Source organism: Camelus ferus, chromosome 6, assembly GCF_009834535.1.
Source record: "Camelus ferus isolate YT-003-E chromosome 6, BCGSAC_Cfer_1.0, whole genome shotgun sequence".
Lineage (NCBI taxonomy): Eukaryota > Metazoa > Chordata > Mammalia > Artiodactyla > Camelidae > Camelus > Camelus ferus.
Genome location: NC_045701.1, coordinates 4,416,621 through 4,560,799, shown reverse-complemented (window position 1 = coordinate 4,560,799; position 144,179 = coordinate 4,416,621). Strand labels below are relative to the sequence as shown.

General features: G+C 47.6%; 1 protein-coding gene and 1 non-coding gene across 5 annotated transcripts; both read right to left on the bottom strand.

Annotated features, from left to right (window-relative positions):
- Positions 1-18,878: 18,878 nt before the first annotated feature.
- TRNAA-CGC lies at positions 18,879-18,950 on the bottom strand. Its single transcript has one exon. It is a non-coding gene; the product is annotated as a tRNA-Ala (tRNA).
- An 8,547-nt stretch (positions 18,951-27,497) lies between these two features.
- DAPK2 (death associated protein kinase 2) lies at positions 27,498-134,424 on the bottom strand. 4 transcript variants are annotated; one of them, XM_032480980.1, is made up of 12 exons: positions 134,058-134,199; positions 128,292-128,389; positions 73,625-73,846; positions 64,297-64,435; positions 51,626-51,755; positions 45,992-46,040; positions 45,286-45,312; positions 42,564-42,716; positions 41,504-41,549; positions 30,759-30,848; positions 30,561-30,644; positions 27,498-28,183 (listed from the first exon to the last, which is right to left on the bottom strand). In XM_032480980.1, exons 2-12 carry the CDS (start codon positions 128,366-128,368, stop codon positions 28,103-28,105), a joined length of 1,098 nt encoding a protein of 365 aa, XP_032336871.1. In that variant the 5' UTR covers positions 128,369-128,389; positions 134,058-134,199; the 3' UTR covers positions 27,498-28,102. The 4 variants fall into 4 exon arrangements, with proteins under 4 accessions (XP_032336871.1, XP_032336869.1, XP_032336868.1 ...); XM_032480978.1 differs by lacking the exons at positions 27,498-28,183; positions 134,058-134,199 and adding exons at positions 38,997-40,145; positions 133,920-134,040 and having other exon boundaries at positions 30,615-30,644; XM_032480977.1 differs by lacking the exons at positions 27,498-28,183; positions 134,058-134,199 and adding exons at positions 38,997-40,145; positions 134,406-134,424 and having other exon boundaries at positions 30,617-30,644.
- Between the last annotated feature and the right edge of the window lie 9,755 nt (positions 134,425-144,179).

Below are 144,179 nucleotides of genomic sequence, written 5' to 3'. Positions count from 1 at the left end.
TACCAATCAACGTGAATATACATACTCAACCTCACTAGCAGTCAAAACAATTAAAACTAAGGTGAGACACTATTTTTCAAATTCTCATATTGACTAAGATGAAAAAGCTTTCAAATGCCCAGAAGGACTTGGATGTGCAGAAATGACATGCAAACAACTCCTGGATGGGAATATAAATTGGAATAAACTTTAGGAGAGCAATTGGGCAGTTTATTGCAAAATTCTGTCTTCACTTCGACTCAGAAATTCTATTGAGGAATTTATCCTAGGAAGCAATTGAAAAAGAAATCCAGGATGTATAAGAATTTTCAAGCATGGTGCCCTTTATAATTGTAACAACTTGGAAATACACTAAAAGTTACTTGAATAGAGTAACAGAATAGAGTAAAATAAATAACATTAGGGTACTTTCAAACAATGAAGTGTTTTGCAGGCATTAAAAGTTATATCAGCAAAAAGTATTTGCTGACATGGAAAAACATGCATATTCTTGAATTTTAAAAAGATAATAAAACATTACAACAGTATGAGCTCATTTTTGCATTTTTTTTTGAAAATTCTGAAATATTCCTAGTGGTTAGATCTGAATAGGGCCATTTTGAGGACTTGGGCAGATTTCGTTTCTTTTTTTATTTTTCCAAATTTTCTTTATTAAGAATTCTGACTTTTAACATGAGGAAAATCCTCCAAATAAAAACTAATTCAAAGAGCAATTTCAAGAAAAGTTCTCCCAAGCTCCTCACACACACCACACACACCCTTCAAGCTGAATTAGCATGTGATACTCAACAGTGGTCTGAGTCCTGAGCTGGAAACTAGGGTCATCCCAAGGCCCTCCTCACCCTGCAGGTCCTCAAAGCCCACGCTCCTGGGGATGTAGCAAGAGCTTGCGGAGCTGAGAAGACAAGCCTTCCTGCAGGAAGAGCCGACACCAGCCCTGCTGCACGCTCGGAATGGGAACCAGCCCCACGCCCAGAACCTGCTGGCAGGTGAGGGGCTAGTCTCTGACTCATCGGCATGTCACAAGTCTCTGTAAGCCCAGGAATTCCTTAATCTGTGGGTAGAAATTAGGGCTTGAATTTGAATGGGAATTTTTAAAATTACATCTTTATTATCACAAACCTCTAACTGAAACCTAGCATTTCCTTTGATTATGAATGCAGGCATTAAACCACAGCACTAGTAGCAGTATCTGTGACTCTGCCATTAATAGAAATTATAGATATTTTCTTATCACATTATAATTCCTTGCAAGTATCTCAAAATATGATGTATACTCATCATCATTTCAAAATTCTGGCAGTTATTATGCTAGATTTTGTTTCTGAAAGTGTGAATTAGTGTTAAAGAAATGCAAATCAAAACTCCAATGAGATATCACCTCACACCAGTCTGAATGGCCATCACTGAAAAGTCCACAAATGATAAATGCTGGAGAGGGTGTGGAGAAAAAGGAACCTTCCTACACTGTTGTTGGGAATTTAAATTGGTGAAGCCACTATGGAGGACAGTATGGAGGTTCCTTAAAAAACTAAAAATAAACTTACTATATGATCCAGCAATCCTACTCCTGGGCATATATCCAGAGAAAAATGTAATTTGAAAGACACATGCGCCCCAATATTCATAGCAGCACTATTTACAATAACCAAGACATGGAAACACTAAATGTATATCAACAGATGACTGGATGAAGATGTTGTGGGGTGTGTGTGTGTGTGTGTGTGTGTGTGTGTGTGTGTGTGTGTGTGTGTGTGTGTGATGGAATACTACTCAGCCATGAAAAAGAATAAAATAATGCCCTTTGCAGCAACATGAATGGACCTGGAGATCATCATTCTAAGTGAAGTTAAGCCAGAAAGAGAAAGAAAAATACCATACGATATCACTTATACATAGAATCTAAAAAAAAAAAAAAAAGACACAAAAGAACTTATTGACAAAACAGACTCACAGACACAGAGACTCAAACTTGTGGTTAGCAGAGTGTAAAGAGGGTGGGAAAGGATAATCTGGGAGCTTGGAATCTGCACCTCTTGGGAAGTGATAGAATTTTTAGGTATCTTGATTGTGGTGGTGGTCTCATAGGTGTATACATTTATCAAAGTTTATCAAATTGTACATCTGAAATATGTGTAGCTTTATCTACAGAAATTATACCACAATAAAGTTGCTTTTTAAAAAAAGAAAGTGTGAATTAGGAAACACATTGATTATATTACACACTCATTAACAAAAATATTTTCATAAACTTATCCCAGTATAATTGATTTCTTTTATAATCACCTGCATAATCCTCTTTATAATCCAAAGGGGCCATGCCTCGAAAAAGTTTAAGAACCCCTGCTAAAAGCCCACGGCTTTGAGACAGAGGGAAGGGAGACTTGTCTACTTAGGTTGATTCTTCCTGCTCCCCTCACTGGCTTGCAAGAGTAGCCTGGGCTTCTAACAGTTCCGATAGAACACTGTGATCTGATTCACCTTGAACCCCTCTAAAATACTTTCCCAAACAGCCCAGACTGAAGGTGAGTATCCCTAATTCCCGGGTAACTGCATTCTCAACAGGAAGTAAAGTCACTAATAATGATGTAATTCAAGATGCTGCAAATGCAGGTCAGGTTCCAGGTTTCAGAGTCAAGAGTTTTTATAAGTAATTCACCTTTACTGCTACCTCTATTGTGCTGGGTACAGTTTCCGAAGCACATTTTACACATGTTTTCCTTCACGGCTCATTCCTGTGGGAGGATCAGCCCCATTTTACAGATGAAGAAAGTGAGGTCTAAAGAGGTAAAGTGACCTGCCCGATTCTCACATAGGAAGTAGCAGAGCTGGGATTTGAACCTGAAATTCCTGACTCCGCATCCGGCTCCCTTCCAGTTGCTCTGTTCTCTTCCACTCCACCTGTGCCTTAGGACACTGGACCACAGCAAATGTAAACTCTGACTTTCTCTTGGCTGTTCCATTGTTGAAGTCCTGCCTCTGCTTTAAATGCAAAGCACAGTCCACAGCTGGTTTTCATCTGTGTAGGAAATTCCATCTGTAGAGTCTAATGCCTGCTGTTTTCTCCAGCCAGCCTCTCATCACTCTGCTTTCCTTTGGGAAACTGCCTCTTCCCTACTCCACGTGTGCTGGAGAAACTGTCCATCTCAGTGCCCCAGGGCCAAGGATGGGTGTCTGACCCAAGCTCGGCCAATCACACGCTCTTTCCCGTGCATTGTATGCAGAGGGACGCGTTGATGGGAGGCTGGTGACCATTCCAACGCCAGCACCCCACACTGCTAAGCTCTAGGCCCATCCCTGTGCTCTCTGGTTCCAATCCTTCCAGAAGCTGGTTTTGTCCTTTTTTCTGCTTTTGCTTTCAACCAAAGAACCACTTGGTTCTCCATCCAAACAGACTGGAGAACAGGGGAGAGGGAGGGAAGGACGGAAGCCTGCTTTTAGTGCAGGCCTACTATGCGCGGGCACTGCGCTTCGATACATTCTCTTTATTCAGATAACAGCCTTTTGAAGTGGGTGTGATTAGGCCATTCCAACAGAGGAGGCAACTGAAGCTGAGAGGAGGGAAGCAGACTGCCCAGCATCACATACCGAGTTGGTGACAGAGCCAAGTCAGACCCAAGAGTGTCTCATTGCAAAGACCACGCTGAGGCACCTTCCTGAGGCAGGCTGCTCATTCTTCCAATTGACAAAGGAGAAGCGTTCAAGTGTGTGCTATCTTACCTCTCAAAGTCTGAAGAGCACACTCAGAGCTGGCCCTGCGCGCAACTGTGGGGAAGAAAGGCCCTGGGAAGCCCTTTCTGTGCCTTTTGCTCCCATCAGCCCCCTTCCCACGAGTTCCAGGCATTTCCCGGGACAGGCCCTCCTTCCCTCCCCCGGAAGCCTGCTCCTGGGAAAGCATCTTCCTGAGTTCATTCCCATCTGATTCCCTGTGACTGAGAAGACTGAGAATTTTTCTGCACAAGGAAGTATCAAAGAGGAGAATTTCTAAGTCTGGATTGTGGGTGTCCATAAGCAGGCCAGGGGGACCCCTGAAGTTGTACTGCAGAGACTTCCTCACAGCGCTCAGCCTGGAGGGGTCCAGGCACGAGCCTGGCCTGCAGTGTGACTGGTGAGTGTGAGGCCTGACTCCGTGAGGCCAGGGCAGGGCAGGGTGGGACGAGGGGACAGCCAGGGAGCTGGAATCCCTGGGCTTTTGCCCCAGCTTTGCCCCTCCTTGTATAAGTTACTCTTCTCTGGGGCGACTACAAACTTTTTCGGGGGGCCCCCGGGGGTGAGGAGAGGGCAGTAGTGACCAGAGCCGCCAGGCCTCCAGAAGGCACCCTGGCACTCGGGGATTTTCCACCAGGGCCAGGAGGGTTTGTAGGCCAACATAATACCCGCTACACTCTCCTGATCACTGTTGTGTGCCAGCCTTGCTCAGCACTTTCCTGGCATGTTCTGTGGATCCCCAGAGGCAGATGTGCCTCCAGTTCCAGAAGCTTCAGGACCAGGATTGTGTGAGACAATTTCAGGGTGGAACTCCCCACTGCTCAGGGCTGCTCCAGAGCCGGCGGCTGGGGGACAGGAAGGTGGGGACAACAGAGGCCACTGTCAGAGGGTGATGGGGGTTTGGTGTCGCTTCCTTTCATTTGTTAGTAAAGACAAGATCACAGAATAATCTGTGATGTTTGAGAAACAAATCCAGCATGCCAACTGTAGGCCAGACCATTCAAGTGTGAAACCTACAAAAACCCCTGAGGTTATCATTTGGAAGATGGAGAAACTGAGGCCCACAGAGGTGGCAGGACTGCCTTGGCTTACTGGACCAGGGCTCAAACACAGGTGTCTCCACTCCGCATACATTGTAATTTCTACCCTAGGAAGGAAGGGGCTGATATCTCCAGGGGGTCAGATTTTAGGTAACAGAGGCCCCACCTTGGTCTTGACGAACCCTCCTCTTCCTCTCAGTCCATGTGCCGCCTTCTGACCACACTGCCCATTAGAGCAAGCCCCCAACATTGACAGTAACTGGATCTGTTGCCTCTGGGTGTTAGCGTTGCCATTTTGTCTCTTTTCAAAAAGACTCTTTACTTTTAGAATCAAAACAAAACAAAAATCTTCATTTAAAAGAAAATACTCATTTCTGCTGTGAAGTACCCGCAGAGATTTGTTTCTAATTCGTGGACGATTTCATGTGGTTTGGAAAAGGGTTTGCATACTTGGCTCCCTCCTGCTCACGAGACTGTAATCCCCTCGAGGACCAGAAATGAGTCTTGTTTGGTACTGAATTTCCCCAGTGCTTGCTTCTAGCAGGCGCCCAATAAACGTTTGTTGAATTAAAATGGAAAATGGGGATGAAGGGCTACCGGGCTGCTGATTTGCTCTTGGTGTGACAGGGAGGGGGTGGGATGGGCAGCAGTGCCAAGGTCTCCAGTGTGTTGCTCAAAACTCTGGCCCCACAAAATGCTATGGGAGAAAAGCATCTTAAAGTCAAATAAAATTGCTCCCAGCTGGCCAAAGGAAATTGATCAGACACACTGACTCACACTAGGGTGTTAATGACGTGTTCAGTACTGCGTGGTATGAGCTTACAGTGATGGAACTGTTGGGAGAGCAATGGAGCAACATCTAGTAAGTTGAAGATGTTCACACCCTCGGGCCCACAAATTCCACTTCTGAGTATACACACTAGAGACACATTCACACATGGGCACAGGGAGACATGACCCAGAACGTACAGTGTGGCAGTGTTTGTAATAACCAACACATCCATCAGCAGGAAAAAGGCTGAACTGTGGTTAAGTTCAGGCGATGGAATGCTAGATAGCAATTAATATCATTGAACTAGAGCCACATGTATCATTAGGAATCAATCCCAAAATATAACATCGAATTTAAAAAATTACAGAAGTAAATACACAATATGATAGTGCACCAAAAAGTTTAGAAATATTCAAAACAACATTATATCATCTTTATGGCTACGTTGGCAAAAGCATAAAACTGTAATAGAAAACAACAAATCTGACTATTAGATCTTAAGCTTTAATCCTGTGCCCTGTTTCCTAGGCTTAGTCTTGCTAGCTCTGCACTCACGTAAAGACAACAAAGTTGCAGAACAGAGAACAACATTTGTTTTGTTGGAGGTTTTGCAGGTGCACCATGAGCTGGCCCATGTGGACAGCTGCAGGAACAAAGAATTCCTGCACCAAGAAGTTTGCACCAACCAACCACACCCGCTCCTCTATTTTTTTTTTTTTTTTTTAATAAAGGGAGCCTGTATTCTGACTGGAGCAGGATGGTTCTCCAAGACTTCAGCCTGCCATGCTCTTCATCTGCCGGCTTTCCAAATAAAGTCACTATTCCTTGCCCCAACACCTTGTCTCTCAATTTACTAGCCTGTTGTGTGGCAAGCAGAACGAGTTTGGACTCAGTAACAAAACTGTTTATGGGTTGATATACACTATATTCATGACTGGTTTCTAGCGGGAAGGGGGAGGAGGCGGTTTTGTAAGCGTCCACAAAAAGCCTTGTCTGTATCTGTACTTTTTTAAAACAGAGGCGGGAAGCATCGGCCGCAAATATGATAATACTAAGATGGGATTAAGTTGGGTGTCGAGTATACAACTGTTCATTTCCCTTTTTTGTGTGTTTAGTATATTTAATAATAAAAATTTACAGTAATGAAAAACTTCCCCAGCTTGGGAAAGGAAACAGTCACCCAAGTCTAGGAATCACAGAGTTCCACCCAGGGTCAACCCAAAGAGGAACACACCAAGGCACATAGTCAGCAAATTGACAGAAATTAAGGTTAAGGAGAAAATATTAAAAGTAGCAAGAGAAAAGCAACAAATAACATACAAGGGAACTCCCATAATGTTATCAGCTGATTTTTCAGCACAGACTCTACAGGCCAGAAGGGAGCAGCATGATATATTTAAAGTGATGAAAGGGAAAAACTTACAACCAAGAATACTCTATCCAGCAGGGCTCTCGTTCATATTTGATGGAGAAATCAAAAGCTTAACAGATAAACAAAAGCTAAAAGAATTCAGCACCACCAAGCCAGCTTTACAACAAATGTTGAAGGAACTTCTCTAGTCATCAAACCATAAGTGAACAGAAAGAAGAAAGAGAAGGGGAAAAAAAGACCTACGAAAGTTTGCTTTGGCAGTTCAGGGTCTTTTATGATTCCATATAAATTTTGGAATTGATTGTTCTAGTTCTGCGAAAAACGCTGTGAGTATTTTGACAGGGATTGCATTGGCTCTGTAGGCTGCTTTGGGTAGTGTGGCCATTTTGATAATGTTAATTCTTCCAATCCAAGAACACAAGGTATCTTTCCATTTCTTCGTAACATCTTCAATTTCCTTCATCAATGTTTTGCAGTTTTCAGACTATAGGTAACCTCCTTGGTTAAGCTTATTTCTGTTTTTAATGCAATGGAAATGTTTACGCCAGTCATAAAATTCTGGTTTTTGAAGTGGAAAAAAGTGAATAAAGGGCCACAAATGGCAAAATATCCTTTTTTATGAGTGAGTTTTATTCCATTACTTATATATGCTGCATCTTCTTTATCCATCCATCTATTGATGCGCACTTAGGATGCGTCCATATCTTGGCAATTATAAATAATGTTGCTGTTAATAGCAGAGTGTATGTATCTTTTTAAATTAATTCTTATTTCATGGTTGCCTTTATTCCTTTGATAACTATGTAAGTTTAAAAAGCTAAAGCTCTAAATGTTCTTAGAAACAATGCACAGTACATATATATAAATTTTAAAAATATGTGCAGTATATTGTATACATGTATTTACATGCAATATACTGTATATGTGCAGTCAAATTGTAACAATTCTACCTAACAAAACTGAAAAATGAAAAAAAAGAAAGAAGAGAAAAAATAAACAAAAACCTAATTTGTAAAAAGGAAGAACTCGAGTCCTCATTGAGAGATGCAGAGTTAACCCACCATGAACTTTGTCTCTATGAATCTGAATATTCTAGGAACCCCATATAAGTGGAATCATACATTTGTCTTTTTGTCTCTGGCTTATTTCACTTAGCATAACATTTTCAAGGTTCATGCACGTATCAGAATTCTGTTCCTTTTTCAGGCTGAATAATATTCCATTGTATGTATATTTCACATTTTGTTTATCCACTCATTCACTGATGGACATTTGGGTTGTTTCCACCCTTTGGCTGTTGTGAACAATCCTGTGTAGTCATTAGTTTTATAACCAATGCATGTATAACACTTTCTAGTTTACAAAGCATATTTATTTGCATGAGATAATTTGATGACAGCAGAGTAGATTTCCTTATCACATTTTTTATTGAGGGTCAGACAGGTCACATGACTGGCTCAAGGTCACACAGCTGGTAGAAACTGAATTTAATTCTCATATAAAATGGAGGCTGTACTCAACATCTAAGATTCTACGATTCTATCAGCAGCCTTGACCTCTCCAAAAGAAGTGTTTTGTGGTACATTTCAGACCTCACAGCAGGCTCGTCTTCAAAGTTCCTTGTGCTGGTGACTTGTGTCTTCCTGTGTCTTGTGTTTGACAGGCAGAGGATGGTAGATGTTTAGTGAACATATGATGAAAGTCTGTTGTCAACCACTCGGGCTTGCAAGGACCTGCCCATGAGGCCACCAGCTGGAAAGCTGCCAGTCACATCAGATTCCCTCCCTGTGGCCACAGGAAGCGCTGCCTCTCCTCTTGTGCCAGAGTCAGGACCCCCACCAACCCTGAAATGGGCTCCTGGATTTTCCTCTAAGATCTGGATTTATGGCTCTTTGGGCAGTGTACTCACTGCTGGAGGAGAGAGGGAAGGAAGGCGGCTTCTGCTTCCTCTTGGAAAGGCGTTGGAAATCCTGCTCATCTTCTAGACCCAGTTCGAATGCCCTTCCCATCTTCAGCCTTCTGTCCCCGCTAGACTTTCTCTGCCTCTCTCGCTTCCTCCAGCAGGCGCTGCTCCTGCCGCTCCCTACGATCCTTACTCTCTCCAGCAATCTCTCTTTTTCTCTAACAGAGGAAATGCAATTTACATACCCCACAGTTCACTCAACTAACACGTGCAATTCAGTGGGTTTTAGTATATTCAATGATATATGCAACTATCACCGCAGTCAATTTTACATTTTTGCCACTTTAGCTGCACACTTGAGCGATCACCCCAACTCCCCCACAAGCCCTAAGCAATCACTTTTCTGTCTCTATAGATTTGTCTCTCCTGGACATTTCATATAAATGGAATCATATAATATGCGGCATGTTTTGTGTCTGGCATTTTACACTGAGCATCATGTTTTCAGGTTCACTCACATTGAAAGAATCTCTTTCATGCATATGAACATGTCTCCTTCCTCAGGCTGGGCTATAAACGCCTTGAGGTCAGGGTCACCTTCTGTGTTGCTTTTCTCCTGCCCCAGCCAGGTACCCAGGACAGTGCTAAGCTCTGAGGAGGAGGGGGGGGGGAGGGAAGAGGGGGAGGAGGGGGAGGAGGACTCTGGGGGAACTGCTCTAAGGATTCCCTTTCATTGTCCTCTGTGGACCATGACAGCAAACGGACAGGGGGACAGTTCAAATCCACACTGGGTTTGCCAGGAATAGGGTCTTTCCATTCAAGACACTGGTCACCTTCTGCCCCACACCCTTTAACGGCTCATTTGTGGGGAGGGAGCAGGGGATAGGTAATTAGGTTTACAAATTTACTTAATGGAAGTACTGGGGATGGAACCCAGGATCTTGTGCATGCTAAGCACTGTGCTGTACCACGGAGCTACACCCTCCCCCTGGCTCACTGTTAATTATAGGAATGAGCTCAAATTCTTGGCCTGGCTTTAAAACTTGCCAACAGGGAGGGAGCCCCCAGCCAGTCCTAGCTTTGCACCAGGTAGAATTCCACCTCCCCGTCACGGGAGCTTCTCCCCTTTGCTCGGGCTGTTCTGCTCCCTCTCGCAAGCCTCATCCTGTGGCTTATTGAAGACCTACCAGATGGGGATGAAGCGGGGTGGAGCAGAACGTGGGAAGGCCTGGGTTTGATTCCTGACTTGGTCATTTAGTAGCTGAACCCTCAGACAAATTCTTAAATTTCTCTGGTCTCATCAGCCTTGTCTGCCACGTGGGGCTACCGGCACCACCTCACGGGGGTTGTGCTTGGCATTGGGAGCTGACGTACGTGAGGTGCTTGTACTGGTAGGTATTCAGTGGTTCCAATTCTTCCCCTATCAAATTTGAGCTCCTCTCAGGAAATATCTAAGCTGCTCTTATTTTTTAAAAAAAACTGTTTTGAAATATATATGCATAAAAGTACCCGTATCATATGTGACCAGTTAATTTTCAGAGCACACCTGTGTAACCAGCCCCGGATTGAGCCCCCCACGTCCCCATGTTCCTTCCAGCCGCCACCACCTGCTCCCTGACCGCTGACCAAGGGGAGCCACCGTCCTGAAGCCACAGAGGAGGGCTGTCTGCTTGGGGCTTTATATAAAATGGATCTGACACCATGTCACCCTCGCTTTTAAGAAGACGCTCCCATTTCCCGCTCCTGTGGCGCAGTTTCTAAACCTCTGTTTGACGTTTGACACAGTCTGTCTTGTGGGCTCCCAGTGTGTGTGTGTTTTATTAGGGATGGAATCTTATTCCCCTATTTCTTAGTGCCTCTCATAGGATTAAGTGGACAGAGAAGGCAGGAGTCCAAGATACTTGATGAATTTTTCTGCACCCCAACCCCACGCTGAGAAAAAAAACACGTCCTCATTCAGGAGAGCCCCAACCCCAGCCACTGTGGTTTCCCAAAGGATGCCTTCCCCTTTTGCTCTCTCTCCTTGACCCCTGCCCCACTTCCTTCCTTCGGAGGACTTCCTCCCAGCTCGGGCCAGGACTCGCTGACCCTTCTGTCTGCACCGCCTCTGAGGGCCAGGCCCTGGGCGGGGAGGCCTGGGAAAGCTGCCCCCAGCTGCTCTCCCACGAGGCTTGGGCGGGGCCTGGGGGCGCTCTGCTGCCAGGCTGGTTTGAGCTTGGCAGTGAGGGGAGGCCTCCAGGCAGATACAGTGTCAGGTCCCGTTCTAGGGTCATCCAGAAAGCCACAGAACCTGGAGCAGGTCCCTGCAGGCCTTCCTCTGACCCTTCACCGGTCCACAGGAGGCCCTGGGAATGGAGCCCCCTGCACATACACACACACACACACACACACACACATACACACAGCCCTGTAAGCCTGCGCAAAACTCTGGAATGTTATGTTGTATCTATAGGTATCATCTTAATTTGTTACCATGTTTGTTTTAGGTTTTAATTTTTAAAGTTTGTTTATCCGTGGCTTTTTTCCTTCTCTTCCCCTCTCTCCCTTTTCCTCCCCTCCGCCTCCCTCTTCCTCTTCCTCTCCTCCCCCAGCCCCACTTCTTTAGTGCATCCCACACTTTATTCCTACCCTCCTGCACCCTCCCCACCACACACAGAAGTCTAGAGTTGGCAAGGACCTTAAAAATCCAGTCGTTTTATAGGTGGACAGAGAAGAGACCTGCCCAACATTGCCTAATGGTAGTGGCCAAGGCAAAGCAGGGCTCAGGTGTCCATGTTTAGGTAGCTGTGAGTGGTAGAGAAACACCACCTTATCTCCTCACCAGCTGTGTGATCTTGCGCAGGTCACTTAACCTCTCTGAGCCTAGAGTCTTCATCTGTGAAAGGATAACACCCACTTCAGTGGGATTTTTGTGAGGAGTCAGGTGGTATGAGCCCTTCCTTCAAAAGCTATAAAGACAGTGAGGGGTGGTGGACAGTACTCTGGCCCCTTCCCCTTTTTTGAAACTTCATTTGCAGGTTATGTTGTGCATACGTGTTGCAAATATTTTTTTTCTTATTATATCTTAACCTTTTTTTTTTCCAAATCAAATGTACTTTATTCTTTTATCTTTAACTTTTTAAATGGCATTGTTTATTATGTAGGTGTTTGTAATTTGAAGGTAGCAAAATATGTCCCATCTTTTCCTTTAGGGTTTTGTGTTTTGGAGTCTTGCCTAAGTTTGTAAGTGAGGAATATTTTATAAATGACAGATTCCCCAGACAAATCACAGAAAAGGAAATACACATAGATCTTAAAATATGAAAAAGAAACCCTACAAATTCTCTCATAATAAAAGAACTGCCAAGATACCATTTTTTACATGATCAGATTAGCAAAACTCCTAAAGTGTGATAGCACATTGTCTTGGTGGAGCTGATGAGTAACAAGTAAGTATTCTCATAGTTCCCTGGGAGAAGTATAAATTGGTACAACCCTTACCAAGGGCAATTTTGTAGTATTTGTAAAAATTAAAAACGCACATACCATTTGATCTAGTAATTCTACTAGATCCTTATCCTCAGCTATTACACATGCATGAAATGACTTGCACGTAAGGTTGTTCGTTATAGCCTCGTTCACAACAGCAAGGGAAACAACCCAAATATCATCACTAGGGAACCAGCGAAAATATATTTCATTCATACAATGGACTACTACAACCGTAGTAAAGAATAGGGAAGTTTCTCATGAACCGATATGGGAAAAAAAAAACCCCTGTATATTGTTATGGGATAAAAGCAAGGTGCAGAACAGTATATATAATGAGCAATACTCTCACTCCAAGGGGCAACCAAACCTCCCTGCTGCAGATGCAGGTCCCACAGGCTGTCATGGTTGGGAAATTGGGCGTGTGCCACCCCATCCCAAGGGTACTTGAAAATGTACAGTCAGTGGTTTGGCGTCAACATACAGTGGGAGGTTAAGGACCCAACTCCCAAAGCGGAGGTTGTAAGAGCCAAGCCTCCCCAAAGCCAAGATGCTGAGCAACCTCTGGAAAGAATCCAGCACAGCCATCAGAAGCATCGTATTTTAGCTTCCATTAAGTCAAATGAGCATGATCACTTGAAATCTGAGTGGGACCAGCATAACAATCAGAAGTTTTTCAACAGACTTGTGCAAGCAAGAGTTAAGGACATCATGCAAGTGTTTATCATTAACACTGAAGAAAAAGCCAAATGAACTTATATATAAAATAGAAACAGACTCACCGGCATAGCATACAGACTTGTGGTTGCCAGGGGGGAGGGGGGTGGGAAGAGATAAACTGGGAGTTCGAGATTTACAGATACTGACTGGTTTATATAAAATAGATAAACAAGTTTCTACTGTATAGCACAGGGAACTAGATTCAATGTCTTGTAGTAGCTTATGGTGAAAAAGAATATGAAAACGAATATATATATATATATATGTGTGTGTATCTATTCATGTATGACTGAAGCATTGTGCTGTACACTAGAAATTGACACAACATTGTAAACTGACTATACTTCAATTTTTAAAAAGTAAAAAATAAATAAATAAAAGTAATAAAGATAACTAGTCTTTTTAAATAGAAGACTGTGGTATATCTTTTTTCTTACAAAATTTATGATTAGACATATAATTCCAAAATTGAATATGACCAAGTAAAAATCAGTTAGTAAAAACATATGCAACCATCTGTGTAAAAAGGGGGAAAGAATATACATCCTTATATCATGTGATATATGTATGCTCTTACATATAATCTTGTATATAGATGACTACATAATATTATATGCATGATCTCTAGATAGATTCACAAGTAACTAATAATGGTAAATACCTGCTGGGGAGTAGAGAAGTTTTCTCTATAAATCTTTTGATACTTTAAAAATTTTGAACTATGTGATTGATAATTTACCAATTCAGAAAATTGAAAAAACGCAACTTAAAAGTAATGGCAGATTCCCAGAATATCAAACTAGAGGCTTGGGGATGGGGCCTGTATTTTTTGAGTTCCCCAGGAACCTCTTAGGGGAATCCTTGGCTGTCACAGAAGATTCCTTAGAACCAGCTGGGCCTTAGATTCAGGAATCAAGGTCCCACGACCTACACTGCGCCACCTGGTGGCCTTGGTCCAACATGATTCCAAGCATCCCTCTGAAAAATCTGTGGGGATGCCCAGCAGATGCAGAGGGTAACGTGGCCCTGTGCCCACAAGCTGGGTGGAGGTGGCTCCTGTGGGCACAAAGTTGCCCTCTGGGGCTGCTTGTCTGGATCCTGATTGGAATGAGGCACAGCAACTAGATAGAGATCCACAGCCTCTCTGTCCCAAGGAGCCACCCAGAGGCAGCCTGCAGGAGCACACAGCACAGGGACTTTCAAGTTAGACCTGGGTTCAAACCCTGGCTCCATCATATGGCTTAACGCCTCAGGTCCTCATTTTCTCATCTGCCAAATGGGTACAGATAGAAGTCCGATCAAGTCAGCACACAAATCTAGAATAATGCTGACACATAGCAGGAACTTGATAAATGTTAATTCTCTTCCCTTCAGTTATTTTTTTTTTTAATTTTATTTTTTGGGGGAAGAGGTAATTAGGTTTTATTTATTTTAATGGCGGTACTGGGAATTGAACATGATAGACATACACTCTGCCACTGAGCTATACCGCCCCCCTCCTTCAGTTACTTCTTAATAACTTTACTCCCTTGATCAAAAGAGAGTAACCTAGCTCTGTGGCACAGTGATGGCAGGGCCCGGTGTTGAAAAGACTGAGAAATCTGTGTGCTTCTTGTATTTCTAAACACTCTCCCCTCCTTCTTGCCTCTTCTTCAGCTAATAAAGAATAAATTCCAGGCCTGGCTGAGGTGGGGAGGGAGCTCAAAAAGTGACTACAGTCCCCTCAGACAGAGTCAGATCCAGGTCCAGTCATACTCCAGGTACGGGCAGGCCTGGGGGCTCCAGCAAACCCTTCCTCTGGCCGGGGAGCAAGGCGCAGTCCCTGCCCTCAGGGAGCGCAGAGTCTGGGGCAGGAGGCAAAGAGAGCAAACATCACAACGAATGTGCAGGACGTTGAGGGACTCAGGCAGGCACTGATGGAGTTACTAAGTTGGCCATTTGCTCTTTTGGCTTACGACACTGTTTGCAGAAGCTCCTGATAAAATGAAACTAAAGAGCCCACTAACCCCTCACCCCTCAATTCAGATAAGCATCTTAGCTTCCCTCCTTGGTCTTCTCAAAGATGGCAGAACCAAGGGGAGGGGAGACGCTAGAGTGAAAATGTTCTGTTTGGGCTGTGGGCAGGAAGGTTCAGAGAACAAGGCAAAACAGCCTAGAGGGGTGACTCCCGGGTTCAAAGCTGTCTGGCAGTAGAAAGACAACAGCCTGGCCAGAGGAGGAGCCTCACAAAGGAAATGGAGACATACCAAGGTCACTTGGGCCACAGTTCTGCCCTGGCTGTGCTCTGCTGGTCTCCCTTTCTGCTGGTCTCCACAGCCAGACAGGGGCAGGGGCCTGTGGGGCACGCTCTGGGGCCAAACAGGCACCAGAAACAGTGGCCAGAGGGATCGGCAACTTTAGCTGCCACCAAAGTGCTCCAGAATGAGCTTTGGGCCCCCAGTAATCCCACTCTCGGCCGATTCGCTCTGTAAACATCCTGAAAGGTGCTTCTTTGTGGGCCCCGTGTAAGGGAAGGGGGACCAACCATCCCCGTTCACCCTGGATGCTCCTGGTTTGAGCACTGAAAGTCCGGAGTCTCATGAAACCCCTCAGCCCCGTGCAAGCGGAAATGGTTGTTGACCGTCTCCTACCTTCCTCCAGCCGGGACTCCGCTTTGACCATGCAGGAACTGAGGTCCGGAAAAGGCAAGTCCCATGGCCAGGTTCACGAAGCTAGAAGGTGAGGGGCTGGCGCGGGAACCCAAGTCCGTCTCAGTCTTCCTGCTGCCTCCCCAGGTCAGGCCCAGGTCAGGCCTGCCTCACCCGGTGGTTCTAACAGCCCCTAACTGCTCTCCCTCCTCCAGACCCCACCCCTCCTCATCTCCCTCAGCGCTCAGGGTTACTTTTCCAAAGCCCTGCATCAGAATTACCTGGAAGCCCTGTTAGAGCAGTTAGTTTGGCCCCAACCCCAGAGTTTCTGATTCAGCAGGTCTGAGTGCCGCTTGACAATCTGCATTTCTAACAAGGGCCAGGTGATGCTGAAGCTGCTGGCCGGGGAACACACTTGGAGAATCACTGATGTAAACTGTGGCTCACAAAACCTCTGGACTCACCCCACCCTTTGGCTCACTGAATAAAGGCCAGGCCGTGCTCCAAGCCCCTCTGGGATCCAGCCCCCATGGCCCCCACATTTCCCCTCCACACCAGGTCCCCACCCTGCCAGGCTACTCAACATCCTGCCAGGCTCTGCTCTCTCCTGCCACTGCGTCTTCGCTCAAGCTTCGTTCCCGGCCTGGACCCCCACGGCCCCCTCCACACACACCCAGCCCTTATCATTTACACCTGTTTCAAATACTGCCTCCTCTAGACGCCCCCTGGTGGGGGCCCCCGTCAGTCAGGATAAAGGACTCCTCCCTCAGCTCCCAGCTTAGCCCTGTTTCATCCTGCCCTGTGTACTAGCCGTCCTTGTCTCTGGTCTGTGGATTCCATGAGGACACAGACTGTCTGTTTGATCTTTGTCTACATATTTGTTAAACTGATGTATCCCCAGGAGATGGAACCAGGACAACATGGATTTTCGGGGATGTAGATTTGACCTGAGAAAGAATTTGTAACAATGTGAACAGTTCGACCCCAACTGCTGAGGGTCCAGCCGGGAGACCCCGAGCTCCCTGTCACTCTGGGCGTCTTCAGTGGGGTTGGATGAGCTTCTACAAAATCCCTGGACTCTCTGGGTAGGCAGGTACTGCCTCCTTCTCAGGCCCCTCTCTCCCCAGGAGAATTTGATCCCCACCAAACCCAGTGCCCTGCACTCCAGATCCACAGGGCCCCACGGGCTGGCGGGACCTTGCCAGAGGTGAGCAGTGGTAGACAGGCGTAAGTTTTTGTCAGCAGCCTTCACTGTCTGAAGACAAGACATGACCAGTGGTGAGGCCCCCTGCTCCGTGGGCCCTCCCTCCTCTGATTAAACCCCCTCCCTCAGAAGGACCAGCTCCTCCCTGATGCACCTCCACCCCGTCCCTCACCTCATCCACTCCTGTGCCTCCAGCCTTACCGACTAGAGGAAGCACCTGGGCTCCTTGGGAACAGAGCCGAGCTCCCCGCCAGGCCCAAGTAAATTCTCAGAAGGTGTGTTTACCTCCTGTGCCCTGCTCAGACCCTCCCCTCATCCATGCTGCCCCACCGGGCACACACCAGGGGGCAAATGCTCTCTTGCCCTTCGTCATCTGCTCTGGGGAAAGAACCTGTGAAATCCGTTCCAATCAAGGAGCCTGTGATTGAGGCTTCCAGCCCCTGCCGTCCCTGCGGGAAATATTACTGTTTTAATCAGACAAACTTGAAAGACTCACTTGATTGCACTGGGCCCAAGCATATGATAATGGTGTTTTTTGTTTATTTGTTGGTTGGTTGGTTTGGAGAGGGAAGAGAAGAATTTTTCCAGAATCTGGACTCATGGTCCCGTGGGGCCTTCCAGGGTCAGCACTGACTTTAAGAGTTTGGTGAGGTCTGCAGTTTGTACCATTCAAGACAATCTGCTCTGGCTTCCTCCCCGACCAGAAGCATCCATCAATCAATTTCAAAGCCGGCAGCTTGGTTATTAGAATGGCCTGAGAAAGCCATGAGCCAGGGTACCCAGCTGGGCAACACCTGGGTCTCCGCTCACCTCCTGCCAACCTCTAGGTCTCCTGAGCATTCTCATTTCCGCTCCTTCCCAGGGCGAGCCGAAGTCATGACCTGAAAGAATGCATGGTCAGCCAGCCCGTCTGAAATTTCCCCTCCGTGTGTGTGAAAGGAGATATGTCCAACTGTGAACACACAGAGCCCACACATCCTTGCGACTCAGCAGGTGCGGCTGTCCTCAACTTTGTTCCCTGGAATGTCAAACAGACCAGTCTCAGAGGTCTGACAGTATTAGAACAGATCCTGCAAAGCCTGGGCCCAGAGGCACTTTCCCCAGGAGCCCTTCAGGACAATAACCAGCCACCTGGATACACCCACACAGCGACAGGTGTCCTCACCCAGACCCCCAGGCACACAGTCAGATGCATACACAGAAACAGACGCACAGAGAGAAAACTCAGACACATCCAGGAATGCGCACACACACATGCACGCCCATCCAAAATATATTCACTCAGAGACAGATGCATACTTGCAGATACTTGGAAACACCCAGAAACACATACGCACACACATACACACACACATACACCTGCACAGACATACACACGCACATGCATACACTCCTCAAAGGACTCAGCCAGAGTCTGATGCGTCCTCTCTGCCTGACCTTTAACAGCTTTTCCAACCCCAATAAGTGGCCTGGCTCTCTGGCAGGGCCCTCTGGGTCTCTGACTTGGAACCATGGTCACAATGGCTAGAGACGGGGAAAAAATGGCAAACTCCAAATTCACCAACCACACTACTAATTCACCACTCAGAAAAGAAGTTTTACTTTCGTGTGGTGACTTTCCAAAGTCCAGCCATGGGAAGACATAAAGATAAGCAAACAGAACACTAACCCATACCTTCTTTTTCCCTTCTCTTATCAGAAGCTTACACACCCTTTAAAGCCAGATAAAAATCTGACCCATAGTAGGTCTTTAGCATCAATGCGTATTAAACTGAACACTCTCCTGAGGGACAGCAGTGTGGGGAGAGGGGGGCTGCCCGGGGCCTGGTTCTGAGGGCTGTTTTGGCTTCTTGCCAGCGTGAGGTCCTGCAGGGTTCCTTGCCACTTTGGACCAACCAAGGAGTGATGTCATGTGTTAATTCAGTCCATAAATACTTACTGAACACTGACAGGCACTGTGCTCAGAACAGCAAACAGCCAGACCCAGCCCTGCTCTCCTAAGTGTATGGCCCACAAGAGGAGGCAGACATCAAAAATTCAAATAGTTTTTTTGTTTGTTTTTTATGGAAGTACTGGGGACTGAACCCAGGACCTCGTGCATGCGAAGCACACACTCTACCACTGAGCTATACCCTCACCCTTCAAATAATTCTTAAAGTAGATATTTATTATGAGTTAAATTGTGTCTTCCACCTCCCCCTCCAAATTCATATGCTGAAGTCCTAACCCCTAGTACTTCAGAATGGGGCTGTATTTGGATGTAAATTCTCTCCTTAAAGAAGTAATTGATGTAAAATGAGGTCATAGGGGTGGGCCATAATCCCATATGAGTGGTGTCCCTGTAAGAGGTGGGGACACAGACACGCATGGGGGTGGGGGGAAGACCGCATAACAGCACGGGGTGGGGGAAGACGGCCACCTACAAGCCAAGGAGAGATGCCTCCAAAGAAACCGACCCTGCTGACACCTTGATCCTGGACTTCCAGCCTCCAGAGCTGTGAGAAACAAAGTTAGGTTCTTTAAGCCACCCAGTCTGTGGTACTTTATAAACTAATATACTATTAAATTAAAATTAGTAAGTGTCATAAAAGGGCCTGAAAGGTTATAGGAGGGGGTCCTAATCTCTTCTGGAAGAGGGGGAGGACCACAGAAAGTGTCATTTAAATTGAGACCCTAAAGAATTAGGAGCTAGCTCCAAAAAGGTAGAGAGTGAGTGGGGTTAGGGATGGAAGAGGGGACATTGTGGACAGAGGCCAGGTCCCCTGCAGGTAGGAAGGAGCCTGCACCTGCGAGGAACCCAGGCTGCTCCCGGCCTGGTGGCTGGGGCACAGCGAGCCAAGGGCCCAAAGGAGGAAGCAACAGGTAGGAGCCAGATCACAAGGCATGTCTCAGGCCACGTTCAGGATTTGGGGGGCTCAAGATGAGAGACAAATAAAGGGGAGAAATGGTGGAGTCACTTTTGCTTTAAGAAATGTTTTGTAGCAAAGACACAAACCACCATCACTTTTTTATAAAAGACATGAACTGAGCCCCACTCTGCCTCCAGCTCTGAAGTCAGTGAGACAGCTGTCAGTCCGTGCCTGCCAAGGGAGAGCAGTGGAGACGAGAAGTAGGTGCCAATGCAAAGTCCCCTCCCTCCTCCCTCTCTCCTTGGGTCAGCTCAGGTCCTCTGGGAAGCAGATGCCAGGACAGAAGCTGCAGAGATCTGGGCGGGGGAGCACCTGTGAAAGGCACTGGAGCAGAAGGACCACAATGGAGGTCTGACTCCTACGAAAGGAGAGAGGGGAGGAGGGCAAAGGGGAGGAGGGCAGAGGGGACAGGAAGGGCCTCAGACTGCAGCGCCCGCTGACAGGCTCCCCAGGGCAAGGAGTAGGTCCCCCACAGGACAAGAATGGCCTGGTTTTAGCACCTGCCACATCCCCCCAGCTCCCAACTCCCGCCCCGCCGGGCTCAACCTCTGGCTAAAAGCCATCTGGGGAGAGTGTGGTCTGGTGGGTCCAGCATGAATGGTCTGGTGGGTCCAAGAAGGTACCGGCAGCAGGGGCTCACAGCATTCCCCACTGCAGGCTCTCCCTGGTGTGGAAAGCGGGGCAGTATGCCTCCCTCACTGCCAGGCTTCTCTCCTTTCCTTCTTCCCCTCGTTCCTCCCTTTATTCCTTCCACCTGCCTTCTCTCCTCAGATCTTTAGTAATCACACCCTGTGCCAGGCAGAGGCGCACTCTGGAACCTTCATAAATGAATCAGACACAGTCCTCCCCTCAAAGAGCCATTGGTCCAGAAAGTCCTCTCGCATCCACAGGTGGGCACCTGGCATGTCCCTTCCTTCAGGCTGCCTGGCTGCTCTGGACCAACCCCGTGAGCCCCCATGGCCCTCCCTCTTGCTGGCCAGTTCCAGAGACAGGCACTATCTTCCACTCTGTACCTGCACACAGGGCAAAGTGCAGAGACAAATTAAGCAGGCAAATTAGTGCAAATCTTAGCTTGGTAATTTGAAGTATATTTGTAAATTTCAATGGCAACTTCATTTCCCCCCACCCCCGCCCCACCTTAACCCACTACTCCTCTGAAATCAATTAACACCTTTTGGATACATAATAAAATCAATACTTTTTGTTTGTAAAATGAGTGGAAAAGGTGTGTATACACCGACCACAGCAGAGTGACAGCAACCCAAACAAGACCCAACCCGAGGCTTCTGATGCTTCAAGGACGTCTAGGAAAGAACACAGAGGTGCTAGTTCCTGTTGTGCAGGGCACTCAAGTGCCTGAGCTCAGACACCTGGGGTGGTCTGTGCGGGCTCAGGCCCACAGCTCCGTGTCCCCGGGGGCATTCAGGAGCTGGATGTAAAACAAGAAGGCAAAGTACTAGCTCTCTTTAAATGAAGAGTTAAATACATTCACACCTGTTAAGGGCTGAATTATGTCCCGGCAATTTCATATGTTGAAGCCCCAACCCCCAGTCCTTAGAATGTGACTGTATTTGGAGATAGGGCCTTTAAAGGGGTGATGAAGCTAACAGGAGGCCACAAGGGTGGGCCCCAATCCAGTGTGACTGCTGTCCTTACGAGAAGAGGAAATACAGACACACAGAGGGACAGCAGGGATGCGTGTGTCCAGAGAAACAACCAGGCAGCAGGAGGGTGGCCGCCTGCAAGCCAAGGAGAGAGGTTCCAGAGGAAACCAGCCCTGCTGGCACCTTGATCTTGGACGTCTAGCCTCTAGAGTGGTGAGAAAATCCATGCCTGCTGTGCAAGCTGCCCCCTCTGTGGTATTTTGTTAAGGCTGCCCTAGCAAACGAACACAGCAACAAAAATAACAAAACAAGGAAACAAGGCGGGGAAAGTAGTCTGAGTTCTGCATTTACTTCTTTAAAGCGCTGTTTACGCCCCTTGAAGTGAGCTGCACGAGTCCTGAATGAAAAGGCAAAGCAGCAGTAAGCCTCCCTTCAGGACCCCGACTCCAGCAGCCTCTGCTCCTGCCTCCGGCCTCACCATAGGCGCCCTCGGGAGGGGTGGGAAGAAGGTGGCCAGCTGAGCGCCCTGCACCAGGGTGAGAGGAAAGCTCTTCCTGCTTTCTCTTCTGTTTAATAAACCACTGCCGAGTGTGAGTGTCAGTGCAGAATCAGGCCTCACACAGGTGTGTCAGGGCAGAAGCGGTGAGTAGGAGGTGTGCCCTCCGCCCGGAGTCCAAGGCACCGGTGTTGAGTGCCGCTCCTTTTCCATGTTGCTCCTTATGCCTATGGTCTCAGGGTGCAACTAAATTATGTAAATAACAAATCCCTTACGTTTGCCAAGTTCTTCAAAGCGGACAAAACTCCCTTACAACATTGGTCTCAATGAGGCACTCACGACAAGCAGCATTGACATTATTATCTCCATTTCACAGATGAGAAAATTGAGGCCCAGAAAGGCCAAATGACAAGGCCAGGAGTCAACAGCTGAAAAGTGCCAGGAATTCGCCCAAGCCTTTTGGTGAAGTGATGAAATATACCAAGGACTCACAGACACAGAAATCAAACTTAACGGTTACCAGAGGGGAAAGGGAGTGGGAAGGGATAAATTGGGAGTTCCAGGTTTGCAGATACTAACTTCTATATGTAAACTAGATAAACAACAAGTTTCTACTGTATAGCACAGGGAACTATGTTCAGTATCTTGTAGTAACCTATAATGAAAAAGAACATGAAAAGGAATAAATATATATGTGTACGACTGAAACATTATGCTGTGCGCCAGAAATTGACACAACATTATAAACTCACTATACTTCAATTAAGAAAAAAAAAAGAACTAGGAAAGGGAATTGCGAGAAGACACGGGACCACCTCCTCTCAATCCCAAATGAGCAGGGTGTTGGCCCAGATGGCTTTTCAAACACCGCCCAGCCTCCAGATTTAAGCTGAGAGAGACACGAAGGCACCCAGAGCATGAGTTGGCAAACTCAGCCTATTTGGGCTCAGAAGATGTCGTCAGACCACAGCCCTCAGGTAGACTCCAAGGGGAGGTGGTGACTGGGGAGGTGGGCTGGAGACGGAGGATTTTCTACCCTTTCTCTTTAAAATGGGGATAATAATCCAGCCCAGGCATTCTCACAGGTTGGCACGGTGGCCTCTGACCAAGGTGGCAATAAAAGAACGGACAAAAGCCTGCCATCAGGTCGTGAGTGGACAAGCACCCTCACCGATAATCACCACGCAGCCTCCATGTCCTGTCCACTGTGGCATCTCATGGCCGTTTGCGTTGATATTTTTCACTTCATTTCCTCATTTCATTATTTCAATATAATATTTGATGGATGAAAAATGTAGATAACTCGTACGTAAGAGAGAAAGCATAAGAATAAAATGAACTCCCGTGAACTAATGGTGGACTTGTGTTGTCCACAATGCTGCCGACAGCCTAGCACCTACCTTTACCCTCGTCCCCATCTCAGCCACCAGAGGTGAGCTTCACCATGAATTTTGAGTTTAATTGTTGCCTTGCTTTTAAAATGTTGTTTTATCACATTGGCATGTATTTCCAAAGTATAGTACAGTTCTTGAGCTTTATAAAAACAGAATCATACTGCCTCTGGTTTTCTAGGATGCTTTGTTCACCCAACACTGTCTTTCTGGGAAGAGCAGAGAAGAATGTGGATTTGAGGGTAGACAAATCCAGATTCCAAGCACCCCAGCTGTGTGATCGCATGCAAACTTCTTGGCTCCACAGCATCTCAGCTTCCTCATCTATAGAAATGGAGCTTGCGTTCTCTCATTTCCCTCACAAGGTTACAAAGGGAATTAAATAAAATGTGTACAATATGTTCCTATTGCAGAAGAGGTTTTTTAAAAAGCATTTGTGAGCTTATCTTTTTTCTTTCATTTTTGTCTAGCTCAGGGGTGGAGTATCACTGATCCACAGGGGAGGAAATACTTACAAAATTATTTCTCCTTAGGTAATATAACCCACTGTGTTTTAGATTAAGAACTGGGAATGTGAATTTTATCTAGTAAGTAGGGACTTCAGCTATATATTATGACTTGCTAATGGATGGAAGGGGAGAGAAAAAGGAAACTAGTGGGAGAAAGGGAAAAACAGAAAGAGAGATAACTATTAATGAGGTTACCCACTGTGTTTTAGCTTTTCGAAATGTCAGTTAACCAACGTTTACAGCTCTTCAACTCCTCCAATCCCTAAGCCTATTACGGTTTGCTTAGAATGGGATCCTCTCAGCAGATCACCAGGGAAGACTTATTCTTTGGGGTGCAGCAACAGGGAACAGAACAACGTCAGGATGACATCAACATGGGACCAGACGGAAAGCTCTATGAGCCCATGCCAGATAAAATTCCTTGCCATATCCCAGTCTTCATTTTAGCTCTTTCCACATATACCGACTTTGTCTGTGGACCACAGGGCAGGACTTTTTTCTCATGGAGATTTTGTGGTTCACTTCTTATGGTATGTCCTTCATCTGCTTCCAAAATAAGGTTTTCGGCAAACAAATATGCTAGTGGAAAAGGCAGATGAAATCCAAGATCTGGAGTCAGGAAAACCAGTGAGATTGACATTAAAACAGAGAGCACTGAAATATTTATATGTGCATTTGTGAAATATTAATGCAGCATCCTGCAAACACACAGGCAAACACTCGGGGGTAGGGCACCCTCAGACTTCTTAAAGACTGACTTAACCAAGCACAGCTTTTGTCACTGGAAATCTTTCCTTTGCCTCAGAGCACGCTGTGGTCTCTCACAGCCTCGAAACGTCAGCTGGTCAACACATCCTTCTTCAGGACTAACAGAGCACACCTGGCTCCCTCGGGCCAGCTGCTTCACTGAACCTCACACCTGCAGGCCGGAGGGACCAGGTTTCTGTGTTCCTGCATTAGAGTGGTACAGGTGCTTGGCTTCAGGCTGATAGGGTGTCAAAGTCATCCTCAAAGGCCCCCCTCTGCCCACTTCCTGCGCCTCCTGAGGGATTTGGGAAACCCAGCAGGTGCCAGCAAACCCCAGAGAGCTGGGCTGAGGGGCACCTGGTCAACAGGACTTTCTATAACCTGGGTGAGAAGAAGGCGGGAGGAGAAGCCTATGGGTAGGACAGAGTCCTGGATTCCTAGGACTTACAGAATGCGGTCCCCTTTCGGGGAGGTGCCATGCCTGCCTATTTGTTGCTCTAACCCCAGCATCTAGAGCAGTCCCAGGCATGTAGTGGGAGCCCAGTAAATACCGGTTCATAGATTGACCTGCAGCCCACGATGTTGGCTGCCGAGCTGCCCCCACCTAGGGGCAGTGCCCTCTACTGTGAAAAGGTGGACAGAAGCAAGTGAGGCAGGAAGGAAGGGGGCAGGGCACAGCAATGAAAAGAATGACCCAGCAATTAGTACCAAGATGGTGGAAGATTCAATTCCCAGTAGACCCCAAGCATCATTATCTGCTCACTGTAATACAATAGCTGCTAAATGGTCCTCCCACAGGTGCCAGGTCAGTTTCAAGGCTGACCATAAAAGGTCAAAAAGTGGGTGATGGCCCAATTCCTGGAATCCCACTCCTTCTTCAAAGTAGTTGGAATAACCCTCCCACTTGTTAGCATATGAAGCTACTGAGCCCATTAAACTAACAATCCCCACACCCTGGGGACAATCACATTTCTTCCTAGCAGACTCCAAGCTCTGAGGCCACCACTCACCCTTCTAAGACGGCCTGCATTCTGCCTAATGAATGTGTATCTCTTAGGCCCTTCTGCCTTTTTCTTGACTTTTGAGACAGCCCGCACTGTGGAGTGTGCATCTCTCTGAATAAATCTACTTTTACTCAACTGTGGCTCATTCTTGAATTCTTTCCTGCGCAAAGCCAAGGACCCTCACTTGGCGGGGCGTGTCCCTGGGACTTGCCTGAGACTTGGGACATGGCCGTCCCATCACACCCCATTTTCCCTGAATCACAACTGTGATCATTTCTTCTGTTCCCAGAAATGAAGGACAAGGCGGGGAAAAGTAGAGACAAGAGTGTGTTTTAAGTGAGGCAAAGCAAATGGTCGGTCCATTTCCTGAAAGGTCTCCCACAGTTTATCAAGCTGAAGAAATGAGCCCTGTACTCGGAGTCAGGAAGTCTGGGCTCTCATCAGACATTTTCACAAATTTGCTGCGTGAAGCAGAACGAGTCACTTCCTCTCTCTCAGCTTCAGTTTCCCTGTTCAGTAAAAAGCAGTGGTTGGGCCAGACAGGTGCCCAAAGGCTAACCCCTTTGGCTGTAATTGGAAACTCAAGCCTGGGTTTGTCAAAGCCGTTCACTGCTCTCCTTCCTAACGGAGGGCAGTCCCCTACCTGCGACCACACTGTACTTCCTAGGAGCTCCCGGGGAGCCCCTGTTCCAGAACTTCCCTCCCACAGCCAGGAAGGGTGGGGGCTGAACACCGTTAGCTGGAGAGGCTGAGAACTGAGACACCCAAGAACTCCAGGGCGAGGCAGAGCTTTCTTCCACAAGCCTGCGGGCCCCTCCATTCCTGGCTGGAAGGTTTTCTGACACCCTTCTGCCTTTCTGTTCCTGTGGGGTTGTTTTGCTCTGGATCTGTCCACTGGATCAGGGCGGCTCGGCCCACCCTCTAACACAACATGCTTAAAACTCGCTGCTGATGAAGGGAAAGGATGCCCCCTTTCTCTCGTGTCCTTTCTGCCCTTATTTTCTTCCCCTCTCTCCTTCCCGGCACACTTTCCCTCACTCACCTTCTAAAACTTCTCCCCCTTTCTTTCCACCTCTTCCCACGAATCCTCTCAGCCTTGGTACCTCACCCTGACCCTCTTTACTTCTGGCTTCCAAGGGTCTTCTCTCAGGTTTCTGGTCAACAGCACCATCCTTTGGGCCTGGAAAGCAGGGCCCAGAGTTCTCTTGCCACATACACTCAAGGGTCCGGGTAATCCATCTCCTTTGGGTCCTTCTTTGACCTTCTCCATCCACGTCTTCACAGAGCCCCCGGCCCTATCTTGCCCATAGTTGGCAGGTGTATTTGCTTTCCAGAGCTGCCTTAACAAAGGCACACAGTCTGTGTGGCTTACACAACAGAAATTTATCTTCTCACAATTCTGGAGGCCAGAATCAGACTGAGGTCTTGACAGGGCTGGTTTCTTCTGAGGCCTCTCTCTTTAGTTTATAGATGCCCACCTTCTAGCTGTCTCTTTAGATCCTTTTTTGTTTGTTTGTTTGTTTTGATGGAAGTACTGGGTATTGAATCCAGGACCTCATGCATGCTAAGCACACACTCTGCCACTAAGCTATACCCACCCTTCTAAGCTGTCTCTTTATATGATCTTTCCTCTGTGTCCTGATCTCTCTGCTTATAAGGACACCAGTCATACTGGATTGGGGACCACCTCAATGACCTCATTTTACCTTAATTACCTCTTTAAAGACCTGTCTCCGAATATTCTGAGGGACTGAGGATTGGGAGACACAATTCAGCCCACACCAGCAGGGGTGATGGTGGTAGTAGCAGACGCAGCCCAGGCCTTATATGCTGGTATCCAGGCTGATTTTCTTGGGCTGCACACCTTTAGGAAAGGATGTAGAATGTGGGCAGTTAGCAGTCCAGGGGTAGGGGGTTGCTTCAGTATGAGTTTCTGAGCTATCCACTCAGCACCCCAATCCTGGAGGCTCCCCCAGAGAGCTAAAGAAATCAGATGGAAATAGTCCCCCACAGAAGCCGAGCGTCAGGTAAACCAGAAGTTTAATAAAAATGAAAAAAGTTACAGCACAGTGGGCTGGTAATGGGCTTCTTTGGAAGGTCTGATATGTTGGTCAGCATGAGATGCTGACTCCACGTGGGTTCTGGGAGGTCACAGGATAGGTCCCTCACACCCAAGATTCACTTCACTCCTTATCTTGTTCCCATGGAGGGAGGCCTCTGTTTTCCTGGTGTAATTTTTGGCCAGGCTGGTTCTGAACTCCCTCCTCCTGTGAGAAAAGCTGCCTGAATCTGACCTTCAGCCAGGACGGTGATGTGCGTTTACATCGGTTCCTTAGGTCCGCACCCCTGCCCCAGGCTGTGAGGTTGGCAGATAGGTGAAAGTCCGTTTTCTGGAGAATTAATGAGTTTTGGGAATGCTGGAGTCTTCTCCCCAGGAGACAGCCACAGCTCCCAAGGTCTCCTGGCTCCCCTGAAAATTCTTCTGAATCCTGCGTGCCCATCTCTCTTGCAAAGTGCTCGGGGATGGAGAATGCCTGCGTGCTGGTGACAGGCAGGGTCCAAGAGTCTGCAAAGACAGGAGCCCGGCTGGACCTGGGCCTCCCTGGTGGCCACCTGAGCCCCGGCCAGTTAGGAGGTACTGCTCCTCCTCCGGGGGTGGAGGGCTTTCCTTTTGGTGATGTCCTCCTCTGTGTCACTATCACAATTCCTCTGGAAGAAAGGGAAAAAGAGAGACCAAGGGCAAGAGGGTCATGAGGTGCCAGGAATGGGGTCGTGCTGGGCAACCCGGGCAGAAGTGCCTGTCAGGGGCCTGTAAGCCAAGGGGATGGACCTAGAGGGGAAGCCTGTAGCTCTGCCCAGAGACCAGGGGTGGGCAGGATGGGGCGGGGAGGGACCTGAAATGGGACCTGCCTGGAGGTCTGCTTCCCAGGAGGAAGGAATGCAGGCAGAGCAGCTCAGGGGAAAGCAGGCACCAGGAGGGGCCAATTATAATAATAATGAAAGTCATGTCTGGTGTCCTTTGTGGCTGCCACACAATCTAGACCACCTGGATAGCTGTTCTGTGGACTGATGGGTCTCCTGAACTCAGCGCAGAGCCACAGGGACCACCCCACCAAGCTCTGAGGGCCGTGCTGTCTCCTCTGTCTGGCTTAGGCTGCACCTCTAGCCAGCCTTGCCGTGTTGTCTTTCCAGGGAAAAGGCTTCTGTGCTCTGATTTTATGAAAGAGAAAAAGAGCAAAGCACAGTCCAACAGCTTCTACGTGGCTAAGCCAGAGCAGAGGCAGCCACCCTGGTGGTCCCCATGCCTTTTCACTCAAGCCACACGGATCTAATCAAAGTATTAAAACTATTGAAAGAAGTACTGATTCAGAAAGCCTTGTGCAAGTCATAAAAAAAAAATCTGTTGTCAGATGTTCAATTTTAAGCTTCCTAAACAAAAGGACCTCTCTCATTTTTTTTTTTTAAGTCCCTTTGGGAAAACTGTATAATAGATTCCTGGGACCCATTCCTTTTTCACTTGTAGGGTGAGCCATTGAGCTGATGATGCTGAATGTCTGAGTAAAAAGAGGACAGTTTTAAATGTTTGCACAAGGATAAAAATTAGGAAAGAGTTTTACATTCTTTTCAATTACTCTCTGTTCCTCTTTCCTAATGGCCAGCAACTCAGCCTGAAAGGCATGCCAGCTGTCAGCCGTGTGCCTTCCCAGGGCCCTCTCTCCTTCTCCTAGCCTGCGCCAGCTGGAAATCCAAGGTCAAGATCAACTGTAGCCAAATACATCCTGGACCAAGCCCGGCCATAACAATAAAAATAACTCAAGCGCTGCTGAATAGCAACTTTTTAGCATGAGTCAGAGCCAGAAAATAAAAAAGTAAGCTAGGGAAAAGTCTGCTTGTCATTAATAGGGATTTTCAGAGGGAGCAAGTCCCAGTCCCCTTTTACAGCAGACGAGGAGGGCAGCCAGAGAAGGGACACAGCTTGGCCGAAGACACACAGTTGTTTTGGGCCTCTGGAGCCATAAATCCTCAAGTTCCAGACAAGAGCGAGAACCAAGAAGAGCTCAGGCTGGTGTGGGGTGCGCAGGGGCTGTGCCAGGCCCTGGGATGCAGCCTGAGTGCTGTGTGCCCTGCGGCTGCCCAGGGCTGCCAGCCCACCCACCTCACGCTGCTGCCATCTAGCCTCTTCCTGAGCTCAGGGAGTCACCTTCTATTCCCACTCATCCTAGACACTCCGGGGGCCCTCACCACACTCAGTGAGCAGTGGGAGGGTCTGTCAGGGAGCCAGCTGCAATACTAACACCACATTCTGTAGCACTGGCACCAAATTTCAGAGTCTACAAGAGGATTTTAAACAATAATAGCTGCTAATACATACTGAGCGCTTAAAATGCCAGGCTCTAAGAATATGTCATCAGTTAATCCTCATGACTACCCTATGAAATAGGAACTATTATTTACCCCATTTTACAAATGATGACATTTTGGCACAGAGAGGTTAAGTAATTTCCTCAAGGTCACACAACTCATAAGTGGCAGATTTGAATCGTGGCATTCTGGCTCCAGAGGCCATGCTCTTGATCATTATATTATAAGTCTCTCATTTTAAATGCACATAAAACTGCCCTAAGCTAATCAAATATAAGATATCACTTAAATGTTATTTTTATTGGTAAGCTAAGGCAAAACAGAATTAGGAAAATTGGGATAATGAATGTAAAGCTCTCTTTCTGAAGCAGATCTTTGGCCTGTCAGGAACTGATTTGGGATCGCCTATGGTAGTCTCATTATTCCACCACCATCCCTCACAGGCTACAAGTCCTTGGGGGGACACTGGGGCCGGGGAGTGGCAGCAGCAGTCCCTCTGAAGGCCCACCAGGAAAGGACTGGAGATCCTCCAGAGGCCTCTGCTGCCCTCTGGGAGCGCCCCCCTCCCAGCACCACCCCAGTGGTCCCCCTGAACACCCAACTTCCGCTGATCACACAGTGCAGAGCTTGCTGGAAACAGTTAAGCCCATCTGCTCCCTCCCACCCCTGAGCTCCAGGCCACACCCAGAATTCCACCCAACCAGAGGGCACCACATTTACCCACCAGGTCTGCATCTGGCCTCAGGTGCACCTTCTTCATCAGGGAGCGGGTAAGGTGGTTGCACAAGGAGACGATGCTGAAAGAGAGCTGGGGAGGGGTGGGGAGAGGAGAGGAACCTCCAGGTGAGAAAGTGCACAAAGACCCTGAGGGGAACCTGGAGCCCACCTGGGCCGCTGCCCCCACCCTTAAACCCTGACCCACCTTCCACCTCCTGCGGACATACTGCTTCTTGAAGTTCTCCAGGTTGACCGCGGACTCCCTGCGCACCAGGGCTTGCTGGTGGTCCACAGGCTGGGAGACAAAGCAGAGCAGGGTGGCTGACACTGGGCTTCTGACGGCAGCCACCACCGCTGCAGAATCCCTGACCACACACCATCCTCACCCTGACCCTGGGACCTCCCTTCTCGGCAGGGCACGCAGAAGAATGCCGCACTGAGATGTCTCAGCTGTCCCGGAGATGCCCTTGGCGCCCTGAGCTATTATTACCACAGCCAGATGTGTACGCTGGCTGGGCTGGAGGCTAAACCCCCCGAAGAGGAAGAGCAGGAGGCAGGGCCTTCAGTCATGGGTCATTCTGGGGAAGAGTCATTGTACAGCAGTCTAGGATGACCACGGTGCACTGGGCTGATTCTGGGCTTAGCAAAAGGGATGCCCTATTGACAGGGCACTAATACTCCATTCAAAAATAAACTGAAGGAAATAGGGGCTTTGATGCGGGCCAAGAGGAAACAGGGTCATGCTCAGCTCAAATCCTGACTTCTCCAAGAAAACCTGACATGGCTTTCTCTGAGCCTCAGTTTTCTCATCTGCAGTATGGGGATGATAAATAACATTGTGTCACAGGGTTGTTTAGGATTAAATGAATGTGGGATGTAAAGTGCTTCACTTAGAGCTGCTCAATAAATAGTAATAAATTACTGATAACCTGCCTTCCTTCTCCATTCCCTCCTTCTAAAAATAATTTTATTTGATTTTTTAAAATTGAAGTCCCAACAGTTACAACGTGTCAGTTTCTTGTGTGCAGCACACTGTCCCAGTCATGCATATACATATATATTCATTTTCATATTTTTTTCATTAAAGGTTATTACAAGATGTTGAGAATAGCTCCCTGTGCTATACAGCAGAAACTTTTTAAAATCTATTTTTATATATAACGGCTAACATTTGTAAATCTCAAACTCCCAAATTTATCTCTTCCCACCCCCTTTCCCCGGTAACTGTAAGATTGTTCACTATGTCTGTGAGTCTGTTTCTGTTTTGTAGATGAGTTCATAGTGTCTTTATTTCTCTTTTTTTAGATTCTACATATGAGCGATATTATATGGGATTTTTCTTTCTCTTTCTGGCTTTCTTCACTTAGAATGACAATCTTTAGGTCCATCCATGTTCCTGCAAATGGCGTTATTTTACCCTTCTTTATGGCTGAGTAGCATTCCATTGTATAAATATACCACATCTTCTTTATCCAGTCATCTGTTGATGGACATTTAGGTTGCTTCCATGTCTTGGCTATTGTAAATACTGCTGCTATGAACATTGGGGTGCAGGTGTCTTTTCAAACTAGAGATCCCTCCGGATCTTTACCCAGAAGTGGGATTGATGGATCATCATTTGATTTTTTAGCAGCTTTATTAAGATATAATTGATATACAAATAAACTGGACATATTGAATGAATGAATACAATGTGAGGAGTCCATTCCCTCATGAATTCCTGCCTCTTAGTAAAACAAGGTTTTCCTAGATTGAGAAATCCAGAGATGGGCTTCAGGGATTCTGTGAACCTCATGAAATGGGCTGCAAATCTTAGCACATACACTTGTATGTGAATGTTCATAGCAGCATTATTCATAATAGCTAAAAATTGGAAACAACCCAAATGTGCATCAGCTGATGAGTGAGCAACATGTGGTATAACCCGACAATGGAAAAACTGAATGGAAAACCCATTCATGAAAAGAATGAAGTACTGATAAATACTATAGCATGAATGAACCTTGAAAACAGCATACGAAATGAAAAAAGCCAGACACAAGAGGCCATGTAGTGTATGATTCTTTTTACATAAAATGTCCAGAACAGGCATAGAGACAGAGAATAGATTAGTAGTTGCCAGAGCTGGAGGGAAGGGAGGAAGGGGAATGACTGAGAAAGGGCATGAAGTTTTTTGGGGGGGTGATGAAAATGTCCTGGAATTATAGACAGTGATGATGGTTGCAGAACCTTGTGACTAAACTAAAAAGCACCAAATTGTACACTTTCAAATGGTGAATTTTATAGTATGTGAATTATATCCTCAATTAAAAAAAATTTAGGGTATAGGTGCAGACATGTATTTCCTCTGAGAAGAGTCAACAGCTTCCATCGAGTCCCAAAGGACTCTGTGACCTCAAGAAAATGAACCTGCCAGGATGACCCGCGAGGTCCCAGCCAGCTCTATCTTTCTCTCTGCTCTGACAGCCTCCTCACAGCCTCCTCCTTTGGCACCTCAGTGACTGCGGAGTGAGATCGCACATTGATTCTTGATGCCGGTCTTGTCTCCTAACCACACTGCAAGCACACCTCCGTGCTTGTTTATTTTTCATCATGGCTTCAGGCAACAGGGGAAGCTGGTACATACAGCTGGCCCTCATGGCTCTGGACTTGACATCCTCGGGCAGGAGGCCCTTTCCATGTTCACCAGACCTCCCTCCTCCATGACCCCTTCCAAGGTAACTTCCAAGAAACAATGTCTCTCCCTCTCTCCCTGACATGACCAAAACACCCGTGTGCTCCTTGATTTTATAGAAGGCCTATCTCAGAGCCCTGCAGCGGAGTCATCCCACTAGCAGAAAACAACAGGAAGAATTTTCTTCATGTTTTTGTCATTGTTTCCTACCCCACCCCCTCCTGACCCAGAGCATGCAACAGTGGGTGCTCAAGAGTTGCTGGTTAAATAACAGTGGGTACTTAAGAATTGTCTGGTTAAATTCTCCGAGCTGCTGCTGAATCAAACTGAAACGCAGTCCCAAGACCTGGGACTTGCTCATTCCCGCCAGTGAGAGGCCCAGGCACCTGGATCAGCCCAGTTACGAGACCATGAAAGGGCATCGGGACACCACTACTCCCCACAGCTCTGCCTGGGAGGCAGCGAGATGTCATTCCGAGTCCAGGGGAGGTCAGGGAGCAGGGAGGAGAGGGCACGCAACTGTGACACGGAGAGGAGCCAGGGGCTAGGCGCCCTCCCAAACTGGGCACAGTGGTTTGGGCCAAAGAGTGCAGGAGGGGAGACAGGAGGGATAGGAGGAAGGCGGAGAGGAAAGAGAAAAGGATGAGGGCGCTGAGGGGACCATCAGGTCAGGCCCAGCTCTCCCAGCACTTTCCTTAACCGCCCCTCACCCCCTCCACAAGCCCAGCCCTGGGTCTAGGTCCCGCCTAGAAGAGACACTCAAAAGAGGGCAGAAGGCAACTAGTTGTGCTGAGCTTGCCTTTTCCTGGCATCAAAGCCTTCCGGTAGCTTCCCGGCCCGACAAGCTCACCAAGGACCCCAAGGTCTGTACCATCTGGGGCCTTCTCTGACCTGACTTCCTCCCACTCTCCTTCCTGTCCCCAGTGGCTCTCACTGCATGGGGCCGCTTGCTGGTCCAGAAACCCAAGGTCTCAGGATCTTTGCCCTTGTTCTTTCTTCTATTTATTCTGTCACTTTGTTCAGGACTTTGCTCAAATGTCACCTCCTCAGGGAGGCCTTCCCCGGCCACCCTATGTAAAGTAGCACCCCAGCTGCCCTACACAACGCACTGTGCCTCCGCCCTGGTTCTTCACAGCACCTGTCTGGAATTACTTGTTTCTTGTTAATCCCCCTTCCCCATACCTCTCAGCAACCAGTATCTCCTTCCAAGGTGATTAGCACCCTGCCTCCCCAACCCACAGAACATTTCTACCTCTAACTGCATTAATGTCTGCAACTGACCTGTGGTCTAACCCTTGCAGGGGACACTCATGCACTTCACTTGGAGAGTTTGATAAGCTGGAATTAGGAGACTCTGGGAGCGAAGGGCCTCTTTTTGTTCAGCTACAAATTGGCACCCTTGCCAGGAGAGAGATGGCTAAACCCCATGGCTGGAAGGTCAACACTCAGGCTAGGGGGATCCCATCGGTGAGAATCCCACCTTCCAACTGCTTCAGCAGTGCCAGCGACTAAGCAGAGATGTCCAACTAAAATGCCACGTGGGACCATTCCCAGAGGGCGTTAACGGGAGGTAGTTACTTCCAGGGCCCTGTCTTGAATGCTACACAAAACAGCATGAACTCTGAGGAAGAGGCCACCGGCCTGTAAATCTGTCAGGCTGGCCTTTCCTCATCAGTGGACCTCGCTGGTTGCTAAGAGGCTCACTGAATGCTGACATTGTCATCTAGGCCCTGAAGTCAGAGAGATGTAAATTCTGCAGTGAAATCGATTCCCAGAAAGAACGTGGCACCAATGGTTTGCATTAAGTGGAGGGGGTGAGGGGCGATGGAGTCGTGTTCCACCTTCTCCTGACCCTCCCCTTTCTGCAAACAAACAGCGCCTGACTTCCAACCTTGTGGTCCCTCGACAATAACGAGAGTGTGGGCAATTTGCACCGGGCTCCTAGGAGTATATTTAGTGTCTCAGAAAAATGTCAGGAAGGGAGGAAAGAAGACAGAACGCTGTGGCTAAAGTCAGGTTTCATTTATGTACATGCAAGTGTCTTGGAAAAATTCCGTCGAGGTGAGCGACGTCAGCACTGACATCCACAGAGCAGGGGGATGAAGCAGCAGCCACCCTCTCAGGCAGAGACCCAGAACCCTGGCTTTACAGGAGAGGCACTCCCGAAGACTTTCTCTAAATACCTGGCCTCTGCTAGAAACCGCAAACAGATTACAGCTTCTCAGACCTCCATCTGTGTCACTTCTCCAGCCCCAACCTCCACTGAGAGCCACGGACACCTGAGCCCCCACTTCCCTCTCCTGCCCAGGTCAGTCACTCTGGGGGCCTCCTTCATCTCCCTCAGTGGAGTCTTTCTGGACGTGGCACCTCCACCTCTCCTTTTTGCTGGCTGGAGCCTGAGCGCTGCTGGCCTCATCTCCCTGTTTGCCCAGGAAAGGAGCATGTAAGGCTTATAGGTGTCCGAGTCTCTGCCTCCTTCTGTGTGCATGGGGACGGGGGAGAGCTGCAGAAAGGCTGTATTCCTGCAGGTTGTTCCTATGTCGAACAAGCCTATGGAAAGAGGTAGGTATGCCCCTTCCCTTGCCTGACCCGGCCTTACTTTTCTGAGTTAGGTCCTGACATATATACACTGTCACTTTTAATCTTCTCTCCAGGACCTTCAGTTTCCTGAGCAATTTTTCATCCTCAGGAGAAGCTTCAAAAGCTTTCCCTCCTGTACTGAAGACAAGAGACTTGAGAGCCATAACAACCAACCACATGTGTGGACCGTGTCTGGATCCCAGTTTGAACAAACCAACTATAACACGACACCCTTGAGGAAAGTTGGGGCTTGTGAGTTCGGAATGTGTGTCCAGGTGATAACAAGTAATTATTCCTGATTTTGTCAGGTGTGATAATGGCACAGTGGTCATAGTAAAAAGACACTCCTTATCAGAGATTCCTGCTGAAGAACTTATGAGTTAAGTTAGTGTGAAGTTTGCTTTAAAATATTTTGAATCTGGGTAATAGGTACATGGAATTCACACTGCCATTCTTTGGTGCAAGTTTTCAAAGTTTCCCATAACAAACCGTTAAAAACAAAACCCCTCCTTCTTTTAGATCTCTGTAATCTCTTTTTCTTTAATCTCCATTTAACACGTCCACGTTCCTGGCCCCAGTCTGGGCTCAGCCCCATCCCTCCAAATTCTCCCTGCACCTTCCCCACAAGGCTGCGGCTTGGAGGGGAGTGTCGTGGGGAAGAACTTCTCTGAGAACGTTTCTGCCCTCTGCCTCCCCTCTTACTCTTTCTCAATCAGAATTCATGTCTCTCCTGTTTTCTGGACTACCAGGTACCTGTTTTGTCACTCACCACGGCCTTCCCCACTTCCCGGTTGGTTGGGGCCCCATCTATCCCAGACAATGAGACTTTTATTCAGGGGTTGTCTCCACCTTATCTGTCACCTCCCTCCAGAGCCAGAGCACAACCACTGTTTGTTCAATGAACTGGCCATTTCTGCTCCTCAAATATGCCCATGGCTGGGTCTCTTCTCCAGGGCAAAGAATCTTCTCCAAAGAGTTTCACAGACAAAGGAGAAAAGGCCATTCAGTTCCACAGACATTTACAGAGGCCGACAGTGAGGTGGTAGCTGAGCACACAGCCACCACCCACGTGGGCCCATTTCGCTGAGTGATGGAGTGAGGCAGGAAGCGTCATCTTCATAATCACTTGTAGCAGAGGATGGGTGGTACGGGGAGGGGGTTCACGGAGGAGACTGTGGCTTTATTTACTCCTGCCATTATTACTCTGCTCTGTCCCTTCATTGCCAGCCCAGCCTGTGCATCTGCAGAATCACCAACTACTCATCATGTCCACCTTTCCCCATGCAAAGCTGTGCCCCGTGCTTCCGCCTCAGAGCAGGGACAGCTTGCTGCCCTCCCCAGGAGCCCACTCGCCAGCCTCCTTCGGAATCATTATGCAGGAGGATGTCATACACTCACCCTGCCCTCCCCAAGATGGCATTTACACAGAGCACAGAGACTGACCTTTCATTCAAGCCGAGTGAATGAAAAGATCCTCTGTGACGGCAGATGGGCCAGCCCAGAGAGCAGTGCCCTCCAGGCCTTCCCCAGTCTAGGTACCAAGGAAACACCCCATCCGGCCACCAGAGCCCCGCCCCGCCCTGTCCTTGATGTCACTGTTAGAGTGCCAGCAGGGGGGGAGCAGGCAGGAATCAAGCAGGTCCTCCGGCTGGGCAGTCCCCAGGCCTCCTTGGGCTCCCTGGGCACCAGGTTCTGATGCCAAAGGATGATGGGAGTTGGACCAGCCAGGTGACAGAAGAAGGTCACTGATCTTCTCTGATTTCCCTGAAAGACTAGGGGGCATTTTTCACTTCACTTTGCTTTGTCTTTGGAAACTCTTAGTACAGAGAAGAGTCTGCTCATAAAACATCTAAACGACAAGTCATTACACAAGACTGGACAACAACACAGAAAAAATGACTCCATTCCTGTGAGGAAAACCACTGATGGTTCTGACCCAGCTCTGGGGCTGAATTGCCAGGTGACTCTAGACAAATCCTCTCCTGTAAAAAGCAGGGCACCTGGTGATTCACCTCTGAGGACCACCCAGTACAGACAGTATGTAGCTAATGCCAGGATTCTAAAGTAACTGCTTCTCCCTGGCTTTTCCCAGTCTCCCTAATTCAAATTATCATCAACACCCTACTCCTTTACTGCATTTTATTTTGACCTTCACAGGAAAGTTTGCCCTGAGTTGCTCAATTGGGGGCTTCCTTTTCTTAGGAAACCTGTTGACTTGGCCAAAGGGACCTTTAATCCTTGCAGCATCTTAAGCCAAATGAATACACCATGTCAAGCGACAGGGTAGGAAAGTTCTTGGAGAGATTGTAGACAGGTCGTTTGTATCAATTCTCCCAGACGGCGGGGCACAGGGGACAGGGCTTCGCCATCCTCTATTAATTCCAAGATGCACATTTTTGGATCTCTGAAATCAGGACTTATCTCCCAATCAATGACATCGTATCTTTACTGTCGGTCTGAAGTGAAGGCAGGTGTTCCAAGAGATGACCACACTGCTTCCGCCAGCCCTTGGGGCCACCCAGCCTCAGACCACTTGGCATTAGATTCTCTGCTTGAGGTTCTTTCGGATCCCACTGACCTGTGCAAATGCAGAAAGCAAACTTGCATGAGGACCACAGACCTGGGGCTCCTATTCTCAGGTGAGGATTTCTCCATCCTTCTACCCAGTGTCAAGGTTGAGACACACATGTTCCCTTGCCTTCCCTCTCTGCCCGGTGGCTTCGTTTCTCATCTACTCTCTCAGTGAGGGTGTCCTAGCTTTGTGTGTGTGTGTGGGGGGGGGCGTCCCCTATTGGACTTTCCATCTTGGGCTTTTTTTCTTTATTTTAAGGTCATAAAAAATGATACATCTTTTTGGGGGAGGGTATAGCTCAAGTGGTAGAGCAGCATGCTTAGCATACACAAGGCCCTGGGTTCAATCCCCAGTACCTCCTCCAAAAATAAATAAATAAGTCAACCTAACTACCCTCCCCAAAATTGATACATCTTTTTAATATTAAGGTGGATTTTTACAGCAAAGCCTCACTCTTTCTTCCCATAATGACCTTATAGAATCGGGCATCCTGGGTTTCAGTTTCATCTGTATCAACTAGCAATGAATGACCCTGAGTAAGTCATTTTCGCTCTCTGAGTCAATTTCCTCATCAGTTACATGGACATAAAAGTAACAACAATAATAATACCACCTACCTTCCTGGCTCACCGAGTTCTCTCAAGGACCAATGACATAAATGCTTGTTAAGGGAAAAGTCCATGTAGATGAAAAGGAACATTTTCTCTGTGCATTTAAAGTCCCTCCTTCAGCAGCCAGAAAGCACCAAGCTGACTGACTCTTACCCCTAGCTAACTCAAACATTACCCAAGACCTGCAAATCCGTAAGGCGGGAAGTGAGATGCGAACAAATCCATTATCACAAATCAATTATCAAGCATCTCCCCCAGGCCAGCCATCCTCCCTCTAGAGAAGGGTATGCTGAGGGGTATTCATTCTCAGTCGTTTTAACAGCTTCGCTGCCCTGCCAGCCACCCTCCCAGAAAACCAGGTTGCTGAGAGGAGGTGCAGGAACGAATAACTAGCTAGCACTTCCGTGATTCTGGATTCTGTGAAGCAGGTGGAAGACTACACTACAGACACACACCCCTGCAAGGATAATTCTAGTCGATGCCCCAGCAGTTGGCAACAGGTTTCAGCAAACCATCCAGGATGCATTACTGACTCGATTCTCGTGCTCAGAGCTTCAAGCTGGCCAAGACTTCCTCACTGCATGATCTGCTGAGCAGTTCCCCTGGGAAGTCCCCAGCGTCCCGGCGGAACACGGAGCCCAGGCTGTCCACGCTCCCACTCTCCAGCTGGAAGCTGCCCACCAGTTCCTGGAGCCACTGTAGGTCTGCCGAGAGCTCCTGCCTCAGAGCTTCAAACCGCACCTGCAGATGGTCCAATTTCCTGGCCACGCTTCCGAGGCCGTACCCTGTGGCCCGGATGTCCTCTCGCAGGAGCTTCTTCAAGGACTCCACTTTGCGGAACTCGTACCTGAGCTGGGACAGGTCGTGCCGGGCACTTTCGCTCTCTTCTCGGTACCAAGCCTCCTTCTCATTGTAGATGGAGACCAGGGTCTCCACATCGTCCTGGATGGTGTCGTGGGCCCCCGCCAAGGCACGGCACCCCTGGTCCACCCTAGCCACATCCTCCACCACTCGGGCAAAACGCTCAAAGTTGACGTAGGTGTTGTTGGGGGGCATGCTTGAGTGGCATTTGAGGGTGTACTCTCTCAGGCGCTTGGTCTTCAGCTGGACGGGCTCTGCCTTCTGCTGTTCTGGGGTTCTGATCTCTCCTTTGGACTGGTGGGTGTTGAGACAGAAGGGCCAGAGTTAATTCGACGGCTGCTCCAAGGGCCGTCCAAGGTGCAGGCGGAAGGCACACGAGCAGCCTCTCTGCATGCGCGGCATGGGCCAGGCCACAGGAGGACAGGGTGGGATGAGCGCCCCCAAGGGCCGTAAGAAAGATTGAGGAGGACAAGGTGCTGCCGCACGCACACTTCAGGGCAGGGTGGTCTGCGGTCATTAGAGGGTCTCCACACGCATAGCATTTAGGGGTGCTGGCATAGACAAGCAGGCTAGAGCCAGGGTTCTGCAGGCATCCACTCAGAGGCAGAAGCACACAAGGCCATGGCTGATGGGGGAGGCTGGGGGCCTCTCTCCTTCAGGGCCAGGCAGCTCCCTGGGCCTCAGCAACACTCGGCACGTGAGCAGGGAGGCTGCCCACAAGACTCCTGAGCTCTGTGTTCTGGGCCCACCCAGAACCTGGAGTGCCCTTGGCCTTGCCCATCCTGCAACAAGCAGATGAACATGGCCCTCCCTGCTCTCCATCTCCCATCGGCCTCTGCCCCTTCTCATCTGCACCCTCGGATCATCCTCAGCTACCCCTCACTTAACAATTCCAGTGAACGAGAAGTCTGGTGACACCACTGGGAGCACGTATCTCATCAGTCAGCAGGACTAGGGCCGGAACCTGACTCCTCTCCTGACTCCCATGCTTCCAAAGTACTTTTCACTGGGACTTTACTGGGACTCGACGGCCAGGCCCTCTGAAAACCCAGCAGCCAGAAGCCCAGGTACAGAGCAGGTTAGGCGGGAAGTCGCTTTTGTGCCCCCACCCTCCCCAGCAAGAATGGAAGGAGCAGTGGCCTCTCTTCCCTGCCAGGCCTCCACCTCGTAGCCCACTCCCTGAGGTCTCCAGGTGCCGGGGGAAGCCAGTGACCGGTTTGAGTGTCATGCTTTACTCAGAGCCCCAGAAGTCAGAAAGAAGGGGCCCTGGTTACAAAGTTGAAGTTTTTAACTATCATCGGTCTTGCTCTACAACTGGGGAGTCCTGATTTCTGCTTTGACCATGATCGTGTTATGTCCTCCAACAAAGAACACTTTGTAAGAGGGGCCCAAAGAACAAGGATTTCAACTGAAGTTTGTGAAAGTTTCATTTCGTAAGTCACCTGAACCCGTGAAATAGAAACTTAAACCTGTAAATGTATTTCAGCAAGCCCAGACCCTTGGAAGCCTCCAACTAGCTTTCATGTGTGCCCGAGGGTCAGAGTTTCAAGAAAAGGCCTTTCTATGGGATTCCAGCATCTGGACGCCCCAGTCAGCCTTGACGACAGAGCAGGGAACTGCCTGCTCACTGCAACTCATCACCGTGCTCTTACCGTGATCCAGGGGTGACTGAGGGCCTCTTGGATCGTGAGCCGTTTCCTGCAAAGAGGATCAGAAAACAGTGATGACTCAGGAGAAGCTGAGAGCAATAGTCTCCATTCTTACTCTTCTTAGACCTGCCTTTGGCATTCTTTGACCACTGCCACCAAACTCGAATAATGCAGGATGCCGAGATGGATGGATAATTGGCTGCATTCCCTGCACTCCAGAGAAAGCGGTCCAGGCGGGACCCTTCAATGAAATGAGATCACAAACCCTCATGTCCAGTCCCAGAATTGAAGCACCCAGCACCACACTACAGGAGCGTCATAAATGCTCTCCATCGTGAAAGCTTTGGTGTCTGTTTTTCTATTTGTCTCCCAGGTCTCTTCTCTGCCCTTCCCTGCTCTGTACCCAGGTAAGGTGATCCCACCTAGCACTGCCCTTTGATGGGGAAATCAGGCCCCTGCATCTTAGAGGACCTCATTCTGACTCTCTCTGAAGCCTGTGGGACCAAGAGGACCTGGCCTTCTAGAGTCTGCAGACCTTACCCCAGCCTCATCCAGGCCATGCTCTGGGCACCCAGCACCCTACAACTCCCTGCCCCGTCGTCTTCTTTGATCCCAAAGCCCCAGGGCTTACACTGGGCTCTGAAGAACTGGTGAGACTAGCAGGTCTCCTATTCTCCCACTGTTCTGACCTCTCCCATCCTGAATTGGCTTGAAAACTCTGCCACTTTCCTTTTCAAATCCTCATTCCCGGGACCTTGGGGACAGACTGCAGAAGATAATGAGCCCTAGAGAAACTCAGGCTGCCTTAAAAACACACACACGCGCAAACACACACACACACAGAGTTTTTTGCACTCCAGCAGGCAAAGAAAGCAGAAAGACTTGAGCAAATAAGATGAATGCCAAGTGTCAGGCAGCCCACACTCCTCAGCACCTGCCCAGAGTAGACCACCATGGTCAGACGACATGGTGGCCGCAACAAGGACAGATGGACACGTCTTTGGGAGAGGTGGCAGGAGAGGGTCAGTACCTGGGAAGCCAGTGCCTCTGCCTGTCCTCTTACCGGGTCTCTTTAACCAGAAGCTTCCGAATGAAGTCCTTGGCTAGCTCGCTGGTCTGGCTGAAGAATTCCTCGTCAAAGTTGTAACTCACTGCTGTGATATTTGCCAGCGTTTCCTGCTTCGTGTCTCCGAGGAAAGGGGATGCTCCACTCAAGCTGAGCACAGAGAGAGGGGACAGGTTACTGTAGGAAAGTAGATGGAAGTAGGGGTGATGGGCTGGGGGAACCCTGACTTGTACTGTTGCATTAGGGTAGGAGGCTCTCCGCTCCCTGCTGCCCGCTCTGGGCGACAAGTCAGCAACCTTTTCAACTGAGTCTAATTCAGTACACATTATGGAGCTCCTAATAAGTGCCTGGCAAAGACAAACTGTGCCTTCAAGGGACTCGAAAGAGGAGGGGAGAGAAACACAGAGCCCCGGCTCTTCATAATCTCCAGCAGAACACAGACTAAAACAGAAGGCCAGACAAAGAACTGGGGGAGCACAGGACAGAGGGGAGGCCCAGTGCAGGCTTCGTGGGAGAGCTGTGTCCTGAAGAAGGAAGAGGTTGTCAGCCATCAGAGAAGGAGACGGAAGGTCTTCTGGGCCAAGGGAGCAGGCAAAGCCTGAGAGAAGCGGCAATAGTTGGGCCACAAGGGACTGGAAGTGTGTGTGAGGTTCTACTGCAGGGTCTGCCAAGGATGCGTTGTTCCAATGGTGACTCCTGAATCAACTGTCTTCTGACTCATATTCCAGATGTGCCACTGTCCCAGAAGTCCCTGGGCCCTAACCTCCCTCCACGCGCTCCCTGCCTTGATTAGTGACATCACTTCACAAACGTATCCAAGCTAGGAACACAGCAGTCACCTCTGACTCCTCCTGCCACTCCCTCACCACATCTAACTGGCCAAAAAGCCTTAAGGGTCCCATTTACTAAATATCTCTTACAGGTCACCCCTATCCCCACTGAAACTTTCCTGGCATAGTGAAAGCAAGGTACACTGGAAAAAATCTGTTATTTCAATCCTGGGTTTGAATCCCAGCTCTGCCCCTCATGTGTGAACCTCTGAATGGCAGTTTCCTCATCTGTAAACTGAAGAAAATAAAAGTCCCCACCTCACATGATTGTTGTGAATAAACCGATATTAGATGTTGAAGAAGAAATATATAGAGAATGTTCCGTGCAATCCTGGCCCGAACTAAGAGCTCAAGGATTGATGGCCATTATTACTGTCATTGTTAGAATGCACAGAACCCTCTATGACTCCCCATTCTCTACAGAATTGCATCTAAACTCCTGAGCAAGGCAGCAGAAGTTGGTCCCTACCACATGCTTGGTATATTTCACCACACTTGCCACTCTCGCTGTTCCTTCCTCAACCAGGACAGCCCTTCCTTCCCGTCCCACCTGGAGAGTGAACCTCACAGCCCAGCTCAAATCTCTCGGAGCTGCAGGCAAGCAGGGTGGACTCTCCGCCTGTAGTATCCTGAGTGCCTGGCACAGTGCCCACTATGGAGCAGGCAGTCATAACCTGTATGGAATTCAATGAACTAGAAGGTGGCTGTGTGCCTAAAGACACTGGAATTCCTTAATATTTCACTATGGAAACGAGAGTTCTGAAGATACCCAGGTTTCAAGAAGCAACGTCTGAATATTCCAGATCTAATCTGGAACTATATAGCAATGCCTCAAATTCTCTCTGCATCAAATTCCTCTAGGGCTTAAAAAAATACTGATGCTCAGACTACGCCCCTATTTTGTGATTCTGATTTCACAAATCTGAGGTGGGGTCTGGGACATGGTACATTTTAAAGGGTCTGATGTTCAGCCAGGGTTGAGACCCTCTGCCACAACTCTGGGGTTAGGGGGTGGTCTACCACATCGCACAGAGCTCCTAGTCCAAGGAGGAGTGGGCCTGCATCCCCTCTAGCTGTGGGCTGGCTCTTACCCAGGGTGCCATAAAAATAGCATTTTGCAGGGGTGCTGTGAGAGGAAACAGTTGGGAAGGACTGACGAAATGAATACCAACTAATCTGCCCTGTATGTGCCTGAGCAGCGCTGGGAAATTCGCACATCAGCTTATTTAACCCTCACAACACATCCGTGGCAGGAAGTTTGCGATTCCTATTTTTCTGATGAGGAAAACAGGCCCAGAGGCTAAGTCTCTGCCCCAGGCCAGGGAGATGGAAAGTGAAAGATCCAATCCCCGGTGTAGGAAATCTCTGCTTAAGCAACGTAATACTTCAGAGACAGGAAAGAGAGGCTCCGGGGGAAAGGAGAGAGAGAGAAGGTGAGAAGAAAAGGGGTCTTGGGAAAGGGAGGGGAAAAGGCAGAAAAGAAGAGGCGGGATCAGGAAGGGCATGGCAGCTTGAGGGCTGCCCCAAGGCTTCAGAGTAAAAACGGACAATCTCACAGGAAACCTCAGTCTGGGTCAGGCTGGGCGGTGGACCCCCAGCCACAGGAGGGATGCAGACACAGGCTGTGCAGGATGGAGGGCCACAGGCTGCTCTCCCGGGTTCCTGCCCAACCCCAAGCCCAAGGTCAACTGTACGAAATGGAACTGAGCTGAGAGCACTTCGCCTCAGGTTTGCTGTGTGGATCTGACGTATCTGGTCATGGTGGGCACTCAGGAAATGTCGGTCGGTCTGTCTGTCTGTCTGTCTGTCTGCCTGCCCCTCTCCCATCCCTCCCGCTTCCCCCGGATCTGAGCTGGGTAGGATCAGCGCCCGGGATCAGTAATACTTACAGGATGTAGGTGATGACGCCAATGCTCCTGTAAGACAAAGAACAGCCAAGTCAGGGCCGTCAGGCTCTCATCCCAGACCAGCGAGGGACTCCCCACATGGTTCTCAGGGCCCCTTCACGGCAGCCCCCGAAGCCGTCTCGACGCCGCTCCCCACCCCACCCCGCCCCTCAGCAGCAGCCGAGGCCTTGTTCAGAGTCATCAAGCTCTGGACACTGCGTCCGAGGACCCGAGTTCAAGATCAGATGCCTGCACTTGCAGGCTGCCGTGATCACCTCTGGGTCTCTCTCTCCTCATTAAGTGAGGATAATGTTAACTACCTCATAGGACAGCTGAGGGCATTTTAGAAAATTAAGTCACCAAGGTGCTCAGACAACTGTCAAGCACTTTTCAAACAAAACGAGTCCCATCTGGGCAGAGACTCAATCACTGCGGTCTCCCCAGGCCCAGCGTGGAGCCTGGGACGTAAGAGGCTCCCAGGGATCACTACTTGGTTGACTGACGGAATGAACTATTGTCACTACTAGCCTCATCACGCCTGCACCGCCAGCCTCACCTCGCCCCTTGTCCTCTGCCTCGGCCGTGCTCTGACTGGCCTGGAGGAGCCAGAGGCTCTGGAAGGCGAGTGTGGAGAAAGAGATTTCCATGGTCAAGGGAGACGCCGGACGGAGCCAGGCTCTGGGCCACCTGGCTGGCCTGTACAACTTACCACATGTCAGCCTCCAGTCCCAGGGGCTCATAGTTCACAATTTCTGGAGCTGAAAGAAGCCATATTGAAGATTCAGCAGGAGTATGAAAATGAGAAGAGATGATTATAGGGAATTTTAGGGAATTTGGTGCCAAATGTCTCCATCCTGAATCCTCACTAAGGAAAATCTGGGAGGCGGATGGAGATAATCTGGGCCTAAGGATTTTGAGGAAGGAAGTTGCCTGTTACCCCGGCAGAAAACCTTCTTTCACAAAGAGGCTGGAGAGTGTAGAAGGGGGAAATGCAAACAGGGACGCCTCGAAAAGGAAGAGGAGGGTGAGGAGAGGAAGATGCTGGAAGGGGCACCGGGGAGAGCGGCAAAGCCTGCTATGGAACACTCTGCTGGAAGGGGATGGAGGGGGAAAGAAGGCAGAGAGGGAACCCACTTGGCTCTGAGTCTGTCTGAAAGAGGGCACCGCCCACCCGAGGGGCAGGAGAGCATTCTGGTGGCCGCGGAGGGGATGAGCCTGTGATGAGCATGTGATGCCCAAGGGGCAGCCAAAGGAAGATGTCCAGGAAAGCTGGGTGTCGGGGGTGGGGTGGGGTGGGGTGGGCCAGAGCCATCACATGTCACTGCACAGGTGGAAACATGAGCCATGCGAAAGCTGCCATGACCAGGAGAAGGTGCAGAGTCGAGGAAAGAAGACTCTACCTGGGAGAGGAGAGGACAAAATGCTGCCCAGAGATTAAGCCGACAAGCACTGGAAAATGAGTGTTGAATTTCACACTCGTTGCAGTGCCCAGAGAGGACCGAGCATGGGATGTGGAGATAAGGGTGTAGATGACTCTAAAAAGGCTTGGCGATGAAATGGAGAAGAGAGAGAGGGCAATAACTAGAGACAGGAGAGAGATTGAGTCTGTTTAATCACAGAGATGGAGAGCAGGAAAGGCTAAGTTTGTTCACGGAGAACAATATCAAAACCACCACATCTATAGGATGTGCCCACCATCCCACCCTCCCACCTCTCCTTACTTCCAGCCACAGGTAACCACTCTCCTGGCTTTGCTTCCTAAAAATGATGTCATACTGTGTGTGATCTACTGTCACCTGATTTCCCAGCCCCCTCAACATTATGCTTCTAGCATTCATTGAACGTTCAGCCATGGTCTTTCATCTTCATGGCTATGTAATAGTCCACTGTGTGAATACAGATCATCTTCTAATCATTCTCCTCTCAGTGATCATTTGGACGTTTTCTGCTTCTTTTATTATTGGAAAAACATTGCTCTGAACTTTTTTCTACCTGTGTCCTGAGACACACATGAAAGACTTTCTCTAGAACAGTAAGTGCTGTCCACAGGCAAAAAGTCTGCAGACTGGCAATGGTCCAGACAAGATACATACAGAAATTGAGAGCAGGCATTTAGAGACTTGGAAGACGATTTGACATTGTCGTGATACTCAAACTGTGATCATTTTTCTAGGAATTTATTTTTATTGTATCTTACTGAAGAAGCATTCCAGGATAGACTTTTTGTCAAGTCTTTCACCCTTGAGGGTTTGAGAAGCACAACTAAGTTTCCAGGGCTCATCTGCTTGATATACGTCTACACTTACTTCCTGCCCTCTCTGTGCTTTTGTTTGTCCAGTTTTCTGTGCTTTTCATCTTCTTTCTTGTCTTCTTTTTAAAATAGTTTTTTTGTTAATTTTTTATTATTATTTTTTCTCCAACTTCTATTTTTGTAACTGCTATCCTTGAGACTTTACTAAGGATATCAAACCATAAATCAAAATTTTGACCCACCTCTAACAATCCAAGAACCTTAGAACACTAATTTCAAGCACTCTGTTCTATCTAACATTATTTCCTTCAGTTTCTAGCTGTCATTTTTTTTTAACCTCACAATTAAAACTTCATCATCATCATCATCATTATTTTGGGAAGAAAATAAGTTACATTTGCCTAATATTTACTGATTTCTTTCCTCCGATTACTTCTTGCATTGAGACCTCCCTTCAGACGTCATTTTCCTTAATTCAGAAGTACACCTTTTGGAGGAGGGTATAGCTCAGTGGTAGAGTACGTGCTTAGCATGCACAAGGTCCTCATTCAACCCCCAGTACCTCCATTTAAAAAAAATAAACCTAATTACCCCCTACCCCAAAAAAGAAGTATATCTTTTAGAAGTTCCATTAAGGAAGGTCTGCTGGAGGTTAGCTGTTTTTATTATTTTGTCTTTTTTGTTGTTGTTCTTTGTTCTTTGGGGTTTTGGGTTTTTGCTTTGTTTTTCCTGAAATTTTTACTCTCATTCTTGAAACATAATTTTCCTTGGTACGCAATTAAGGGTTTTTAAATTTTCCCTCAGCTTTTTGGAGATAATCTTCTATTGGACACTGGCTCCCATTGTTGTTGTGAGAAGTATGCTGTCTGTCCAACTATTGTTTTTGTTTATTTTTTATTTTTTGTAGGTAATCTGTCTTCTCTCTGGCTGCTTTTTAAGATCTTCTCTTTGTCTCTGGTGCCCTAAAGTTTAACTGTGATGTGTCTAGGTATGCATTTTCTCTTCTACATTGTTCTTTCTGTATCTGTGAGGCAGGAAGCCCCATAAAAAGACTGGCAGGACCCTTAGGCAGGGCCACTGCTCTCTTCCCAGCACTGTCCCGTTCCCAGGCCCACAGCCTCTATCTCACTTTTTGCCTTTAAAGCGGCTAACTTACACCTAGAATTCTATTGGTTCCCTGAGCTCACTTCTGATTGGTTATTTCCTTCACTCCTGATTGGTTATTACTCTCATTTCTGATTGGTCCACTTTCCTAACTTCTGATTGGTCCATTTGTAGTACTTCATTTGCATGGAGCTCACTCCTGATTGGTCTAGTTCTACAAAGCTTGTTCCTGGTTGGTCAACTTCTGTTATACTTAATCTGCATATGATGTTGCAAAGTGTAAAACTGGCAGCCTATAAAAGGCCTGTGTAAACCTACAGCCGGGCTCCAGAGCTTGAAGTGTTAACTCCTCTGGGCCTGCTGGAGTAATAAACCTGAATTCTCCAACTATCTGACTTTTCCAACTATCTGAGTACTGCTTGGTGTATCACCTGGATCCAGGTTGCTGTCACAATTGAGCTGTAAGACCGAGCTGTAACACATTTTTCTGCAACATCTGGGGATGCATGTTTTTACATGAAGAACAAAAATTGTCACCCAATCTCTTCAGATATTACTCTTCTATTGTCTACTCCTTCCTGCAGGATTCCAAATAGACCTACATTAGGTTCCTTTTCTTTAACTTTATTTCACTTTTCCTCTCTTTAATATTTCTATGTCTTTTTCACTCAGAGGTATTCTAGTTTTTTCCAGGTCAGTCTTTCAATTATTGAATTATCTCCTCAGCCATATATAAGCTGCTATTTGGCCCAGCCATTGAGTTTTAAATTCTAGGAGTATATACTGAACTTCTTAAAGTTCTATCTGGCTCGCTTAAAAATTTGCCTTGTCAGGGGAGGGTGTAGCTCAGTGACAGAGCACATGCCTAGCAGGCATGAGGTCATAGGTTCAATCCCCAGTACCTCCCTTAAAATAAACATAATTATCCTCCCCACAAAAAAACACATACATAAAAATTTGCCTTGTCATTTTTGAGTCTTGTTGCTTTTTCATTCTTGTGAGTCTACCTTTTATTTCTATATACATTCCACTTATTTTATAATCAACATCTGATAATTTCAATATCCTATGTCCTTCAGCATCTAAACCTTGCTAGTCTCTGAGTAAAATGCTGATGCTGATATGTGCACTTGCCTTTAGGGGAGGTCCTCCTACTGAATATCCTTGCTGCTCATAGCTCCAGCCCTAAGTTCATTTCACTAGCTTTTGCGGGTAGAACAGGTTGATGCTGAAGGAGATACTAAAAGATTTATCTTATTTCCTATGAGTTCAGAATTACATTTAGAAGAACATTTTTCTCAAGAGTCCAGTTTTGCAAGACCTGGTCGTCCACACTCTTGGAAGCTGACACTAACTTTTAACCCTGGTCTCAGGTGAAAATTTCAAAGATTGGTGGGAAATGGGAAAAGTGGTTATAACCTGTTTTCAAGGGTCTTGGGAAAAGCAAGCCATCATAATTCGGGCAGGAGCTTAGAGAAGCCACACTCTGTATCTGCCAGGTGCAAACAAAACCATTTCTGGGCTGGAGTTGGGTCACACTGGCCCTTGAGAGTCAACTGTAGGCACCTCCTCCGAACTCTGAATTCAGGGGCAACATGGTGGTAGCTTGAAATTGGCAAATGCTAGAAATTAGGGTTATGTTTTGTTTTGAGACCTGGTTGTTACACATTTACCAGTATACCACTGGGCAAAACCCTCCACGGTCTGGCCCCACCCATCAGTATGCCACTCACACAGCCAGCCTGTGTGAACCCCTTGCTCCATCTACAGGGGGCAGTGAGTTTTCTCTCAATAAATGCACTCATTCTGGCCCGACATCGCTGCTAGGGTACCTCTGAACTCAGGATGTGCACCTCCTCTGTCCTAGCTCCTCCCTGCCCCGCCGACACTTCTCCCACCAGCACTTTGTCCCTCACCACTCAAGGCCATGACTGATTCCACTGACTTTGCAAGAGTGGATATCTTTTCGGAACAGTCTTTCAGAGCTGACTGTATCACTTGCTTTACAATTAACCACATCCTGTCCTGTGACACCTCTTCCATTACTTCCCCGAATTTCTAGTTGAATCATTCATTATTATTCAACACTTCATATGAACTTAACTAGATAAACATACATATTTTTATAACATATGTGAATGGTGAGCAGCAACTGCTATCTTGGACAAAGTTTGAGACCAGATATCTGTACCCCAGGTTCAAGTTGACTCTGCCACCAACTCACTGTGTGACTTTGGGTGTCATTCTGAGTGTGTCCCCTGACCATCCTTGTGTCCCCAGGACTTAATATGTTATACAGTAGATGGAGAATAACCATTGGTGGACCGTAACTAAAAACCTCTGGCTCTCCAATTCCACATTTGTTAAACTAGACCAGATGCTCTGGAAAGATCCTTCCAGCACTCTGATTTGATGGTTTGACCCGTGTTTCCACAACTAAATCGTAAGCTCCTTGGGGGCAAGGTCTTCTTAAAGAGACAACCCCATGTAATGGAAAGAGCACACACTGTTGGATGTATCTGTATTTTGAATCTCTGCTTTACCACCTACTAGTTGTTTCGCCTTAAACAAGGCACTTGATGAAGAAAATATTTTAAATCTGCTTTGTGAGATTGTATGAGGATTGGCTGAGACAATGCCTACAGAGCACCAGGCAGAATGCCTGGTACACAGCAAGGTTTTCCTGCCGGAGGGGTCTGTGGGGCCCTCCCAGAGCTGGCCCTACTTCCTGCTCTTAGATGAGCTGACTGTGAAGATTTAAAATTACATCACCCTTTGGATTCCCACAAACTCAACCTTTTCTTCCGGGACCCGCACCCAGAGGCCAGCAAGACGTTTCCTTCCCCACCCATTAGGTTCCCAGGGGGTCTCCAAGGCAGCATCTCTTAGCCCAGAGGCCACAGCCCCAGATACAGAATTTGCTCCTGGGATTTCTCCACCTTTTGATCCCCGGTTCTCAGCTGGGAAAGAAATAGGCTTAAAACTCACCAACAAATTCTGGCGTCCCAAAAATGTTCTTAAATTCAACTCCATCTTCTATTTCATGAGCCAGGCCAAAGTCAATCAGCTTGATGTGTGGAATGGGAATATTCTTGTCCAACAACATAATGTTTTCTGGCTGGAGAGTAAAAAAAGAAAGGAAGGGAAAGGGATAAAAAAAAAAAGATGGTAATTAAAGCCCTGTTTTGTGTTTTCACTTTGGAGTTGGGGTGGGGTTGAGTGTTCTTTTTTAGGAGACCAAAACAGCATAAACCCTTTCTTGTTTTTGTGTCCTCGATCTTCTGTGAACTCAAAAACAGCCACAGCGCTGAGGGCAAGGCCTGGGTTTTACCAACCCTGCTGCTGACAGCAGAACCAAAGACTCCAGCTTTAATCCTGCTTCTGTCTCTGAATGGCAGATCCCTTTAATGCAGTGCCTCTGTTTCCCCATCTGTCAAATGGGGCCAGGGATATACTTGCAGCATTTCCTTTAAACAAAACCACCGCCCCTCTGTGTGTGTGTGTGCTGGGGGAGGGGCACTGCAACTCAGTCCTGCTTTGCACTTGGCTTATTGACCTTCATCTTCCTGACCACCTCCTTCCCTGAGCTGGCCAGCTTCCTGTTGACAACACTTCCCTCTTCTAGACTAACAGTGTGGCTCCTACTTCTCTATCTGCTTAACTAATTTTGGCCCTCAGTGGGACACAGGAAAAAAAGCACCTGATTTCCGGGGAAAACACCAGTCTCCCAGGCTATTTCCAGCCCAGCAAACAGCTGTCAGATCTGACATAACAATGAGGGTCGATGGGGGTGACAGTGAGACTCCCAGTGGGGCTAGAACAGGACCCTGAGCCTACCCTTCTCACTCCCACCTCACCGCTCAACACACAGTGGGTAAGCAGGTCCCTCTGACTCATCTTTCCTCCCGTCCCCACCAGGACTATCTTAGACACAACTCAAGATGGACTGTCTTGAAAACATACATCCACACAAAAACTGGTACACAAATGTTCATGGCAGCATATTCAGAATAGTCCCAAAGCAGAAGCAACACAAATGGCCATCAACTGATGAGCAGATAAACAAAATGTGGTACATCCATACAGCGGGATGCTATTCAGCCATAGGAAGGAAGGAAGGCAAAGAAGAAAATGAAAAGTGATGACGTACTGATACTGACTACAGCATGGATGGACCTTGAAAACATCATGGTAAGCAGAAGGTCAGTCACCAAAGACTGCAGATTATACAATTCCATTGATGTAAGACATCAGAATAGGCAAATGCCGAAACAGAAAGGAGATGCGTCATTGCCTCGCACTAGGGGAAAGGGGAGTGACTGCTAATGGATACTGGGTTTCTTTTTAGGATGATGAAAATTTTCTAAAATTGATTGTGGTGTTAGTTGTACAATTTTGTAAACTGTGTGCTTTGAATGGGTGAATTGTAGGCTATATGGTATATTTCAATAAAGTGGTTTTAAATAGATAGCTAAATAAACAAATAAATGTTTAAGAAAATTGAATGTCCCTGTTCCTCAAAGTACTGAAGAATTTCCCAGCTTGCACCTTGGCTCTCATCATCTGCTCTACCTGGAAAGCCTTCTGCTCAATCTCCATCCCAAGGCTACCTTTCCAGCCTCACTGCCCATCACTTGCCTACACCCGTCCTCTATTCCCCCAGGGTGGGCATAACCAAGCCCAGAGCGACGGCTCCCTTCCATCCTTATTCTGGCTCTTCCTCTTCCCTAGAATGCCTTTTCTACTCTTCTCCACACTTTTAGAGCCTATCCTCCATCTCTGCCTCCTTGTATCCTCTTACTTTTCAGTGAAGCAGCCCCTGACCTCCTGCTCTAACACCCTCAGCGCTGACCATGTTTACGAGGGAGTGGCCCTAGTTGCAGGCTGTCTCTCGGATTGTGATGCAGCTTTCCTGGGTGGTAAAATTTGAATCAGTTTTAAAGTGCCTGGCATCCCCTATGGTGTCTTGCATCTTGCATGTTTCATAAAAATTTGCCGTTGTGAGCTGAAAGAATTGGGAGCCAACAGTTCTTCCCTTTCTGCACCGTGGACGCCGTCCACCACCACTAGGGGCGCCCGAGCGCACACCTCCCAGCAGGGCTGCTATAGCGCTGGGTCAGGAGGGAATGGGGACTCAAGGAGGGTCCCAAGCGCAGTCTGAGGGCAGCAAAGAAGTAGTTCCCCCAAGGGTTTGGTCAAAGCTTCTTTGCTTCCCCCTCGTCCCATCAAAATAAGGTGTAGGGTGGTGGAAAAGAGCTCTATTTTGATGAATAGATTTCCTAGCTCATAGCATATTAGCAGTTCAGAAATGACGGCTTGAAAGGGAGGAGACAGAAAAATCTATGAAGAGCACTCACTGATGAGACTAGTTAGTGCAGGGACAGCCAGCCCAGCTTAGAGGACAGCACTATGTTACATCAGCTTCTGATAACTGTCTATTACTGTGACTCTGTGTCGTCAAGAAAAGGTGAAATTACATATATGCATATGTGATACATGTCACACATCTAAGGGAAAATTTCACCTTAGAATGACTAAAATTGTGTTTAAAGCTTTGGTATTAAAGGAGGTGACATCAGTTTGCTCAAACATTATTTAATCACGTTGAATACCTTTTCCAATGGTGACTACATGAGTTATTTTCATACTATATTAAAATCAGTGTAGAGTTCTAGACTTGTTAAAAATTTTTTTTAAAACCTTGGGTATTGGGAAATTCCAATTTCAGCTCCACCACCACGGCTGTGTGAGCTTAAGCAGGCTACTTCCTCTCTCTGGGTCTCAGTCCCCTGGATGACATCCAAAGCCCCTTCAAGCTCTAGGCTCTGTCACTGCAAAGTGGCACAACTTCCCGAGCTGACTGGGCCAATTCCCACTCGTCTGGGCCCCAAGGCAGGACCTGCACAGGCTCAGGTCTCCTGGCTCCAGGTCAGGAAGGAAGAACAGACTGCCAATCCGGACTGCCCTCTGGGGGTGGTACGAGCCCATCCACACTCCCTCACTCCTGTCATCCTCCTCCAGCTTTATTTACTTCACCCACACACCTGGCGTCACCTCCGAAGCACAGCTGGAGGAGGGATCGCATTCCTGTAGGTGCTGCCACTGCCCAGCCCGAGGCCCATGGAGCAGCTGCTAGGAGGTGAAACTGCCCCCACCTGTTAAAACAAAGCCACCCAGCTCAGCCCACCAGGCAGGCAGTTGTGGGAGAGGCCAACATGCCCTTTAGCAGCCCAGTGGCCCTGGCCAGAGGTGCCTGCTGTGGTGCCAACCGGAAGCGGATCCTCCAGGCAAGACCCAGGTTGGGTGATCCCTCCTGGCCAGGTACCGCACATCTGAGTCCCTGCAGGACGAAGGCAGCCTCGGGGGGAACTACGCAGTAAGGTGCCAAAGACCAGACCTTAGCATCAGACAGATCTGGGCTCAAATTCCACCTCTACCTCTCACAGTGAAACCTGGGCAAAGGCCCTGGACCTCTCAGGAGCCTTGGTTTCCATCTGTACAATGGGAATGCCTACCAAGGTACACAGCGCTCTGAGGATTGAGAGAGATAGTCCACGTAAGGAGCAGGGCCCAGCGAAATTTCAGAGCAGGGTGGCTATGTGTGTTCTCTCCATTCTGAGATGCAGCACTGAAAACAGTCATGGGAACTTGATTGAATCCCTGCTGGATCTGAAGAACATGCCCTTCACAGACCCACCCCCCTCCACTCATCTTCTGCTTCCCTCCCCACACCCTGTTTCACCCCCAGACTTGCAATGTTGGGGCTGCAAGGGACCTCAGAGACCATTTAGTCCCTTCGTGTTGCAGAGCTGCCCAGAGAGGTCAAGAAACTGCCAAGGTCACCGAGCAAAGAGCAGAGCCCAAGTCTGCTGACTCCCAGCCCAGTGCCTTCCCCAGCTGCCTGCATGGCCTGCCCATCACCATCACCGGGTGAGGCTGCTCAGTTCAGCAGGGCACCAGCCCAGCCAGGTCTGCACTACAGGGACAAGGAAGCTGCCTAGGAACCTTCACTGGAAATGTCAAGCACAGCCCCAGGTTATCCAGGAAGTGCTTGGCAACCTGAGAAAGCAAGGCTGCTGGCTGCTGGGCCTCTGTGGGCAGGTTTCCACGGTGCTACAGTAAACCCTCCCCCAGCACACTGTAGATGGGACCACAAGCAGCCACTCCCCACCTCCAGAGACCCCTTCATCTGGCATTCAAGGCCATCCCACCTCTGCTACATCCCGGGTGAGCTCCTCATCACCCCGCCCCAGACTGCAGTTCCCTCTGCTGGAACACCTTCCTGACAAGCTCCTTTTCCCCCCTCACCACCCAGCTCCAACACTTCCCCACTAGAACATCTTCTGTGACTCTCTCTCCCAACATACACAGTTAGATGTTTCCACCCAAGGGCCTGCATGCTACATGCACATGCCTCTGTCAGAGACCAACTGCATTAAAATCACTCCCTTACACATCTTCTCCCCACTATCCCCATAAGGGAGGACAAAGGGCTTTGCCTCCCTCTTCCATCCCTAGCACCTAAGAGTGGCTGCACTGTGGTAGGTGCTCAGGAATGGTTTCCTGGATAAATGAATGAATGAACCAACACAGTCGCATGCACATCTCTGGCACAACCTGCTTTTAGGGAATCCAACATAGATAATGACTAAGTGCCTTAGAACCTGGGTTAGAACCCCAGTTTTCCCACTTACAAGCCGTGTGACACTGGCAAGTGACTTAACCTCTCTCAGCCTCGGGCTTCTCACCTATCAATTAGGAATAACAATAAAACCTACCTGAAGAGGGTCACTAAGAGGCTCAAACAAGACATACCAAGTGGCCGGTAGCTGTTACCATCATCTCTATGCTTGCTTCCTTGATCACGCCTCTCCTTCCCAGAATGAAGGTTTTTATCAGCTGCCTACTGAACTCTTACCTACCCTTCCAGGCGCAGCCAAAATTCTATCTCCTCCAGGAAGCAACCTCTGAATACCCAGCCCAGCCCAGCCCTCCTTCCTTTTCCCAGCTCCACACCCATGCAGCCATCTTCACCTGCAGCACCGACCACTGCTAAGAGCTCTGTGCATTGGTCTTGCCTCCCCCGCTAGAGTGCACTCTTGCTGCGGGCAGGGCCTGCTTCTCCTGCTCGTCCTGTGTCCCCAAAAGCACCCAGTCCGAGGTTTCACGCATAGCAAATCCTACAGTACTTAGTCTACAAAGTGTTCACGCCCATCTTATTTGATGCTCACTCTCTGAGGCAGCTACAGTCATCACCCCAAGTTGTGCTTTGGGGGCCCCATCTGAGCTAGTTACCCATTGTAATCCCCTGTGGACAGTGTTAAAAACACATGATACTTCAGCGGAGGTCAGGCCTGGGCAGGGGTCCAGAGTGGAGGGCTATGGGCAGCTGGCAGTAGCAAGGGGCCCTGAGAGCCTAATAGCAATGGGAAAGGGAATAAGGGCAAAAGAGGAGGAAGGCACTGCATTTTTGTCTTCATTTGCTCATCTGTAAAATAGGGATCATGATGTTTACTCCCACCTACATCAACCTCACACAGTGTCTGGCCACCCCGGAATCTGCCCAGCCTGCTGGCTGGAGAGCACCACCTTATCCATTCCCCCTTGGGCTGTTTCCATGCCCATCTCCCTTTCTGAATCCCTTTGGAGGAAAGAGAGGAATCGGGAGAATGTGGCCTCATAGGGAGGCTCATTAAAATTCACATGCAGCACTTGCAAGGAGTCTTAGAGTTGGTAGGGTCCTTGCAGAAACACTGATCTCTCCCTGGTCCCTCACTCCACTCCTGTGTGAGGAAGTGGGGGGCAATGCTATCTCCATCTTCAAGGCAAGGATAGGTCAGAGCCACGACCTCCCCAACATCACCCAGCAGAGGCAAGACTCAAATGCAAGCTCGAACCACAATCCTCTCCTCTTTCCGCTTCCCATGTGGTCTCCTACTGTATCTTGTGAGAATCAGCTGGTTGGTTTAATGCTCCCCATTTCAAAGCTCCTATATTTCAACTCTTTTAATAACGGCTCTCCAGAGTTTAATTTTTGCCACAGTCTGTTTCTTCCCTCAACCATTTTAGAGGTGTGTCCTCACTTCACCTCTCCTCGAGTGACCGTAGGGTGGCCCAAAAGTAGTCAGCACACCCTCCCAGGGCTCCGGGCTCCCAGTCTGACCCATGTGGCTGAGATGAAGAGCCCGAGGGGCACACACGGAGGCTGGGGCGCAGGCTACACTTTGGGTGTGAGGTACAGGAAACAACAAGATCTACCCTCAGAACACATCGAGAGGGTAAGGGATTCAGGAACAACTTGTATAAAAGTCTCAAGAGCAAAGTAAATCACTACAGAGTACATGTCAGGCTGTACAGTGAAAACAGCAGGAGAGAAAATTGTACACGTAGGATAGTTAGAAATACCTTAGAACACACACACACACACACAAAACCTGTTCATAAAAAGCTGAAGAAAATACACCAAATGTTAATAATGGTTGTTTTGCAGTAGAAAGTCTATGGGTAACTTCTGTGTATGTTTCTGTATTTTCTAGGAGTTATTTCTTTTCATAATTGCATAAACGACCATCAACTTCCTTTAAGCAATGTTTATGAGGAAACTTCGTTTCATCTCTTTCCCACGTTCTTTTTTTTTCTCTTAATTTAATGTTTAATTTACATAGATCTACTCCATTCTATATGATTACAAATAAGCAATGTACTGCTTTTTTTTTAATATTCTTTACCTTTTTTTATTGAGTAATAGTCATTTTACAATGTTGTGTCAAATTCTAGTGTAGAGCACAATTTTTCAGTTATACATGAACATATATATATATTCATCGTCACTTTTTTGTTCGCTATGAGCTACCACAAGATCTTGTATATATTTCCCTGTGCTATACAGTATAATCTTGTTTATCTATTCTTTCCCACATTCTTATCATTACCACCAACTGGCCTGCTCTCTCCCATCCATTCTCTGTCCCTGCCAGAGAATTTTCTTTCTAAATCAGAAATAGAATAATGTTTCTTCACCAGTTAAAGGTCTTCCATAAATTATTGTCAATTTTCTTAAGTGTGATAATGGCGCTGTGGGTTGGTAGGAGACCAACCTTACTCTTGGCGGATGCATACTGAAGGGTCAGGATGCTACAGTTTTCTTTCAAATTACACTATAATTTTTTAAATTGCATATATTTTTAATATTTATTTTTAAATTTTTATTTAAATATATTTTTATTTAAAAATATTTTTTATTTTAAATATATTTTTAATTAAAAATCACATATATTTATACATATACACCTGTGTATGTATCTGTGTATTTATATATACATATATGTGTGTATATAGATATATAAAATGCTATCTATATAAATGTAATTTTTTTTTCTTTTTTAAAGAGAGAAGGAGGTAAAGCAAACATGGCCAAATGTTGAATCTAGAGGGAGGATATAATGGTGTCCATTGTATTCTTCTTCAATTTCTTTAAATGTTTTGAAATGTTTTCATAAGAAATTTTGAGGGGAAAAAGTCTTCCATGGCTGTGACTGCCTGTACAAACTTCTCAGTCTACCCTGAACCTTTATAATCTCACTCTAACCTATCCTGACAGTCAGATCTGCCAAGTCTCACTTCTATTTCATGCTCCAAGGTTTTAGAACAGAAATCAGCTCACTCTCGTAAGTTCTACTTTCGAACACATGCACATTTTATAGTACTTAATAGAACACAAATTAACTTTTTAAGTATGAGGAATAACTTAGTAGAAAGAAAAAAAATGTGCCCAGATGGGAAATTAACTACCAAGGATAAATTTACGGCACAGTACAGACCTTTGGATTAACTGTGTATAAAAGGCATGACCCAAGGAGGTAAGAAACCTGCACTGTTAGACTCTGGTGAAATAAAAGCTGGTGACGCTCAGCTTTGCTTAGTGTTTCCTCACTGGCTAAGTTCAAGTGCAACCCCTGTCATTTAATACCTGCGTGGTCTTGGACAAGTTACTTAACCACTCTGAATCTCAATTGCCTTATGTGTAAAAAAAGTGACAATATCTTGTACCTCAGTGGGTGGCTGTGAGGATCAAATGAAAGGACAGATGTGTAAGCACGCTGTATTCTAGAAAGTACCACGGACATTTAAAGTGTCATTAGTATCATCCTTATGAAAGCTTGATGAGCAGACCCCATCACATCATGAACATAAGAACAGCTCAAACGATGATCAGGGCATAGAGGAATTTGGATCTTTGGCGTATCCTGCTCAGAAATTCACTCCTCTTAACACTATTTATATAAATCCAAAACCCCCATCACAGTTCTGGCTTCCTGGCTCGCATACAATTTCATTCAGTTCTCACAGAATATTCCTTCTGCTTAAAGTATCAAGCAGACCTGACGACTACCTTCCATTTCTGACATCTCAAGTTGGATTTGGGGAAGGGTGGGGGAGACACACCCATACTCAGAGGAGAAACTCCCAAATCCAAAATGAACACAAAACCACAAAGCCTTTATTTGTGTTGAGGTCACATACATGGCTGAGGTTCCTGGGTGGTGCTGAGCCCCATTTCCTGGTATCCGTCCTCCAGAAGGCCTGGAAGAAGGCACACTGGGGTGCAGCCCAGCACTGAGGGGCCGTCAGCCCCCATGTCACTCCCATTTATGGAAATACAGAGCAACAGCATCTGCCTGTACCACCCCACCTCCCCACACCAGTGGGCCTGTCTGTGGGGAATTTACAACACACACGGGATGGTATTCATTCTGCTGGGGCAGAGCGCTTGTCCACTGGAAGTGAGCGTTTCTTGGTGACAGTCATGATTAGCTTTTATTTCAGATGGCCTCACTACCTGTCTCACTGTGGCCATTGCCCAGGAGATGGTGGGCCCCTGGAAGGCAGGTACCATGTCACACTGTTGTTTGTCAGTCTACCCCATGATACAACAGTTCCTCAATAAATGCCATATAACTGAATTGAAGTCTGCCTGCAACCTCTTTTGCCTTTTCCACATGACATGAAAGGGACTTTGCCATCCATGTGTGCATTTGTCTTCCTAAGGCATTCATTCATTCATTCATTCATTCACTCACTCTATATTGCGTAACTCAGGTGTCAGGCACTGGCTAGATACAAGGGCAGAAAGTAATGCACGGTGATAAATGCTCTCAGCAGAAGTCTGCACAAAGGGCGAGAAGCGAGGAGCAGATTCGTTCTCAGCTATGCTTTGGGAGGTGGCAGGCATGGGAAGGGCTTCCCGGGGAAATGGCATTTCTGCTGGGCCTGGAGGATGAACAGGAAGCCCATGGGCAAAGAAAAGGAAGACTAGTAGCTTCTTGGATGCGAACGGCATGAACAGAGGAGAAGAAGGGCCAGGACACGTATCTGTCGTCTTGTTGCGTGGGGCTAGTGTTTGGCAGAGAGGAAAGGTGGATGAGGCCAGATTCGGGGCTCAGGCAGTGTAGGAAAAGAGCTGAACACCATGCTGAGAATGGGTTCACTTATCCTATGGGTGACAAGGATCCATCACAGATTTTTGAGCAAACAGCATGCTGTGATCTGTTCTTACCAAGACTGCTGTACATTAATTTGTCTGCTCATCTGCTCTCTGCCCCCGGGCTGGGAGCATGTTGTAGGCAGGGACAGAGCCTCACTACTCATCACTAGCACAATGGCTGACGTAGGAGGAGAGGTCATTCCTGGTCCTAAGGCAGGCCAGAGGGCTGACCCTCCTCCATCACCTGCTCCTCCCAGCGGGAAGGTGAGGGTGGGCAACAGGTCATGAGCAGGGCCATGGAGATAACGTGGTGGCTGCGTTCATGGGGCAGCCAAGCTAGCCTGACTCACTTGGCCAGGAGTCACAGAACACAAGGGGAGAGGAAAGCGGAGGCCCCTCGTGGAGAAGGGAAATCAGAAAGAGAAACGTATCGGTATAAAATGACTTTCATATGGTGGGAAACAACATGGAACCAAGAAGGCCCCTCTAAGCTACCAGCTGGACCTTCTGCCTGATCCCCTCCAGCTGGCAGGAAGTTCCAGCCGGGGGAACACGTACCCACATGCTGGCTCCAGGAAGTGTCTAGCCAATCATGAGGTAATCCCTCTGAGCTCCAGCGACTCGGCACTCCCCGAACTTGCCCAGCTGGGCCTGGGCCAAGAGACCCATCAGTCGGGGAGTTGGAAGGCTGAGTCCACACCACTCTAAGGATACGAGGCCGGGTGAGGGTTAGCTGCGTCCCCACCCTACACGCACCCAGGGGAAACCCAGACTGTCTCCTGGTTGTGGAAAATGTCCAGACTGAGCCCAGGAGCCAGACAAGATCCCCCACCAGCAGCCTACGTAGCAACCCATCTCAGCTCTCTTCTGGGCAACTTAGAATTGTGCACTAGCAGCCTTTGTTTTCCTCATCCACCGGGCCCAAAACACTGTGCAACAAGAGTTGTGTTTTCTCTTCCTCCTCCTCCTCTCCCCTAAGAGGAGCTGTGTTCCCCTTTTCTCTGGGAGGGGAAATGACACTACCGGCTGCCATCACATAGCACTTATGCGGTACCCAGCATTTCACGCTGCTTCTCTCTCATTCTTACAACTCAGACAAGTATTATTATCATTACTGAAGCTGAAAAACTGAGGTTCAGCTGCTTCCTGGTATACAGTAGAGTGAGGGTCTAACCCTGAGCTGGCTCACCCGGAGTTGGCACCCCCCCCCCCCCCCCCGCCGCAGCCTGCTGCCACAGAAGCACGAACTGTAGTCATCAGGGCCTGGAGGACTCCACACTGCTGCCTCCACCAGCTCCATGAGAGAAAAGACAAAGGAGCTCAGTCTGAGGCTAGCATCCTGGACCAGCAAAGATACAGGAAAGAAGCTAACTGTCCACAGCATTACCAGGAAGGGAGACACAGGAGCAATCCAGGTAGCCCATTCCCTGCTTGGTGTATTACCACCCTGCGGTCCAAAGGTCTGCCCAGGCCACACCCTCCTTGGAGACCCCAACTTTTACCCTGTGACACCCGAGTGAGACTCTGCAAGACGTCTTCTATTGGAGGAATTCAAAATACTGTGACAACTGGCCTAAGGAGGGGACACTCATAGCAGGTCACCCTGCATGACAGAGTAAGAGCTGGGATGGGATCTACATGCAGGATGTGAGCCCCCGCACTGGTGCAGCCCTGAGACCACAGGCACACCAGACCCTCCCTGGGCCAGTCTCACAAGCCAGAGCTGGGTGTCATCCTGGACTCTCCCCTTCTCCTCATCTCCCACATCTAATCAGGTGCCTAATCAATCCTCAGATCAACCTCTGTGAAAGATCTTGAATCCATCCCCTCCTCAAATTAGGTTGGCACTTACCACGTCCCACCCAGATTACTGCCCCAATCTACCCATCCTCCCAGTCAGAGGGATCCTTCTGAATCACACATCTGCCAGCCTCACCTCCCTGCTCATCTGGCTCCAGTATCCCTCAGGGTAAAGTTCAAGCTCCTTGCCTAAACTCCCACACCCTGTGTCTCCCTCCTGCTCCCCTCCTGCCGTTCCGCACATTCACGTTTTGCCTGTACGTCCCTGAATGCATTGTGCTATTTCAGGACCATGCACCTGCCGGCTTCTCTTCCTTAAAAGGTCCTTTCCCTCAGATAACCCCTGGCAATCCTTCAGAACTCAACTCAAATACCACCTCTTCCAGGAAGCCCTCTCGAATACCCCGTCTGACATAGATGCCTTCTCCTTTAAGTCTCCCAGCTCCCACGTACTTCCAGTCTATCACAGCACTTAGAGTGGTTGATGGTTCTTTTCTGTCTCCTGTAGGAGTTCCCAGAAAAGAGGAACTAAGCTCCCACAGGGCCTCAGTTGATTCTGCACCTGTAGCAACACCCAGGCACCCAGCACCATGCTTGAAACACAACAGGAATTTCTGGAATGAAAAAATGAGTGGGTCTCCTCCCCAGTAAACAGGTCCCTCTGACCACAGGTGGGAGGACCTTCATGCTTCGGGTGAGTGCAAAAGCTCAACAGCCCACGCAACCTGAGCTCAGTGAGGACAGGAACCGACCTTTCTACTTTGACCACACTCGTGCTCTGTGAAGTCCTATGTGGTCACAGTGAACTTTCTCGACCCTGAATACCAGTCACCACAAAAGATCACTGGCCCTGGGAAGCAGTTTCACGGCCACAGTGTGGGGCAGGGTTGGGAGCACAGCCAGTGGTCACTGAGCTCTCAGATTTACAACCTCTGGTCAAGGGATGCTGGACGCTGGGCTGGGCCCAGGGAGCCAGCCGCCCTCAGCAGTATTCGTCTGCTCTGCCCGCCCAGGAGTTAGCTCTTGGTTACTGAAAAGTTCAGTCTTGTGAAATGGGTTTGGTTTCAAGTTTCTGTCATTGGTCAACTTTTTAAAAAATTACGCCCCATCTGCTCCCTGAAAGAGATAAGGTGTCTGTGGTCTGAGTCAGATGCTTCTTGCAGTCAGTCCCTCTGAGAAGAAAACCTGATATGTGAACTGAAACTGAGGAGGGGTCACTTCCCGTGGCATCATTTCTTTCCCAGGAGCTGAGAGTTTTCAACTGTAAGACGAGGGAGGAAGGCCAAGTGGGCGCCGACCTCTCCTGGCCGTGACCTTGGGAGAGACTGGGCCCATCTTCCTAGACTGACCCTTTCCCCCTTTCCCCCTCACTGACCTTGAGATCAAAGTGAGCAATTTTCTTGGCATGAAGGTAGTTCACCCCGTCCAGGATCTGCTTAATGAAGCTAGTGGCCTCCTCCTCACTCAGTGACTCCTTCTGGGCCAGGAAGTCGAAGAGCTCTCCTCCGGACACTCTGCAAGACACCAGCAGGGAGGGCCCAGGCCCAGTCAGCCCGGTGTGTCAGGTGCAGCTCTGACCCCGTCCCCAGGCACCCTGTATGGCAGAATCCCCTCGCCCACCCATCTCTGGAGCTCTGTCCAGCCAACAGAGGGACTGACTTTGCTTCTGTTTGCTGTGTTCTTCCCGCTGGATCACAAGGGCAGGAACCACCCTTAGGGTGTTACCAGAAGGCCTCTGCTCACCTCTGCTCTGGTTACCCTGGGTGCTACCCCTTCCCCCAAACGACTGAGGTACCAGAGGACAGAAACGAGTGCTGTGGGATGACAAAGAGGAACATATGCCAGGCCAGAAACTGGACACCTAGGTTGCAGTCCAGCCCTGCCACTGGCCTTGGACAACTCACTCCCCTGCTCCCTCCAAGCAGGCCTCAGTTTCCTCACCTGCAAAAGGAGCAAACTGCTCCAGATGGCTCCCAAAGCCCCTTTATATGATTTTATAAAAGATGGCCTCTTTAAAGGCTCAAGAGAATGTAGGCATGTCCCTCACTTAAACATCAAGACTCATTAATTATCGTCATGGCTAAAAACTCTAAAATACTGATTTTTCCCTCACACTCCATATTCTAGTACCTGATGGTTGAAGTGACAGGAATAAAGAGACCCAAAGAGCGAAAAGAATCTTCCCTGTAAAGTTTTATCTGAATTAAGGATTTAGGGTTGCCAGATAAAATGGGAGATTTGTTTATTTGCTATATCTGACAACCCTACCGGGTTTGTCTGGCCTCTGACCGATGCTGGGGTATCCAGCCAGCAGGTGCTTCTCTGGACCTGGGACAGAGCCCAGGGTCACCCCAGGGAAAGATGTCAGGAAGGGATCTGGGCCAGAGGGTCCAAGAACTCAAGATTCACCTGGAAAACTTATTTATTTTTAATTTTTTTAAATACAGGTACTGGGGATTGAACCCAGGACCTCATGCCTGCTAAGCATGCACTCTACCACTGAGCTATACCCTCCCCCCGAGAATTTGTTCAAAATGCAGATTTCCAGGTGTCACCACAGATCCTACCAAATTAGATTCTCCAGCAGTAAGACCTCAGAATCTGTATTTTTAATAATAACAGCAACATAACAATGGTAATTAATATTCACTGAATCCTGACTTTGTGCATAATGTGTACTTTAGGCACATTATCTCATTTAATCATCACAATACCCTATGGGTTGAGTACCATTATTTTCCTCCTTCACGGTTAAAGAGGCAGAGGCTCCGAGAGGTTAAGCCTCTTGCTCAAGGTCAAGCAGCTAGTAAGTGATACTATCAGGATTCAAGCCCAGGCCGAATGACTCCCAACCACTGTGTCACAGAGTGTCCTCAGATGATTTTCATATGGCCAGAATGGCTTCTGTCCCAGTTTGGGGAATCATTCACTCCCTGTCACCTACTCCATCCTAAATAAAGAGCCTCAAAATTTTCTTTCCTCCTTTCTTTACTAATGTCCCAAAGCATACACGGACCTACTAATCATATCATCATGAAAAACAGAACAACCAGACATGGTGTGATACAACAGGAAGCACACACAGCAACAGCTACAAAGTATCACAACATAAAAAAAAACTGAACCTCAGTCTGCTTAAGCCTCTTGTTCAGCGCTATCATGCAGAACCTCCTGCAGTGATGGAAGTGTTCTCTGTAGACACCGTCCAACATAGTAGCCCCTAGTCACAGGTGGCCACTGAGCATTTGAAATATGGCCAGGGCAGCTGAGGAACTGCATTTTAAACTTTATCTCATTTTAATTCAAAAACTGAAATGGTGTGAAATATTTTCCTCTAAACACAACTTTATTTTTTGGCAGGATTGCACTCTAACCATTGCATTGCAAATGAACTGAGATGTGCTGTAAGTGTTAAGATACTCTCACTGGCTTTTGAAGATACAGTATGAGGAAGAGAATGTAAACTATCTCATTAACGAGTTTTATATTGATCACACGTTAAAATGATAATAATTTGTACATATTGGGTTAAGTAAAAGATGTCATTAAAATTAATTCACCTAGTTCTTTTCATTTCTTATTCAATGTGGGTACTAAAAAACTCTAAAACTGCATATGTGGTTTGTATTATATTTCGACTAAACATCACCAATAGTAAGGGTATCTTTTTTAAAACAATTTTTATAAGTATAGTTGATTTATGTTTCAGGTATATATAGTAAAGTGATTCAGTTCTGTATATGTATGTATACATGTGTATGTATTCTGAAAAAGAATACATATTTTTTCAGATTCTTTTCCATTATAGGTTGTTACAACATATTGAATATAGCTCCCTGTGCTATGCAGTAGGTACTAGTTGTTTATTTCTTTTATATATAGTAGTGCATTTCTGTTAAACCCAAACTCCTAATTTATCTGCCCTGATGCTTTCCCCTTTGGTAACCATAAGTTTGTGTTCTATGTCTGTAAGTCTATTTGTTTTGTAAATAAGTTCATCTGCATCATTTTTTAAGATTCCACATGTAAGTGATATCATATGAAGGGTATCTTGTTTAGGTCTAGTTTCTAGGAAATACAGGACGTGGAGGAACGAGTTAAATAACACCATGAGGAAAGAAGAAGCCAAATCCAGACTGTGAGACAATCAACAGGACAAATGACCTAGTTCTCCCAGCAAATCAATGGCATCAAAAAAAAAGGAAGGAGAGCTGCTATAGAATAGACACCAGAGACAAAAGAACCAGATGCAGCCTGGGCCATCATTCTGATGCTAATTCAAATAAAATAACCTGTAAAAAGGTATCTTTGGGTCCATCAGGAATATCACTATGACCCATGTAGATAGCCCCGGTGGTCCGGGTATCCTGGCAGGATAATCTGTCAGGTGTGATAAATACACTGGTGGCCACATTTAAAGAACCGTCACCAGTGAGAGACGCATACTAAGGTGTTTAAACATGAAGTGACATGATGTCTGAGATTTGCTTTTTTTTTTTTAACATTTTTTATTGATTTATAATCATTTTACAATGTTGTGTCAAATTCCAGTGTAGAGCACAATTTTTCAGTTATACATGAACATACATACATTCATTGTCACATTTTTTTCTCTGTGAGCTACCACAAGATCTTGTGTATATTTCCCTGTGCTTTACAGTATAATCTTGTTTATCTATTCTACAATTTTGAAATCCCAGTCTATCCCTTCCCACCCTCCACCCCCTTGGCAACCACAAGTTTATATTCTCTGTCTATGAGTCTATTTCTGTCCTGTATTTATGCATTGTTTGTGGTTTTTTTTTTTTTTTTGATTCCACATATGAGCGATCTCATATGGTATTTTTCTTTCTCTTTCTGGCTTACTTCCCTTAGAATGACATTCTCCAGGAACATCCATGTTGCTGCAAATGGAGTTATGTTGTCGGTTTTTATGGCTGAGTAGTATTCCATTGTATAAATATACCACTTCTTCTTTATCCAGTCACCTGTTGATGGACATTTAGGCTGTTTCCATGTCTTGGCTATTGTAAATAGTGCTGCTATGAACATTGGGGTGCAGGTGTCATCCTGAAGTAGGGTTCCATCTGGATATATGCCCAGGAGTGGGATTCCTGGGTCATATGGTAAGTCTATTCCTAGTCTTCTGAGGAATCTCCATACTGTTTTCCACAGTGGCTGCACCAAACTGCATTCCCACCAGCAGTGTAGGAGGATTCCCTTTTCTCCACAGCCTCTCCAGCATTTGTCATTTGTTGACTTTTGAATGATGGCCATTCTGACTGGTGTGAGGTGATACCTCCTTGTAGTTTTGATTTGCATTTCTCTGATAATTAGTGATATTGAGCATTTCTTCATGTGCCTATTGCTCAATTGTGTGTCTTCTTTGGAGAATTCCTTGTTTGGATCTTCTGCCCATTTTTGGATTGAATTGTTTGTTTTTTCTCATTAAGTCGTATGAGCTGCTTATATATTCTGGAGATTAAGCCTTTGTCAGTTTCATTTGCAAAAATTTTTTCCCATTCCATAGATTGTCGTTTTGTTTTACTTATGCTTTCCTTTGCTGTGCAGAAGCTTGTAAGTTTCATTAGGTCCCATTTGTTTATTCTTGCTTTTATTTCTATTGCTTGGGTAGAGATTTGCTTTAAAGTATTGCAACAAACAAACAGTCGAAGTGGAGGGGGGAGTAGGAGTGTGATATAAAACAAGATGGTGAAATGTTGATGACATGAAGCTAGGTGAGGGGCCTATGAGGATTCCTTACATCTTTCTCTTCACTTTTATACATGTTTTATATATGGAAATCCTCCATAATAAGGAGTTAATAGTAAACATCTAGGGGAGCAGGCTCCTCACTCTACCCCAGTCATCCCTGCACACAAACCATCAGTACATGGAAGTTCTTCCCTAACAGATGAGGAAACCAAAGACACAAGAGAGAAGTGGTCATGCAAGGTCTCCCGGCAAGAGAGCACATGGTCAAGACCACGTCCAAGTGCCAGACCTTGGTCCAATGCCATGCACCCTATCCTTGTCAGGGGTGGCAGTGGTAGAAGATGGCTTGATTTTTGCTTTGATTTAGAGTTTGCCACCTGTGCAATGTGCTAACCCAGACATCCTCTCACTTGAGACCCACATCCACCCTTAGGAGTAGATGGAACTTCTGTCCTGGTTTTCCAAACTGAGGCTGCAAGAGAGCAGTGACTTGTCCAAGGTCACACAGCTGGTAAGTGGCAGAAACAATATGTAGATCCAGACTTTCTCAGCCCCATTCCACCATGTGTTCCTCTCACCACACTCTCCCCACATTATAAGGCTTGACTTGCTGATGCAAAAAGGAAAACTCAAAGCCACCCCAAGCCCTGGGCTCTCTTCTGACATCCCTGTCTAGCCACATCCATGCCCTCACAGGCTGGGCTGTCACCGTCTGTCTGGCTCTCTCCCCAGCTAGATTACCTTTGCTTTCACAGCACCTGTGCAAGAAAGACATTCAAGAGATGGTGGGCCAATAAAAGAACAAAGAGAAGAAACAAGACATTTAAAATATCAACTTGGCATAGAATATTCTACATCATACAGAGTGAAGCCTTGGCATTTGCAAGAGATCTGTCGGGAGCCCTTTGCAAATTTTCAAATCCAGTGTGTCCCCTGGAGCACACAGGACCCAGCCCAGCCCTTGTTTGTATACTTCGAGTCTTGCTGGGTCACGTGAGGCTCTGATCTCAGGCCTACCCTGCCCTTCCCACCTTAAACAGAACGCTGCATACATGTAAAAGAATGTTGTGATAATGTGGATGTGTCCTGTCACCCAAAGTTACTGATGTAAAAAGCCCAGGCTTGGGAGGACTTTCGGGGATAGAAATCAGCTGTTCCATTTGAAGGTGTGATCTGGGCAGGAGATGAATGAGACATGGTCTCCTTTGGATGAAGAGAGGCGCAGCCATGGTAGCCCTTAGAATCGCCCCCCAGAGACCTGGAAAGGTGTGAGGCTGACGAGTCTGCCAGGGTAACTGTCCAGCCCTGGACACCCAGGCCGGGGACACTCACATCAGTTCTCAGGCAGCTCCTCTCAAGACCATCAAGTAGTCTGGGTTTTGTGTCTTCCCCCCACCCCACCCTCGACCCAAATGCAGTTTCTCCCAAAGGCTTCTCACCCCAAGACCTCTGTTCTGGAGTCATCCCCCACTCCTCCAAAGCTTCTATCTGCTCATATCCCAAACTCTTTTGCTTAAAGAGGAAAAGCAAAGCCTAACAGCCTGGTCCCCGCTCTCCTCCCACATCCCCAGAATCAGCCCCTTCCCTGCTAATCGGACCTTTGCCTCCTTCCTCCCTGCAGGTTGGTCTGCCTGCTAGAAATGTTTTTCAGAACGCTTTTGAAAACGACCAGCCGTTTTGAGTGAGTGCTCAAATGACCTGTGCGGGCTGCTATTTGGGAAGGATGCTGCCAGAGCTGCTGGGGCCCAGGAAGCCGGAGTCCGTTTGGGGCTGGGAAGTACTGCCGCCGCCTTGGCGCGGTCTGGCAGACCTGCAGCCGCCCTGGGATCGCGTTCCACCAGCCTGGAGTCAAGAAGGCCCCAGAGCGGTCAGGGGCCTGGGACGGGAGGCCTGCCCGCGCCTCCCAAGGCAGACCTACATTTTTCAGAGCCAACCCTACATGTGACGTGAATTAATCTATTGAGAATTTGAAAATATTCTTTACACCGGACAGAAGTCAGTTTACACTGACCACTAAATCCTTGCCAGCCCTGCCTTCCGCGTCCTGATGAGAGGCAGCTGCTGCAGGGCTGGGTCACGGCTCTGGCAATGGCAGCTGAAGGAGACTTAAGTCAGGGCTGGGGATGTGCCCCGGGAGCTGGCACTTCAGCAGGAAGCAGGACGAAGCCTGCACCAGACGACAGGGCGGAGCCACTTTCAGGAGTCTTGGCGGCCAGGAGCGTTTTTGGATTAAAGAAAAACAAGGAAACCCGCTTCACGAAGACACCTTTGAAGATGGAAGAGAAGGAAATAGAGCATGCTCTGAAAGACAAAGCTTTAGTTAGAAATATCTTGGCTACTGGATTGCCTTAAGTTCTTTTCCTTTATACTAATTCCCCACCTGAACATATCCAACTGGCATTTAGAAGGAGATGGAGTCTTCATTTTAACACTTTTTGCACTCAGGTCTGAAAACAAACATGACCTTTTTTACTTGACCAGGCAAACCCACTAGCCCAGTAGGACACAGCGAGGACCAGGAGGCCAAGGGTCCTGGGCAGCCCAACAGAGGGGCATCAAGTCCAAACATAAAAGTCCCCCCAAAGCACTTCTCTTCTGGAAGGTCCTCCTCTGAGTCCCTGGTCACAAAAGGCACAGTTTTAGCAATCCCGAACTCCAGAGTCAGACCCCCTGAGACAACAAGACAGCTTGAAAGTAAAGGAGGAGACAGAGAAACTATGAGCAGGCAGAACTTCACAAACACAGCAGCTCAAGCAAGACACAGGAGCACCAGTGGGACAACTGATGGTATGGGTGGTGATAGCTCACAAGAAGAGGGTACACAACTGGTGGCTGACCATGAACCTTGCCCGGAGAAACAGGGGCATCTCAAGAGCATCCCAGATCCCAACTCCTGGGGTTCCACAAACAGGGAGAAACAGACAATATCCCCAGCAATTACAGAAACACCAATGAGAATGACCTAAAATGTATCATTCTATACCTGCAAAGGGAAATAAATATGAACTCTACTTTAAAACAAATGTCCCAGGGCTGGCAAGGCTGCAGGCAAATGGGAACCCTCCTGTGTCGCAGGCGGTACTGCTTAACCAGCACCGTCCCATGAAAGTGAGGATACCGAGAGCCCGGAAAACGTCAGCCTAGTCACCCCGTTTCTGAGGATTTATCTTAAATAATTAATTCAAAAGGAAAGGGGGAAATTATGGGAAGAAAGTTCCTTTATGGCAGTGAAATTTGTATTGGTTGAAAGCTGAAAACTAAAAAAACGAATGTCCACTAATAGGGAGATCAGGTATATAAATAGTGAAATCTGATATAGCCAGTTAAAAGGGAGAAACGCTATCTATGGCATTATGTTAACTGGGGGGAAAGCAGAGCAGGGAATTGTACAAGTGCAATGATTGTATACAAACAGACAAAGACCGAGAGGAATCGCAGGAAAACAGAAATAGCTGCATTTGGATGGCAGGCTTATGAATGCAATTTCTTTTTAGTTGCTGTAAAGGCTTTTTGACAATAGACTTTTAAAGAACTGGCCTGGCTTTCCCGACAAAGGTGAGCTCATCACTCTCAGCTGGTAGCCAGTGTGCCATCCGCTGACCCTTAGCCTTGGGACACGCCACGCCTTGGGCCATCCACACGGCTGGCTACACCGGTGGGAACCACCAGGCTTGTCTGAGCCAGGCAGGTGCGTACACTGACAACCCAGGAGAAACACAGAGGACCTTGGGAGTTAGAGGAGGGGCGAGCACGGGTGATCCTACGCATTTAAACATTGAGATGGGTAATTTAAGAATCAAATGCAAGAGTATGCAAATGCCCATCTGCTACATCAATCTAGATCCTGGCAAATGCCAGAGCATAGTTCTCAAATTAGAGTGGTCTCAAATGTCAGGCGGTCCACCCAACCTGCAGGCAGGTTAAGGATGGCTGCCTGCTTTACAGAGGAGAGCTGATGCCCAGAAGGGGAAGGTGACCTGCTCCAGGTCACGAAGTCAGGGATTGCTGAGGCGAATGCCACCACTCCTCTGCTAACTGGCCAATGCCTCACAGCTATGAGGCTTAGAACATTTCAGAAGACACGCACAGGGGTCTTGCTGTTTGATCTGACACAGCCCAACTCAAACTCTACTGTCTGCCAGAGCCCCACCTCCCCATTCCATGGAGGCATGTTCAGGAGGGACACCAGGTGGCCAACCAACCCCTGGAGTCATGGTGTCAACCAACCAAATTCCGCCAGACTGTGAAGTCTTCCCCAGCACGAGGCCAGCCCACCCCATGCTCACAGCTGTCTGCACGAGCACGGTGCACCCAGTCCCGGCCCTGCCACTTCCTGGCTGTAAGGTCTTGTAAGTGACCTGGCCTCTCAGTGTCTTTGTCTGCATAACCTGGGGATAACGAGCCCCTGTGTGATAGGACTGGTATGAGGATTAAATGAGGTGTAAATGTAAAGTAAATGCCAAGTCCTAAGTAGGACATTTCCCTCAACACAGCTTCTGTGAAGACTGAACAAGGTGACAAACGGGAAGTACCTAGCAAATGCTTGACTTCCAGCAGAGTACCAACGCAAAGCTATTCTTCAATAACAGTTATTATGGTCATAATAAAGGCATCAAATACAGCACAAAGGCAGGGGATTTTCCCAGGAAAGGGCTGGAGGAGGGCTTCGCGGAGACCAGAGGATGTCTGTTCTTTCCTTCCTCATAGAGCAGACTCTTGCTGACGGCCTCCCCTGCTCCCCCTCCCACCCTCCCACATGCTCACCACCCAGGAAGAGGACCCCAGCGCTCACCATTTCTTCCCTTTGATCCGCACGGTCCAATGAAAGCCAGACCAAGACCCCCGCCCTGAGTCCCTGCTGCACAGGAAGCCCACCCCCCTTCGGCTTAGGCTCACGGGGAAGGTGAGGTAACAGGGAGACCACCCCACTGACTTCATCTCACCCCCCCGCCTCCATCCGCCCGCCCCGGGCCTGGGCACCCACTCACAGCTCGAGGATGAGCACCACGTCGGTGCGGTTCTCGAAGACGTCGTGCAGCGTGATGACGTTGGGGTGCAGCACCTGCCGTAGGATGCTCACCTCCCGCTGGATCTCCTCCCGGCACACGCCCCGCCGGCTGGCCTGGCTCTGCCGCTTCTTGATGAACTTGGCTGCGTACTCCAGCCCCGTGCTCTTCTCCCGGCACCTCTTCACAATGGCAAACTGGCCGCTGTGGGGACATGGACCCACACAATGAGGGCATCACTGTGGTCGCTGGGGAAGTAGCCTGGCTGTCACCCCCAGGTCACAGACATTCAGAGTCATTCTTCCAGGACAGGACAAATCATGCGACCAGCCAGCATCCCCACTTGGCTGTCAACCAGTGAGTGAGTGAGACAGGGCAAGTACTGGGCTCCCCTTCTGGTCACATGAATCCTTTGCTTTTCACTAGGAAGGTAGGTTAGTGTTGTCATTCCCAGTGTACAGATGGGAACGCTGAGGCCCTGAAAGGTTGGTTTGATCAGGATGACACAGCCTCATTATTCCAAAGCCTCAGCTAGAACCTCTGTCTTGTATCCACCAGATAAATCACTATGTCCAGAGGTTTATACTATTTAATGGAAAGATTTTAAAGGAAAACCAAAAAAGATCAGCATGGTCAAAACACTAACAGTAACGACCGTCTGTTTGGGCCTCCCTTATCTGGAAGCAAGTACAAAGTCATCTATTTGGAACTGAGAAGGGACAAAGCCCTTCTATACTCTCAGGTTTGTACCTTTGTTCCCAGCCCTTCCCAACAAATTAAATCCTAGTTACCTGACGTGAGCCACGTAGTAGGACAACAGGGGGACAGAGCCAAAGGATGATGCACTTAATGTAAAAACAATGCCAGAGATCGTGCCATCTGGGTTGGTGGGGACCCTGGTAGGGGTGGGGAAGGGGAAGCCGCCTGACACTGTTAATAGTCCAGTAAGAAGACTGATAGGCCCACAGTTCTAAAATGTTAGGAAACTGAGGCACAGGAGAGGTCAGGAGACTCACCTGACGTCATCACAGAGTTAATGGCAAAGCCAGGCCCCAGAGCCGGGTGCCCAGGTCACTGTCCACAAAGCCACTAAAACAGTTAAAGGAGTCAAGACAATGCTTAGTGCCTTTTGGGGCTGGGCTTGAAAACCCTTCGTTCCAGGGACCTAGACGGCAACCATGACATAATATCCTTGCCAGAGCACAGGTGGCCCTGAGCCAGCTTCCCTGAGTGCTCCCGGGGCAGCCTAACCCCAGGGAAGGGCAGCGGCCTCCTGCTTCACCATCTCAGATCAGGAAATTGGTGGGGGCCACGTTAAGTCCCTGGAGACTAGCCAGGGGCCACCCTCCTGGGATCCACCCACTCCCTTTCCACCAGTGCCCCAGGTTTTCTTGCCACCCACAATGTTCTGCTTGAGACAGAACTCAGAAAACTTGAAGGTTCAGCCTAATGGGTTACTAAGAAGACACCAGACTCCACACTTAGGATTTATTCTCTTTAGTGGCTCTGGGGTAAGAGTTACTTACACACAGTAAAGTGCCCTGGATATTTGCCTCAGCCTCAAAAAATAGCATTGCATCTGAACCACTTATTACTAAAACAATCCTCATTGAGACAGCCTTCAAAATAAACCCAAGTAACCAAAAAAAAAAAAAAAAGAGTCAAGTAAAGCAAGTAAGAAATAGATATGTCAACACTTAAATAGCATTCTATGGCAACCACCTTAGAGATGTCACCAAACACATGTTCACGTATCTCTCCAGCCCGTCATCCTCCACTCGCTCAGTGCTGCCTGAGCATCTCCTCTGTGCCTGGCTCCGAGCTGCACAGTAAGGGGCAGGGACCAAAGGCACAGACATCAGGTACAGATGGAGATCTGGGGAGGGAGAGCGCCCTGGGCGCTGGGCCGAGCTGGGCTGGGCAGGTTTTGTGGAGCCAAATCTCTACTGTGTTGTCCAATAACTCTAAAGTCTCAGCTATTTATGCCCCACATGTTGGCTCTGGGCTGTCTACACACTAGGGGCTAATGCAGGTGGAGGGAAGCCAGGTCTCCCAAAGCCAGAACAGATTCAGTGAGATCTCCAACACAGCTGGTCACTGGGAGCTGCTGTGGGTCTCAGGACATCAGGTCCCTTAGAGGGTGCCAGCAAACACTGGACAAAGCCTCCAGTCCTGGCAGCTGTGAGTCCACATCAGGACAGCCTAGCTCCTCTCCTCTCTGACACCTCAAGGGGCCTGGCATCAGCAGCGCTAAGGGATGGGAAAACCAAAGCTTAAGACTCTAAAGCAATTTTTTTATTTAAGTTTACAGAGCACAGAGGCGGAGGCACAGGGCTTTTATAAAGTAGAGATAAGTATTTCAGGTCACTTTAACAAAGCTCTCCCTTTCCCTATGAGGGAAACGGAGGCATTTTTCTGTATCACATGCCTGAAAAAATTCCTCAGTCTCTCAAAGAGCCAATGAGTGTTTGCTTTTCCTGGTGAGCTTTCCCTCTGTGAGAGGTGACTGGGCTCAGGCTTAACGTGCAGGTGTCTTCGTCCCCCTAAAAGGAGGTATTCAGAGAGCAGGCAACGAACACAGAGCCAAATACCAGGCAACAACACTCATCTTCCCTCTCTTCACAGGGCAGGGTCCTCCATTCAACCTGCGCTGGGAGCCTCAAGGAGAGCCAAGGCCATTTGCTGTTTCCCGTCTCCTGGTCCAGTACTGGGAAGTGCCGAGAATTCACCCCACTAGGTCCAGTCCCCAGGCAGGGAGGCCTCGGGCAAGGAAAGTAGCCTTCCAGGTCAGACAGGCCTGGCCTCAGGAAACCTCCACTGCCACCTGGGGCAAGTGGCTACCTGCTCTGAGCATCAGTTTCCTCATCTGTAGAATGGGAAGCATGATTCCCTACCAGGGAATTGTGAAGACTGGAAATATCTGTCATGTTGGCCCACAAGCAGCAGTAATAAGTGGTGATTATTCTGACTGTTATTGTTGCTCAGGGGAAGGCAGAAGTCACTGATTTAAATGGCCTGCAACGTGTGGCCAGGGTATCAGTGTAATTTTAACGCACATCTCCACCCCGCCTCGACGATCCAGCACACAGGCAGATATGGGAATATCTCTGTTCTAAGCAATTAGAGCAGTGGCTCTCAACTCTGGCTATGCACTGGAATGACTGGGAGAATTTTAAAACTACAGCTGCCTGGGTCCCACCTCCAGAGATTCTGATCTCCTGGGTCTGGGCTGCAGCCTGGGAATCAAGATATTTAAAAGCTTCCCGAGGGCGAGGGATATAACTCAGTGGTAGGTGCATGCTTAGCATGCGCGAGGTCCTGGGTTCAATCCCCAGTAACGCCATTTAAAAAATAAATAAATAAAGCTTCCCGGGTGACCCTGATGTGCAACCAGGGCTGAGAAACACTGACAACAGTCCTCTGATTATAGCCATTTTCCAGGAGAAGAAACTGCACCACTGTTACTCATAGTATTCCTTGTTCTTTTCAGTATTAATACATTACCCTCTCCCTTTTTGATCTGAACGTTAGAAGGAGGGAGGGGTGGGAGAAAGGGAAGTGGGGGAGTGCTATCTCTCCCACCATGACAGTTTTGCAAGCGAACTGCTCCAATATTCATTAGCAAATCAAGACAGATGACCCTGGGCTTTGGGGACTAACAGAAGTGGAAGTTTGCGGTTGGGCAAACCCCTGGTCACTGTACCCACAGCAGATGTACAGAAGCCTGAGGTGGCTCCGTTATGTTCATCAGAAGGTACCAGCAGATCCACAAGCATTTGGAAACAGTGATGGTGGCAGGCCCTTGTCCGCCCATCAGGAAAGCTCCAAAATCAGAAGTTCAGGCCCCGGGGTGCGAAGTGCTCAGCGAGGCTATGGGGCAAGGGGTGGACAGCAAGAGCCCCTCTAGGTTAAGACAGAGTCACCCAGGGTATCATTCTGGAAGGGAGCAGAGGGGAGCCATCCAATCAACCATAAGGGAAGTGATTGCCAACACTGAGTTTAAAATAACGAGAATGCTGAAACATTGATGCACATGTACAAAGCACGCGTACTCCTATCCCCGCCCCTAGAGGAACGGTCAGCACCTAACCCGAATGCAGCAAAGGGCTGGGAGTCAGGAGACGCAATTCCTGGCCCTGATCTGCCATCACAGCTTTGTGGGCTTGGACAAGGAGCTGCCTTCTCAGTTCATTTTTCTCCACCTGCCACCTGAAGTCTCACCTTAGAACACTTCCTGTCAGAAAGCTCCTGAGAGCCTGTCACAACTCTGAACAGAAACGAAGGCTTTCCCTTCACTCTCCCAATTCCATTTCTGGGCTGATGTCTGGAGACTTGAGTTCCAGGCAGACCCCTACCATGAGCTGGCCATGACCCTGGGCAGCCTGTCCAACTCTCTGGACCTCAGGGGTCCTCCCTTATCGAATGGGGATGAGAAAACCCAGCCTACCCACCTCAGGGCTGATGGGGAAATCATGAGATAATGCCTAAGAAAAGACTTAATCATCCAGCAATCCTGCCATCCAGGAAGGAAGGAGGTGGGGGTGGGTGGAACGCTGTGCCTGGGGCTGGCTTGCAAAAGTCCTGTAGGAGGGTTTCGTGAGGGACAGTAAATCTGCAAGACACAGAAACCACCTTCCCTGCTTCTGCCAGCACACTCTCCTACAATTCTGTACAGGAACACACCCCTCTTCCCAGGCAGAGGGCTCAGCTCCTCACTCTCTTGGTGCCCCGGGAGGACAGAGCAAGCTGCAAGGAGATCAGCACCACAGACAGAATTCAGCAGGGCCAGGGTGGTACCCCACGAGGGTCTCCTGCTGTCTGCCCAGGAATCAGATGATGGGCAGTAAATCTAGACAGCTTCTCAGAACTCAGAAATGGGGTTGCTGTCTCCAACACCGGCTCGTAAGCTTCACGGAAGAGCCTGGCTCAATCACCCCCAAATTTTTCACTGTGAAAGAAGAATAACTTGGATATGACCCAAATCTCACACTATGGCATAGATTTTGTGAAGCAATGCAGACATTACAACGTTCGTACCCAGCTTTTCTCTCTCCAAGCTAATTTTATTTTTATTCTCTCTTTTAATATTTGCAGGTCTCAAAGTTCCACTTTACAGATCAGAAAACAGTGGCTTAGGGAGGTTAAGTGACTTGGTGGTTGGGCCAGGTAGCAGGTCCTAATAGCAGGGCTAGGACATAAAGCCATGTCAGCTGACTCCAGCTTCAGTGAGACTCTGGAGGTAACTAGCCAGCAGTCGTGTACCAAGCAGTGAGGAGGGGGCCTATCCCAGAGTGGAGGAACATTCTATCACTGACATTATTTAGAATCACTGATGCATGACGATAATAAAAAGTAGACTGATTTTTATTTGATTTTATCATTGGTTTTGAATTCTCAAAAGACAATGCACCCCTCACAGCAGGCACTGAGGCAGATCACTCCCACTGCCTACCCACTCCCACCCAGCTGGCTCTGGCCAACTAGACTAGTGCTGGCAACTCCCGGGGGCTGACTGCCAAAGGTGTTTTGTAAGATTTATGGATAGAGTGGGTCTAAATCATTGTCTTTCTCAGTCAACTCTAAAGTGTCCATGAATTTAGTAACTTGCCCCCAAAGTCCCCAGTTGATCAAGGTGGAGATGAGGCAGACAGAATGCAGACCCAGGGATGAGGTGCCATGAGAGGTAAGAGGTATCAGATGGGAAGTGTTCCAAGTCAGAGGGATGTGGGGACCAGGTTCCTCCTCCTGCTTCCCCCAAGCAGTCCCTGCAGTTCCTCCCACACTGGAGAACAATGAACCGAGATTCCTCTGGAATTACACTGCAAGTCTGCAGGGCCACAGGGCGGGGATAATGCGTCCAAGCTTCTAGTCAAGGCCACCCCAGGTGCAGCCTAGTAGGTGGGGGAATGGGACCTTCAGCTAACATGTCAAAGGCGTAGGAAGAAGAAACTTAGATCTATAGTCCACAGGAACCAGATCAGCCTGATCCCAGAGGACCCACATCCCAATTCCACGGCAACAGCCTGTCTGGGGATGGTGTCCCCAGCCCCCTCCCCACTCCTCTGCCCAGCCAGGCTTGACTGTCCCTGCCCCTAATCCCCTTCCTGTTTCCAATACATCTCACCTCTGGCCAGGCCACTCTTGATTTCCATGAACAAGATCCTCCTCCCATCGCCTTAGCAACCAACCTGTTTCTGGTCTCCTATACCCAAGTCCAGAATTTAGAGTCAAAAGACCCAGGTTTGACTTCCAGCTCTGCTACTTTCAGCAAATCACATGACTCTGAGCCTCAGTTTCCTTGTGCGTAACACAGACAGAAGAATATCTCAATCTGACCAGGTTACAATGAGAAAGAAATGAGACAAGTATGTGAAAGCGCTAAGTAAGCTCTAATTCTCCATGAATGAGAATTATTATTTCTTTCCAGCCACTGGTCACCACATCTGGATCCTGGTCTTCATTTTTGAATCCCAGTGTATTCTTAAACCTGATTCAGCCCCAATGAACCCCATCCTCAGATCCCAGCTTAAAAATAGACAGTACTGGGGACAACTGGGGCAGCTGGAAGGCAGGGTCCCCAGGTGGTGCCAGGATCCAGGAAGGCAGAAAACACCTCGGGACACAGTCACCCAAGGTCAGGGCAAACAAAGGACCAGATATCCAGGAAGCCAAAATAGAGTGAAGATATATAAGGTTACCAGAAGTTGGAGCAAACAGTAAGTTACGATTCCAAGCCAGAGAGATGAGGGTAAGGAGCAAAAATTTACCAAAAGCCAGGTGGGCAGCACATCGGGAACTAGGTGGGAAGCAAGGAGTGAGAGGCACGCGGGATCAGCAGCCAAGCCAGCCCCGGGCAGGTGGAGACTCGGGAGCAGACAGAAACATCAGCACAAACCTGCAAACACAAGAGCGCCCAGAGCCGTTGAAATGGCCTTTTCTTCCAGCCAGTGAGCCAAACCCGCTTCTAGTGAACCCGTTTCTCCTCTCCGATCATGCTGCCCATACCTTTCTAATCTCCTGATGGTTTTAAAATTTATTTGAGGTATGGAACCCTCTCTCCCAAAAATCTTGCACAGAAGCCAATAAGAAAAACAGATAAAAAGCAGTGCGTCTTCTGGGGAAGAGGCACTCAGAACCCCCCCTACTCAGGGCCCACCCATATGATGCCTAAAGAGCTTCATGGAACCCCAAGGGCTCCAAGGAACACAGTTCGAGAAGTACACTCTGTACTATAGACATATGCTCTTTGATGATCCCAAAGCAATTTCAAACTGTAAAAAAAAAAAAAAAAAAAAAAAAAGGAGGGGAGGAGAAATAGAAAACACTGATAAGATCATTCTTAAAATTATTATCTAGTCTTTAAGAAGTTACTCCAACCAAGTCAAGTTCAAGGTCAACAGTAAGTAATACACATAGAATAAGCATCAGGAGCCAAAAGTTTCCAGGGAGCTGAACCTTGACCTCCAAATGGCCCCTGTCCACGAAGTCACAGGTGTCTGCCAGTGCTGGCCCGTGGCAGCTGCTTCCACAGTTTAGCTCATTCAGTTCCCTGCCTTCATACTAACTTCCTCCCTCTGACTTTTTATTTTCTTCTTTTTTTGGTCAGAAAAAAATTCCTAAAGTACGAAAAGAAGGAATCGTTGAGCACAGCCAAGTCGAGCTGAGGTATGATTACTTCTTGGAACTGACGTTTAAGCATAAGCACATTTTGATGCTCTTGTCAAATGAACATGAGTCCACGAGTCCAAGGCCTGAAATAAATTAGGCTCAGTTTAAGTTGGACTTGGCTATTTAGAGAAAGCTTTTCACTAAAAACTCAGCTCAGTGGCCTCTGGTATCTCCCTTAGTCTAGATTCTAGATTCCAGACACTGACACAAGGTAGGTTACTGCGGCTTGAAGTGTTGGTCTTGGAAGAGACCACCCACTACCCACCATCCACCCCGCTGCCCATCTAGTCACCTAGCCACCCCCACCCACCCACCTAACTGCTCATTCACAATCCACCCATTCACTAATTTACTCCTCCATCCCTCATGTATCAGTCTGTGTCCTACATGCTATAAACAGGACACACTCCACAACTTGAAGGGCTCACAGGCAACTGGGGAGATCAAACACTCATGGAAAAAGAAATACGGCATGCACGTGTAGAAACAGCTGCCTCAGGGTCAAGTGCATGGGAAGCAGTAAGCGCTGCTGCAGTTCAGCAGGGGGCAGAAGTATCAGCTGAGGGTATGGGGAAGCCTTAAGGAGCAGGTGGGACTTGAACCAGGTGTGGCAGTATAGGACCAGGCCACCCAAGATGGTTGTTCTCTTGCTCTTGGTACATCCCCTGATGGACAAGTCCCTGCCTTGCCTACACCCTACTCACCTAACTGACCTTCCTTTTTAACCATAGAGCCTAATCCATAAATGCCTGCAGACTTGCCCCCAGCCCCAGCTAGTGAGTGGGCTAATCTTTAGATCTGAACATCTCCACCATGATAGCTTATCAAAGGGGCAGTGAGGGGCAAGTTCCTCTCCAGGTTTCCCTGGTAACCGATGAGCCAACCTGATGTCAGTTCCCTCTATAACTGGTAACCTCTCTCTCCCCCGGAGAGCGAAGACTGCGGCCGCATCCTGCCTGCTGTCTGCCGCACACCGTGGGGTGTTGCTCCAGGACCTTGCTTCCGATATGTAAGCTCTCCCATCCATTAAACCACTGATGTCTCTTTCTGACTCTGGGCTCCTTCTTTGGCCTTGAGGCTGGGCAAGCACAGGGCTTGACGGCCTGAGGGGTGCAGCCCAACAGGCAGGAAAAGCTGGATTCAGATGGGCAAAGGGGAATCAGCTTGCCACAGATGGAGAAGCAGGGAGTGATACACAAATGCTTTATTCTGTGCAGGCCCCAAGTCACCACCTGCCCACCTCACTTCCTCACTGTCAAGTGGCCACTTTCTCGAGGAAGCACAGCAGGAAGCTGAACCTGCCCTTTCCTCTCCTCTTTCTGAGGGTAGAGGGAAAGGACAAGAGGTCAGTAGCTAACGACTGCATGGGTTGGGCTTCCTTCTCACCACCTCAGTTCCTGACAATCAGAGGGACATTTGATTGATGAAAGAACTTCAGCAGAACAGGTCAGCTCACTTGATCCTTGAAATGCCAGCCAATTGGCCTTCACAGCCTGGGCAGAGCCCAGGTGGCTGGACCATAATGAAGGTGGCCTGTAGCGTGAGCTCACACTGCAGAGCAAGAAAGGGACTACATGGGAAGACAGAAAAATCCAGGATGGTTGAGGTTCTGCTGTTACTGAGTGGGGATAAGGCCATCCCTCATAAAACGGTGACTGAACAGTTCGTCTTCTGTATCACCTGTCTCCCAACTACCAGACCCCTCTCATGCCGAGAGTTCTGTACCCCGCCTCTCTCCTGGGAACTTTGCATCTCCCCACGGCCCACATCTGCTGGGGATCCTTTCCATAATTTATCCATAATTTACATAAAGTGACAGAGGATCCAAAGGGTTAACCTGTCCTCACTGCGAAGTAACACATTCACATTTTAGCAACAACCTTAGCCAAGAGGGGCTTTAACGGTGGCAAGTTTAGGCACACGTTGGGCAAGTGGGGATGGACTACTGGGAGATAAAAAAGGTCTTTCCACTTTCCTAAAATTCACACCAAAAAGGCAGCCCTGCAAAGGACTGACTGTGTGTGTCTGCATCTGTAAATGTGGGTATGCAAAAATCATAACCAATTATTTCTTGTCAACTCTCTTCTGTCCACCTGGATCTTAATGGCCAAGGGATTCTTGTTGCAACGTCTTCACCGATAGACACAACTCATAGCCATCTAGGTTGGGTACTCTCTGTTTCTCAGGATTTCTGTGAGTTTTTTATCCCAAGTTTGCTTCCTCGCCATTACTTGACAATGCCCCAGATCACCTCTCTCAAACTCAGGGCTGGAAATGGGGAAGACCACCAAATGGTAGGCAGAGCCCAGGGTTCAGAGTCCTGGCTCTATCACCAATTTCCAAGTCCCCTTCTGTCTCGGGGCCTCAGTTTCCTCATCAGAAAACCGGTGGGCTGGACCAAAACGTCTCTCTCAGGTCCCCACCCCCAACCCAGATCACCCTCTGAGGGTTCCCTGAGGCAGGTCAGGGTGTCACATGTATCTCCCAGTCTGAGACATACAGGGTGATTTGTGGATTTCCCGCTGCACAAGATCCAGCCACAGGTTCAAGCTTCTGAGATTTATCAGTCCCATGTTAACCAACTAAATTTCCAAAGAGAGACTGGGATCAGGGCCTTGGGCAAGAAGATCTCAGACACATTCAGCAAGAGGCCCCTGAACTGTCTTCACAGCCAGCAAAATGCTGAACATACCAAATGGCAGAGATAAGTCTATTACAAATGACTGAGGCATTCACCTCAACCACCAACCAGCCCATAAGAGCCTGGGGACTTAGAACTCCCTGCTCATCTGCATAACTCTCACAGAGCCCGCCCAGCACTGAGCACAAAGCAGGCATTCTGCCAGTGTTTGTCGAATGGGAGAGCTAAACTGAGGCAGCGGGAAGTGAAGGACCTGTCACTCAGAGCCAGCCCTCCATACAGCCCCACTGCCTCCCTGGCAGACTCGCTGAAAAAAGAATGCGTTCTTGATACTTGTTTATTACAAAAGGAGCATGTTCATTATTTTTTAAAAAGCACAAAGAGGAAGCTTCCTGAGACAACCATTGTTATCATTTTGGTGTCTGCTCTCTTGGATTTTTTTTTTCAATGCCTACTACAGTCTTTTTTGTTTGTTTGTTCATTTTTAAAAATGTAACTGGGATGATACCACATGTGTTATTTTGGAAACTGCTTTATATAATATATCATGAACATTTACTCACACAGTTAAAAATTCTTTTACTACTTGATTTTAAATAATATGCCACCATACAGATTAACCATGGTTTTTAAAGCAAACTCTTAATTTTGGACATTTATATTACTTCTAATTTTAAATATAATTAAATACACTGTTACAGATGCTCTTATATACAAACCTTTGTGTACATCCCTGATTATCCTTCCTGAAGGTTAAAAGTTATGTACATTTTTAAGGTTTTTGATACTTGATAAATTATCTTCCAGAAAGACTGTCCCAGTAATACTTCTAACAGCCATAAATATCATCATCCCTTGCTCCCCACCCCACACACAGCTCACCAAATATTAGCTCGTTGTAACTTTCAGCTTTACCATTTTGATATTTGAAAGATGACATCTCACTGTTTTAGCTTCAATTAAATTTATTAACTTGCAGTTGATTACTAGTAAAGATGAACATCTTTTCCCATGTTTGTTGGCACTCTGAACCGCCATACACACACACACACACACACACACACACACACACACATACATATATAAATGCTCTGCTTATTTTTCCAATGGGGTGTTTGCTTTTTTCTTACTGTCGGTAAAAGTTTTTTACATATTTGTGACATGAACCCTTTGTGTGTATGTTGCAAATATTTGCCCTGATTGTACTGTCTAAGGAGGAGCTTTAGGTCTCTTGTAGCATCTGAGGGTGTTAATAAGATTTCTCCCCTTTACCTCTACTCTTATCTGTCACTAGGCTGTGCCTTAGGACCACTCTGAAGGGAAGTACCTTGGGCCTTGTGACCTTGTTGGTCTAGGCACTCAATCCAGGCAAGATCTTCAAACTCACTACACAGGCAGTCCCTCACACCCTACACCTGGCCCTTTCCTCAGATCACCCCTCTCTTCCTCCCGGTGAGGTCCCTCCTGCTGGCTGATTGCAGGAAAAGATGGCATCGGGAGGTGAGCCGGTCTTGCTGCAGAGTGGGCCTGATGCCCCAGGGTGAGCTATAGCTGCTGGGGTGACCAGCACCGCAGACCCACTTTAGAGATGCAGAAAGCATCTCCCCTGCTCCCAAATTATCCAGTTATGCTGTCCATTGTCCTTTGTAACAGGACATATGGGATGGCTTTCTTTCAGAAATTAGTACCATGAAGAAGTCTGTCTACCCTGAAAAACCGATACCCTTCCTCATTTCAGATAATGAAAATGATATAATCGGTCTTACTTCCCTTTTGTCATCTTGATGGTCAGTGACAACAACTATGACAGCCCAGATCTTGGGTGTATTTCCTTCTTCCTTCCTTCGGTTCTCAAACTTGGTTCTCAAACTCGGGGGTGTAGCAGAATCATCTGGGGAGCTTGTGAAATGCCCAGAACGTATCACAGAATTGATATATCATCATCTTTTGGAGGTCATGTGTCTTCTGATCGTCTACCTTTATATTCAGATTTTATGTGTCTAGTATTACATGTTGCCTCGAGTCCTTAACATACATGTGCAAGAGGAACTACCTATGAGTGGTTCTGTGTTGCCATCGCTCAGTGCGGAGAAAGAGAGTGAGCTGCAGAGCACGCTGTGAAGGAAGAATTTGGTCTCTTCCACAGGTGGCTAAAGGAGGCAGCCAAACTGTTACAGGTGCTTGTCCAAGGCAGGACCACCCAAACAGCCATTTACAGTCCACCCCAGTGGCCAAGTTGGTTGACTGAAGAGCAGAAGGCATTTCCCATGGGAATAAACTGCTGCTGTTCCCACCCTCCAGGCCCCACGCTCACAGGTGGCCCATTCTGTCATCCCCGCCCTCAAAGGGATTTGACTTTAGCTCTGCATCCATCCTCCCGAGACCCACAGTGCTACAGGGTGGGGCAGGGTAGAGAGAACAGGTCCAAGTCCTCATAGAAGCCGATTTCTGTCCCAACTCTCTGCCCACCCATCCCCGTCTCCCCAGCAGAAGCCAGAGCCTCTGTTGGGCAAGCGGCTCCGAGTTGCAGCTGCGCCACCTCCGCTGTCATCACCTGCTCCAATTAGCAGTTTCCAGGCACCCTCGGAGCTGCCACCCCTTCCCAGTTCCTCTAAGTCTACTCTAAGTCATTACGGGATTTGGCAGGTGCCTAGCAGGTTAGGTTTCCTTCCAGCCTAATTGTGATGATCTATTTTTCCTCTGTCTACCCAAACTGAATCTAGAATACTGCCCGCCCTCTAACATGGCCTCATCCCTCTAGAAGCCCACCTGCCAGGCCTCCCTCACCAGCTGCCTCGGGGTGGCCTCGTCCTTGCCCACAAGGTCAACGCCGGCATCCCAAAGGGGCAGAGGTTAACCAGCAGTGCTCTGAAGGGGCAAGGAGCTCAGGTCTGGGAAGGACGCCGGGATAACCCCAACCCGGATCTGTTACCAGCAGGCTCTGGAAACGGGTGAGTTTCTTAACCTTTCTGTGCCCCTGTTTATTCATCAGTAAGATGGGGGTGACAACCATCTCACAGGTAGTGCTGTGGATTAAACGCGTTGATACATGGAAGTGCCCAGAACAGCATGTGGCATACAGTAAACACGGATAAATAGGAATTTAGTTTTAGATCTCCAGGCTTCGGTTTCCTCGCCTGGAAAATGAAAATAATGCACATAACTTGCAGGACTACTGAGAAATTTTAATTAGAGAAATGTGAGAACCTTTAGCACAGAACCGACATCTCCTTGGTGCTCAGTGAATAATTTCAGGAAGATGAAGGATGGATAAATCAGACAATGAATATCATGGTTCAGAGCAGAAGTTTTCACCTATGATCACAGGCTGCCCTTTCCTGCCCCTCAATATCCCAGAAATTACCTCCACCCTCAGAGAAACAGGCCCACAGAGCAGTCAGGGGCCCCCACACGGGGCCCAGACTGCCCAGACCTCATTCCTGCCTTATCTTGAGAGCTGGCAGGTCTGGCACTCCCTCCAGAGCAGAGTGAGAAGCCAGGATGTGTCCCAACACATCAGGGGCCAGGACAGCTAGAGGAGACTGTCTCCCTCAGCCCTCCTGCCACCCTACTGTCCCCTCCAGGGCAGGGACTCCATAGGGTCTCCTGTCAGGCTGGGTCTGAATGGCAAGGCTCATGTATGCACAGAGAAGGGTCCCCACATAAGCAGAGCTCTCTGCCTGGGTCCCTGGGTCTCTTCTGGGTAGGCAGACCCAGGGGCAATGACAGGAAGCCCAGCCGGGAGCAGCTGAGGGGACCATGACCATAACAACAGGTGTCCTCTGTGTGCAGGACTTGGAGTCTAGCACAGTTCTTACTGTCCTGGGCTATTCTGACTGTGACTTGCCTGAATCCCTCCCCTGCACCCCCACGGCTGCCAGCTCCTGTAAGGCAGGGATGGCTCTGCATCACTCTCCCTGGTGCTTTTGGCATCTCGAAGTGCTCAATGTGTATGTGGTGAATACATGAGTCCTGGGTACAGGCCCTGGGAACACAAAGATGCAGTCTCTGCACCTAGGACTCCCAAGATGTGCCCCTTTCATGTAAGAACCACCAAGTACTTGCAGAAGGCACCCCAACAAACCTCTTTTCTAAATTACACATTCGGTGCACCTTCTCTCATGTGCTCTTTAAGGCAGAGTTGTTTTGTGGATCTTCTTCTTACCTCCCAGGACACAACCTCACACAGGGTGCACAGTAGGCATTTTGACACAGACTAAATTCGGCTCAGGAGCGCGAGCACCCTGCTGCAAACCCGCTCAGTCCCTCTCTGTTCTGTAAGGAGCTTCCCCATGGATCCCAGAGGTAAGGCACAAAGCAATTTGGTCAAAATTCCCCTTCCTCTTCAGCCCAGAAACTAGGGGACCAAGCTGGCGCTGAGGGTCAGGACGAATCACAGGCTAGACGTCAGCCCCAAGTCTTCCCAGGACACAGGAGGAACTGGGAGGGACAGTCCTACCCCCACAGCTACCAACAGCTGCTTCTCATGGAATTTCAGGGTCAAACCACAGGGGAGAGGAAGGACCCTTTTCACCGTGGAGGAAACATTCAGAGCTTGCCCGAGGTCACAGAGCAGTTCACAGCACAGCAGACTGAGACCCAGGTCTCTCAACACCACTACGGCAAGGAGTTCCATATTTTTCTAGTAGCAAAGCGCTTTTTCTTTTCATTATTTATTTTCAATTTTTTTTTAGCAAATTACTATGCATGAACATGGCTAAATAAAAATGAAATTGCACAGAAGGTCGTAGAGTGGACTCAACAGCCCCCTGACCCATTCCTCTCCTGCCCCAGCTCTGCTCACCGGAGACAATCACTTTTAAGTCTTCTCATATTTAAGATCACCTTTTTCAAAGAAATCTTACACGGGAGTTTAAAATACAAAATAGATCAAAGGGGAACCATGCAAAGCACTTGATTAATACAACTACGCGCGCGCGCACGCACGTGTGCACACACACAACACAGCCCTGAAGTCTGCACCATAGGACTCAATGTGAAAACCACACCAGGGCAGCAAACTTCCCCTTACATCACAGCCTCTTGCTTTTACTGGTGGCCTGCTGTGGAAGCAGAGGGAACCTTCCCCCCTGAACAGACACACCTGCACCAGGGATACCTGGATTTTGTCCCCACAGCCCCTCCTGCACCCACAATCCTAGGCTCTTGAGGTGTCACCATCTATAGTAAAAGAGACCTTGACAAAGCCTCAGGTTTCCCTAAGGCTTAGACTCCTACTGGAGGGAGAGAAGCGGGGAGAAATCCACGTGTGTCACAGCCCATAAGAACTCGAATAAGCTCATTGGGTTAGCAGTCGTGTATAACTTAATATGAATTAGATGGATTAGATTGCTTTCCAGCTACAGGCAGAATTCAGCTATGCTGGGGGAAAAAAGGACATTTTGACGTCACAGGAGGAGAAGGGATGCTGTTGGGGTGAAGAGAGCTGAGGTACTTAGGGAGATACAGAACAAGAGGGACCTTCAGGGGAGGTCTCTGGAGAGCTAGAAGGCAGCATGGGGCACCCAGAGTTGGCAAGCTGGCAAAATAAAGGGGGGGGGGGAGCCCTCTCTGATTGCTTACTCCTCCGTCCTTCCCGTCTTCCAAATACTAAGTCAGCAGTCTTCAGCCACCTCCACTACTGGCAAAAATAAATAAATAAATAAATAAAACAGTTCTGGTCTACACTGGATTCTGCTCTGCTGCCCCACCAGGTGATGAAGGCAGGAACTGGCTCATTCCGCTGTCTCTAGATCACTGTCCAGCCACGGGGAAGTGCAGCTTGCCACCTAGAAAGGATAGTTACCATACATGATGGGGCAATCTCCTTCCTTCCTTCTCCTTCGCCCAGGCACCCACAATGTGTATTTTCTCCCTCCAAAATTCAGAGCAAATACACAGCCCAGGAAGACAGTGGCCTCCTGCAGGTGGCGATGGGAAGAAAGTGGGGGCAATCACAGCTCCCAACACAAGCTTCCTGAAAATCTCCCTCCTGGGCCCCCTGGCTGCACCTCCTCTCCTCTCTTCATCACTGGACCTTGTACCCCTGAGAACACTGCTCCTCAAAGTGTGATCCTTGGACCATTGATTTCACCTGGGAGTTTGTCAGAAAAGCGGACTCTCAGACCCCATCCCTGCACTACTGATTCAGAATCTGCATGTTAAGATGACTGACAGGTGATTCATGTATATATTAAAGTTTGAGAAATGCTGTTTTAGAAACTGCTACAGCAAGCCCCCATCCGCTACTTAATGGAATCTGGGTACCCAAAAATTCACTCCAAATTCTCTTGGGTTTTGGACCTTCTTGCTGGAAATCTGGACCCATGAGACTTTTCATATCTTGTAAAAGGCAATATAATGAGCAAACACAAATGAATAAAAATATGTTGAATGTCTCCTTCTGTGAACAATAAGTAACTCTTGACGAGTAGCATTTTGGTTTACAAAGTGGTTTTATGTGAGTTCTGTCTCATACTCACCAGATCCCTAGGGGGCCCCCAGGGACAGGTATCACTGAGCCCTCTTACAGAGGAGGAGCCAAGCTCAGGGGCCTTGGAGAGGGGCACAAACAGCCTCCAACGTGGCACTTAGGATCCACATCTGGTGGAAATGTGGCAACTCCACATGGATTAACCACAGCATTGGAGGAAAGGGTGATCTGATTTTTTAAATGTTTAATAACAGAGTTCATCAGCAATTCCTTTTCTATTAGGGCCTTCCTGTTGGGACCATGAATCAGCTTTACCCGCCCTAATAATATACGATATCCTGTAGATATGCTTTGATCAAAAATGTTTTTGAAGATTAACAGATCTTTAAAGGTCTTAATGTTCTCTTATGTATCACTGTGTCTTCCATTGCATCTATCACAGCAATTGCACGTAACTGTCAGTAAACATTTTTGAATGAATGAACTGATAGATAGGTGACCCACTGGCAGATTCATAAGAACATGTCTTCTCGTTGCTCACTGGAGAGGCCTGGAAACTGAGCTAGGGGTATGAGAAATTGGGGTCCTACCTGTAAAATAGAAACTAGATTGCTGATGTCATCCTGTTTTCTTTAAATCTGCCTATTTAAAAGGTCACATGCACACCCACATGATTCCATCTAACAGAGGATTCCAGTTAACTGAAATTTCATGGAGTGAGACCACAATGTGTCTGACTGTCTCCTATGGTTTGCAGTCTGGCAGAGAAGGCAATTCTCAAGAAGGAGTTTCAGAGCTCTTCTCAAAAGTGACAGGATCCTTGGAAGAGTCTCCGGTTTCTTTAAAAGCAACAACAACCAGCAGGGAGGATACATAGCTCAAGTGGTAGAGCACAAGCTTAGCATGCACGAGGTCCTGGGTTCAATCCCCAGTTTCTCCGCTAAACATAATAATAGTAATTAAACAAACAAACCTAATTACCTCCTCCTGCCAGAAACAAAAATAAATAAATAAAAACAACAACCAATCACTCGTTACTTTGTAGCTATATCTTGCTCTACTTACAAAGACTTTTCACTGTTTTTTAAAAAATAATAATGATCATTTATTTCTTTCTATATTCTAGGAACAATTCTAAAAAATATATATTAATGTGCTGAGTCCTCTTAACAACCCTATAAGGGAGGTATCATTATTGCCCCCTGTTTACAGATGAGGCTCCTGGAGCACAGAAAGAGGAAGCAATTTTCCCATCATGCAGCCAGGAGGGAGCCCAGGTAGTATCTGAACCCAAGGGGACTGGCTTTAAATCTTGACTGCCCCATCAAGGGTGGTAGGAAACTGGTGGGAAACTGAGTCAGGGGCCTGGGGAGAGATGATGAGATAGAAAGTCAAGATCTTGTCCATTTATAAAGCCAAGCAGGGTCAAGGGTGACCCATCTGTTAACACCACCACAGTTTGCTGGGAACTCAGCCATGAAAGAGAAATCAACCTGAGTTTCTACTTCTTATTTGTTCCAACCAAAGAAAGGTCACCAGCCGACCCCTGAATGCTCCCTTCTACCTCAGTCACAAGTGATTGTTGACTTTTAAGACAGGCCTGCATAGACAGAGCCCCTCTCCTGGGCTTCTAGGGTCACTCATCTACTGCTGGGACGCATGATCCCAGGAGTCAGCTGAGCTGGGAGCTGGTATCAGCTCCCTGGAAACAGCTGTCATGCTTGGGATAAATCATCAACTCTCTTAGCCTTGAGTTTCCTCTTCTATAGATTCTGTCCCTCTTAAGCTACTGAGTTAAAACTTGGAAGACCAACACTGCCAAAGGGTGTGAAATTAGTCTGCATTCGTGGGAAAGTTTAGCCACAGTGCTGCGTCAGAGGCAGTCCCAAGGCTCCGGCACACACTTTGTCAACTACAAAGTAAGGTCCTTCTGGGGCGGCCAATGCTTCCGGCATCACCAGGAATCCCCTGCTTCCTTATGGATCCCTGGTAGAGGTCAACAACCTGGGTTCAACCTGTTTACTGATTAACAGCAACAGCATCCAATGTACAGTAGATTCTCTATTGATGTTCATGACTATTGCTTTGTGGCAACCCAGGAAATAGTTTCACTGCACTGGAGTTCACTTGGTTTACAAATATTTCAGTAAAGGCCTGTGACACTGAGGCTGACAGACAAGACCTTACAATTAGGTTTCTGAATCAACTTGCGGTCAAGAAGTCCTGTAAAAGTTTTTATCAAATCTCATCAAAAACAAGGTTTTTAAACTTCAGCAATTATCAACTCAGGGCCATCTCATTTCATTTACATTCCTACCCTACTCCCACTCCAGTGGGTTATTTTGAAGCCAATCCCAGATACCACCGTATTTCATACAGAAACATTTCAGTATGTATGTCTAAAAGATAAGGGCTCTTTTTTAAAAACTGTAACCATAGTACCTATCATATTTTAGAAAATAACAATAATTCTTTAATATCTTCATTATCTAGTTGGTGCTAATATTTCTCCTATTGTGTTATAAATGTTGTTTACAGTTTGTTTCACCAAATCAGAATCCAAATAAGGTCCATACATTGCAACTGATTGATAATGTCCCTTAAGTCTCTTTTAATCTATAGGTTCCTCTCTCTCTCTCATTTTCTTATAATTTTTTTGCTGACAATACTAGATCTTTTGACCTAGATTTTCCTACAGTGTGGAGCTTGCTGATTGCACCCCCTATAGTGTTGTTTAACATGTTTTGTTGTCCCTGGTATTTCCTATAAATTGGTGCTTGGATGGAGAGACGTGATGGGATTCAGGTTTGATTTCTGGCAAAACTCCACAGGCAATGCTGTGTGCTTCCATGAGGAGGTATACACAGTCTGGCTGTCTCTCTCTGCGATATTAGCAGCTTTTAATCATCAATGCCTAGATCCATTAATTCAACAGAGGGGTTCATTTTTTTAAAAATCATCATCAAACATAACTTGCATCATGTTGATACCTTTGCCTGCATGGGATATCTTTGTTTAGACTAGCCAAGGGTTGAGAATTTTGAGCTCCTCAGTGGGATACGGACTTTCCAAGTGGTCATCGCCACCTTTGCATGGGATGGGGGTGGGGTGGGGGTCTCTGCTAGGCCTCACTAGACTCTGCTGGCTAGTTTGGTGGGGTCTCCCCCTCAGATTTCACAACAGTCACATGGGGCCCCAGGGGTTGGCGGTGGGCACTCTCACAGGCCCTAGGGCGCACACACAGCCGTGCTGAGCATGTGCAGAACCGCCTCCTGGGTCAGCCCTGGCTCTGAGAGCCGCACCCTCCCTTCCAACAGCCACAGGTTGTTCTGGCCCACATTCTCAGCTTTAGGGCCCAAATCAGTGACAACTTCTCTTTCTTTCCTCACTTGAAGCAATAATCCCATCTCCTCCCAGGAGCTCTCCCAAACACCCCTACCGAATCCTCCCAACACTTAGGTGAGTAAGGAGGAGGACTAGCGGAGAGCCTCGCTCCCCAGGCAGGGAAACTGAGCCCAGAGAGCTTGTCTGGTCTACCTGCTGTCCTGCTCTGGCTTAAAACCTATATTTCAGCGTACAGGGTGCAGGATCTTGCCTTTAGCAGGACAAACACATCTTCTGAGTAAATCCAATACCTGCCTCTGAGGGGTCTCCCTACCTGCAGTGTTGGGGAAGCCAGGAGGCTCTCAGCAAGAGGGGTGTCCAGTCCAGTCAGCTCATGCAAATCATCCTGCCTAGATTTTAGCAGCAATTACAAACATTTTGTTCCCCTCTCAGGCTCTGTGCGTGAGGCCAAGTGTTTTGTTTTGATCTGGGGGTTAGTAAATATCATCACCATAGATATGGGAAACAAGAGCAGAAACATGATCCTCCCTTGACCTAAATCCCAGCTGCCGGCGCAGGAGCACCACGCACAGTTCAGGGAAGGCATGAGGTGCTGGAGAAGATGGAGAAAGGGATGCCCGGAACAACACAGAAGGTGGGAAGACAGCCGTGTGCCCTCCCGAGATGGGAATGCACTTGAACCAATCTGCCCAGAGTCTCCCATATTTCAGGCCCACAGCAAATAGTGGGAGACAGATGGCCAAGGTGGGGGCGGGAGGGAAAAAAGAACAAGAAACCATCTTGTCCACGAAAGAGGGAAATGAACGCAAAGACAGGATGCAGGAGTAGAACCAGACCCAACCCACGTAAATCTCAGCAACACAGGCAAAACCAGCCTGCCCAGCACCGCTCTGCTCCTGCCATCTCCTGGCACCTATCGTGCCCACGAGGGCTTCAAGGACCAACCCACACTGGTCCCCCAGATCCCCAGTCCAGCCCCGACCCCTCTGCTGCCACAGCAGCACCTGCCACCGAGGTCTGGACCCACCTGAATGTCACACATTCAATTCAGTTAAACAAAAACAGGCCAGAATCAGAGAATCAGCCCTTGTCATCAGAGGCCACAGCCCTCCAGGCTGACTGGTCAGGCAACAGGAGACACCAAAACATTCTCTCCTCCTTTTACATCCTGGTCTGTAGGGTATCTGACAGCGTCTGGCTCCCCACTTCTTCAGCTAAAGATGTGCACCTACATCAGGACCCTAAGAGAAACAGGACAGAGCCAACCAAGGAAAGTTGTCTGAGAACCCCCAGTACACAATAAAACTTGGCAAACCTCATGGAACTGGGGAAATAAGGGAACTTCTCACAACCACCCTCAGTTCACAGATGGGGAAAGCGAAGTCCAGCAAAGGGAGTGGACTTGCCCGAGTCCTCTGCTCTCCCAGGCAGTGAGAGAGCCCGGACCAGACGGGTCTCCTGACAGGCAGCCCCATCCTCTCTCCCCTCCACCCCACCTCGTGTTTCAGACAGCTCAGACTTGGCACCTACCCGGGGAATGCCTGGCAGCTGGGAGAGGAGAAGGCCAAGCCCAGATTACATCAATCTCACAGGTAGCCAAGAAGGAAGTAGTGACGATTCTCCCCTCTAGGCCACAGGTAGCCTGGCTCCAGGAAGCCACTGAAAATGTAAGGAGGCTCGAACCTCACTCAGAAAAGTCTCCACCAGCTACAGGGAAAGGGGAGAGCTACAAGACAGCAGTGGGTCCAGCCTCATTTCACCATGCTCCTCAACACACAGCCCTTTCTCATGTACCCCTAAAATGATGGGAAGGTATAAGATCCCCTCAGCCTGGAATCTGGTCCCCTCAGTATCCAGCAGTCCCCATATCTTCCCTCCACTCTCCTATTATGGCAACCTGTTCCTTCTCACACCTGCCCAAGATGTCCACCTCCTCTTCGCTCCAGCCAGGCTTTCCATCCCTGAAGGGCCCCTCCCCCAGGAAGCCTTCTCTGCCTTCTGAAGGGGCTGCCTCCTCGGATCTCTCAGCCCTGGAGAAAGCTGCACTGGGAAGGAAGGCAAAGGGAACTTCCTAGAGGGTGTGGGCTTACCCGGCACTGGGATTCCTCATAACTCACAGGGACAGCTCTCCGACGGTTCTCCCAAGTTACCTCATTTCTGCAGTTTGACTGCTGTGCAGAAAAAGGGACCAAGAGTCCTACTTTTGGGCACATCAAACAGCTTGGGGCATGCAATAGAGTTTGATAGATGCCATTCAGCACTACGTATCAAGAACCATACAACCCAAATGTCCATCAACTGATGCATGGAGAAACAAAATGTGCTCTGTCCATCCAATGGAATATTATTTGTCAATTCAAAGGAATGAACACGTTACAGCGTGGAGCCTTGAAAACATTACGCTAAGTAAAAGAAGCCAATCACAAAACACCACATATTGTATAAATCCATTTATATAAAATGACCAGAATAGGCAAATCCACAGAGACAAAGGTAGACCAGTGGTTACCTAGGTCTGGGGGGGGGGGGGGGGACTGGAGGAAATGGGGAGTGACTGTTAATAGGCATGGGTCTTTGGTGGGGGAAGGTGTTGAAATATTTTTAAATGGATTGTGGTGATGGTGCACATCTCTGTGAATACACTAAAAGCCACTGAATTGTACACTATAAATGGGTGAATTGTATGGTATGTGAATTATATCTCCACATAGAGAGATAAAAAGAGAACCATAAAAATATTCACTGGGTCGAGGAGGGTAGAACTCAGTGGTGGAGTGTGTACTTAGCAAGTATAAGGTCCTAGGTTCAATCCCCAGTACCTCCATTAATAAATAAATAATCTAATTACCTACCCCCTCTCCAAAACAAAATATTCACTCACATGCATTTACTGGGTGATCTCAATTGTACCTAAATGTGCAGGCCTTTCTGAAACACTTCTATACACATTGGCCCTGGGTCCTATCTCAAAACCCTGCACAGTCAATATTATCACCATTTCACAGACTAGAAAGTTGAGGCTCAGAGAAGAAAGCCACACAGCTAACCTGCCACAGACCTGGAACTTAAAATCAGATGATCTGAGTCCAAGTGCAGTGTTCCTTGGGAATGCAGCCAGTGGAGAGACTTCAAAAGAAAGCGCACAGCTCCACAGACAAGGAAAACCTGGAAAGAAGCTAAAAATCTTCCACTAAGGAACTGCGGTGGTAATTAGCTGTGCCAGATGCAGTGGAAGATTACGCAAACATTAAAATGATAAACAGGAGCATCCTGTGCAACACGTTTATAAAACAGTGTTCAGTTAACATGCTCCGGTGGTCTGTACAGTTTGATTATAGTTTGTGTTTTGTTTTAAACACACTTATGTGGCCAAAAAACACGGATGAGAACACAGATGCAAAAATGTGCTAGGATGATGAATAGTTAAGTGAAAACCTTCCCTTTAAAACTTCCTGTGTTGTTTTAACAGGAGAAAAGAGAGAGAAAGAGAGAAAATGAACACTTCAACGGACACACCCGCAGCCAGCACAGCAGAGCACTATGTGAAATAAAATTCACATTTTATGGCAAAACAAGAAATATTTAAACATAAAATTTTTTCTCTGTCCTTTGACCCCCTCTCTGCCCTCTATTGTGCGTTGTGTATCTGCATGATGCATCGACCAGACCTCACCACCTCCCAGCAGAAATGCCTGCTCAAGCATCAAAAGCAACCTTCTTTTAGCACCAATAAGACAACTCCTTAAAAGATAACGTTCCTTTTCGATCTTGTAAGGGGCCACATGACACTTACATCTGGATTAAGTAAACTGTCAATAACACATCATTTAATGTACAGCCCTCTGTCTCATAAAACTTTTATAACTGTGTTTTGACTTCTAACAGGCAGAACAGTTCTTGGAACATTCTGAGATGCTGTTCCCAGGTTATAATCCTCAATTCGGCTTGAATGAAATTTTCCATTTCTTTCTTAGATAGACATTAATGTTTCAACAACTGTAATTATCCAATCAAGGGTGAACTCGGGGCGAGGGAGGGGGTCAGCTGTCTCCACAACACAAGCCACTGGGCTACAGGGTCACCAAGAACTGATCTTGGGAAGGAAAAGGTAGGAACCTTTTTTCAGTCTGCAAACGTAAGACCTCCCCTTTGTCAAAGGAACACAGTAAAAAATCAGCCAGAATTTATTCAGTCACTACTGATCTTTCCTTCAAAATGTTCTTTCTGTCCTGGACATGAGGCCTCCTCTGTTCTCACCTCGGGTGCACAGCTCCATCATAGCATTCAGCACATCTTACTGAAAATCTCTCTTTGTATATTCCTGTTCCTCATTAGACTACAAGATTCTCCGGCAGAGCCTGTAACCACCCATCCCTGCCCGCCCCCCAGACACCAGATGCAGTGCTGGTTACACAGTAGGGCCGCAGTATGTGTTTTCTCGATGAAATTGACTAGACCCTCTTCATACCTGCCATCTTCTTGAGCTAGACTTTTACAGACGAATACTCTTAACACAACCTCCTGATCAGCATTCCTGCCCACAGTCCTCCACCTACATTCCTAGTCCACCCCCGCCGATCTCCAGGTCCATCTTCCCCTACATCATCACATTCCCTTCTGCTCGAGACCTGTTCTCCCCTTCCCATCAAGCCTGTGCACCTTGGCCGGGCCCCAGGGCCCTTGTCTTCCCAGCAGGCACAGCCCAGCACACTCATTCTCACCTCGGGGCTTCTCCTGTTTGCCTGTCTGCCTATTCTGAGATAGCTTCTGCCTACTCAAATCCTATTCCTGTTCAAGTTTCAAGTTCCAACCCCCCGACCCCCGAAGGCTTCCCTGACCATGCCAACCCCCAGGGATCCTCACCTCTGGATACATCAGCATCCAAAGTTCAGTACACTTAATTATCTTCTTGTACCCTTTTCTTTCCTGTGTTTGCGTTTTCCCCACCCCTAAACTAGACTAATCTTCTTAAGGGCAGGGCAACATCTTACACTTCATCAGTGTGACCCACCACACCCACTGCAAGACAGGCACATTGTAGAAGCTCAAGGCTTACTGGTGGTCAGGTCTGAAAGTCTGAAACACAGCCATGGTTAGTAATGACAGGTGTGTTTTCCGGGTGGAACAGAGGCTGGTTCTAGGCGGGGCAGTTGAGGCAAGGGTAGGAGAGTTTGTAACAGGAGCTTAGAAATGTAAATCCACGCCACTGGAACTTAAGCTGAGTTCTCTTTAGCACCTAAAGGTATAAACCAGTGCTTTTCAGATTGTGGTCCCCAGATCAGCAGCTTCAGCCTCACCTGGGAACTTCCAAGAAATACAAATTCTCAGGCCCTACCCCAGACCTCCTGAATCGAACTCTGAGACTGAGGTCTAGCATCTGTGGTTTAATAAGCCTTCTAAGGGATTCCAATACCCACCAACATTTGAGAATCATTAGTGTAAGGATCATCTTGGTAGACCAGAAAATTGCTTCCACCTTTAAGGATCGCCTATGGATATAATTTTTAACTCATGTCTTCCCATTTACTACTACTGCTAAAATTAAAAATGGTAGTTAGGAAAATCGGCAGAGAGTGCTAATAAACAGATGACAATTTCTGTTATTACTAGTACTAATACTACCAGTATTATTAGTAGTACTGGTAATAAAAACCGTTATCAACTGCTTAGTGCTCTCTGCCAATTTCTTAACTACAGTTTTCAGGAGCCAGAGGTTGAGCGGAGGATAAAATCTGTGAGGCATGGGGTATAGGCATTCTTCACTCTTTCAATATGACCATGTTCCCCATGTGGCTGTCAGTCTTAAACTAGTGATTTCTCATCACTCCCTATCCCCAAAGTCCACCTTCAGGCAAAAGCTCCACCTGCCTGCCTTTTCAATTATCAGATTTTATGTTTGCACTTGAATCATTCTAAGCCCCTACTCAGCCATAAAAAAGAATGAAATAATGCCATTTGCAGCAACATGGATGGACGTAGAGATTATCATAGTAAGTGGAGTAAGTCAGACAAAGACAAATATCATATATTACTTACATGTGGAATCTAAAAATATGACACAAATGAACTTATTGACAAAACAGAAACAGATTCACAGACATAGAAAACAAACTTATGGTTACCAAAGGGGAAAGGGGGATAAACTGGGAATTTGGGATTAGCAGATACAAATTACTATATACAGAATAGACAAACAACAAGGTCCTACAGGGAACTATATTCAATAACTTGTAATAACCTATAATGAAAAAGGATATTAAAAAGAATATATATGTATTTACATGCAATATATTGTACATGTGCAGTCAAATTATGACAATTCTACCTAATAAAACTGAAAAGTGAAAAAAAGAAAAAGAATATATATATATATATATATATATGACTGAATCACCATGCTATATACCAGAAACACAACATTGTAAATCAACTATACTTCAATTTAAAAAAATTCTCCCACAAACATTCAAGTATTTAGGAGAAAAATAACACTGCATCTTAAAGGACACTTGAAGTCAGGGCTGTGGATGATGGAAATGTCCCACAGAGCACTGTCCAATGCAGTAGCCACTAGCCACATATGACTCCTGAGCACTTGAAATGTGGTCACTATGACTGAGCAACTTATTTGTAACTTTATTTAATTTTAATTACTTTACATTGAAGTGTAACTGGTCCCACGTGGCGACTGGCTACTGCATTGCATAGCAGCTCTAAGTGAATTCATGAAATGCAAGCCCTTTAGAACCCTATCTCCATACAGTAAGTGAAAAGAAAAAACTAACTTCATCTTCCAGCTTTAAAATGCAGAAGTAAAACAAGAAGACAACCTACAGAATGGGAGAAAATCTTTGCAAATGAAACCAACAAAGGCTTGATCTCCAGAATATATAAGCAGCTCATACGACTCAATAAGAAAAAAATAAACAACCCAATCCAAAAATGGACAGAAGACCTAAACAAGCAATTCTCCAAGGAAGACATACAAATGATCAAAAGGCACATGAAAAAATGCTCAATATCACTAATTATCAGAGAAATGCAAATCAAAACTACAATGAGGTATCACCTCACACCAGTTGGAATGGCCATCATTCAAAAATCCACAAATGACAAATGCTGGAGAGGCTGTGGAGGAAAGGGAACCCTCCTACACTTCTGGTGGGAATGCAGTTTGGTGCAGCCACTGTGGAAAACAGTATGGAGATTCCTCAAAAGACTAGGAATAGACTTACCGTATGACCCAGGAATCCCACTCCTGGGCTTGTATCCAGAAGGAACCCTACTTCAGGATGACACCTGCACCCCAATGTTCATAGCAGCACTATTTACAATAGCCAAAACATGGAAACAGCCTAAATGTCCATCAACAGGTGACTGGATAAAGAAGATGTGGTATATTTATACAATGGAATACTATTCAGCCATAAAAACCGACAACATAATGCCATTTGCAGCAGCATGGATGTGCCTGGAGAATGTCATTCTAAGTGAAGTAAGCCAGAAAGAGAAAGAAAAATACCATATGAGATTGCTCATATGTGGAATCTAAAAAACAAAAACAAAAACAAACAAACAAAAACAAAGCATAAATACAGGACAGAAATAGACTCATAGACAGAGAATACAGACTTGTGGTTGCCAGAGGGGTGGAGGGTGGGAAGGGATAGACTGGGATTTCAAAATTGTAGAATAGATAAACAAAATTATACTGTATAGCACAGGGAAATATACACAAAATGTTATGATAACTCACAGAGAAAAAAATGTGACAATGAGTGTGTATATGTCCATGTATGACTTAAAAATTGTGCTGAACACTGGAATTTGACACAACACTGTAAAATGATTATAAATCAATAAAAAATGTTTAAAAAAATAAATAAATAAAATAAAATACTGTCATTTAAATGGCAGAAACTCTGAACGCCCCTTGAAGAAGTCCCTGGAAGTCCTGAGTCCTCATCTCAGCCTTGCCAGCTGTGAGGACACAAAGAGGTACCCTAAGGAATCTTAAAAGTGCCAGCCTTTTGCACAATAAGGGCAAATATCAACAAAACAAAAAGACAACCAATAGAATGGGAAATGATAAAATGATATGACTGACAAGGGGTTAATATCCAAAATATACAAACAGTTCATACAATGCAATAAAAAAAAAAACCTATTTAAAATAACCAGAAGACCTGAATAGACATTTTCCCAAAGAAGATATACACATAGCCAACAGGCACATGAAAAGATGCTCAGCATCGCTAAACATCAGAGAAATGCAAATCAAAGCCACAGTGAAATATCACCTTACACCTGTCAGACTGGCTAGCATCAAAAAGTCTGCAAAACGAATGCTGGTAAAGATGAAGAGAAAAGGGAACCCTAGTAAACTGTCAGTGGGAATGTAAACTGGTGCTACCACTATGAAAAACAGTATGGAGGTTCCTCAAAAAAGTAAAAGAAATAGAACTACCATATGATCCAGCAATTTCACTCCTCCATATATATGGAAACACTAATTCAAAAAGATACACGCACCCCAATATTCATAGCAGCCTTATTTACAATAGCCAAGATATGGAAGCAAGTTAAGTGTCCAACAATAGATGAATGAATAAAGAAGATGTGATAAACACACACACACACACACACACAAAGAAATATTACTCAGCCATTAAAAGGAATGAAATTTTGTCATTTGCAACAACATGGATAGACCTGGGATGTTATGCTTAGTGAAATAAGCCACATAGAGAAAGACAAATGCTGTATGTTTTCAATCATATGTGGAATCCAAAAAGTAAAACAAATGAGTGAATAAAACAAAACAGAAACAGAATCACAGATATAGACAATAAACTAGTGGTCACCAGTGGGGAGAGGAAAGATAGGAAAGGCAAGATGGGGTTAGGGGTTCAGAGGTATAAACTGCCATATATAAAAGAAATAAGCCACAAAATATATTGTACAGCACAGGGAATATAGCTAATGTTTTATAATAACTTTAAATGAACTATAATCTATAAAAATATTGTGTCACTATGTTGTACATCTGAAACTAATATAACATTGTAAATCAATTTTACTTTGGTAAAAAAGAAAAAAAGTGACAGCAAACACATATTACTGTTACCATTGCTATACTGACCTTCCTGAAGCCTCAGTAAATGGCACTGAGAGGCTGGGGAGAGGGTAATGATAATGTGGCCAGAGGCAAGGAGAGGGGAGAAACTTTCCAGCAACCACTGATTTATCAAACATTCAACGAAATACTCTATGTGGCTTACATGCATTCAATAAATGTGATAAATCAATCTGCCAACGATTCCACTTTCCAGAATTTATCTGACAATTAGATGAGTGTGGCACTGGAGTTTGTCTTGTTTACTGCAGAATCCTCAGTGCCTAGAACAATACTTGGCAGGTTGAAGGTGAATAAATGACGCATGCATATGTATATACAAGGATGCACACTGCAGTAACAACCTAAATGTCACAGTTAAGTTCATTATGATCCATCTGTAATACGTGGTCTGTGCAGCTATTAAAAAGAACATCACACACACACACAAATGCACAAGATTAAAAATCAAATGTACAGTACTGACACCAGTCTACATTTTAAAACTACAGAATGTGCATTTGTATATTCATAGACGATTTCTAGAAGGATACACAGAAACTTAACAATGGTCCCTTCTGAGGATTGGAGCAGAGAGGTTAAGGAGGGTGTGGAAGAGAAAACTTTCCAGTACACCATTTGATTCTTTTTTATTAGCTAGTTTTCTTTTTCAACTATAAAAGTTAAACCTGATCATGCTAGAAATTCTATCTGGAATGTCATGGGGCCAATAAATATACTTTCCAAAGGAATGACAGAGAAATATGTTTACGCTGTAATGTAACTGGGGGAAACAGGATATAAATTACATCTTTGGTGTGATCGTAATGGCAAGCAGACCAAAAAGAAAGCACAGAAGCAAAACCATGACACAGCCCCTGACAGTTTAGACCCTATCAGCCCCAAGGACCCTGCCACCCCCAGCCCCACCCCGGGACAATCCACAAGGTGGCAACCCAATCATTAAGGAGCGGACTCCGTTCCACAGCCAGAGAGCAGGAAGCAGCAGCAGTGACAATGCAAATGTCCTGAGAAGAGAGACAGGTGCAACCCCCTCATCTGGAAGGAATACGGAGGTGCAGTGAGCCTGCCTCAGCTCTGCCTCAGGGCGGATACCTTGGTCCTCCTTACCGATTTTCAACATTAAGTGAATCCGTGTGACCTTAAAAAGGCCAGAAACTGGCAGCTTAAATGACAGTAGGTGCCTTTAAGACTTAGTAATCGGGCAGAAAAGTGAAACCAGGCACAAGGCTTCCCAGCAGCTGAGGTGTCTCTGATTACCTTGCAGCAGCCCTCAGGAGGCAAATACCTTAAGAAAACAGAAGGGTTCACCAGGCGGAAGGGGCAAGAAGTTAAAAGTAAAGAACTTAAGGGCCGGAAGGTCTTGAGACACCAGTGAGCCCAGCATCCACGGTGCCAGAGAAGGAACTGAGGCCCAGATAAGAACGCATTTCTTCTAAAAGGACTGCAGACCCAGGCAGGGGGGTTGCCAGAGCTGTAAGTTTCCTGGCGGCGACTAGGGAAGCAAGCTAGATTTGAGAATTCACCCATTCTGGAAAAATACAGTTGGCTGCACGTGGCATGGAAGTCACAGGAAACAAGGGCTTTGTCTCTGTAAGTGCTCCAGCCACACATTAATAAATCATGATGCCACCATGAGCAGATAGAAATCTCCTGCTTCAGGACTAATTAGTCTCCATACTTCGCAAATCCTAAACCTCTTTGGGTGTGGCTGGCAGCTTCCCCAGAAAGAAGCACCTTCCAGCCAGAGTTCTGAGCCCAAGGCTCAGCCGTCTGAGTCCTCGATGGGTGGGGAAGCAGTGACTCAGGTCACGTGTTCATTTACTTCATTGTCCTCTAACCAAGGTGGCCCAGAGCACTTAAAGGCTGATTACGGAGGAAAGTCTGGTTTTCTAGGAGTACCACCCGAGGAGGCAGAGTGCTAGGGGGCAGAGATGGAGGAGTGGGTATCTCCCACCCTCCCTCAGGCACGGAGAGAACCTTCCTGCTGTTCTCAGACTGGATTCTTCAGAGACCTGAACACCCAATGTTCAGCCTGAAAGGGAGCTTTCAGAGTATCTGACAAGCCAACACTCTGGTTTTCCAGAGGAAGAAATGAGAACCAAGAAAGTGAGGGACCTGTTCAAAGCCACTTGATAGTTTAAGACTAGCCACTCCTGGTTTCCAATTCCTGTTGGATTATTAGATACTTTCAAAGGTCCCTTTCAGACTGAACATGGTGTGATTGTCCCAACAGCTCTCAGGTCTCTGAAGGAGACCTCAGGTCCTGGGAAAGGCCAGGAGCCCACAAACACTTTCCTACACCAGGTGAACAGCCAAGGGAGCACCAAGAGATATTTACCAAAGACCACAGGCAAGATACTACAGGGGAGCCGAAATCTAACTGAAAAAACAGACCTGATCCCTCACAGAAGTTAATACCATTAAATCAAAACAAGACATGCCACCTCTGAGAGAGGAGAGAGAAATTAGCAGACAAGCAAGGGCACGGGGAAAAGAAGAGCCCCAGGAGGAGGCGGGCAGGGAAGGATGGGGAGCTGTGGGCAGAAGAGCAGAGAAGATCTCTGCAGTGGGGCGAGGCGGCAGGACAGGGCACTACGTGGTCAGGGACCCGTGCCAGTGGCAAACTGGCAGGGGACAAAGAGCCTGGATGACCCACGGGGCCCTGCTATGCCAAGGACACCCTCTCTCCTGCCTCTGCCATGCAGGACAAGGACAGCATGCTCCAGGTGGGAATTATTGCTGTGAAGTTTAAAAGCCACTAACTCTATGAGCTCTTTATACAAGGCCCTCCCGTTGCCAGTCTACGGGGGGCCAAGGCCCACCTGGACCATGAGGCTCAGGAGGCTGTTTGGGGATGGAAGAGGCAGCAGTGTCAGCACAGGGCACAGGGCACAGCGCACTGCTCAGTGAGGGCAGTGACCCCAGAGGTCTCAGGCAACTCCAAGAGGAAAAAGAGGTGGCAGGTGCGGTGGGTTAAATAGCGCTGCCCTCTAGAAAAAGATAGGTCCATGTCCTAACTGCCAGAACCTGTGAACGTGAACTTATGTGAAAAAGGGGTGTTTGGGGATATGATTTACTTAAGGATCTTGAGGTGAGATCACCCTCATTCCCTGGGAGGGCCCTAAATCCAATGACAGATGTCCTTATAAGAATGAGGCATAAAAAAATAAATAATAAATAAATAAATAAATAAATAAAATTTAAAAATTTAAAAAATAAAAAATAAAAATGAATAATAAATAAAAATAAAAAATAAAAAATAAATTAAAGTTTTTTTAAATTAAAAAATTTAAAAATTAAAATAAATTTAAAAAAAAGAATGAGGCAGAGGGAGATTAGACAGAAGAGGAGGACACAGGGACACACAGGAGAGAAGGTGATGTGAAGACAGAGGCAGAGATTGTAGTGATGCAGCTTCAAGCCAAGGATTACCAAGGAGCCACCAGAACCTAGGTGAGAGGCATGGAACCCATTTTCTCTTGGACCCTCCAGAAGGAACCAACTCTATCAACACCTTGATTTCAGACTTGTGGTCTCCACATCCGTGACAGAATATATGCCTGTTGTTTTAAGTCACCTGCTTTGTGGTGGTTTATTACGGCAGCCCCAGGAAATTACTACAAGAGGGAAGGGGGACAGGGAAGCAGGCAGGTTTCATGAGTTCTAGGAGAAGATGTCACTCATCTTTGTGTAACAGGGGTTATGAAGCCTGTGCAGTGGGACCTTCCCAGGAGGGCATCCCAGGGGAAAAGCAACCCCTCGCTTCTGAGGACTTGCAGTCAGCTGGATGCCCAGCCCATCTCGTCCCACCCTGTGCTCTCATCAGGCACGGCTGACACTAGCAAGGCTCACAGCCTCTTAAAGAATGTGGTCCTGTCCACCCAGCTAAGGCCCCTCCACGTCTGACCCTCTTTATCCATGAGCTCCCCCAACAGTGACAGGCACCATCCTTCTCTAGTAAGTTTCTCAGAGCTCATTTTCATAGAGAGGCAGTGTACAGTTCAGGGGAAAGTGTCCTGGCTTTGGAGTCAAACAGACTTGAATTTTAATCCCAGGGTGACTTGGGATATGAGTGATTGACCCCTCTGAGCCTCAGTTTTCTCATCTGTAAAGTGGGTTAACTATGACAACTAGAAATAGCACAGGTAAAATGCCCTGCCTGTGATCTGGTACATAACAGGAGCACAAGAAATGCTAGCAATAATCATCATCAGTATTTACATGAGTAACAAAGTTTTTCTGGCCTGAGCCCGCCTTGTCCTCATTGCTGTGGTGGACACCGAGATCCACAGCCTGGGGGCTTCCTCCAGGGCTCCCACTTAGCAGAGAGATGTCGAGTACCTGCCGTGTTTCCTCTTCTTACTCGCCTCCAAGTCCCTCTTTCCCTAGTCACTAGCTGTGACCTCAGTCCCCTGTGTATCATCAGTAGGCACCCAGTACATATTTGTTTTGTGAATAAGAAATAAATGATGTTGAGTGAGTCACCCAAACTCTTGAAATGTCAGTTTCCTCATCTGTAAAATGGGGCATCTACCTACCCTGCTACCTCACAGGGCAACTGTAAAGACCAAACAGAATCAGCAGCCACTGAAGGCCACAGGGGTAAAGCCCACACAAAGCCCCAAAACTGCACCTTGAAGGCTGTCCCATCTTCTACAGAGGCTGGCTCTGCCGGGCCTAGGACAGTCACAGTGAGGCCTTGCGATGTTCACATTTCCCCGTGCCCAGGGAGCCCACGTTCCAGGATGATGGCAGGTCCACACCTTAAACTGAGTGCAAACCTTTCTGCCTTTCTTGGTCTAAGTCAGAAAACCTTGGCTCAACTTCGGACACTGTCCCTTCCTAGCTGTGTGACCAGGCCACTTAACCTCCCTGAGCCTCCGTTTTCTCTCCTGTAACACAGACTTAAGTGCCCCTGACTATCCAGCAATGTAGCCACGAGAGTCGAATGAGATGATGTATGTGAATGTGCTTTGGAAACTGTAAAGCAGCTCCATACAAACGTAGGTGAGTATTACGATTATTATTATTATGTCAAAAAACAGACACAAGGGTGTGACCTTCAGAGGAACCTGGGCTCCTGGGCCGGGAGGAGAGTATAAAGGCCACTGCCCCTTTCAATTTTGGTAACTTTGAAATCTTCTCCATCAGATTTTTTAAAACCCTATATGGCTTTGCCAGGAAGCCAAGTATACTCTAGCCACAAGTCTGGAGAACCACAAGATAAGCCGTTTCCATAACGGGTGCTGCTGGGCTTCAATCAACTCGGCCCCTTGGGCCAAAAAATAGTTTATAAAAAACACCACATACCACAATTCAGCCCCTCCCCAAAACACACAGCCTTTCTCCTAAGAAAATAAAATTAGTGGAAACCAACTTTAAACAATGAAATCCAACTCTGAGGCATTCTTTCTCGGGAGGCAGGCCTTCCCGGGGGAAGGGGGCAGACAAAGCGTTCTCCACTGAAGTGTGCAGGTTGACATGTTTCCCGTGAAGGTCCGCGAGGAACTGAGGCTCCCGGCCAGTTCCAAGGGCTGTGAGGACAGGCTCTTTGGGCCCAAAGAGGCAATCGTTGCCACAGACTCAGAAATTAGCTCTACCAATCCAGCCAGAAAGCTGAACCACCGTGAGACTCTTTTACTGGTTGCTTTCATTAACCAGGCACGAAGCAGGCCTACAGACCAATTTCTCCTCCCCAACAGGCCCTGATGCTGCAGCCCAACTCCCTCCCTGCCAACAAATGGCCTACCCTCATCGCACAAGTGATGATGAAGGTGAAGGGCCCTCTGGACTGGCCAGAAGGAACCTCAGAGAAGGCTCACCTGTCCCATGGTTCTCATGGCCCCACTGGCCCCACTGGGCTGCCTCAGGGCCAAGAAGGGCAGATGCACCCAGTCCTGGGGTCAGGGCTAACACACCAGGATCCTACCTGTAACTACTGGCCCCTGCTTTATCCTTGGGGCCTCCGCTTCCTCCCGAGACCCTCAGGCCTGGGTGGAGACTGCACGCACCTTGTTTGTTAGCTCAGGCTCCCTTTGCAGGTTTCCGCTCTCTAGTGCAAAGCCCTACTTTGCTTGAGAGGCAGCCTGGCAGGGCGGGAAGAGCAAATGCTTTGCAGTCAGGCAGATGGGGGTGTGAACCCAGACCCCGCTGCTGCTGCTGGGCTCTGAAGCTTTGGAGAGGTGACTCCCCTAGCCCTGGGTTCCTTGTCCCTAAAAGGTAGCTAATGCCTGTCACACAAAGTTGTGTGAGGATTAGGAACAACATGTAGGAGGTTCTGGACATATGGTCGGTGCTTCATCAGTGGTAATTATTATGATAATGGCACTCCCACCCCTGTCCTCCAAATTCGAAGGCTTCGTCCCTCCTCTGAACCTGGCCCTTCCTACCTTCAGCTCACATGTAACACTGCTCAGAATTCGCAGACCTGCCCAGTTCTGGGCCAAGCTGGTCCTGGTCACTGTGGAGTACAGGGCTGGCAAACAGAAAGCACCCAAAGCAGTAAGTGTTTGTTTACTTAGAAAAAAAAATCCTGACATCTCAAGTGACTAGAATTTTTTCCCCACCACATTCTGCTTTCACTGTTACAAATCAGTAAGGAAACACGCTTAGATCAGGGTTTATTCTGAAGAGTAACTTCTCTCATATGGACTTTTCTCTCTTTTTTTTTTTTTTTTTTTGATAGCTATGTTACCAATACAATGTTCAGTAGGCAAAACACAAAGATCTGAGGTACTTGGGAGATTCTGAAAGTTCCTTCCGACTCTTCAAAGAAGGGTATTTTATTTCTAATACATTGCCTTTTTCTGATTATAAAAAGAATGTGATCATCATAGACAGCATGAAAAATAGAAAAAAAGCATATAAAAAATCAAATTAGTGGCAATTTCACCATCTCTAGACAATGTCACAGTGACTGTTTCGGTGTATTTCCTCCGATCTTTTTTCTCTATGCTTCAAGAATATAATTATCCATTCATTTAAAAATGAACGATGAGCAACAGGCCAGCCAGTGACGATGGGACCGCAGCATGGATCGCCCGTGAAGGCTCCCTTGTCCTGTGTTCAGCTCTTCCTAGCCCCAAACAGCTTACTGGTCAGTGATACACCCACACACTGCGTAACTACATCTTGTCTTATCAGGGCTTGGTGAACTTCTACCCCTTGAGTGAGTTAACACAGTCATCTCTGCTTTCCATTTTCGTGCCACACAGTCAATATTTACTAGCTGTGTTGCTAAAACAGGCCCTGGGCACGACCTCGGTGCCAAGCATCCCTGTCTAATCTCAGCAGCAGCAGTCTCAGTGGCACCAGAGGCTTTACTGAGCCACAGGCCATGGCACTTGGAGTGACTCCTGCCCTGTTGAGCAGCTGGCCTCTGACCCAGCAAGGATGCTTCACATAATTATAAAGTCACAGGAGGCTAGTGCTGGAAGGCACTTAAACATTAGAGACGGGGTAACTGAGCTGCCTTGTTGGGGGAAAGGACTTGCCTAAGCTCATGCAGCTGCAGAACCAAAGCCTGGACACCATCAGTCCCACACCAGCCCTCGGTACACGGTCTGGTTGAAGGCGTCACCAAGAAGAAAGAGCTGGGAAGGCAGAGAGGCACAGAGCCCGTCTCATCAGGACTGGAAATCGGGCAAGTGCTGCTCTGAGATGGTCAGTTTCACAGAGAGGTCTTCCCAAGAGTGGCCTGGTCTCTCACAGTGATTAAGGTGACACCATAGCATCATCTATTCTCTTGCCTCTTGCAGGAATTCATTCATTCATTCATCTATTCATATGACAAATTTTTATGGAGCCCGGCCAGGGAAGGCATTATGTGCTTCACCAAAGCAGAGCCACTGGCCCACCTCTTCAGAAGGATTTCTTTGCAGTAGTCAAAAGAGACAGACCCTAAACAACAAGATCCTACTGTATAGCACCAGGAACTATATTCAGTATCTTGCAATAAACTATAACAGAAAAGAGTGTAAAAAAGAATAAATAAATAAATAAATATATTTATTTATTTATTTATTCATCTGAATCACTTTGCTATACACCAGAAACTAACACAACACTGTAAATCAACCATACTTCAATTAAAAAAAGAGAGCGACAGACAGGCAGACAGCCCGCCAGGTAGTCCCAAGGAAGTCTGAGTCTTAAAGGAAAATATCTGTAGGAAGGAAATGTAGGAGAAATATGGTTTGGGGGTAGATCTCTGACAGCAGGCCTCTTAGAAATTCCCTTTTCCTAAGAGCACCGCGGGTACTAACAGGAACAAGTCAAAAGGAAAAGGGTAGGTGACTCAGTGTGATACCAAATGCCTACAGTGTTTCTGTGGAGTAATATAAAGAAGAAGGATCCAGAGTGAGGAAATCTGTATTCAGGTCCCACTTGCACCACTAAAATGGTGCATGGCCCAGAGAGGGAAAGTGCCTTGCCCAAGGCCACACAGCATATTGGTGGCCGAAGTGGTACCTGAATCAAGTTCTTTACTCCAGGTCCATGGCTGATGGCTCAGATGCCACAGCTGAATCTTTGCATTTCTCTTATCCTCAGACAGCCACAACCACTTCCTCACAAGGGGAAGCTCTGGCATCTTCTCTCTGTGGGACTAGATACCCCAGGGGGGTTCACAGAACCAGGCTCGGCCACTTCCTGGAGAAGGAGGACAGAGGCCTCGAGGCTAACACCAGTGCAGGAAGAAGCTGTGATGTGGGGCGATTCTGGCACACAAGAGGGAGAACAAGCAAGCATTCTGTACAGCTGCTGGATGTCAAACAGCTCTGCACACTTGGCCTGTTTCCCTGCTCCGCCCCCTCCAGGCAAGAAAACAAAGAAGGACGTGTGAATAGGGCTGTGATGAAAACGATGCCACTGCATTTCTACCTTCTCCCCGGCTCTTAGACCCAAACTCGAGCCCCCAGGGGTTCCACGCTGGCTGAGCACAGTTTATGGTGGCACCGGCCCCTGTGTCTGTCACGTGCCTACTATTGCTCCAGCCGTACCCAGAGGTGGTGGGAACACTAAGAAGGATAAATCCTGGCCCCTGTCCTCAAGGAGCTCACAGTCTGGCTCAGAACACAGAACAAACCTCCAGAAAACCTTCTGCTTCAGAGCAACCATGTATGAGGCAGATACTGGAAAGCTATGGATGCTGGCAGCTGGAGAGACGGATGAAGTTGGGGGAGAGGCATCGGAGGATAGGAGGCATTCTCATCAGACTTGAGAGCTGCCTAGAACTAGTAGAAGGGAAGGGAGATGGGAGAGAGGGTACTCAGAAGGAGGAAAAGAACATATCATTAACAGGCTTGCTCAGCACAGCTAGCATGAGAAAGGTTAGGAAGTATTAATAGGTAAGTTTGAACAGGTAGATTAATGGGCAAAGTAGTGGGACTAAGTTAGCCACGTCCTCCAGTTTAATCTGCCAGCCACTCATTCCTGACTCTGTGTCAGACAGAAGGTAGGGAAGAGGTGGCTTAGACACTGGCCTCAAAGCACTTACCCTGCACAGAGGAAACTAAAGTGGCAACAGAAAGGGAAGGTAAACGCATGAGAGACATACACCCGTGGGCCTGGAGTACGCTTTCACAAGTGTGACCATCCAAACGCTGGTTAACATCAGCAAGGGGCGGCTAACCTTGGCAATGGCACAGGCGCTGGCTTCTGGGCAGTCTCGCGGAGAGAAGAGAAATGTGCAACACCGTTATTACTAAATGAGCACCTACAGTTATTAACATTTAAATAGTTTAAGTTCTGTTCTCAGTTAATGGTCACTTTCTTCAAAGCATTAGGCCAAGTTCCCCAGACTTATTTTTGGAAGCCCTTATTTAGGAAAAACTTCCTAAAACCAGCATTTGCTGGAATTAGGACTTGAACTATAATACAACCAGGTATATTTCACCCAAAAGACAGGTTCTCTAAAGAGTGGACTCTTTGAAAGTCAAGCTTTTTTTTTTTAATGTCCAAGATAGAAGGACATCCACATGGTGAACACTTCTGTCAAGAGAAATTAATTAAAATTTAAAAATTACTCTAAAGTGCTCATAGTGCATTGAAAGGCATTAGACAGATGGTAACAAAGGGCATTTCCAGTCTAAATTCTAAAGGTGTGATGACAAATTTCTCTTTCCAAACCCCTTGGGGGACCTGCCAGAATTTTCCTGGCACAAGAGATGGGAGACTCACTGCAGGAACCAGTACGAATCCTCACCATCTTTCTACCCTCCTTCTGCCATTCAAACTTCCTAGTCCTCCTGCAAGGGTTTACTGAGTCCTTTACTTCTCTGTGAAGGATACAAGGCTTCTGAGTGAAGCTCCATCCCTCCCTTGAGAAGTTTCCAGGTCCTCACCTCCTCACGTTCTCTACAGCAATTCACTCCTTGCTGGCCTACCTCCCATGACCCTTTTCCCCATCCAATCCCATCAACCTCTTTTTCAGCTTAAAACCATACATGAAGTCTAAACTCCTGAGCATGAAATACTTAAAAAGCACTTCATTCTACAGGACATAAGAAATACATGCTAAAAGTTTTTTAGAAGATATAGAAGAGTATAAGTTAAAAGCAACTAAATCATCCATGGTCCTACCTTCCCCCTCCCCCTCCCCCCCCTCCTCCCCCTGTGACCAATACCAGTACTAGTAAAACTGTAATGGCTAGCTTAGACCTTTATCCATCCCCTGCTTGCTACTCTGGGCTTGCCCACTGCTTCCCTACCAGAACCTGTCATCTGGTTTCTGAGGAACCCAGCCCCCAAAACATATCTTGCATTTTCCTGTCCACTTGGGAGGCTCAAGTCCACCTATTCCTGGAATGCCCGCCCTCACTGCTCAGCCTGTCCAAATCCCACCCACCCTGCAGTGCCTCACTTAAGCCCCACCTCTCAGAACCTTTCTGGGCTGTGCTGGACCATGGAGGTAGCCATCTTCTGAATGGGTGTCACACGTATTGTCTGGATGTTCTTTCTGCTGCTGCGCTGTGTTCTGACTTCTTAAACTGCTGCCGAGCCTCACACTCTCGTGGGTTGTTCTATTTGTGTTTGTTTATGTGCCTCTGCCCCTAGAAGGTACAAACTATGTCTTTGCATTCACTCCCTTCTCAGCTCCTCCCTTTTCCCCTCAAAGCTTCTCCTACCCAATGCATGTTTGATGGGTATTTCTTAGAATCATGGCATTTTAGAGCTGAGCGGTGGTGGGAAAGGGACTGAGGACCAGAAAGGAAGAGAAACTCAATTAAGGTCACAGTGCAAAGCCAGAAGAGACCCCGGGAGCCAATGGAAACCAGAATCCATTCAAACATTTATTGTGCACCTACTATATGCCTATCACTGTGTAAGGCACTGAGAGATAAAACGAAATGACCTCCAGATCCTATCATCAGAAAGCTCACTGGACTGCAAGTTTAGGATAGCTTTTGGCTAAGGGGCGGTGCCGAAGAGGGTGGGAGGAGACTCCCAGGGAAACAGTGATGACTAGGGAGCCCACAACACGCTGTGGGAACGTAAAACAGGTGCACCCAGCCCTGCCTGCAGTCAACGTGCTTGCAAGTAGTCAGAGCAGGCCTCTGGAAGGACGCAGAACCTGAGCATGAGTAGGACCGGAGCAGGGCTCCATGCATGGGTGAGACAGTGACACAGGGAAGGCACGGGACCCCGGCTCTTGCAGGGAAAGGCGGTCACTGGACAGATACACCCAGGAAGGGAAGGCGAACCTAGAGGCCAGAAAGGAATTAGTTTGTGGAATCACTGCAACCTCTGTGGCAGCCCCACTCCATCCTTACTCTGTATCAAGTCTCAGAGAGGCTATTTAATTGGCTTTTGGCTAATATATCACTGGTCCCAGTGGGCAGAGCTTTTTCAGCCCAGTCATCTCATAGGACACCAACTAGCCAATACATGGGTCACTGTCGGGTCAAGTGACCATCCCTGTTCCAATCATGGGCCACCCCCACACAAGGGCCAGCCCATCTCAACTCTATGGGGCAGGGGGCTGTGAGGGGTGCACAGGGGGAAGAGGGAAGTTTTCATAAGAAAGGAATACTGAGTATGGCAGACACCATCCACAAACGGTGGGCAGTTGGAATCCCAGCAGGGATCCTTGTGAGCAAGGCAAAGAGGTAAAATTAACATCGCCAGCCAGGACAGAGAATAATAAAGAGACTTGTTCACTCAGGGAAGGAAGAAACAAACCAGCCTCTCTGAGAGCTTATCATGTCTCAAGGGCAAGTTTGAAGAAGTGATCCTGGATCCAGTTGTACATTCTATGCAAATTAGGGCACTTAAAAAAATACAGATGCCAGAGCCCCACCCCAGACATAAATTTGAATCCTTGGCATGGATTCATGTGTGTTTACTTGTTTTAAACCTCCTCTGTGATTCAGATGATCTGCCCAAGATGCCAACAACTATGTTACATGTTTCCATCATAATCTCATTCAATCCTCTACAGTCAGGAGAGTCCTAGGTTCAAATCCTAGCCTAATAAGGTAGGTGGTCTGTTCTCTATTTCACAGATGAGAAAACTAAGGTTCAGAGAGGTGAAGTAACTTGCCCAAGGTCACACAGGCAGTGAGTAGTAAAACTGGGACTTGCCCAGGTTTGATCCCTGAGCCTGAGAGACAAATTCTTGACTGTGTATTACAGAGAGATGGTTCAGCTGCCCCAGAGATGGTCCAGCCACAGACCTTCCTGGAGGGAAGCAGCCCTGGGAACCAGGGGAATTGTAGAGCAGGCAGTGGAGCCAAGCTGGCTTAGCCAAGGCCTGGCAATGCTTCCTAGCCAGCAAGGAGTAGACATCTTTTCAAAGACATGAGCAGACCCCAGAAAGGATCTTGTATCAGGGCTCGGTTGAGACACCAGAAAGAATTTCAGTCTCAAACTCTGGAAACACTGCAGACGTAGCTAAGTCCAAATGCGTTATAAAATATCTTTCTTTTAGCTGTTTTTTGAAGATTGCTACTTGGACCTGTGTTTACAATCCCCTGTGGACACAGCCTTAGCTCCACTCTATCTGGCCTCCTCGCTCTCAGGGGTAGGATCTGGATCTTTGTGCCTCTGCTTTGTTATCTGTAAAATGGGGTCAGGGACTTCTGAGCTGCCTCTCATGATCAAATGGGTAACAAAGGAGAAGCTGCCCAGCCCAGCTCCTCCATGTGAGCTCTCCAGAACCACTGACCTCTGGGCTTTTTGCATAACGATGTCCATATCCACAGCCGTTTGCTGGGTACTTCCCCCATGCCAGGCTATGTTCCTTGTATCTGTGCCAGGAATGGGAAAAGTATTATTCTGAAAGCTGCTCAGAATTGTTACCCATAGTAAGGGAGGCAAAAGACTCCATCAAGGGGTGGGTAGGGGGGAAGGGGAGGTTAGAGATGGCTTTTTGTTTGGGAAAAACTTTAAAAGATCTTTGGTTCTGGAAAGGAGAGGCCCAAGGTCCTCTCAGGGAGAGGCTATAACAAGGACTGAAACTTCTTTATGTGAAAGAATAGGGGGTCTCCCTTGGGCAGTGAGTATGAAGGATGGTAGCAGATTTGGGGCCTGGGGTAGGGTCCTGAGGGGCCCCAGCATCCTGGCAGAGGTCAGAAGTCAGAGGAGCAGAGGTGTCTGTTACCTCAGTTTAAGTTGTTTCCTTCTCTGTGCAGAAATTCCTTTCACTACCCCCACACCTTACTGGAGACTAGGTTTACCCTGCCACCTGCCTCGGTAGTGAGGAAGGCACTAGGAGATGGGCCTGAGTCCATACTTCAGACAAGGTCATAGTGGGAGCTCTGCCTTGTCTCGAAGGAGGAAGGGGTCCTTGAACCCAAGGACCTGAGCCATCAAGGAGGATGTGAGTACTCCCTGGGGAGACTCAGAAATGCTGGGTCAGGAACAGTACTTCCTGCTGCCCTGGAATGGAATGTTCATTATTCTTATTTGGACATTAAAGGAGGGGACCCCAGAAGGCTGGAAAACAACTCTATGAGATAGGGACCATCTTAGGACAAAGAAACAGAGCCTATGGGAGCGAAGCTGCCCGAGGTCCAACAGCTCACCGTAGCAGAGCCAGGATCACATCTGGGCCTGGTGGCTGCAGCGCCCAGAGCAGTCACTGCCAGGCTAGGGCTCATCAGCCTCCTGCTCTGAGCCCGTCCACCTGCCGGGGCCCCTCCGCTGCCCCTCAGCTACCTGCCCCCCTCCGCCCCATCTCCCTGTCTGCTCCAAAAGACTAGTAGGAGCGTTTGCCTCTTAGAACCTCACTGCAGACCCTCAGCAGCCAAGTTCTCCTCTTTAGCTGGAGGGCCCTGCACCCAGGGTGCCAAATAAACCTCACCTCCAGGAGGGAAGGAGAATTCCTCACCCTCCAGGCACTGTGGCCAGGCCACCGTGGCCAGCAGCTCAGGGTTCAAGATTAGGGTTTGAGGTGTCAGGTTTAGATGCTGGCAGCTAGGAGGTGGCGGCGGGCAGGGAGGCAGTGCCAGCCGTGGAAGGGGATTAGACAAGGACAACTGGGTGCTCAGCAGATTCCCCAGTAAACCACCACACGCACCAAACAATGGTATTAGCCTCCTCCCCTACTCTCTTGAGGGGACCCAAGGGTCACAGGCAGAAAGAAAATTTTAAGGAGATTGGTACCCTGAAGACACCACTGGACCAGGAGTCAGAAGTCAGAGGTTTAACTCCCAGCTCTGACACTTTGGCAAATTAAGTTTTCCGAGCTTCAGGTTCCTCACCTGCAAAATGAGAAACACCTACCACCCCGTAGGGCTGCAAAAGGATTAAACTAGGGAACATCTTGTGACTAGCACAGGACCAGGTTTAGAGACGATGCACCAGCCCTGATACCCAGAGCTGCCTTCCTTCTCCCAGCCCTGCACTCTCTGGAGGACAGGACTGACCAACACGGACAGCGGTTCTGAAACTGGGCTTCCCAGAGGTTCTTCACAGGCTGGGAGATGGAGGGCAGGGGAGGGGAGGCAGGTGGACCTCTGTTCACCTCTTTTTCTACAACTGCACCTTCACTTTGATCTGTTTATACCCTGTTCCCCACCCCAGAATAATCTACCCTCTTAAAGTTTTGCTGCTTAAATAGTAAAGCGTACTGGAGCACATCAGGAGTACACACACATTTCCCACAAAGGGCAGGTGGTAAATGTTTTAGGCACTGTGGGCCAAGAAGTAAAATCAAGGGTATTATGTAGGTACTTATATAACAAAGGAGAAAACTAAATTTCCACACATTTTTAATAGATGAAATTCAAAACATAATAAGAACTGAGTTTGTTTCATTTTGTTTTGTGTGTGTGTGTGTTAATAATACAGATCTTCCAATGAGAAGAATGGAATTTGGAGGAGGATAACATTTTGCTTAACTGGGGTCCAAAGTTAGAGTTCCCAATCATCTAATCTACTGGAAGTGTGTTTCTGTGAAATCCGTTCTCAGCTCCAGGGCCATTCAAAACAGGGGGAAGGCCAGGTTGGGCTGTAGGGCTGTAGTTTTCCACCCCATGGACTAGACAATGTAGGAGCCCCAAGTTCTTGGGCTCCGAAGCCTGTTGAAGGCTGCTTTGGGGCCTGGAGCAATCCCCAGAAGAGAGATTCTGAAGACTGCAGCCATCCCCTCTGTGGGAGGCCCTGGAAGCTGCAGGGGGTCCCATGACCCCCAGCCTGCACTGCCAGAGCCCTGGTGCTTTATTTACTACACTGAGGTGATGGGTGCCTCAGGCCCTCACGCCTACCACTGGCCTCGGGGAAATCAAGCTCTCGCCTTTGCCCTCAAAACACCCCTCTTCCCAAGCAGCACCTCTCAGAAAGCTTTCTTATAGAACATTCCAGCCAGCGTCTAAAGGTAGAGACAAAGAAATGGACCCCTTTGCTGGAGTTCTGGGGTCCCCCAAAGACCTCGAATCTCCTCTACCTCTGGGCAGAGGGAGGCAACACCATCAGTCTACAGGGACTCTGGTCCTCCTCTGGTCCTGACATGGCCTCGTTTTCATCATCTATAAAATGGGAATGACTATATTTGCCTTCCCTGCCTTGTGTTGCTATCAGAACTTCAAAGTATCCGTGAAAATGAAATAGAAATATCATGAAAAGAAAATTAAGTAGCAGAAAGAAAAAGATTTGAATTAGGGGAGAACCACAGAAGACTTCAACCACTTTGAGTTTCCCCACTGTGAAGACATTAAGGTTATCTTTCCAAACCTTTCTTAAACTACCAAAAATACATGAAAACAACAAAAGAGTATTGGCAAAGCCATAAGGAAATAAGCACAGGCTGGCAACCTGGTAAATTGGTTCAGTATTTCTAGTTTCAACCATCACACAAATCAGTCGCAACCTCTGACCTGGTATTCCAACTTTGGGAATACACCCAGCAGAAAAAAATGCAGAGAGAGGAAATTCAACAAATGTGTTCACAGAAACACTTATTTTTAGTAGTGAGAAGCAAGAGGGAAAGTTAATGAAATTGGGGATGTTTATACAGCAGATGATTATGAAGTAAATGAAAGTCTATAGACTTCTTTTTTTAAAGGCGAGTATTTTTCAAAAATATCTAATCATGAATGTCAAAGAAAGGCTGAGGAACTGTTCCAGATTAAAGGAAACTAAAAAGAGATGACAAGGAGATGCAACATATGATCTTCACTGGCTCTTGCTCAGCAGGGAGAAAAACTGCTCTGTAGAACACTGATGGGGAAATTGACAAAACTGGAACAAGGATGATAGCTTTGATAAAAATATTATATCGGAGTGACATGCCCTCAATTTGAAAGTGGTACTGTGGTTATGGAAGAGAACGCCCATGCCCTTAGGAGATGCCTAATGCAGCGTTTAGGACAAAGAGGCATAATGATCGCAACCGCCTCTCAAATGTCTTAGAAACAGTAATAGGTAGGTAGATAGACAGACAAAAAGAAAAAACAGAAGGAGGAAAGGAGGCAGGGGAGGAAGGAGAAAAAGGGGAGGAGAGCAGGAGGAGAGGGGGAGGGGAGGGAGGGAGAGGGCAAGAGAGGAGGTAACAATGTTAAAAACTGATCTCTAGAGGGGAGGATGTAGCTCAGTGGTAGAGCACGTGCTCAGCATGCACGAGGTCCTGGGTTTCATCCCCAGTACCTCCATTAAAAGCAAATAAGTAAATAAATAAATAAAACCCAATTACTGCTCCCCAAACTTAAAACAAACAAACAAACCAAACAAAACATGCTCTCTGAATAAAGGGTATATGGGAATTCTGCTATTCTGAAAATGTTTCTATTAAATTGGAAATTATTTGGAAACAAAAAAAAATTTAGGCTAGATGGACTCTGGATACACAGAAAGGTACACATAAAACAGTGTTGAGTCAAAAAACAATACAACACAAAATGTACAAACTGGCAATAAGTAAGCAGAAAGGAAGGTGTGTCCCCTAGATACAGGCATATAATGGCTTCAGTTCTCCCCATACAAGACCTCCCTCCACGTCTTACAGTTTTCATAACGCAAAGCGAGCTCAATGAAACCACTGCCTCGGGGCAAGCAGTGTATACCGTGTGCCAGCTTCTGACTGAAGCATGTGCAAGGCAGCCACTTTGTTTGAGTGGCTTTGTGCTTTGTTCTCCTAACAATGGTTGATAAAGGCGCCTCCCTCCCTCATCCATGGCCTCTGTCATCCAGGGCCCTCTGCAGTCTCCTGTCCTCCTGGCAGCCCCAGCCCTTCAACCCTCTCCACACGCCCTCTTGCCCAAGTCCAGGCCTGCTGCTGCTTGGTCCCTGGCAAAGCCGTAACCTCAAGGTGATTACCTGCCACCTCCCAGATTAGTCTATGAGGAGCTGCCCAGCCCAGGGTGATAGCTTCCTCCTCTGAACAACTGGGGCCCAGCATTAGCTCATGGCCTGTTCCAACTTCTCTTTTCAGTGTCTTTTGAGGAGAATACCCCTGTGCCCCAACTGAGCCTTCATCTCTTCTGGGGCAAGGCCTGGAGCCCGAGGTCTCCTACATCCACCATGGCGCCCAGCACACAGTAGGTACCTGGAAAGAGTTGCTGGACTGTGACAATGGCCTAGAGTACACACTTGCATGTACTCATTCACACACACTCACTCACCTTTTGGAAACCACTGGCTTGTCTGGGGCGCAGCTGTGGCCCAAAAGACTTCCTTGCCACTAACACCAAGCTGAGAGCTTCCAGGGCTCGGCATAGACAAGCTTGATGTTTCTTTGTGACAAGAAAGCTCCTGGGCTTGAGAGACCAGGAGCCACTGTAAAACTTCTCCGAACCTCAGTTTTCACATCTGTGAAGTGGGACTGTGACCCAGCTGTTCTGGGAGATGGGAAGTACTCAGCACTGAGGTCGGTCCCTTTCACTTTCCCAGCAGCAGGAAATATAAGCATAAGTGTAATCAGAGAGGCACAAGAATCCCAGCCCAGCGCGGCAGAGAAGTTTCTGGCTTTTGTTTCTGACTTCCTCTGAGATTTGTTGTGTTGCACGAGGTGGAATTTCCCACTTGGCTTCTCCTTGATAAGGTAGGCGGTTTGTATTTCTTGAGCCTGTTCCCTAATGTTTTGGAGACTGAGTTTCTTCATCTGTAAAATGGGAATAATAACTGATTCACAAGGTGTTGTGAGGATTAAATACAATAATGTGTGTCTAGGAAATGGAGGTCACTTTTGTGTTTCGTTTCCCACTGTGTGTTTGGGGAATCCTGGATGTTCATGGATTCCAAGGCCTATGGGAGCTGGGGGCTTGGCTGAGGTTTTCTGCCTCAGATTTAACTCCAGGCAGGTTCCAGACAGCTCTGCAGTTAACTGTGGTTAACTGTGGTGTCTGTGGGAGTTGAGCACTTATCAAGTGTAAATGGCCAGTGCTGGACGCTGGCCGGGGAGGCGTGGGGGAAGTATGCAGGAGCCCAGCCTGGAGTAACCTGGGTCCAGCAGGGAGGATGACCAGGTGACCCTTTGGTGTAACATACAATATGATGACATTAGCACTTAATAGAGGTGTGGGTCAGAATATGAGGTAATTAAATCCACAGAAGGAGGTGTGGTAGGATGGGTGGGTCATGGCAAGCTTTGCTGGGAGAGACAGCTGTTTTGTTGTCGTTGTTTGGGGGGAGTGGGGGGGGTAGGTAAGTTTATTTATTTATTTTTTAACAGAGATACTGGGGATTGAACCCAGGAACTCATGCATGCTAAGCATGTGCCCTACCACTGAGCTATGTCCTCCCCTCTGAGAGACAGCATCTGATCTAGACCTTAAAGGAGAAGTTTAATTTTTCCAAGAGTGAGGGAAGAGCAAGAGCAAAGAGAAGTCACAGATTTGGGGACCACTGGCCTCTGTCTCAGTGCTGTCGTGATGCTCAGAATCAGAGAGCAAGTGCAGACCTGGCTTCAAAGAGTTGACAGCCCAGTACCAACAAACGTGAGATAAGCCTAATCTCATCACTGGGCATTCTCAGGGCCTGAGCACTGCTCCTGCCCCAGGAGCTTAGCACTTGGGGAAATGTCAGCTCTGAGCACATCCATGCCTCAAGCAGACACAAAGAGGAGAGGATGCGCAAGCATGAGAACAGCCATAGAAAGATTAGAAGGTGGGACTCAGAAATAAAAATAGTTGCTGGGTTAAGGCTGCCAATCTTTTATTGGCTTAAACTGTCTTCTTAAAATTTTTTTATTAGAAAAAAACTTTCAGCCAAAATAAGTCTTATAGATCTATCTAATACACAGCTGTAAAAAGATATTCAATGTATTTCATTAAGTGAGAAAAGCAAGTTGTAGATTGTTACAGTCATGTGATCTCACCTGGGTCCACACACACACCAGCTTTACTTAGAAAAGTTCTGAAAGGTAACAGAAGACAATTATCATCAAAATCTGATGATTGATCAGAGATTATCATATTATCATATTAAGTGAAAAAAGTTAGACAGAGAAAGACAAATATCATATGATATCACTTATATGTGGAATCTTTAAAAAAAAAAAGATACAAATTTTATTTACAAACCAGTACCAGACTCATTGACACAGAAAACAAACTATGGTTACCAAAGGGGAAAGGGTTGGGGAGGGATAAATTAGGAGTTGGGGATTAATAGATACACATTACTATATATAAAATATGTAAACAACAAGGGCCTACTGTATAGCACAGGGAACTATATTCAATTTCTTGAAATAACATATAATGGAAAAGAATCTGAAAAGAAAAAATATATAGGTATGTATAGGTATAACTGAATCACTTTGCTGTACACCTGAAACTAACATTGTAAATCAACTACACTTGAATAAAAAATAAAATTTAAAAAAATTATCAGGGCTGGGGGAGGGTATAGCTCAAGTTGTAGAGGGCATGCTTAGCATACATAGGTCCTGGGTTCAATCCCCAGTACCTGATTTAAAAAAAATAATAATAATAAATACCTAATTACCTCCCCCCTAAAAAAAAATAAAAATGCAATATATTAAAAAAAATTATTGGGGGGAGGGTATAGCTCAGTGGTAGAGTGCATGCCTAGCATGCACGAGGTCCTGGGTTCCAACCACAGTACCTCCATGAAATAAATAAATAAACCTAGTTACCTCTCCCCCTAAAGACAAACAAACAAACAAAAATTATCATCAAAGTCTACTTGTCGGGGTGACTTGGAGGGAGGACAGAGGGAGTTCTACTTTTTACTCTAACTCTTCATAACTTTATGACATCTGCCATGCATTACTTCTATGATAAAAATTTTTTTTTATTTAAAAAGTAGTAATAAAAGCCATTTTGTTTCAGAGTTCATCTTGGAAATTCTTTTCTCAAGGACAGAGACAAGTGAATCCAAACACCTCTTATTACTGTTTTCTATAGAGCTATGTGGCTAGACTGGGCTATAGAACCCAGCCTGGGTATATCTGAGCTCTACACATTTCCTGTAGGTTCTGGTTTCTCTCCCAAAAGAAGTTGCCCTGGCTAAGCTGCCTGTGTGGTGAGTGATCTTAACCACAGAGGACACCATCAGGAGACTCAGGTAGGGCAGGCAGCTCTCCCAGGGAATTCACAGCCTGGGTAGGAAGGGTGAGGCTTGAGAACAGTGGCTCCTCCCCTGGCCCAAAGTTCCTGTCCCTACAAAAGGAGGTTCTTCAGGTTAAGCACGTAGTAGCAGTGTGCCTTGCACACACAAGCCTCCTATACTTAGCAGGGCTTCTGGCCACTGTCTTCACCAGAGGAGCTGGGGAGGGGAAGGCAGGACGTGTAGGGTAATGGTGAAGTAGGCTCTCTGAGAGAGCTGGGGGCTGTGGATAAAAGTTGAATTTACACATAGATACCTTTTTGTCTGTTTGTTTAAACCAGCAAAATGTAGTTGAAAAGCCCCTTTAAGTTCTACCACCTATACTGCTAGCTATGTGACTTTGGACAAATCACCTCCCCTCTCTGGGCCTCACTTTCCTCATCTATAAAATGGAGATTTAGACCAAATTCTTGTTGAAATCCAGTTCAACAGTAACATTTTATGATTTTATGTTTAAAATCTAAGTAATATAAGTATAGGAAAAAAGAAACCACAGATCATTATATACTGCTTACATTAAATTACCTCGTACACTTAGACATACAGTATTTGTCACTGAGCCTATCTGTCAGCGCCCTTCCCTGGGAAACATCAGTCCTTCACAAATGTTCACCCTTCTGACTCTGACCCTGTTACCCTACCCTAAGGTCAAACAGAAAAGACTACCTTACGATATATTCTCCCCTACCCGCCAAAAGCATTCAAATTAAAGGAAAAAATGAGTTTGTGCTTGTGGGTCCTTAATGGTATGGTGGCCAGAGCCCTAGATCAGAAGCCAGACCACCAGTCTGCACCCCAGTCTATCACATGTTCACTGTGTGACCTTGGACAAACCACTTCCCCTCTCTGGTCTTAGCCTCATCTCTAAAACCAGGGGTTAGATGGATTTCTCTTTATGAGCCCTACTCTGCTGTACGGTGGCTACCAAGGCTGGGAGAGGCCAGAAGCTGCAGGCCCACCTTTCTCCAGCTGCTCTCAGAAACAGCAGGCAACCTCCAGCATCCTGAGCAGGCCGGTGCCAAAACATGAACCAGAAATTAGGTGAAATGGGCGGGGCCAGGTGGGCCCCAGCCGGGCCCAGGAATCTCCAGCCAGGAAGACACACAAGGCCCCCAAAGGAACCAGAAATATGCGCTTCAGGGGCCAGACCAGGGCGGAGTGGAGCAAAAGATTCCTTGTTTGTTAATGCATGCTTTTAGTTCAGAAACAATATACCTACAGGAAAATGTTCATATACATGTATGGCTTAATATATTTTCATGAAATGAACACACCAGTGAAATAGGCACCCAGATCAAGAAACAGAACAATCCCTACCTCCCAGAAGTCCCCTTCAGCCCCCTTCCACTCACTAGTCCCTCAAGAGTAACCACTATCCTGACTTCTAGCACCACGGATTCATTTTGCCTGCCTTGGACTTTACACATGCAGAATTATATATATGGCCTCTTGAGTCTGGCTTCCTTTGCTCCACACAATGTTTGTGACTTTCATCTGACATTACAGGTAAAAATGAAAAATGACTCCCACTCATTTCCATTTTTGCATAGTAAGAACTTAGTGAGGAGCTAAAATCAATGAGACTGCTGAGTCAAGGTGAGAGCGCTCACAGAAAGCTGAGGAAGCAGGTTTACATACAGCTTCTCCCCAGAACAACCAACCCTCCTGCTGTTCCTCCTGCGGAGTCCCACACTGTCCTCTCCAGGGGCTCCAGGGAGGTGGGGCCTTGACACCCCAAACTTACTTTGAAGGCCAGACGCTCTTGTTCACTGAACACTTGCCCTGCGCCCAGCTCTGTGAGGGACACCATGACTCAGCATCCCATTTAATCCTCACAACCATGATGTAGCTGCTGTTATTATTTCTATCTTGCAGATGAAGAAAAAAATCAGGCTCAGAGAGGTCAAGTAAGGTTGCACAGCTAGGAATGGGACTCAAAACTTCAAACCGTATGTCCCCAAAATCCAAACCTCTCCACCACTCTGTGTTGGCAGGGAGCTTGAAGGCTGGATCTGGCTATATATCCAACCTCATCTAGCGCCGTGTGTCCCCAGCTCACGTCCCCAGTCCACGTTGGCCTCCTGCCAGCAGCTCAGGTCCCAGGCTCTCCCCACCTCGGGCCTATGTCCATGCTGCTTCCATTGCCTGCACATTTGCCCTCAGTCACTTCCCCAGAACAGCCTCCCCGGGCCACCTAGTCCAAATGACAGTCCCTCTTCTCTCTCAGATCCCTTCACACTCTGTAGTGATTTATACTTTTGTGATCCCTTGTTCACTTGCTTACTGCCTTTCACCACCAGTGGAACACAAGCTGCAAGAGGACAGGAATGTGCCTATTTTGTTTGCCACTGCCTGGGACAGTGCCTGACATGCATTACGTCCTCAATAGTGTGTTACATGAAAAAGACAGGAGGAGAGAGAGCTAAGATTGAACTTTCTAAGGCCCAGCAGTCACTCGAAGGCAGCTCCAGTTCCAGCCTGATTACGGTCCCAGGCAAGACCCCTCCCCTCTCTGAGCCTCAGTTTCTTCAACTGTCAGATGAGCCCCCTCATCTAGACCACGAATCCTAGGACAACAAGCCATTCTAAAAGCATCAGGCCTCTGCTGCCTCTTACTCTCCCTATGTCTAGTTAGCTCTTTAGAAAAGTTGGAGGTGGAGGGTCCTCTGAGGCTCCCAGGCTGTGAGGTACACAGGGCTTTCACACCTGTTGTAGGTGGGGGACCTCAAAACATGAGGTCTCTTCTAGTCCTAATAGCGCTGATGTATGGAGCCAGAGAGAGACAGGACCAAGCGAGAATAACAGATGAATTCCCCTGGAAACTGCTTCTCCTTCCTTCTTAAGAGCCCCCCACTCAGACCCCTCAGTTCTCAGCCAACCCGACACAGCCACATCCAACGCCGCCCTTGTTATGCTTGCAGCCGCCCCCATGGCCAGGCTGGAGCCCCGGGAGGGCAGAGACCACCACGTTGTGCTCATCTTGGTACCCAGAGCACTTAGCACAGACCCTACGCAGAGGGCGTGGCCAACATGAGGCCACCGAACCAAATGCCACTGGCAGGGCCTGCCCAGGTCTGCTGCCGAGGGTGGACCCGTTCGCCCTAGTGTCACCACAGGCAGGAGAAGCACCTGAGGTGAAGAGAACCGCTTCCCACTCAGAGTCAGACTCCAGCTGACCACCCTCTTCCCACCCCTTCACAGGCCCCAGATTGTCGGCAGCTGCGGCTCAGATGGAAGGCTGAGGAGTCACCCCCTTCTGGGGGTCTCTGCAGACACTTGCTCCCAGCCCTGCCAGCCAGGACTAGCATTCCCTGAACTGGAAGTTACCGTGCCTCCCACTCTTCTGTGAGGCTCCTTTAGCTGTGAAGCTCTTTCTAGTTTGTGTTTAAACATAAAAGAAGGTAAGAGAATTGGTCCCAACCCAAGAGTTCTATCAAGGGGAAAGGCCTCCCGTTTTGCATCTTGGATACAGTGGAGGCACTAGACCCCTAGGCTTCTACTCTGCTGGGTGTGCAAAAAGGTAAGGCTGGGTGTACTGGTGAGCACGTATGAGTGTGCAAGCACTGTGCGCATCAGAGAGAAATGACAGGTGTGCGGGTACAAACTGGACTGGCCGGACCTTGGCCATATCACTTGCTGGCTGAACAACTTTGGGCAATTTGTTCAAATGCTTTGGGCCACAGTTTCCTTATCTGAAGAACAAGAGTGAAAATAATTCCCATTCTGGGAAGTGTTGTGAGAATCAAACTCCAGGACTGGTGCTCTGGAATCATTAAAACACCACTTGAATATTAGCAGTTGTTAGAAAAGGGAGGCAAGAAGAAAACTTCGGAAAATCTTCATTTCTCTCCAAACAGGAACTACCTTCAGATTTGAGCTCACCCCCGGCTGTGTCATGGGTTTAGCAAACCTGAAAACGTAACCCAGTAACTCAGATCCCAGGAACCCTCATGACCAGGCTTGTGTGGCTTGTCACTCAATGCAAATCTGTTTTCAGGAGGATTACCTCACCTCCCATTCATGCTCTGAGTTTATGAAACAAAATCCTGGGGGCCGTGGAGAATCCCAAGTGGGATTCACAGAAGAAAACCAACAAGTCAGGTCTCAGTTGAGCCTGGGTAGGGCTTTGGGAGAAAATTCACAGAAAAACCAAAAATCATTTAGATTTGCCCTATCAGCCAGGTTATACCTAGAACTCAATGATTCTAGTCCCTTCTGCTGACAAGTCTTTATTTACAGAGAGATGATTACTTGCAGAGCTGCCCGTGAGGATGAATAAACCTCGGGATTGTTTTTAAAGCTTTCCACCAGTCTTGAGATGAGCCCATGACCTACCAGATGTACTGACAAGTGCACCATGTGAAGCGTGACCTCAGTTCACCTTGTGTTCCCTGCACCTCTCACAGCCACTTACCTCCCCAGCTCCTCCCCGATGTCGTAAAAGTCCTCCACCTTCTGCTGCTTGAACATCTCCATGTTTGGGCTCCTCATTGAGGCCTGGAGGGGACCACCCTGAAATGGGAAGAAACCTGAGGTTAGGACAGACATGTCAATTAGCACCAGCCTGAGCCTAGGTTCAAAAGTAGTTGGCCGCATGGGAGCTAATGATTCAACAATCATCCACAACCCTTGTTCCTCAAGGACAGCCTTGATGGAGAATTTCCTCACCTGGGACTGATAATGTACTGTTCTTATTTGATTTATATTAATTCAGATCTGTGAAGGAGACAGAAAAAGAGCCCTGCTCACTCCGGATCTGTTCTAAACAAGTTCAGAGAAACAGAGTCATGGGAAACTTCCGCAGTTTGTTCTCATGAAATTTGGGTCTACTGAGAAAAGAGGCAGCTACGATGTGGGAAAAAGAGCACTCGTTTTGGAGTCAGAAGTTCCAGCTTCAAGTCCCAGTTTTGCCCGAGTAAGTCATTAAAACTGCCGAGTCTTAACTTCCTCATCTGTAAAAGGGGTTAATACCGTAAAAACCACTGCAAACCCGGACAGTATTTTGTAAACTGTAAAATGCAGTAGGAAGGTAAGGGATTATCATGACCTCAGCTCCCTCAGGGCTGTGCCACCCAACTGCAAGTCTCAACTGATTTGCAAACTCTCTCACTCATCACCCAAAGGGAAAGATGGCTGGGAGGGGTGTGACAAATTACAACAGGCATCAGGAGTCAGGAGCCTGAGGCTCTTGTTGCAATGTTGCCCACAACTAGCCCTGGGAACTCATCCTTTGTCAGAGGAGCCTCAGTTCCCTCATCTGTAAAATGGAGCTAACACTGCCTGCCCAGGGCACCTTAGAATCACAGGACCACTCTGAGCAATGGGGAGCACTCACCACTCCACCAGAAGAGACTGTCTGCATCCTCCCCTGGGATGCTCCTGCCCCAAGGAACTCACCCATTCCCAGACTGTCATATGCTACCTTGGACGCATCCTGAGGCCTGGGCCCAAGACTCAGCCTACAAATTACAAAGATGAAGCCGGCTACCTGTGGATACATCTTTCAAGAGGCATTAGCAAAGGCCTCTCAGAGCTCATTTTGGCTAGCACTGGCAGCTTTTCTTCTGCCTGGCAATCAGCTACCAACCACGCCCGGGCCCCATGAGCCCCAGGAGGCTGTTTTCACCAGGCTGGGTGGAGGCACCATTACATAAGGGCATGTCTCATCTCATCGATGCCAAGTGGCTGAAGCTCTCCTCACTCTCAGACGCTGTATACCTTTCACCCTCTTTCCTCCACCTCTGCCCCCTACAAACCAGAGCTCTGTTACCAAGACGGCACCTGCCTCTCTCCCTTCTACCAAGGCACACACATCCCTGAAGACCTCCAGGCAAGCTGGCCTGGCTCCCTGGCCTTACTCTCAGGGTCACCTGCCAACCTCCTGCCTGTCCATCGCACATCCTCCTCTCTGCTTGGTCTTCCCTCTGTGCTCAGCCAGGGCCTGGCAAGTATGGAATCTGGAAAAAAGCAGGCTCCAGGAGCCCCAGTTCTAGGCTAGTCTGAGTGTATATTAGCCATGTGGCCCACAGCACATTGGCACCCTCTCTGGGACTCAGTCCCCCATCTATAAACAGAGGTGGTAACGTCTATATCGCCTACTTCACACATCCCCGTGCGGATCCACTGTGATAAGGGCATAAGCTAGACAAATAAGAAGGATGATTATTACTATTATTATTTGACCCAGGCCATTGTTTGTGTTTCTGCTCCCCACAGCCACCGAGATACCAATTCTGTTCCCTTCTGAGGAAAAGGTTTTGGGATCCTCCTGGTGAGTCGGGCTTGGCCCCCCTCACACCCACCCCCATCCTCGCAAACCTCCTGAGCAAGCCCAGAGGGTGTCTTCTTTTTGCTGAAAAAACACTTCCAAATAAACAACTGGGGGTAGGGGTTGGGTAGCCACTGATTTCAAACAGCTAGATGGAATCAGAAACTTCCAAAAAACTCTGTTGCAGACACCCTGAGAGTGGTCTCAGGAACAGGTAAGGTCCTCCACTTGGCAAGAAGCCAGCTCCGTTTGCTATCAGCTCCCCAGCAAAACAACATGCCCCTGCCTCAGGCTCCATATCCTGGGTAACCAGGAAACGGGGGCCAGGGCAGCCCCCTACGCTCAAACTAGGCCCTCCAATTTGGCCCCAACTCACCATTTTAGCATAGCCCCCTTCCCCATAAATCCTATATTACAGTCAAATGTCGACCTTTCCCATTCCCCCTAAACTTTCACCCCTGCCACGCCTCAGCTCAAGGTGGGCCCTTTCCATGGGGGGCCCAGCTGGAGAGCCCTCCTAGCAAACTGTTCCCTTCCTGCAAAGCCAGGCTCAAACGCTACCAACTCTATGAGGCTCCAGGACCCTTTCTCTTGCCAAAACAGATGAAAATTCTCCTCCTGTTTAAATTCCTAAAGAGAGCTCTTTACACATTTTTAGGGCTAGGGCTTATCGCATTCCGGCTCATAGAATCTACGTCTACGTGTAACCCAGAAAGAGCACAAATCCCGCAATCACACAGGCCTGGGCTCAAATCCCAGCTCTGCCACTTACTAGCACACACTGAGCACAGGACAACTTTTCTGAGCTTCAAATTACCTCCACAGAATATGAGTCCAGACAGTGCCTAGCGTTGGTGAACATGCAGAGCAACTCGAGACCTCTCGAACACTGCTAGGGAGAGTGTTCCCTGGGACAACTACTTTGGAAAACTGCTGGGCAGTTTCTGTGGACACACCTAAGAGAAATGCATGTAGATGTTTTTCCAAAATGGTGCACATTAGGATGGTCACAACAGCACTATTAGTAATAGCTGAAAAATGGAAACAACCAAATAGCCATCAATAGAAGAACGGATAAATTGAGTTATACCTCTACAATGAAATTATTACACAACACAAATTTAATTATGAAAATAATTAAACTACTGCTACCTGCAATAACATGGATGAAACTCACAAACAAAACATTGAATGAAAGAAACCAGACACAAGAGACAACGGACTATGTGATTTCACTTAGGTCAAACAAATCCACAGTGCTAGAAGTTACGTCTGGGTAGGGGGTTGTGCCTGGAAGGGGACACAAGGGGGTTTCCGTGTGCCAACAGTGCTTTCTTGACCTGGCTGGTGGTCACATGGATATATAGCATGTACACTTATTTTGTATGCAATCAAAATTTTACATAATAAAAAAATGAGTCTAACATCTACTTTATGGGACAAATGAGATAACATATGTAAAAAGTCTTTAATCTGTCCTTGGATGGTTCCCACAAATTCCTTCCCTCCTGCCTATTGTCTTGGAGCCTCATGAGGGCAGGAGTTGTGACATCCTCACCTCTGACCCCTTGTGGTAGCTGGTATACAGCAGGCACTCCATAAACATTGGTCGATTTAAATTTAGTGCCCCAGCCGTCCTTCTCAAGGCTGCTGCTCAGAAAGCCCATCAGGAAAAAACAGCTAAAGGCCCTTCATGACATCTCTCCCCAAGATGAACCTGCATTTTTGCACTTCATGCAGACATAAAAGTAAAGGGGAGACACTGATGGGGGGATTATAGTCACCACCTAGGACCCAGAGGCACAGGTACTTTTCTGGCCCTGAAATGATGAAACTACATGACAGAGGGCACAGATACACCTTTTGGCCAGAGGCCCAGGCCATCGGCTCCTGACATTCCCAGGATGAGGCCATCTCCACACTCACATTTCTCTTAATGGGATCCCTAGAATTCACATTCCTGCCCCCAGCCCTAATACTAGGCAACACTTCTGAAGGTCAACACAGATTTCCTAGAACCTCACAAAAAGGAACTTCGAAGAACTCCTAGGGGATTTTTTGAGTCTGCTCAGGAGCCACCAGCATGAGGAAGGGGAGTCAGAGGAGTTCCATTTTATCTACACTATATGTTGGGTTCTGTGTAAAAATTCATGGGTGAGAGGAGTGTAAATCCACTGCTGTCTGGTCAAACCCACTTCTTTTACAAAAGGAGGAAACTGAGGTCCACACAGGGGAAGGGACTTGCTAAAAGTCACACAGCTAGTGCACTCCAGCCGCTCTTCCCCCAGCTTCTGTTGACAGCGCCCTTAACCCTCCAACAGTGGCACCACGGATGGGAAGTCAGGCGCCTCCTGAGGAACAGACAACCTAGGAAGTGGTCTCCAGGGTTGGAGGATCATCCCAGAGGGAACTTTCACCCACTTGCCCCATGGGCCCAGCTCTCTCTGCTGAACTCTCACACATCCTCACCCAGGGCAACTCTGTGAAATGGGATCATAATTGTCCCCGTTCACCCGTTAAGAACCATCACATCCAGGCTCTGAGGAGCCTGCCAATAGAAGGGGGCGGGGGGCAGCCGGCATTACAGAGCCCTTCCATGCATTGGAGGCTTTGACCACCCCAATCTCTGATGAGGAAGTTGGGGCTCCGAGAAGATCAGCTAGCTAACTAAGTTGACACGAGAAAACTCTCTTTGTGGTAAAGGTCCAGCTCCCCTGGGCAGCCTGCTTGTTCACCTCATCTAACAACCAGAGGGGCCTTAGGGAGGTGGTCAGTGTCAGTTCAGGTCTGGTTTCTGCCAGTGAGAAACTTGTCCCAGACCAGCACACACTCACCGACATCCACACACCACTCTGCCCCCTGCCCAAGTCTCTCCCAAAGCTGCTGAATGGGAGCCACTTCCGGTGCTGAAAACACATCTTGGGAGATGGGTGGTTCGGGGAAGAACAGGACTCTGGAAGTAACTGTGAAGAAGCCAAGGTGTCAGTACCCCTGTCACCACGACTCTCTCAGGAATACCTCACACGGAGGCAGCTGAGAACCACAGGGTCAGAAACCACAGCAGCCTTCCAGCAGATTCTAGAATACAAGGTGTCAGGGGCAGTGCTCTCTTCACCTGCCTCCAGGGACCTTCCCACCTGCCACTGAGGCAGCCAGGCATGTATCCTCTCTTCCCATGGGCACTCCTAACCTACCACGACCTGCGTGGCCTCAATGCCCACCCCTGCGGGCCTCCTCTCTTCCTTCCTAAAGTGAAAACACTAATGCGCACCTTGCAGAGATACAGTGAGGATTAGCCAGACCCGCTCATGCTGTGAGACGTGCACAATGCCGGGCCCACAGTCGGGTCAACTGTCGACAGCACCCCCGCAGACCTTCTGGCTGTTCCCATGCCCACCCTAACTCTGCCCCAGGCCGGGCTCGCGACTGCGGGGACCACAGCTTCTTTTCGCCACATACACAGCTGACTGGATACGGAGCAGCCTCCTCGCACCGCTTAGCCCTCACACAAGGGGGAGAAGGAGGTATGCGAGGCGGCTGATGCTGAGAGGCCCTGGCCCCTCTCCTCTGGGAAACCTCGGGTGTTCCCTCCCGTCAGGGGGTCCTAACTTGATGGAAGTCTGCCTCCCAGCTCCTCCCGAGGCGCCAGGTCTCTGACTGCCGCTCCCACCCGGTCCCTCGGGTCACAGTGCTAGATTTTGGAGCGCGCCCTGAGGCGCAGCGGGTTCCAGTCAGAGCCAGAGCCGGAGCGCCCAAGGCCAAGGCCGGCCATACCTCGGGGGCGCCGTCAAGGACCGGGCGACTGACTTGGGGACACGAGGGAGCGCCCCGGAGCAATTCGCCCCCGCCAGCCCCCGCCCCGGGCCGCGCGCCCCGTCCCGCCCGTCGAGCCCGCGGACCGGCGCTACTCACGGCGGGAAGCTGCGCGGCAGCGGGCGCGGGGGCCACGCGGGGCGCGCGGCTCGGCTCTGCTCTGCTCCCTGCGCGCCCGGCGCCCGCCCGCCCGCAGAGCCGCTGTGGAGCCGAGGGGGCGGAGCGGCCGGCCCCGTCCCAGGCGCCGGCTGGAGGCGCGCCCCGAGGCCCGAGACGGGGTTCGGGGCGCCCCCTGCTGGGAGCCCCCTCGGGACAGTCCCAGGCTGAGGGCAGAGAGCCTCCCGGCCTCCTCGGGCTGGGCACCTCCGGGCCCCTGAGGTTCCCAGGAAAAAGGGCGAGAACCAGTGACAAGACCTCCAGGGCGTCTTTATGAGCTCGGCCGCTCACCTGCTGTGTGGCCTTGGGTAAGTCAGCTAACTTCTCCAAACTTTATCTGGAAACGGATTTAAATGAGCAGATGCAATTGATACAGCCTGGCAGGATCACTCAGAAAGTGGTATTTTCTAGTCCCCCGCTCCCACACAAACACCGTGAGAGAGGAAGTCTCACCAGGGACTAGGCCACTTCCTCCCTCCCAGCAAGAATGCTGCGACAATGCACAGATTCTTCTGGGAACCTCACCATCCACGGTTCACAGTGGGGTGGAGACCGTGATGGGGAGGGACACTCCCCTCCTTACCACTCCACCCCATCCCCTCACCACCCCCACCCCTGCTTGGGAGCAGCCTGGCCTCTGTGCCCCCAGCCCTGCTTGGCGAGGTTGGTTGAGTGAAGCCTCGCATTATCATCAAGCCTCCCCTAATGAAAGACTTAGGAGTGAGTCCGCCTCTCTCCCTTCTACCAAAAATACCGGGAGGAAAAAGAAATGAGAGTGGAGGGGGTGGTGGGAGGAAGGAAGTGGAAACAGAATTTCAGCCAAATTCAGTGGTCTCATTTCAAGAGGCTGTTTAGGGAAAGGAAATGAAGGTCCCTTCCCAAAGCCTCCATCCCTAAGTTATCCAGGGGCCTCCTCAAGCCAGTCTTAGAGGAAAGAGCATTAGTCTCAGAGTCATTTGGTTCAAAGCTCTGCCCTGCCGTCTGGGGTGTGAGTGTAGTCTTGGGCATGGCATCTGAACTTGTTCTTCACCAGCAAAGCTGGCAAACACCCCTCCTTACAGCATCTAATGGAGGATTAAAACGAGTTAGAGGGTGTAAGATGCACCTAGAGGACCTCTACCTGTGTGAGTGAGCAACCTCCCATCCCTGCTTTAGCCTTTCCAGATACTGGGCTATTTTCAAGTCCAGATGAACCAGCCTTCCTCTGACCCCCTCCCCACCAGCTGACTGGTAACTGAGCATCTGTGATAGCCTCTGGAAAAATCCCAGTGCCTCCTTGTTTATAAAATTGACAACATCCCAGGACAGTGCAGGCTCCAAGCCACCTCTCCCAAGAGCACGAGGCTACCTTGAGTAGAGTTGTGTCCAAGAACAGAGAAGGCTTTCCAAGTCAGTGACCACTAGTGAGGCTTCACCAGCATAGGGAGGCTCTTCATCCTCAGACCACCCTCAGAACACCCCCATTTCGGTTATTTTTTGCTGTGTAACAAACCACCCCAGCCTTGGTGGCATGAAGCAATAATTTTGTTAGACTCACATACTCAGGGTCAGAAAGGCAGAGAGTGTGCAGCACATATGGCTTACCTCTGCTCCACATGTCTGGGGCTTCACTTGGGAAGACTTGAGTGGTTGGGAGTGACTTGAATGCCTAGGGGCTGAAATCCTCTGGAGGCTTCTTCATTCACATGGCTGGTGCCTGGGCGATGATGAATCCAAGGCTGGGTTCAGGAAAGGCTGCTGGAACAGCTGCATGTAGCCTCTCCATCCCTTCCCCTCTGAGCTTATGCTTAATATTTAATTTACAGCAGCAGCATCCCCTTGCCCAAGGCAAAACAGACATTCTTGGGTTTGACCCACAGCAAACTGGTCAAAGAATGACACAGCTGGAAGGGTCACTGTCAATCATCTCATCCAGCTGAGGAAAACTGAGGCTCAGAGAAGAGATGTGACTTGCCCAAGGTCACATAGCTGGTGCGAGCTAGAGCTAAGATTAGAACCAGCCCCGCTCCCAATTCTCAGTCTGATACTCTTTCCACTGTACCTGCCCAGTTCAATAGCTCAGGGAGGTACCATGTGGAAATGCATTTTATGCTTGAGGTGGACTGCCTCACCTGAGAGCAGCGGACAGGCTACTGAGCACTGAACACAGGGCCAAGGCAGCAGTGGGCAGAGAAGGGGAGACCCCAAGGGTGGTGGCAGCAAGGACACCTACTCCAGAATGAAGCCAGATGGAGGCCCAGGTATGAAGAGCTAAGAATTATGCACCCCAACAAAAACAAAAACAAACAAACAAACAAAAACAAAGCGTAAATACAGGACAGAAATAGACTCACAGACAGAGAATACAGACTTGTGGTTACCAGGGGGGTGGAGGGTGGGAAGGGATAGACTGGGATTTCAAAATTGTAGAATAGATAAACAAGATTACACTGTATAGCACAGGGAAATATACACAAAATGTTATGATAACTCACAGAGAAAAAAATGTGACCATGAGTGTGTATATGTCCATGAATGACTGAAAAATTGTGCTGAACACTGGATTTGACACAACATTGTAAAATGATTATAAATCAATAAAAAATGTTAAAAAAAAAAAAAAAAAGAATTATGCACCCCAGCCTCAGCTCCTGCATGGTTCCCACGGCTGACCAGAGTCCAAATGCCTGTCCTGGCATTTAAGGCTCCAACCTGCATGTCCCCACCATGCACACACATCCTCTTCCCTCGTATATGTGCACATCCAGCCCTTTTGCCAGCTTGGATTACTAGCCATTCTTGCCTCCATGCTTTTGTTTAAGCCATTCTGCACCACTCCCTCATCCTACCCTTCAAAAATCCTACCTATCCTCAAGTGCCCCCTTCGGTATCGTGTCTTCCTTGGAAACTTCCCTGATCTGCCCTCTAGAGGACTTTCTCCCCTGAACCCTCCCACTCTTGTCTTTTACCTAACTGGCATTCCCCTTCCTCTGTTTTAGTTGTAATTAGCATCCACGTCTCTTTCCCTCAAGGGCAAGGAGAATGCCTTGTTCATCTTTATACCTGTATGGTGCCTAATATCCCCAACCCGGTATGCCTGTTAAATTGAATTACTAGAATATATGTGCCACAAGGTAAGGGATCATAACTGTCCTGTTATCTATTGTCCCCCAAGGGCACCCAAGTACCTGGCACTTGGCAATCATATGTTGGATGGAGAGATGTATAATTAATGTTAATAACTGCCACGTATTACATTACAGGGGTTCTCAGCCGAGAATGCACATCAGAATCGCCCTGGGAGTGTTTAAAATTCCTCACGCTCACACTGCACCGCACACCAATTACATCAGAACCTCTGGGAGTGGGGGCTGGGCATCAGTAGTGGTTAAAACTCCCCAGGTGGCTCCAATGTACAGGTAGAGGACCCTTTGTTCATGTCCCAGAGACCGAGGGAAATGAAAGCATCCTCCATCAACCCACCAAACAGCAAGCACACCAGAGCACCTGCTCTGTGCAAGACCCTCCATGGGCCTGTGAGACAGGTGAGCCACAGGAGCCTGAAGCTTCTACAGGATGAGCAGACAAGCCCTCAGGGAAGATGTCACCGTGGTGAGCGGTAAAGGGCAACGAAAGCGGTGATACCCTCAAGCACACTTTGGCGCCTGGCAAGTTTAGGGAACTTACTAGCCTGCCAGTGGGGAAGCAGGGACAGGATTAAGATGCTGAATGTGTGGGCCAGGGCTGCCGGCACTGGGGTGGGCATAGAGGATGCATAGTACGAGGGCTAAATGCAGGGACTCTGATGCCAGGTGCCTAGCGTGGATCTCAACACACAACCTACTGTGTAATCCCAGCTTCTTGATCTCTCTGTGCCTCATTATCCCCTGGGTTATTGTGACCACTGCATTAGCTGTGAATACGTGTGGACTTAGATCTGTCTGGCACATGGTGTTCAATGAGTATTGGTATGTTTATCGTTCCCTAAATGTCTAGTGTGAGCTCCCCTAGAGGAGGAAATGGATCTTACTCGTCTTTATACCCCACCCATCTCCAGCCTGGCCCTGAGCAGGTTCTGAGCAAGTGTCCAGTGAAGACTGGACTGCAGGCTTCTCGACAATGCATCCAGTGCTGACTCCTTTCTTAGGCTATGAGGACAGGCCTGGAGAGGGCACAGGTGGGTTCCTCCCCAGCTGGCTCACCCACTGGGTGGAAGGCAGGCTGGAAACCTCCTCCTTCCAAAAGTGGCCTTGTGGCCTGGCTCCTCAGCCCTTCCCAGCCCTGCGCACCTTGCCCTGTGCCCTCTATTCTCCCACACCCAGCCAGGCAGGGTTGGGGTGTGGGGCAGGCTTGGCAGCCCTTCCTGCTTACCCTCTCTGGAGGCCCACTGGCTCCTGCAGAGGTGGCTGCTTCAACCTTTAGCCTTGCTGCACTCAGCAAGGCCTTGACCCCACCTTAGGGATGGGGCTGGGGAGAGAAGGAGAAACAGAAAGGGGCTGGAATGTGGGAGGCCTTGCCTTTCCCTGGAAGCCCTGGAGGATGCGAAGTTCCTGGGCACATGCGCACACCCATTCACTCTGCAAACATTCAAGGGCACACCTGCCCCTCCCCTTCCCCATCAGTGCTGGTAGAGGAGGTGGAGGCACAGTGCTGGGAAGTGTCAGCCCTACCCCAGCAGGCATCATGAGGGGCCTAAGGACAGGAGAGGCTTGATTCAGACTTGGAAGAAGAGGACCCCGAGAGGAGGAGGTGGAAGGAGGGAAGGAGGACATATTAGGTGGGAGAGGATGTGGGTACAAAGGGCTGGGGGTCTTAAACCACTTGCCTGTACTGCCTTGACTCCCACCTGAGCCAGCGCAGGGGTCACACTGTGGGATCGTGATCCAGGCATATGCTTTCTCCTTCTGTTTGGGGCAGAGGTTAGTGACACAGGCCCTGGGTGCTTGGCCAGGGACCCCAAACCTGCCCTCCTTTAGAGCTACAAATTCCACCACCTACTTCTTTAGGCTCAGGAATCAGACAGAGAAAATCCTCATTCCCCCAACCCCAGTATCCATGAGATCACGGCCTCGGCCAATCAGGTATTTCTGCCAAGCACTTTGAACTCCAAGTGAATAATGCCAAGGTGGTCACAGCGGGCACCAGAGGCCGTGGAGACATCCTGAGCAGATTGCTCCAGCCTCTAGAGCCTCTGGTTCCTGCTCTTCCAGCCTCCCATCAACTCCAAGTCCCTCTAGTCTTCCAGTAAATCCCTGCATGCTGCGAGGCTGGAAGAGACAAGGAATGTGCTCAACACTGAAGGGCCAGGAATCAAACCAAGGCATCTTCTGCCACATCCAGTTTTCCACTTTGTTACAGAGCTTCCAACACTGGAGAGAGGTGGGTGGAATTCCTGGATAATGGTGAAGGGAGGCCAAGGGATGACAGCATGCAGCAGGTCCAGAGAGCAACCAGTCCAGATTGGAGCAGGGGAATCTGCAGGGGAACAGAGGGCACCAGGAGTGAAGCCTCCAAGAGAAAAGCTAAAACTATCCATCAGGCAATGTGTTTTAACCTATTGAGTGGTGTTCTTTGAAAGAAAAGTTTAGGGATAGATTTACCGTAAGTGTATAGAAAAATTAAATGAATAAATGATGAAGTGACTATTAATCCTAGAAAAAAAACCCCAAAATGGTGTATAAATAAGGAAATGTTCATCACAAGCCACTACAGCTCAGCTTTGAGCTGTGAATAATATTTATATGTCATAATAATAGGAGTGGGGCTCAAGTGTGGGGCAGGATGGAGCAGAGGATGCTGGTTTTCAGTTATAAGACTTAAGTATTTGCTCTTTAAGAGAATGTGCATAGGTCATTTTGATTTAAAAAATGTTTTTAAAAATAGGTGGGATGAGATTGATAGAAAAAAGGCAGGTAAAAATCACAGCTGAACATATCAGAGTTCATAGTCTTCATAGTCACGAATAATAACCAAGCACTTACTATACACTGATCACTATGTTGTTACAATCCCCATTTTACAGCTGAGATTTAGTGAGACTCACAGAGCTAACATGTAGCAGAGATGGGATTTAAACCCAGGTAGTCTAAGTCCAGAGCCCCAACTGTGCTGCAAAGCTCTAAGCTCTGCACGGACTGTTAGGAAGAGCAGAAGTGGCGAAGGTGGGGGGAGCGCAGTGCGACCAGGATAATTCAAGAAGTGCCCGCATCAGGCACAGCAGGGCCAGTAGGCTCCTCCCCCTGCTTTCCCACTTAACACTGGCCAGAGGACACAGCTTTGGATTTGGGATAAACCCTGAGTGAGAGTATCTCTGTGAAGAACAACCTGACTAGGGAAGCATCCTAGTGAGGGTGATGGGGGCCCTCGCAAGTAGGGTAGAGGTAACTCTTAACCTTCCATGAGAGACACGGGGCAGAAAAGGAAAGACAGCTCCATCTAGCGTTGAAATATACAATCGCACTTCATGCTCAGAGTAAAACTTTTTTTTTTTGGCAGTTTGTCCCCAAACCGCACAATTCCCACCTAGTCCCCAACAGGAACGCTAGACCAACAATACACCCAACCCACTTACACAGCTCATAAACTGGAAAATAAAGAAGTCTCCCAAAACAGAACAAAAAGACAAAAAGATGGGGAAATATGGAGAAACGTTCAGAGGCATAGAGAACAGATCTAAAAAGTCAACATGAGTCTAAAATTAATATTAGGAGAAAAGAGAGCAAATTAAAAGGAAGAACTCGTAAAAGAAATATGAGAAGAAAATTATCTTTGCCTAAAAAAACAAATAAATAAAAAATCTTAAGACTAAAGGAACCCACCAAGTGCCAAACGGGGTTAGTGAAAAAAAGATCTATACCAAGGCATATAATAATGAATTTTTAGAACCCTAGTAATAAAGAAAGAAATCCTAAAAGAACTCAGAGGGGAACAAGCACCTTGCCTCAAGAAGGATACAAATTAGACCAACAAAAGACTTCTTACTTCTCAAACCAAACTGTCCACTAAGTATGAGAGTAAAATGAAGCATTTTTACAAAAGGGCTTAGAAATTTTACCACACACATCTGATAACAAAAAAAATTACTCTAGAAGTGTAAAACTGTTTAAAGTATCCAAGAAAGACAATGCCACAGTGTATAAGAAATAGCTTGAGCGAAATATGACCCAGAAAAATGGAATACAACTGGAAAGAAAATTAGAGAATTCTTTAGGAACTGGCCCTTGAAAGATTCTCAGTCAAGCTGCCAAATTTTAATGACACAGGATTCTATTTCCTTCTTTATGCACCCAATACTGCTTGTTCAGAAGTCTTAGAATCACCAGACCCCTTAAATTTATTGATTCAGAATTTTGTGGGAGTATGGCTGAGGAATGTGAATCTTTAACAAGCCCCTTAGGAGATTTCCTATCTACACAGAAATAACAGCCCCAACGCATAATTGTTTCTAATGGGAACTTAATCATAAAGTACATCTTATTGATTGGCTTTTAATTTTCAGAAACAACCTATAAGCAAAGAATGAACTAGTTCAAGTAGAGGTACAGATCCAAATGTAATGTGATAAATCTCGACAACACAAAAAGTAATTATCTATCAAATTTGGGAAGTGGAAAGGGGAGACAAGGTAGAAGGAAGGGAATTTACTCTAATTTTTACGATTTTTATAACAGAAGACTCCTAAGGCTGAGGCAGGGAGAGTACAATGTGAACCCAGAACATCTTGTGTGGAAAGTAAGAAAGTGCTCCGAATGGAAGGTAACTGCCATGTGGAGGCAGAGAGAGCCAGCTTGAAGGGGCTCTCACTGGCCAGATTTGGAATAATTTGAGTATTGAAATAAATGACAGGAAGTAGATAATAACATATTGAACAATTCTAAAAGAATCCATGTGTTCTAATCTGATATTTAAAAATAAAAATTAAAGCAAAGAGAGGCAAAGAAAGGAAAGCAATTTTTTTAAAGAAAAATGCCAACTCATAAATGTAGAAGTGATGGAATTAGAAAAGTCACCACTTTACCACCACATAGTAATGAGTGATTCAGGCAAGATTCATCACTGGATATTAAAACCATTGACTGAAAGATGGTTGGAAAACAGGATGCTCACAGGGTCTTTAAGGATCACCCCTGATTTCTACTCACTAATGACAAGAGGAAAGAGTACCTTTAAAGCAATGGAGGAATCTGGCAGATAGCATCTTAACAAAATGTCCACATTTAGCATCACTAATAATGGGACAAACTGACATCACGTGCCTGCTGATACATTGCACTGAGAGACAGAACATCATCTCTGTAGCACTCCTGCCAAAAATGTAGAAGCTGAACGTAATCATGAGGAAACAATCAGACAGATCCACACTAGAAGACATTCTGCAAAACACCTGGCCTGGACTCTTTTAAAAATATCAGTGTCATGAAAGAAAAATCGAACTATTCTACATTAAAGAAGACTGAAGAGACAGCAACTCAGGGCAATGTGTGATGAGTGATTGGATCCTGGATTTTTAAAAAGTTGAAAGGGACGTTATTGGACAATTGTGGAAATTTGAATATGGACGTTTTATTATGTAATAGTATCAGTGCTACGTTTTCTGAGTGGGAGGATTACATTGTGGTCATGGAGGAGAGTGAATGTCCTTCCTCTTGGGGCATGCATGTTGAGATGTTTTGGGCAGAAACGGCATCTGCAACTGTTCCTCAAATGGTTCAGCAAAAAGGAGAATATGTATATATATGGAGGGTGAAAGAAAGCTAAATATGGACAAGCTGTTAACAGGTGATAAATCTAGGTGAATTCTTCTTGCAACTCCTTTGTAAGTTTAAAATCTTTCAAAATCAAAAATTGGGAGAAGTAAAACATGACATTTATTATGGTAAATTAGCAGGAAAACTAAAAATAGAAATTGTTCAAAGCGGTTGTCGTTGGGGACTAACACCAGGGTGGGCGGAAAGGGAGCCTTCTAGTTTTCATGCTATGTATTTTGAACTTTTTGTGCTTTTGCTATGTTTCTATATTACTTCTATGATCAAAGAAAACGAGGTTAATTAATAAAACATGTACAATTGAAGTTGCTCTGAGAATAGCAAGCTTGTATACATGGATGCCTCTTCATTCCAGAAAAGAATTAATAAGAATTAATATGTTCCTGGTCCATTAATGTGCATTAAGCCTTTAGACCTACTAATGAGTGCAAGGTTCTTAGAGCTCAGTCAGGCTCCCTCAGCCTCATCTCTCCTCAACAAGAGCACTTATTAAAGGGCATTGCATTCTTTCCTCAAAGGAAAAAAAAATACTGCTAAGAGCACTAAACATCACTAATGTGGAGACACATGACAATGCAAATATCCTTCAGAAATGGATGCAAATGACAAAATGAGTAGCATCATTCCTCGATTTTTATGTCCTTTTTTTTTTTTTTACTAAGAATTTCTTTGTCAATCTACCTAGCTCCTATTTGGGCCTAAAAAATAATTAAGGAAACTAGAAAGTTTCACATTTTATTCTATCTTTTCATTCATTTTGATCAGTGCAGAGAAATGACTTGCCCAAATCACATTGCTGATTATTGGCCAATGCTTAATTGGAAAGCAAGCCTCTTTCCATATACCCTAACCCTGTAGTCTTGGTCCTGATTCCCCCAAGCTGTGTGAGTGTGGACAGGTCACTCAACATCTCCTGGTCTTCGCTTTCTCACTTATAAAATCAAGTAGTGGGATTAGATTGACACATAATCAGCCCCCATGGTCCCTGATGGTAGCCACATATTTCACTTGGAGAAATAAAGGTCCAGCAAGGCTCTGCAACTTGGTAAGTTTCACCCTACAAGGCAACCTTGAACTTGGCACAAGTACTCATTTAATATTGACTCATCTGAACAGACCTCACCTTAATGTAACCAAGGAACACAATGTGACAGTTTCGGGAATCCAGCAACCAGGAAACTCAGCTGATGTGACTCAGTTTAACTCATTTGGCTTAATCAGAACAACCACCTATGAGCCATAACATTCCTAAAGAAGAAAAGAAGAAAGAAGAAGGAAGGAAGGAAGGAAGGAAGGAAGGAAGGAAGGAAGGAGAAAAAGA

Coding starts and splice junctions, on each gene's coding strand:
- DAPK2 (XM_032480977.1), bottom strand. CDS start 128,368: ATGAGGAGCCCAAACATGGAGATGTTCAAGCAGCAGAAGGTGGAGGAC. Junction 45,313..45,991: donor GGACTGGAGGCTGACATGTG/GTAAGTTGTACA, acceptor TTTGTCTTACAG/GAGCATTGGCGTCATCACCT. Junction 42,717..45,285: donor GGCGTCATCACCTACATCCT/GTAAGTATTACT, acceptor CTCTGTGCTCAG/CTTGAGTGGAGCATCCCCTT.